This window comes from Mobula hypostoma, chromosome X2 (assembly GCF_963921235.1).
Source record: "Mobula hypostoma chromosome X2, sMobHyp1.1, whole genome shotgun sequence".
NCBI lineage: Eukaryota > Metazoa > Chordata > Chondrichthyes > Myliobatiformes > Myliobatidae > Mobula > Mobula hypostoma.
In genome coordinates this window covers 12,348,459-12,492,637 of record NC_086129.1, presented here as the reverse complement: position 1 = coordinate 12,492,637, position 144,179 = coordinate 12,348,459, and the positions used below count along the sequence as shown (strand labels likewise).

Genomic DNA, 144,179 nt, shown 5'->3' with positions numbered 1-144,179 from the left:
GCACTGCAACAACACACCAAAGTTCCTCAGGCAGCACCTTCCAGACCCACGACCACTGCCATCTAGAAGGACGAGAACAGCAGGTACCTGGGAACACCACCACTTGGAAATCCCCCTCCAAGTCACTCACCATCCTGATTTGGAAACATATCGCCGTTCCTTCATTGTCACTGGGTCAAAATCATGGAATTCTCTCCCTAACAGCACTGTGGGTGTACCCACACCTCAGGGACTGCAGTGGTTCAAGAAGGCAGCTCGTCACCACCTTCTCAAGGGCAACTAGGGATGGGCAATAAATGCTGGCTTAGCTGGCGACGTCCACGTCCTGTAAGTGAATAAATTAAAAAATCACCAATGAATGAGTGCCAGAGCAGACTCGACAGGCCAAATGGTCTAATTCTGCTCCTATGTCTTATGGTCTTAAATTCAAACTGTGATCTAAAGGTAGTTGGCAGAAATTTTTTATAGTTTTTGGACTGTTTCCCACTGCTTTATATCTACTGAAATATCAAAGGAAGTTCATGTGTACTGGCTGGGCAGCACTCAGGAGTCATTGAGTACCATAACACGTTATTCGTTGGTTTAATTTTCAATGTGAAAGAAAGTCTAGCTGAACATAATGGACAGGTTAATTTAGTCTTCCACTTAACACCTGGAAGTGGTCTTGCCTGAATCTTTCATCCTTAGATTATAGATCATTAAGGAATGATAAGTGGTTTGAGCTGTTGCATCACTAAATAATTACTGGGAAAATGACAATTACTCTCAGCTGAAAGAAAGTATGAGCAGTTATAAAAATCTTTTCACATCCTGAGGATAAGACACAATGGAACTCTAACCAGTTCCCTCCACTGGGAGATCTGTTAGTCTGCCAAACGCTCCAGCCCCAAGCAGAGCCAATGAGTAAAGTAACTATTTTTGACAACTTCTGAGATGAGTTAACTCTTTACCTGGACAATGAGGACTACAGGGGACTCAGCAATGAATGCGAGCAAGATTAGATCCGACTATGAGAGGTATAGATAGGGTAGATATTCAAAATAATTTTCCCATGGGAGGGACACTCTTTGTTCATCAGTGGTCCGTGTGGGATGAGGTATTTCAGGGAAGAGGATCTTCGCTGATGGGCATATTGTGTTTCCCAAGATGATGTCTCTGGCCCACCCCAAGAGAGCATCAATGTGCTGAAACTCCTGCAATAATGGAATAGAGTCATAGAAAAGTACAGCACAGAAACAGGCCTTTCAGCCCATTAGTCCTTCCCGAACTACGTAAACTGCCTACTCCCATCAACCTGCACCTGGACCACAGCCTTCCATTCCCCTACCTTCCATGCACCTATCCAAACCACTCTTAAATATTGAAATCTAGCTCACGTGCACCACTTGTGCTGGCAGCCCGTACCACACGTTCACAACACTTTGAGTAAAGAAGTTCCAAGTTAAGTCAAGTCAAGTTTATTGTCATTTAACTATATACACGTATATAACGTACAGTGGCATGCAGAAGTTTGGGCACTCCTGGTCAAAACTTTTGTTACTGTGAATAGCTAAGTGAGTAGAAGATGAACTGATTCCCAAAAGGCATAAGGTTAAAGATGACACATTTCTTTAATATTTTAAGCAAGAAAACTTTTTTATTTCCATCTTTTACAGTTTCAAAATAACAAAAAAGGAAAAGGGCCCGAAGCAAAAATTTGGGCACCCTGCATGGTCAGTACTTAGTAACACCCCCTTTGGCAAGCATCACAGCTTGTAAACGCTTTCTGTAGCCAGCTAAGACTCTTTCAATTCTTGTTTGGGGGATTTTCACCCATTCTTCCTTGCAAAAGTTTTCTTGCTTAAAATATTAAAGAAATATGTCATCTTTAACTTTATGCCTTTTGGAAATCAGTTCACCTTTTACTCACTTAACTATTCACAGTAACAGAAATTTTGACCAGGAGTGCCCAAACTTTTGCATGCCACTGTATATAACCATATAATGTTTATAGAAATGAGACAACGTTTTTCCGAACCAGGGTGTAAAGCACAGTAGTACACATAACACATGAAACTTATGAAGGTAAGGATAAAATCTACAGATGAATCATAAATAACAAACTAAAGTGCATTAATATTAAATATTGTACCGGAACAAATTAACCATTGACACTTCGAATATGATGCAGCCAGGAGTTCAGACGTCCAGCGGCCTGGGGGAAGAAGCTGTTTCTCATTCTGACCGTTCTTGTTTTTATGCATCGGAGTCTCCTGCCTGATGGTAGAAAGTCAAAGAGGATGCTGGATGGATGGGTGGGATCTTTAACAATACTAAGGGCCCTACATTCACAGCGCTCCTGATAAATGTCCCCGATGGATGATAGGGACATTTGATCCTCTCAGCTGTTCTCACAGTCCTTTGTAGGGACTTCGAGTCCAATGCTCGGCTGCTCTCATACCAGATGGAGATGCAACTCGTCAGGACGCTCTCAATGGTGTTCCTGTAAAACACAATTAAGAAGATGGGGAGTGGGAGCCTTGCTTGCCTCAATCTTCTTAGGAAATGGAGGAACTGCTATGCCTTCTTGTTCAGGGAGATGATATTAAGGGACCAGGTGAGGTAATCCGTGATGTGAACTCCCAGGAACCTGGTGCACTTAACTCTCTCTATGGAGGAGCCATGTATTTGCAGAGGAGGATGGTTCATCTGCACCTTCCTGAAGTCCACAATGATTTCCTCTGTTTTCTCCACATTCAGGTTAGGTTGCTCTCCTCACACCAATCCACCAGCCACTCCACTTCCTCTCTATGCTCTGCCTCATCACCGCTCTTGTTAAGGCCAACCACAGTTGTTCATCCACAAACTTGATGACACGGTTTGAGCTGAATCCTGGGATGCAGTCATGGGTCAGCAGTGTGAACAGCAGCGGGCTGAGCATTTCGCCTTGGCGAGTGTCAGTGCTCAGCGTAATGGGACTAGAGACAGTGCTGCCCACATGGACACTGACTGTGGATTTACTGTTAAGAAGTCCAGTATTGAATTGCAGAGGAAGGTGTTGAGACCCAGCGAGGACAGTGTCCCCACCAGTTTCTGGGGTACGATGATGCTAACCACCCAACTGAAGTCTATAAACAGCAGTCTAGCATTTGAGACCCCATTTTCCAGTTGGGACAGGACAGAGTGGAGGGCAAATTCTACTGCATCGCTGTGGATTGATTTGAGCAATAAGCAAACTAGAAAGGGTCCAGTGTAACACACATCAAAGTTGCTGGTGGACGCAGCAGGCCAGGCAGCATCTCTAGAGATGCTGCCTGGCCTGCTGCGTTCACCAGCAACTTTGATGTGTGTTTCTTGAATTTCCAGCATCTGCAGAATTCCTGTTGTAAGGGTCCAGTGTAGCCAGGAATAAGGCTTTAATATGCTCCATGACCATCCACTCAAAGCATTTCATAATGGTTGATGTTAATCCCACCGGACAATAGTCATTTAAGCAGGATACTGTCACCTTCTTTGGCACTGGAGTGACGATTACCCACTTGAAAACAAGAGAGGACAATGGGTTATTCCAGAGAGATGTTGAATATGTCCTCCAGCTGGACTGCGCAGACTTTCAGAATCCGACCTGGTATATTATCGGGCCCCACAGCTCTCCGTGGGTTGACTCTGGCCAGGGCCTTTGTCACCTTAGGTTCAGCCAGATGGGGTGTCTGCTCCCCTGGGGGGGAAGGGGTGCCTTTAGAGAGATTAGCTCAAAGCACATAGAACCTGCTCACCTGCTTCTTGTTTCACAACATTTCGGAACAGCTCTCGAACGTTTTGGGCGTGCTACATTGGCACCGGAATGCGTGGCGACACTCGCGGCCTGCCCTTTGCACATCCTTAGGTGTGTTGGTGATTAACACACATGGTGTGTTTCGCTGTTCCTTTCAATGTCAATGTGATCAATAAATCTGAATTTCAATCTGAATCTGAATCTGATGCATAACCTTTTCCCCAGTGATTGCATCTTAAAAGAATCCTGACACAATGCTTTGGCATCACGTGTGCCTTGTAGCTTTGAGGAAACTTTAATCAAGTGAAAATCACTCTTGCACAGAAACCACAATGACGTATTCATGTCTGTGAAAGAATATTAGCATCAATAAAATCCCTGCTGTGTATACTGAAAACTAAGCAATGTTAACTTGAGTTCAAGAACTGCAAGATAATGTTGCAGCTCTATTAAACTCTGGTTAGACCACACTTGGAATACTGTGTTCAGTTCCTGATGCCTTATCATGTGGAAGCTGCAGAGTGGGTGCAGAGGAGGTTTACCAGGACGCTGCCTGGACCCTTGAGCTTCAGTGAGCTAGGTCTTTTCTCTTTGAAGTGAAGGAGGATGGAAGTTAACTTGATAGGCGTGTGAAAGATGATAAGAAGCATTGATTGGGTGAATAGCCAGAGACTTTTTCCAAGGGCTGAAATTGTTACTATGAAGGGGCACAACTTCAAGGTAATCAGAGGAATGTATAGGGGGAGTATCAGAGGCAAGCGCTTAACACAGACAGTAGTGGAGGTGCAGAATGCCCTACCGGGGGAGGTGATAGAGGCAGATACATGAGGAGAATTTGAGAAACTCTTAGATAGGCACATAAATTATAGAAAAATTGAGGTCTATGTAGAAGGGAAGGGTTAGATTAGTCTTAGAGTAGGTTAAAGGGTCTTCACAACCTCATGGACTGAAGGGCCTATACTCTATGCTCTATCTTCTATTTTCTACGTTAATCTTTGTGTCTTCACCTGGATGATCTGTGAAATAGAAGTGAATTTCTATACAAACCAAACAAAGCAGAGATATTGATTCCAACACAATCCCTTTTTTGTTGAAAACGAGGATGAGGTGGAATGAGGTAAATTTTAATCCGTAAGTACGTCTTGAGTTCTCTTAAATTTTTGCCTTTGATTTTTGCTTGTCCTCAGATCAACAGAAAGGATGCCATGAAAATAAAAGAGTGCAGAGGAGATTTATGAGGATTTTGCTGGAATTTGAGGGACTAAGTTATGAAGAGAGTTTGAGCAGAATGGGACTTTTTCTCATTGGAGCGTTGATAAATGGCATGTGATTTTACAGAGGTGTATAAAATTATGAGAGGAATAGATAGGGTGTATGTAGAAACATAGAAACATAGAAAATAGGTGGAGTAGGCCATTCGGCCCTTCAAGCCTGCATCGCCATTTATTATGATCATGGCTGATCATCCAACTCAGAACCCCGCCCCAGCCTTCCCTCCATACCCCCTGACCCCTGTAGCCACAAGGGCCATATCTAACTCCCTCTTAAACATAGCCAATGAACTGGCCTCAACAGTTTGCTGTGGCAGAGAATTCCACAGATTCACCACTCTTTGTGTGAAGAAGTTTTTCCTAATCTCGGTCCTAAAAGGCTTCCCCTCTATCCTCAAACTGTGACCCCTCGTTCTGGACTTCCCCAACATCGGGAACAATCTTCCTGTATGTGCAGTCTTTTACCTGAGAATGGGGAATTAAGATGGGCAGAATTTAAGATGAGAAGAGAGAAATTTAATAGGAACCTGGGAGACAACTTTTTCACCCAGAGAGTGGTCAGTGTATGGAATGAGCTCTAAAAGGTTGAGGCAAGTATATTAACAACAATTAAACGATATTTATAACTTCAAAACATTAAACGAATTCAAAAGAAGGCATGGGTGTTGGAATGCAGGTCTACTGTGTTTACTTATCATGTGGTAGCGTGATGGCATATGCAATTAACGTATTTATAATACAACCCATAATGAATTATTGAAACAGACAAGAATATTTAATCAAACAACATTATTTACAAGATTACTCAAATATTACTTAAATATTACTTAAATATTAAATACACAACAGGAAGCTTGGTTAATTGGCTCTATGCCTGCACTCACTGGAGTTTAGAAGAATGAGGGAGGATCTCAGTAATATCTATTAAATATTGAAAGGCAAAAATAGAGTGGAGATGCAGAGGATGTTTCATTGTCGCAGACAGATGTGGAGGCCAAGTCATTGGGTATATTTAAAATGGAGGTTGATAGGTTCCTGCCCCACTGAACTCATATCTGCATACCTTGACACAGTTATCTACCTCCTACCCAAGATTCACAAACCTGCCTGTCCAGGTAGACCCACTATCTCTGCTTGTTCCTACGCTACTGAACTCATATCGGCATACCTCAGCTCAGTTATTGATCTTTTCAATAATTACAAGTTCCCTGGCCCCAAGCATCTTATTTTCACCATTGATGTCCAGTCCCTATACACCTCCATCCCCCACCAGGAAGGCCTCAAAGCTCTTTGTTTCTGACTACCAGACCCAACCAGTTCCCCTCCACCACCGCTCTCCTGCGTCTGGCGGAATTTGTCCTCACTCTCAATAATTTCTCCTTTGGGTCTTCCCACTTTCTTCAAACAACAGGTGCAGCCATGGGTACTTGCATGGGTCCCAGCTATGCCTGCCTGTTTGTCGGCTACATGGAACAGCCTATGTTCTAAGCCTACTCCCCCACTTCTCCTACACTACATCGAAGACTGCATTGGTGATACTTCCTGCACCATGCCGAGCTCATCAACTTCATCAACTTTGCCTCCAACTTCCACCCTGTCCTCAAACTTACCTGGTCCATTTCCGACACCTCCCTGCACTTTCTCAATCTCACTGTCTCTGTCTCTGGAGAGAGCTTATCCACTGATGTCTATATTAGACCCACTCACTCTCATGCTACCTGGACTATACCTTGTTCCACCCTATTACTTGCAAAAATGCCATTCCCTTCTCTCAATTCCTTCATCTTATCGTATCTGGTCTCAGGATGAGGCTTTCCTTTCTAAAACAAAGGAGATGTCCTCCTTTTCAAAGAAATCTGTTCCTCTTCCTCCACCATCAATGCTATCCTCAACTACATCTCTTCCATTTTGCATGTCTACCCTCAGCCCATCATCCTGTCACTCCACCAGGGATAGGGTTCCTCATGTCAGCACCTACCATCCCACCAGCCTCTCCGTAATTCTCCATAACTTCCTCCCATCTCCAATGGTATCCCACCACCAACCACATTTTTCCCTCCCCCTCACTTTCTGCTTTCTGCAGGGATCGCTCCCTATGCAACTCTTTTGTCCATTCGTCCCTCACCACTGACACTTATCGTCAAATGCTACACCTCCTCTCTCACTACCATTCGGGGCCCCAAACAGTCCTTCCAGGTGAGGCAAAACTTCACCTGTGAGTCTGTTAGGATCATTTATTATGTTCAGTACTCCCAGTATGGCTTCCCGTATTTCAGTGAGACCCGACATAGATTGGGAGACTGGTTCACCAAGCACCTACGCTCTGTCTGCTAGAAAAAGCAGAATTTCCCAGTGGCCGCCAATTTTAATTCCAATTCCCATTCCTATTCCAAAATGTCAGTCCATGCCCTCCTCTATTGTTGCGATGAGGCTACACTTACTCAGGTTGAAAGAGCAACAGCTTATATTCCGTCAAGGAAGCCGCCAACCTGATGGCTTGAACATCGACTTCTCGAACGTCCGGTAATGTTCTCCCTTCGCCATTCCCCATTCCCATTTCCCTCTTTCACTGAATCTCCTTACCTGCCCATCACCTCCCACTGGTGCTTCTCCCCCTTTACTTTCTTCCATGGCCTTCTGTCCTTTCCTATTAGATTCCCCCTTCTCGGGCCCTGTATCTCTTTCACCAATCAACTTCACATCTCTTTACTTCACCCCTCCCCCTCCCAGTTTCACGTATCACCTTGTGTTTCTCTCTCCCTTCCCCCCATTTCTTACTCTGACCTCATCTTTTTACCTCCAGTCCTGATGAGGGGTCTTGACCTGAAATGTTGACTACACTGTTTTCCATAGATACTGCCTGGTCTGCTGAGTTCCTCCAGCACTTTGTGTGTTGCTCGGATTTACAGCACCTGCAGATTTCTCGTGTTTGTTGATAGTTTCTTGATTAGTAAGGGCATCAGAGGTTACTAGGCAGAAAAAAGGAGAACGAGCTTGAGAAGGGTAACAAATCAGCCATGATGGAATGGCAGAGCAGACTCAATGGGCTAAATAGCTTAATTCTGCTCCAATGTTTTATGGACTAGAGTAGTTGCTCCAAAGGCCCTGTCTCTATGCTGTGTGACTCACTGACTCTAACCTCTTGTTGCTTCTTTCAATGCAACAGCCCTCTATGTTTATTTACCACATGTGTCTGGCAGACTGACCGAAGTACATCTCAGATAAACTGGCTCTTTCACTTTTGTCATGGAAACCTGTGTTTGCCCTTCCTAAATAAGCACCCATTTGGCTCCTAGATTAAGCTGTTGGAATCTACAACTGTTCATCGGTAGTTCTATAAAGAATCTTCATGAATTAGAGTCTGTATTGGACAAAGGACAGGTGAAAACCCTTGTAGCAAAATAGCTTCTTCAATGATCAACTCTCTCTAAATGAGAATCTCCTTCATTTTCTACAGAGGACAACTTAGACAACAGATTTAAAAACACATCTGGTGTGCGTTGTTCTACAGAATACAGCTGGAACAATAAATCTACAACTGTTTTTATGTTGCTGTGCTGTGATCTGGAGCCATTTTTGATACTTTCTGATTATTAAAATAATATTGAATAACAGTGAAACCTGCCACATGAAACTCACACAACAGGAAGCACATGGGCTGGCAGGGAATATCTGAGCTGCATCACACCCAATGTTATTTCGGCCAGAGTGAATTAAATCGGGTGTGAAATCAATGTTATGTCTCATCTCATCCATTTCATGATGTGGGGGTTAAATTTAAAATTGGGTGTGAATTCCAAAAGCTGTCTCATGCCTCATCATTGGTGTGTGTTCCCCGATGTATGGAGAAACATATTTCATCTGGGAGCTGAAATCCAACTCAGAGTTTGACAGATTGAGGTTTTACTTTAACTTTTGAGCCAAGCTCGGTCCACACACCCTGCTGTATTTAAACACCAGCTGACTGACACTGTGTAGAGGGAGAGGTCCAATAACTGCTTACAGTACACCAGAGCCAATGTGATATTGTACTGTAACTATCTGGAGAAGAAAAGTACGGGTAAAATAGTGTGATGCAGTGTTAGGACACCCAAGGTGGCCAAACATATCTCAGTTTAGCTCTTAGAATTGACCATTAGCCCTTGAGAGTCCAATGACTCAGAATCAGATTTATTATCATTGAATTAGACACTCATTGGATATTTTTTGTTTTTTGCACCATCCTCTGACCTCTTTCATTAGCAAGATATTTTTTCCATAGAACTGCAGCTCATTGGATGTGTTTTTGCTTTTCGCACAGTCCTCTGTAAATTCTGGAGACTGTTTTGTGTGGAAATCCTAGGAGTTGCTGAGATACCCAAATCACCCCATCTGGCACCAACAATCATTCCACAGTCAAAGTCACTTAGATCACATTTCATCACATTCTGATGTTTGGTCTGAACACCAACTGAATTTTATGAACATGTCTGCATGCTTTTATGCATTAAGTTGCTGTCACATTATTGGCTGATTAGAAGAGGCCTCTGTTGCTCAGATTCAGTCAAGCATGTTGCATCCTACCTGCCTAGATACGCAAGCCAGGACAGTATGATATGGAGAGCAAGTTGTTGCCTATGTAACAAGCTTTCCCTCTCCATGCATCTGATAAACCCAAAGGAACTGATACATTTTGGTACCAGCAGCGTTGCAGGAGTTGCCAGTCGGTGTTGAACTCAATGTAGGACTCCCATAGTGACTCCAGCTCCAAACATTTCCTCAGAGTTTACTCCAGAAGCCTTCCCCATGACTGAGTATAGCCACAAGGCAGTGGAGGTTTGAGAGCAGAGTCTTCCTTCTCCTAGATGAGTTGGCTGACGAGCCCCATCTTCCTGAAGCGACTGATTTTAAGGTGTCAGTAACCCACCTTTGCCTCCTCTCCTGTCAGTAGAAACAGGTCCGCCGGGCTTAGTTGCCAAGCCACGTGTGAAGGCTGGGAGACGGATCTGGTAGTGAGAGGCTATTTGAGATGCACGCCACTGGAAGCATTTAATAGGTAGTGGGAGCTTGTCCCCATTACTATCCCTGGCAAGCCAACCTTCAGGAACCAATGATTAGCTGATCAGATATTTCCATTAATAGAGAGGTGTACAGGTGTACCTAATAAAGTGGTCTCTGAGTGTATGACGTGAAATTTGTGGCATTGTGGCAGAAGTGCAGTGCAAAGACGTAAAAGGTATTAGAAACGAACAGTGCAAAAAAAAACCCAGAAAGAATGAAGGTAGAGTTCATGGGTTCATGAACCATTCAGAAATCGGATGGCAGATGGGAAGAAGTGCTTTCTGAATCATTAAATGTGGTTTTTCAGGCTGCTGTTCATCCTCTCCAATGGCAGTAATGAGAACTTACTTCAAAGATTGATGTTGAGTTGCATAAGTTACAAAGACCACAACCCTGATTCAGATTTATTCTGAGTCTAAACAACACAAAACAGATCTACCGGGATGAAAGTTGTCTGGCAGAGTGACTTATTTCAGTTACTGTTACAGCATTTGTCTCACCCGTCTTCACAAAGCTTTCATTGTGAATCTCACCACAGTTAGCATGATGCAATTACAGCTCAGGGTGGTGGAGTCCTGAGCAACATTCTGTCTAATTTTTTTACAGCTGCATCGACCAGCCATTGCTTTGATCAGGAACTTTTTACACAGCCTGAAAACTACGTGCACTTTAAATGGTTTTTCTCGCAATTTGTATACTATGAGTATTTATACTTTACACTTTATTGTCGCCAAACAATTGGTACTAGAACGTACAATCATCACAGCAATATTTGATTCTGCGCTTCCCACTCCCTGGATTACAAATATTAAACATTAAAAATAGTTAAAATTAGTAAATATTAAAAATTTAAATTATAAATTATAAATAGAAAATAGAAAAATGGGAGGTAAGATAGTGCAAAAAAAAACCGAGAGGTAGGTCCGGATATTTGGAGGGTACGGCCCAGATCCGGGTCAGGATCCGTTCAGCAGTCTTATCACAGTTGGAAAGAAGCTGTTCCCAAATCTGGCCGTACGAGTCTTCAAGCTCCTGAGCCTTCTCCTGGAGGGAAGAGGGACGAAAGGTGTGTTGGCTGGGTGGGTCATGTCCTTGATTATCCTGGTAGCACTGCTCCGACAGCGTGCAGTGTAAAGTGAGTCCAAGGACGGAAGATTGGTTTGTGTGATGTGCTGTGCCGTGTTCACGATCTTCTGCAGCTTCTTTCAGTCTTGGACAGGACAACTTCCATACTAGGTTGTGATGCACCCTAGAAGAATGCTTTCTACAGTGCATCTATGAAAATTAGTGAGGGTTTTAGGGGACAGGCCAAATTTCTTTAGTTTTCTCAGGAAGTAAAGGCGCGGGTGGGCCTTCTTGGCAGTGAACTCTGCTTGGTTGGACCAAGTCAGGTCATTTGTGATATTGACCCCGAGGAACTTAAAGCTTTTGACCTGTTCCACTTGCGCACCACTGATGTAAATTGGGTCGTGCGGTCCACTACTCCTTCTGAAGTCAACAACCAATTCCTTCCTCTTGCTGACGTTGAGGGATAGGTTATTGTCTTCGCACCATGCCACCAGGTTCTTAATTTCCTCTCTGTACTCAAACTCATCACTACCTGAGATACGGCCTACAATTGTTGTGTCATAAGCAAACTTATATATTGAGTTTGATGGAAACTTGGCTACACTATCATGGGTGTACAGTGAGTACAGCAGGAGGCTGAGTACACAGCCTTGTGGGGCACCGGTGCTCAGAGTGATTGTAGAGGAGAGCCTGTCCCCTATTTTTACAGCCTGGGTCCTGCCTGTGAGGAAGTTGAGGAGAATGAGGAGATTATAGATCATAGCTACAGGGAGGTAGTTACGCCAAAGGAGCAGAGGACAGGAAATTGAGTCACTGTCAGGCGAGGGAAGAGGAAAGGGCAGGCAGAGCAGGGTTCCCCTGTGGCTATTCCCCTCAACAACAAGTATGCCACATTGGATACTGTTGGGGGGGATGACTTACCTGGGACTAGCAGCAGTAGCCGGATCTCTGGCACTAAGTCTGGCTCTGCAGTGCAGAAGGGAGGGGGGAAAAAGAGGAGAGCGGTAGTGATAGGGGACTCAATAGTTAGAGGTGCAGATAGAAGGTTCTGTGGTCGTGACAGAGAATCCAGGGTGTTGCCTCCCAGGTGCCAGGGTCAAGGATGTCTCTGATCGATTGCATGACATTCTGAAGTGGGAGGGTGACCAGCCAGATGTCGTGGTGCACATCGGTACCAATGACATAGCAAGGAAGAGTGAACAGGTCCTGGACAGTGAGTATAGAGAGCTTGGTAGGAAGTTGAAAAGCAGGACCTCAAGGGTGGTAATCTCAGGATTGCTACCTGTGCTAGGTGCCAGTGAGGGTAGGAATAGGATGCTCTGGAGGATGAACAAGTGGCTGAGGAACTGGTGTAGGGGGCAGGGTTTCAGATTTCAGGATCATTGGGACCTCTTCTGGGGCAGGTGGGACCTATACAAGAGAGACGGGTTACACTTGAACCACAGGGGGACCAATATCCTTTCAGGGAGGTTTGTTAGTGCTATTGGGGAGGCTTTAAACTAGATTTGCAGGGGGATGGGAACCAGAATGCCAGAGCTGACAGTGTGGCTGGGGTGAAAATAAATGATGTTAAAAGTTCAAGCAAATCCGCTGATAGAAAGGTTGTGAGTGGTGGTAAAAATCTTCTGAGGTGTATATATTTCAATGCTAGGAGTATTGCGGGGAAGGCGGATGAGTTGAGAGCGTGGATTGACACGTAGAATTATGGTGTTGTAGCAATTAGTGAAACTTGGCTACAGGAGGGGCAGGACTGGCAGCTTAATATTCCAGGGTTCCAATATTTCAGATGTGATCGAGGCAGAGGAATGAAAGGTGGGGGAGTAGCATTGCTTGTTAGGGAAAATATTACAGCAGTGCTCAGGCAGGACAGATTAGAGGGCTTGTCTACTGAGTCCTTATGGGTGGAGCTGAGAAACAGGAAAGGTATGGCCACATTAGTGGGATTGTATTACAGACCACCCAATAGTCAACGAGAATTGGAACAGCAAATTTGCAGAGAGATAGCAGGCAACTGCAGGAAACATAACGTTGTGGTGGTAGGGGATTTTAATTTTCCATATATAGATTGGGACTTCCATACTGTTAGGGGTCTAGATGGTTTAGAGTTTGTAAAATGTGTTCAGGAAAGTTTTCTAAATCAGTATATAGAGGGACCAACTAGAGGGGATGCAATATTGGATCTCCTGTTCGGAAACAAATTAGGGCAAGTGATAGAAGTCTGTGTAGGGGAGCACTTTGGTTCCAGTGATCATAACACCATTAGTTTCAATTTGATCATGGACAAGGATAGATCTGGTCCCAGTGTTGAGGTTCTGAACTGGAAGAGGGCCAAATTTGAAGAAATGAGAAAGGATCTAAAAAGCGTGGATTGGGACAGGTTGTTCTCTGGCAAAGATGTGATTGGTAGGTGGGAAGCCTTCAAAGGGGAAATTTTGAGAGTGCAGAGTTTGTATGTTCCTGTCAGGATTAAAGGCAAATTGAATAGGAATAAGGAACCTTGGTTCTCAAGGGATATTGCAACTCTGATAAAGAAGAAGAGGGAGTTGTATGAAATGTATAGGAAACAGGGGGTAAATCAGGTGCTTGAGGAGTATAAGAAGTGCAAGAAAATACTTAAGAAAGAAATCAGGAGGGCAAAAAGAAGACATGAGGTTGCCTTGGCAGTCAAAGTGAAGGATAATCCAAAGAGCTTTTACAAGTATATTAAGAGCAAAAGGATTGTAAGGGATAAAATTGGTCCTCTTGAAGATCAGAGTGGTCGGCTTTGTGCGGAACCAAAGGAAATGGGGGAGATCTTAAATAGGTTTTTCGCGTCTGTATTTACTAAGGAAGCTGGCATGAAATCTATGGAATTGAGGGAATCAAGTAGTGAGACCATGGAAACTGTACAGATTGAAAAGGAGGAGGTGCTTGCTGTCCTGAGGAAAATTAAAGTGGATAAATCCGCGGGACCTGACAGAGTGTTCCCTCGGACCTTGAAGGAGACTAGTGTTGAAATTGCGGGGGCCCTGGCAGAAATATTTAAAATGTCGCTGTCTACGGGTGAAGTGCCGGAGGATTGGAGAGTGGCTCATGTTGTTCCGTTGTTTAAAAAAGGATCGAAAAGTAATCCGGGAAATTATAGGCCGGTGAGTTTAACGTCAGTAGTAGGTAAGTTATTGGAGGGAGTACTAAGAGACAGAATCTACAAGCATTTGGATAGACAGGAGCTTATTAGGGAGAGTCAACATGGCTTTGTGCGTGGTAGGTCATGTTTGACCAATCTGTTGGAGTTTTTCAAGGAGGTTACCAGGAAAGTGGATGAAGGGAAGGCAGTGGATATTGTCTACATGGACTTCAGTAAGGCCTTTGACAAGGTCCCGCATGGGAGGTTAGTTAGGAAAATTCAGTCGCTAGGTATACATGGAGAGGTGGTAAATTGGATTAGACATTGGCTCGATGGAAGAAGCCAGAGAGTGGTGGTAGAGAATTGCTTCTCTGAGTGGAGGCCTGTGACTAGTGGTGTGCCACAGGGATCAGTGCTGGGTCCATTGTTATTTGTCATCTATATCAATGATCTGGATGATAATGTGGTAAATTGAATCAGCAAATTTGCTGATGATACAAAGATTGGAGGTGTAGTAGGCAGTGAGGAAGGTTTTCAGAGCCTGCAGAGGGACTTGGACCAGCTGGAAAAATGGGCTGAAAAATGGCAGATGGAGTTTAATACTGACAAGTGTGAGGTATTGCACGTTGGAAGGACAAACCAACGTAGAACATACAGGGTTAATGGTAAGGCACTGAGGAGTGCAGTGGAACAGAGGAATCTGGGAATACAGATACAAAATTCCCTAAAAGTGTCGTCACAGGTAGATAGGGTCGTAAAGAGAGCTTTTGGTACATTGGCCTTTATTAATCGAAGTATTGAGTATAAGAGCTGGAACGTTATGATGAGGTTGTATAAGGCATTGGTGAGGCCGAATCTGGAGTATTGTGTTCAGTTTTGGTCACCAAATTACAGTAAGGATATAAATAAGGTTGAAAGAGTACAGAGAAGGTTTACAAGGATGTTGCCGGGACTTGAGAAACTCAGTTACAGAGAAAGGTTGAATAGGTTAGGACTTTATTCCCTGGAGCATAGAAGAATGAGGGGAGATTTGATAGAGGTATATAAAATTATCATGGGTATAGATAGAGTGAATGCAAGCAGGCTTTTTCCACTGAGGCAAGGGGAGAAAAAAACCAGAGGACATGGGTTAAGGGTGAGGGGGGAAACGTTTAAAGGGAACATTAGGGGGGACTTCTTCACACAGAGAGTGGTGGGAGTATGGAATGAGCTGCCAGATGAGGTGGTAAATGTGGGTTCTTTTTTAACATTTAAGAATAAATTGGACAGATACATGGATGGGAGGTGTATGGAGGGATATGGTCCGTGTGCAGGTCAGTGGGACTAGGCAGAAAATGGTTCGGCACAGCCAAGAAGGGCCAAAAGGCCTGTTTCTGTGCTGTAGTTTCTATGGTTCTATGGTTCTATGGTTCTATGGTGAAGATCCAGCTGCAGATCTGAGTGCTAAGGCCCAGGTTCCGGAGCTGAAAATTGAAAGGTCACATACTGTTGATTTCATTTATTAATTGAAGGGTTATAATGAAATACAGTACAACTAAGAAAATCTTTCACACTTCATAAACCTTTTCTAGGTGCATCCAGTTCCAGCTGCACAGTAAAGATGTACCAGTAAGGAGGTTAATCGGCCATTGTAAATTGTCCTGTAGAAGGCTAGGGTTAAATAGGTGGGTCACTCACTGCATTATATCTCTAAGTAAATAAAAATAAAATGTTATAATCAGAATCAAAATCAGGTTTATTATCATCGGCAGACATCATGAAAGTTGTTGTTATGTGGCAGCTGTACAATGTAATACATAATAATAGAAAAAAACTGAATTCCAGTAAGTATATATATATATGTATATATATAAAATTGTTAAATTAAGTAAATAGTGCAAAAAAGAAAATAAAAAGTAGTGAGGTAGTGTCCATGGATTCAATGTCCATTCAGAAATCGGATGACAGAGGGGAAGAAGCTGTTCCTGAATCGTTGAATGTGTGCCTTCAGGCTCCTGTACCTCCTCCCTGATAGGACCAATGAGAAAAGGGCATGTCCTGGGTGAAGGGGGTCCTTAATGATGGACGCCGCCTTTTTGAGGCATGTCTTGGATACCACGGAAGCTAGTGCCCATGATGGAGCTCACTAAGTTTACAAATCTCTGCAGCTTACTTTCATCCCGTGCAGTACCCCCCACCCCACCCCATACCATACTAGAAATTTGCATGTGTCCTTGGTGACATAGCAAATCCTCTCAAATCTCTAATGAAATATAACCGCTGTAAATGTATGTTGGGACCAGAACAATGCACACTGCAGAAATAACACTATGCACAAGTATGTTTGCTGAGACTATATTTGGAGTATATATTCTAATCAGATATTTTTACAGATGCTGGAAATCCAGAGCAACATACACAAAATGGTGGAGGAACCCAGCGGGTCAGGCAGCGTTTCTATTTTTGTTTCATATTGAATCATTTCACTCTGTTGCTGAGCAGAGTTTGAAGGCAATATACTTCAGAGTCATAAAGTCATAGAGATACAACATGAAAACAGGCCTTTCAACCCACTGAATCCACGTTGAACATCGGCCCCCTATTTACACTAATCTTATATTGATCCCATCTTTTATTTTACCCACATTTTCATTTTCTTTCCCCCACTTCTATAACTAACGTACATACTAAGAGCAGTCCAGAGTGAGCAATTAACCCATCAAAGCATGCAACTTTGGGATGTACAATGCTGTGCAAAAGTCTTACACACACATATATAGTTATACAGTATACTGTATACAGCTAGGGTGCCAAGGACTTTTGCATAGTATGGTATTTGTCAACATGGAGCAGAGAGCAAGTTTGTAAAACAGGCGGGAGCAAAAGATGTTGGGAATGGTGAGGGTGGAGCACCACAGGGGGGTGGTGGGACAGGAGGCAGAGAAGGAATGCCAGGGTAGGGGCTGGTGCGGGTGCAGACACACCCAGCCCTTAGACCCAGGCAAGGTCATTTGATTCCAAACAACTGCTTTATTAAACATTACAAAATGTCACTCTGGTGACATCTTCCTGATCCCTCCTCCCTCCCTTCCCCTTTTTCCAACCATGGCTCCCCTCTCTCTGCCCCCCTCCCACTCTCAGTCCACAATAGGGAAGCATATCAGAATCAGATTATCATCACTCACATATGTCATGAAACTTGTTTTTTTTAGTGGCAACAGGACGGTGCAATACACACAATTACTATGTGCCTGAGGCTTTGTCACAGTGCATTAGGAGGAAACCAAAGCACCAGGAAGATATCCATGCAGTGACAAAAAGATCGTGCAAACTCCAAATCGACAGCATCCTAGATCAAGATTGAATCTGGGTCGTTGGCATTGTGAAGTCGCAATTGTACGAGTAGAATCAATTGTTGCCTATTGGGCACATCTGAAACTCAGTGATTAAAATTTAACTCAACTATGCATTAGATTCCATCTGAAACTCATAATGAGGAAACAGAGCAAATGTGTCCTGAAGGATTTGGGCTTCTGAGCAATGGGATCTTTGTTACAATAATGGTATGAGAAGTCAAACCCACATAAACTTGGCAAGTTCAGTCACACTGGGCTACATCTGGGCTTAAATCACCGCGGTTTGGGAGAAGTGTAGTCCATAGAAATTGGCACAAATAGATTTTTATTTGTGCCGTAATTTTACCTGTGTGATCAGTTTTGAGCTAAATTTTGGCTTGATGTTGATCTCAGTTTGGGTTGGATCAAGGCTGGTTTACTCATTGGACTTGTTTGTTTAATCCTGAGACAAAGAATGTATTATATTGTTAGAAAATCCCATAACAACATCTTCTGCTTAAACTAGAAACGAATATCTTTTTTTTTTGAATTTGTGTGCAATATTCCAATAAATGGATTAGATATTGATAAGGATGAATAATGTGCAAGAGTTCAAAAATATAAGTACTTTGCTTCTCAACACTCTAATAGACATTAGATGAAGGAGCATCAGTAGGAGATTGTAAAAAAGTATGGCTTCACTCAAGATAACTACAACCTTGCTGTAAGGTTTGGTGGTTGCTGTGCCTTAATGACCCAGAGAGCTATGCTGCCTGGAGTCAGGGCCTTGTGCTTTGACTCTTAGTGGGATCACCCATGCAAAACAGGTCAAAGGGTAGAGGCCAGATTAAGAGTGGCCACCGGTTCTCGAGATTTGGGGGTTGCTCAGGGCTAACAACCCTAAATGGTAAAAAAAACAAATTGTTACAAAAATTGCAATGAAGAATCCTTTTACATCTGAGTGTGACAGTATTCTTGGCCAAGGGCAAACAATGATGGAAGACCTTCATTGCTGTCCTAAGTACCAATGGTATAATGGGCTGTAAGCAACTGTAACGCCCTGGTTAAAATTTTTACTGCTATGCTGTAGGTATTTTATCTTAGTCATTCTGTAAGAGCAGCCTGTTTTGCTTTTAACATGTTTGGGTTTGAGCTGAGTTAAGGGGCTTTGTGGTTCAATTTAGGAATGTTGTGTCAGCCAATCAGGATGGTAGAATTAGGAGAAGGTTCTGGAAAACGCTGGGCGGAGAGGTTTTGGTGACAGACACTGGTGTGGGTCGAGATCTTTTTGGCAGGAGCTTGGAGAAAACAGGAGGAAAAGTGGCTGAGGATGCCATCCCTGTTGCACAAGGTGCTTTGTGCAGATTATTGGTTTCAAGGAGGAAGGACCAATACAACCGTGGAGGAGTCCATTTGTTCAAGACGGCTTGCGAGCGACATTCGGAAGGTGGTATGTGATTTCACGCAGACCAAGGGTCCAGCGCGTGAGTTAAAGACAACTTCAAGATGAGCTCCAACTTATGTGCACATTTGGACTGGGTTAACTGTAATGGGCATATAAAAGTTGCTGGTGAACGCAGCAGGCCAGGCAGCATCTCTAGGAAGAGGTGCAGTCGACGTTTCAGGCTGAGACCTAACTTTTATGTGTGTTGCTTGAATTTCCAGCATCTGCAGAATTCCTGTTGTTAACTGTAATGGGCCTTTTTTTATTTTTTTCCTTTTCTTTTCCCTACTAGCTGTTCAATAAAGCTGACATTTGTAAATATACTGACTTTATAATTGTATGCAGTGTATGATCTGTTATTTCTTGCTGACAGCTAACTGCATAGGGGCTGTAGTTACACAGATCGAGGTTCAGGTGGGCGAGACATCCCAACTTCCTGGTTTTGGTGGGAAGTCATACTGATCCTAAGCGTACGGAGTTTGAGAAAGGTGGTTTTCTCACCACTGCATCCGGTGGCTGCTCACAAGGGGCTAATGAGCCGCATCTCTCGAGATGCCTGGTAATAAAGAGGTTTCATAAGTATTCAAGAGCTGCTGAAATATAGTGTCATGTAGTTCTTTGCAACATATACAGAGGTACTCAGTGGCAACATTGGGAGGCGCTGGACATCTCCAAGCAGAAAGAACTGGATTTGCATTTCACTCCAAATTAAATGGATTCAGATCAGGAGGAGCAGTTGAACATCTGGGATTCATAGAGTAATATAACCATAGAGTGCTACAGCACTGATAGTCATACTTTATTGATCCCGGGGAAATTGGTTTTCATTACAGTTGCACCATAAATAATTAAATAGTAATAAAACCATAAATAATTAAATAGTAATATGTAAATTATGTCAGTAGATTATGAAATAAGTCCAGGACCAGCCTATTGGCTCAGGGTGTCTGACCCTCCAAGGGAGGAGTTGTAAAGTTTGATGGCCACAGGCAGGAATGACTTCTTATGACGCTTTGTGTTGCATCTTGGTGGAATGAGTCTCTGGCTGAATGTACTCCTGTGTCCACCCAGTACATTATGTAGTGGATGGGAGACATTGTCCAAGATGGCATGCAACTAAGACAGCATCCTCTTTTCAGACACCACTGTCAGAGAGTCCAGTTCCATCCCCACAACATCACTGGCCTTACGAATGAGTTTGTTGATTCTGTTGGTGTCTACTACCCTCAGCCTGCTGCCCCAGCACACAACAGCAAACATGATAGCACCGGCCACCACAAACTCGTAGAACATCCTCAGCATCGTCCGATAGATGTTAAAGGACCTCAGTCTCCTCAGGAAATAGATATGGCTCTGACGCTTCCTGTAGACAGCCTCAGTGTTCTTTGACCAGTCCAGTTTATTGTCAATTCGTATCCCCAGGTATTTGTAATCCTCCACCATGTCCACACTGACCCCTTGGATGGAAACAGGGGTCACCGGTGCCTTAGCTCTCCTCAGGTCTACCACCAGCTCCTTAGTCTTTTTCACATTAAGCTGCAGATAATTCTGCTCACACCATGTGACAAAGTTTCCTACCGTAGCCCTGTACTCAGCTTCATCTCCCTTGCTAATGCATCCAGCTATGGCAGAGTCATCCGAAAACTTCTGAAGATGACAAGACTCTGTGCAGTAGTTGAAGTCCGAGGTGTAAATGGTGAAGAGAAAGGGAGACAAGACAGTCCCCTGTGGAGCCCCAGTGCTGCTGATCACTCTGTCGGACACACAGTGTTGCAAGCACACATACTGTGGTCTGCCAGTCAGGTAATCAAGAATGCATGACACCAGGAAAGCATCCACCTGCATCGCTGTCAGCTTCTCCCCCAACAGAGCAGGGCAGATGGTGTTGAACGCACTGGAGAAGTCAAAGAACATGACCCTCACAGTGCTCGCTGGTTTGTCCAGGGGGGTGTAGACACGGTTCAGCAGGTAGACAATGGCATCCTCAACTCCTAGTCGGGGCTGGTAGGCGAACTGGAGGGGATCTAAGTGTGGCCTGACCATAGGCTGGAGCAGGTCCAGAACAAGTCTCTCCAGGGTCTTCATGATGTGGGAGGTCAATGCCACTGGTCTGTAGTCATTGAGGCCGCTGGGGCGTGGCGTCTTCGGCACAGGGACGAGGCAGGACGTCTTCCACAGCACAGGAACCCTCCGGAGCCTCAGGCTCATGTTGAATACATGGTGAAGTACTCCACGTAGCTGAGGGGCACAGGCTTTGAGCACCCTGGTACTGACACCATCCGGTCCTGCAGCCTTGCTTGGGTTGAGACGTTCCAGCTGTCTTCTCACCTGTTCAGCTGTGAAGCCACCGTGGTGGTTTCGTGTGGGGAAGGGGTATAGTCATGAGAGCAGGGTGGGGGACAGTGAGGAGTGGTAGGAGGGGAGAGTGGAATATGTATTGGTTGGGGGCCGACAACAGATGGCTCATGTGGGGGATGGGCAGGGGCCACAATGTCAAATCTGTTAAAGAACAGGTTAAGTTCGTTGGCCCTGTCCACACTGCCTTCAGCTCCTCTGTTGTTAGATTGCCGGAACCCAGCGATGGTCCTCATCCCACTCCAGACCTCTCTCATGTTGTTCTGCTGGAGTTTCCACTCAAGCTTCCTCCTATACCTGTCTTTAGCCTCCCTGATCCTGGCTTTCAGGTCCCTCTGTATTGCCCTCAGCTCCTCCCTATTTCCATCTCTAAACGCCCTCTTTTTAGCGTTCAGGATGTCCATAATGTCCTTTGTTACCCATGGCTTGTTATTTGAATAACAAAGGACAGTTCTTGGTGGAACAGGCCATTCAGCCCATTTAATAAGTGTAGAACTTTTATTCTGTCCGTTACCCCATACTTGGACCACAGCCCTCCATACGCCTCCCATCCATGTATGTATCCAAACTTCTCCTAAACATTGAAACCAAACCCACATCCACCACTTGTGCCAGCAGCTCATTCCATACTCTCACCATCCTCTAAGTGAAGAAGTTTCCTCTTAGTTTCCATTAAATATTTCATCTTTCACCCTTAACCTATGACCTCTAGTTCTAGTATCTTTTAACTTCAGTAGGACAAAGACTGCTTCCACCTACCCTTTCTGCACCCCTCATAATTTTGAATAGCTCTGTTGAATATCCCCTCATTCTCCAATGGTCCAGGAAGTAAAGTTCTAACCTATTCAACCTTTCTCTATAACTCAGTTTCTCAAGGCAAAAACTACGTCGACTCAGGCCTAGGGGGCCGGCATCAGGCACGATGACGAACTCTCCACTTCTCCTTCTCCCTCATCAGTGTGTTCAGTTCATCTACATTAGCCACGCCGCTGTCTTCCAGGAGCGTGTTGACCATAGTCTTGGGAGGGCGCATAGGGTTCCTCATCAAGGCAACTTACTTGTAAATTTTCAGGGAATGAGATGGACATTTTCCAAAATATTTCATGCTGTTTTAACCTGGCAGGCTCTCCCACCACCAAGGATATGCTACCTTCCCATTTCTACCATCTGGGAGGAGGTACAGAAGCCTCCACCATCAGATTTCTGAACAGACAATGAAACAACTCAGGAACGCTATTCACTATTTTTTGTTTTCTTTATGCACTACTTATTTAATTTAATATATATATATCTTATTAGCTGGTTCATTAAGGGAGAGGTTAGTGGGGATAAGCTCCCACTATCTATTAAATGCTCCCAATGGTGTGCACCTCAAATAGCCTCTGACAACCAAGTCGAACTCCTGGCCTTCACATGAGGCTTATCTACTAAGCCTGGTGGAGCCATTTCTACTGACAGGAGAAGGGGCAAAGGGGGGGTGAATGGTGCTTAAAACCCATCACTTCTGGCAGATGGGGTTCGTCATCCATGGCTGCAGCTCATCTAGGAGAAGGAAAATTCTGATCTCAAACGTCCACTGCCTTGCGTCTATACCCAATCATGGGGAAGGCTTCAGGTGTAAAAATCTGGAGCTGGAGTCCCTAAGGCAGTTCTGTGTTGAAATCAATGCTGACTGGCAACTCCTACGTCACTGCTGGTGCCAAACTGTATCGGTCTCTGCCGTTCCTTTAGTTCATCAGATTCATGGAGAGGGGGTGTTTGTTATATGGGCATATCGTACTGCCCAGGCTTGCGTATCTAAACAGCTCGAATGCAATACCATGGTTGACCCTGACCAGCGGAGACCTCATAACAATATATATTTCTTATTGTAATTTATAGTTTGTTATGTATTGCACCGTACTGCTGCTGCAAAATAACAAATTACATGACATATGTCAGTGATATTAAGATTCTGATTCTGTCTCCTTAAATGTTTTTTTCTGAGATTCTGGGAGTAAAAAATACTGAAGTTCTCTAAGGAAAGTTTTATATACATAGGGGGTCAATACCCATATCCCTCAGTGCTGGGCTGTGGATTTGTTTCAGCATCAGTTCACCCTAATCATTCCCACAGTTACATTCTCATTGAACATTTCCACTGTAGGTCAGGGCACTTCTCTTTAAAGCACCTCACTCATGAGATACTATTGCTTTCCCATGACATGGTCTCTATATACTTCCCTGTCGCCAAGCTGAGAACATGGGTTACAAAATTATTTGCCTCATCACTGGAGTGATAGGAATGTACGGAAAAACCAGTCTATTAGCTCATCACTTGTGGATTTCCATCAGGGTATGTCCTGCTCAGAAGCCTGCTGCAGAGCTCTCTTCTCGCTGCTACCATGGGGCAGGAGGTACAGGAGCCTTAGGTCCCACACCACCAAGTTCAGAAACAATTATTAACCTTCAGCCATCAGGCTCCTGGACCAGTGTGAATAACTTCACTCCCCTCAACCCTGAACTGACCCCATAACCTACAGGCTCACTTTCAAGGATGCATAACTCATGTTTTCAGTATTATTTATTTTTATTTGTACAGTTTGTCTTCTTTTGCACGTTGGTCATTTGTCTGTCTTTGTTTAGGTATAGTTTTCATAAATTCTGTTGTATTTCTTTATTTCCCTTTAGTTGACCGAAAGAAAATGAATCTCAGGGTAGTATATGGTGACATATACATTCTTTGACAATTAGTTTACTTTGAGCCCAGCGGAGCAGTGGGCTGACGAAGCACCACTCCCATGTGTATTGCAGAAGGACTTGCGGCAGATCATTCCACACACAGTTAATTCTCCATTTCAACAAGGAATTTCCTGTCATTAGGAATGAGAAACATTAGACATCCCAGAGCACTAGTTCATACTTCCTAGCGACTGATTGGATGACACTGTGGGAGCCAAGGAGAAAATCACTATGAGTACATGAAAACAATCATTCTTAAGGAGACAGCCATGGTACCGAATATTTGATAAGCTAGTTAGAATATCTTGGAAATCATCCTTATATCCACATTCAACAGGTCAGGCAGCATCTAAGGAGGGGAGATATCTCCCCAAAACCACAACTGTTTATTTATCTCCTTAGATCAGGGGTTCCCTAACCTTTTACATGCTGTGGACCACAGGCGGGAAGCTTTGCCTTAGATGCTGCCTGACCTGCTGAGTTTCTCCAGCATTTTGTGTGTGTTACTCTGGATTTGCAGCATCTGCAGAATCTCGTGTCATTGTATCCACATTCCACTATTTGCCTTCCTTCCCATTGTAAGTGACAGACCCTTTCTTTTGAATAAAAAGTTATCAGGAGAATAGATTCTTTCTGCTTTCAAGGAAATGCTGCAAGATTCTACAAAATTATCTGTATTATTTTTTCTGAAATCCCAAATTTAAGTTTCTAGGAAATTAGGCTATACAGGCTTTTGCTCGTACTGATTATAATATTGGGGGGAAATTTTAATGCCAGGAACCTAACCAAAGTATTAGTCCCGAGTGACTTCAGAGTGGAAAGAGCTCTTGTCATAACACAAAATGTGGACGATCATGGTCTTTCCATGACCATGATTGCCTTTGGCAATTTTTTCTACAGAAATAATTCGCCATTGCCTTTTTCTGTATAGAATTATTACAAGATGGGTGACCCCATTCATTATCAATACTCTTCAGAGACCATCTGCCTAGCATCAGTGGTCACATAACCAAGTTTTGTGAGATGCACCAGCTACTCATACGACCATCCATCACCTGCTCCCATGGCTTCACATGTCCCTGACCAGGGGGCTAAGCAGGTGTTACACCTTGCCCAAGGATAACCCGCAGGCTAGAGTTGGGAAGGAGCGCCTTGCACCTCCTTTGGTAGAGACGTATCTCCACCCTACCACACAACAAAATAATTTGTCCAATTTTTGTGTTTGAAATAAAGATTAAAATAAAAATTCCCTTTATTTATCATACGTGCATTGAAACACATAGTGAAATGAGCCATTTGCATCCAATCAAATCAGTGAAGATTGTACTGGGGACAGCCCACAAGTGTCACCATGCTTCTGGTACCAACATAGCATGCCCACAACCTTACATCTTTTGGAATGTGTGAGGAAATTGGAGCACCCTAAGGAAGCCCATACAGTCAAGGGGAGAACGCACAAACTCCTTACAGAGAGCGGAGTGAATCAAACCCTAACCTTACTGCTGACACTGTAAAGCTATGTGCTAACCACTATGCTACCATACTGCGCTACAAGAGCAGCTGAGGATTGCTTTGTGAATATTTGTCTACTAATATCAACGATTGTAGCATCAGTCCTTATCCTTGGATTCCATCAACTCTGTGATACTTTGATTGCCGTCACCCTTAACCTTTGACTTTGATTGCCCATTAACAAGTAGTTATTAATTTCTCTTTTAACTTCCTGCTCTATATCTAAGTTTCCAGAGTTGCAAATTGGAGAGGAGATAGTCAGTATAAAAAGGTGAAGGTAGGGTTGGAGAAAGAGCTAGCAGGTGAATCCAGGTGAGGGGTTGCTCGGCCGATGGAGGAGGGAAGAGACTGGGAATGGTGTCGGGAGCTGGGAGGTGATAGGTGGAAATACCAAAGAGCTGAAGATGAAGGAAATCCTTTATGGATATACAAAACAATTACCAAGGACAAAATGCAGGTTTACTGGTTTTAGAAACATAGAAACATAGAAAACAGGTGCAGGAGTAGGCCATTCGGCCCTTCGAGCCTGCACCGCCATTTATTATGATCATGGCTAATCCTCCAACTCAGAACCCCGCCCCAGCCTTCCCTCCATACCCCCTGACCCCCGTAGCCACAAGGGCCATATCTAACTCCCTCTTAAATATAGCCAATGAACTGGCCTCAACTGTTTCCTGTGGCAGAGAATTCCACAGATTCACCACTCTCTGTGTGAAGAAGTTTTTCCTAATCTCGGTCCTAAAAGGCTTCCCCTCTATCCTCAAACTGTGGCCCCTCGTTCTGTGGCCCCTCGTTTTGAGGGAGAACGTCTGATAATAGCTGTGAGAAGATGGTCCAGAGGGTTGGGATCTTTGATGAATGTTGCCTGTCCAATCAAATCAAATGAATGGTAGGGGTATGGTGGTCTATGGACTGGTTGTGGGTTGATGGGAGTAGATGGTTTAAATGGACAGCACAGACTAGATGGGGCGAGGGGCCTGTTACTGTGCTGTACCTTTCTATGACTCTGACTCCAAATTGATTCAATCAAATAAAAATGTTGAAAATCAAAAAAAAATCTGAAGATGATGAAAATCTGTAAAGACAACATCTAGAAACACTCAGCAACATCTGTGGAAAGAGAAACTGTTTTAACACCATGGTAATGTAGCGGTAAGCACAATGCTATTACAGCTCCGGGCATCCTGGAGTTCAGAGTTCAATTCTGGCTCCATCTATAAGGAGTTTGCATGTTCTCCCCAATGACCACCTGAGTTTCATCCAGATACTCCAGTTTCCTCCCACTGTCCAAAGACGTAGCGGTAAGTATATTGATTGGTCATTGTAAATTTTCCTGTGATTAGGCTAGTGTTAGATAGATGGGGTGCAGAGCGGTGCAGTTCTTTGGGCTGGAAGGGCCTGTTCTCTAAATAAATAAAATTAACATTGCAAGTTGGAGTTCTAACAAAAGGCTTTTCACCTGAAATATGAATTCTGCTCCTCTTTCCACAGAAACTGCCCAATATACCATATTAGTAGAATTTTCTATTTTTTCTTTTATTGCACGTTTCTCCCAGCAGCCGAATTTTGCTGTAAACTTCAATGGGTTAAGCTGGGACATGTTCAGTGGGCACAGTTAAGAAACCTGCAGAAGTTGGAGCTGAGTTGGTGGACAGGTACTGGCAGATGATTTTTAAAGTCCATTTTCAATAACAAACCATCACCTTTGAATATAGGTTGCATCTGTGGCAGTTTGGTGTGCTAATGTAATTCTGATATGCTGAGATTTCCTGTTGAATTTCTGAGAAGAATTCAGGGTCAAGTTGGCTTCTCGCTAATGTACAAAGGTGATAGGATTTGGAACTTTGCAGCTGTAGTCTCAGCAGCTTAATCTGAGTCCCATGGTAATCGAACCCTGTAGAGTTCACAAATATCTGCCACAATAGAAAAGCAGTAACTTTCACATCTTCAGGGCCCCTGATTAATAACAGGTGTGGAGCTGCCTTTTACCAAAAAAACCCTGCTGTCAAGAAGATAAAGTTGTTCCAAATATCTTACCAAGTTTAAAAATAAGTTAATAGACTAATTTTTTCAAGTTGATAAGGTCCCTAATACATTTGATATCACTTAATCTTCCACATCCATACTTTGTCAAGATCTTGACATTATTTGGTAATCTCTCCTACCACAAATTTTGACCTTATATTAGATGGCTGCATAAAACCTAGTGAAGCAGTAACATTCTGCAGTCTGCTGCAGACCGACATACCTGATGGTTGGGGAAGTCTGCCCTGGAGTAATGACTGCGCCTGAGACAAGACAGTCAATTTTAAAGCACCTTAGATGCTCCTTCAACCAGCAACCTCAAACACACGAAATTCTGCAGATGCTGGAGGTGTCGAGCAACACCCCACAAACTGCTGGAGGAACTCAGCAGGTCAAGCAGTATCTATGGAGAGGAACAAAGAGTTGGCGTTTCAGGCAGAAACCCTTCATTAGGAACTAGAGAGGACAGTAGGAGAAGTCAGAATAAGAAAATGGAGGGAGGGGAAGGAAGCATGTTATACAAGATGATGGTGGAGACAAGTTCCCAACAAGGAATTGTGGCTGTGTTACTGAGTCTGGTTCAGCACATGGTCGAAGAGGTGGACAACAACAGAGAGGGGGGAGGGGGAGGGGAAAATAGAAGATATCTTCCGGGTAGACATCCCTCAAAGAGACTTTGGAGCGGAGCAGCAAATCGTAAACACAAGTGACTTGCAGATGCTGGAGATTCAGATCAACACACACAAAATGCTGGAGGAACTCAGTCGGTCAGGCAGCATCTATGGAAATCAATAAACAGTCAATATTTTGGACTGAGACCTTCCATCAGGACTAAGGAAGTGGGAAGAAGCCAGAGTAAGAAGATGGGTAGACAGGAAAGAAGCCATGGGGAACAAGACTGACAAAGACAAGTTCAGAGACATAAATGGTATAAACATACTGTAGTTACTTTCATTTGACCCATTCACTGTTCTTTAGGCATTAACCTATTTTCTTTCTGTGTTGATCTATTTTGTTAAGATAAAGATAATCTTTATTTATCACATGTCGAGTTCTATACAATAAAGCCTTAGGTGTGTGTATATATATCATATATAGCTAAAGTGCCTAAGATTTTTGCACAGCGCTGTCTCTGTCAACGTGGAGCAGAGAGCGAGTTTGTAAATCTGGTGAGACCAAAGAATGTTGGGAATGGTGAGGGTGGAGCACCACCGGGGTGTGTGAGACAGGTGGCAGAAAAGGAGAACCAAAGGCCAGGAGTGGTGTGGGTACAGACACACCCAGCCCTGAGACACAAGGCAAGGTCATTTGATTCCAAATAATTGGTTTATTGATCATTACAGAATGTCTCTCTGCTGCTTCTCACTCCCTCCCTTCTCCTTTTCCCAAACATGATTCCCCTCTCCCTGCCCCCTTCCCACTCTCAGTCCACAATACAGACCCGTATCAGAATCAGGTTTATCATCACCCACATATGTCACGAACTCACATGATCACGGACAACATACAAATTCCTTACTGACAGTGGTGGGTATCGAGCCCCGATCTTATAGCTGGTGCTGTAAAGTGTTGCGCTGACCGCTAAGCTACAGTTGCACCAAAGGAAGTTAATAATGGTGTTAAGGCAGCAAAATCAGAAAAAAATTGCACTTGAATGTGTTGGCCATGTAACAATCTCCTCCTGATATTAGTCCACTGTGGCTGCCTGGATCTCCTGGTTGCCAGTCATTTTAATACTCCTTCCTATTGGTTACCAGCCAGTTTAATTCTCCTCCACTGATTTGTCCATCACATACTGGGGTCTTCCTTTGTCGCAGTGGATGACCATAACTTCTTCTGTGCCTCATCATCCAATTCACTTCCAGAGAGAACTGCCTTCCTGGCCTTTGGATCTCATTGTAGATCTCATCCACTCAGTCTGCCAGAGCTGACTTCACATGCTAGGATAGGACAGCATGGTCCTATCTCACTAGGTATGAGGCACACCACCTGCCCTCACCTGGTTCAGACCACCTGTCGAGTGCTGTACCAGAGTGTGTCTACTTTGAACCATGGGTGAGGGCTGAGTGTCTGTCCAGTGGGGACCAAAGGAGAGTGAGCTGCCTGAGACTGGACACAACAAGCCTGTTCACCGGAGGTGCTACCCGACTCTGGACACCCCATACACCCCAAGTCATTAGGTGCTGTTGAAACACCTTTAATGGCATTGCATTGCTCCTTTGTAGATGGTGTAGATAGACTTTGACTCATTAAACAATATCCCTTGATATTGTACAATGGGCTGTTAAGATGGTAGCAAGTGGCTGCCTCTTCGAGCTCATCTGCAGAAACAGCTAAAATCCCTCTCTTTAGTGTCTCTTTTTTTCCCATTTCAAGGTAGGTGGGGTTCTGTTGAGGTCCTGATCTGCAACGGCACTCAATCTGTGTTTTTTTTTTAACGTTGGATAAGTTCCCGTTCCTGGAGCTCACCGGCCGACCGTTTTCCGACATTCTCCAGGCGTGACTTGGAAGATGAGGCCTCCAGGGTGTGGCCCTGTGAACAGCCAATTCCAGGCCAGTATTGCTGACTGAGGCGTCGCAGAAGAAACATCATGGTGCTGTGGACTGAGGTCTCTGTACCCGAGTGATCTCTCTCTCTTTCTCCCGATGGTGGGGAGAGTTTGCTGCTGATTCTCAAGTCAGAGAATCTTGGAATAAAAATGACACGGCAGACTGTAACATTGTAACAGTGACCGCCAGTGAAAATGGGTGACACCTCTCTGTCCCTTGTTAGTGAGAGAGAGCCTATGGCATGTTGAACTGTCGGGTAAACAATAGTTTGCATTGACTGCATATGATGGTCTCCCTTTGGGTGCTTTGTTATTGGCGGTGGGGTCTGATGCTTTTTGATGAAGCGGACAGTGGGGAGAGTTGATGCTTTGCTGCTGCTTGAGCGGGGGAGGTGGGAGAGGGGGCTTTGGGGTTCTAATCTTTTTCTGTTGTTCATTCTTTTGGGGTTCTTCTAATTTTCATGGATGTCTGTGAAGACTAAATATTTCAGGTTGTATGCTGCATACATTCTCTGATAATAAACAGAACTATTTGAACCATTTGATTTGATCTATTTGACTTAAATCCAGCCTTATGGATAATATCAATATGGAACTGTAGAATCAGAGATTCATACAACACAGAAAGAAGCTTTTCTGTCCATTGAGTCTGCACTGAAAACCAATCATCCATTTACACCAGTCTTACACTCAGTCCATTTTATTCTCCCCAATTACCATCAGATCCCCGCAGATTCAACCACTCACCTACACACAGTGGCCAATTAACCTAGCAATCAACACACCTATGGGATGTGGAAGTGAGGGTGGGGGGAATGGAGTCTTCAGGAAAATCCATGGGGTCATAGGAAGAGCATGCATTGAAAGTCTGGAGACTTTCATGAACTTCTATATAGATGGAGGGATATGGTCCGTGTGCAGGTCAGTGGGACTAGGCAGAAAATGGTTTGGCACAGCCAAGAAGGGCCAAAGGGCCTGTTTCTGTGCTGTAGTTTCTATGGTTCTATCATTCTATATACAGTGTAAAACATTCTAACTGGTTGCATCAAAGATATCTTCAAGAGGTAGTTCTCTGGAAGGCTGTATATCCATCACTAAAGAACTTCACCATCTAGGATATACCCTCTTCTCATTACGACTAGAGAGCCTGATGACCCACACTCAATGATCCAGAAACACCTTCTCCACCACCATCCATGAAAGAATGGTCCATGAATCCAGAAACATTCAATATTCCCAAACACAAGAGATTCTGCAGATACTAGAAATCTTGGGTAACACACACACAATGCTGGAGGAACTCAGCTAGCCAGGCAGCATCTATGGAGGGGAGCAAACAGTCGATGTTTTGGAATGAGACTCTTCATCAGGAGTGGAAAGGAAGGGAGAAGAAGCCAGAATAAGAAGGTGGGGGAGGGGAAAGCATGTAAGCTGACAGGTGATAGGTGAGACAAGGTGAGTGGGTGTGGTAAGAAGCTGGGAGGTGGTAGGTGGAAGAAGTGAAGGGCTGAAGAAAAAGGGATCTAATAGGAGAGAACAATAGACCATGAAAGAACGGGAAGGAGGAGAGGCACCAGAGGAAGGTAATGGGCAGGTGAAGAGAAGAGATACTATTTCTTTATTTTTGTCATTTATAGTAATTTTATGTCTGGGACTGGACTGCTGCCACAAAACAACAAATCTCACCCCATCTAAATGAGTAATAATAAATCAGATTTTGATCTGGATTCTGATTCTGATCACTGGACATATGAAGCACCAGCTTCACAAGACATGCCACTGAACCACGCTGAAACTATTGATATCAAACATGTATATTTCTATATTTTGGAAGCAAGGCCCAAAGTAATAGAACAATTAAAAAGTCCATTAATTGCTTCTATCTGTTATTTTTTACAGAAGGGTATATGGTTTCAGTCCCTGCAGAAAGATAAAGAATAAAACTTGCTCCAGTACTTAGCAATAGTTGACACAATTTGAGACACATTTTGACAAATGCCTCCAGTAGATTTCCCAGGAATTTGTAAATCTGTGCTGCCTCCTTGCAGTGCATTGCCAATGTCAGGATTTCACAAGGTCCACATTGCTCCTTCATAATTCAAAATGAATTTTATTGGAATTGCAGTTGGTTTATTATTGTCACTTATACAGAGATACAGTGACAAACTTGTTTTGCACACTGTTCATACAGATCAAATCATTACACAGTGCATTGAGGTAGAACAAGGGAAGAAGGGAAAACAATAATGATGCAGAATAAAGTGTAAAAACTATTGAAAAAGTGAAGGTTAACAATATGGCATAGTTCATACACTAACATGGCATAGTTCTCTTGTATATTCATGCAGCAGAATTGGACCAAACACTAGAAGATAAAGATATCTATATTTTGTTAGCTATTACAACATGTAAGATAGATGAAAAGAGACGTATATCAAGTAGATGGACACAGACTTTTTCTCAGAGCTTAAATAACTAATATACGGATCATAATTTTAACATCTGCATCATGATCTCCATCAGCACAGGTGTACCACAAGGACGTGTGCTTAGCCCCCTGCTTTACTTGCTTTATACTTATGACTGTGTGGCTAAGCACAGCTCCAATATCGTATTTAAATTTGCTGATGACACCACTGTCGTAGAATAAATCAAAGGTGGTGATGAATCAGCGTATAGGAGGGAGATTGGAAATCTCACAGGGTGGTGCCATAACAACCTCTTACTCAATATCAGCAAGACCAAGGATCTGATTATTGACTTCAGGAGAAGGAAACCAGAGGTCCATGAGCCAGTCCTCACTGGGGGATCAGAGGTGGAGAGGGTCGGCAACTTTAAATTCCTCAGTATTATTATTTCGGAGGACCTGTCCTGGTCCCAACACGCAAATCCAATTATGAAGAAAGCACGTCATTTAAAACCTTGACAAACTTCTTTCGATGTAATGGAGAGTATAGTGCCAACAGTGAAATATTCCTAAAACCAATGGATTAACTTTCAAGGACTCTTCTCATGTTCTTGATACTTATTGCTTATTTATTTATTATTATTATTTCCTTCTTTTTGTATTTGCACAGTTTGTTGTCTTCTGCACATTGGTTAAACGTTCAAGTTTATGCAATCTTTCATTGATTCTGTTATAATTATTATTGTATAGATTTATTGAGTATGCCCACAAGAAAATGAATCTCAGATTTTACATATATAGTGACATATATGTACTTTGATAATAAATTTACTTTGGACTTTGGAAATATAGGGGGATATGAGAGAAATTTTTTTGATAGAGAGTGATAGGCGCATGGAACACCCTGCCAGGGTCTGGTGATAGAGGCGGATACATTAATAGCATTTAAGGAACCCTTACATTGGCACAAGTATGATAGAAAGATGAAGGTTTATATAGGAGGGAAGGTTTAGATTGATATTTGAGTAGGTTAGGGTTAAAAGATCGGTACAACATCATAAGCTGAAAGGCCTGTATAGTGCTAGAGTCAGAGTCAAACAGTACAGCCCATCCAGTTCATGCCAAATCATTACTCTGCTTAGTCGCATAGACCTACCCCTGGAAAATAGCCCTCCATACCACTCCCATCCATGTACCTAGCCAAAATTTTTGTTAGTGGTGAAATTGAACCAGCTTCTACCACTTGCACTGGCAACCCATTCCACACTCTTACTACCCTCTGAGTGAACATATTCACACTCATGTTCCCCTTGAACATTTCACCTTTCACCCTTCACCCATGACTTCAAGTTATTGTCTCACCCAACCTCAGTAAAAAAAACAACTTGCATTTACATTATATATACAGTATCTCTCAAATCTCCCTTCAATCTTCTACATTCTTGGGAATAAAGTCATAATCTATTCAACCCTTCCCGAAAACTCAGGTCCCCAAATCCCAGCAACATCCTTCCTAAATTTTGTCTGCATGCTTTCAATCTTATTTACAAATTTCCTGAATGTACATGACTAAAACTGCACACAATACTCTAAATTAGGCCAAACCAATATCTTGTACAACTTTAACATAACATCCCAACTCCTGTACTCATTGCATTGATTTATGAAGGCCAATGTGCCAAAATCTGTCCTTGCAATTCTATCCACCTGTGACACCACTTTCAAGGAATTATAGACCAGTATTCTCAAATTCCTTTGCTCTACCACACTCCTTAGTGCCCAACTGCTCGCTGTGTAAGACCTACCTTGGTTGGTCCTACCAAAGTGCAACAGCTCACACTTGTCTGCATTAAATTCCATCTGCCATTTTTTAGCCTATTTTTCCAGCTGATGCAGATCTCTCTTCAAGCCATGATAGCACCCTCACTGTTCACTACACCCCCAATCTTGGCGTCATCTTCAAATATAATGATTCATATTTGCGTTTCAGGCCGGAACCCTTCATCAGGACTGTAGAGAGAAGGGGCAGAGGCCCTATAAAGAAGGTGGGGGGAGGGTGGGAAGGAGAAGGCTGGTAGGTTCCAGGTGAAAAACCAGTAAGGGGAAAGATAAAGGGGTGGGGGAGGGGAGGCAGGGAGGTGATAGGCAGGAAAGCTGAAGAAAGAATAGGGGAAAACACAATGGGTAGTAGAACCTCCGCTCCATCCGCCAAAACAGACAGGATCTCCCAGTAGCCACCCAATTCAACTCTGTTTCCCACCCCCATTCAGACATGTCCATACATGGCCTCCTCTACTGCCAAGATGAGGCTAAACTCAGGTTGGAGGAGTAACACCTCATATACCGTCTAGGTAGTCTCAGCCCCTTGGTATGAACATAGAATTCTCCAACTTCCGGTAATTCCCTCCCCATCCCTTCCCCTATCCCTATGTCACTCTGCCCCCTCCCCCAGCTGCCTATCACCTCCCTCTTGGTTCTGCCTCCTTCTACTACCCATTGTGTTTTCCCCTATTCCTTCTTCACCTTTCCTGCCTATCACCTCCCTGCTTCCCCTCCCCCACCCCTTTATCTTCCCCTTACTGGTTTTTCACCTGGAACCTACCAGCCTTCTCCTTCCCACCCTCCCCCCACCTTCTTTATAGGGCCTCTGCACTTTCTCCCTACAGTCCTGACAAAAGGTTCCGGCCCAAAACGTCAACTGATCTTTCCACGGATGCTGCCCGACCTGCTGAGTTCCTCCAGCGTGTTGTGAGTATTGCACCTACCACATACAAAACCATGTAGACTATCCTTAATCAATCCATGTCTATCCAAGTACTTATATATCTGATCGCTTGGAATACCCTCTGTAGCAACTTCTGCTTTGAAAAAGGCACACTCGGCAACTTCATGCCAAAGAAATAACTTCTATCTTGAACGTCAAAACCAATATGTATATACAGAGGCTTTCACAACCCGTACGGCATGGCAGAAACACTATATACAAAGCACACCAGAAGTAAAAAAGAATGGAAGTGAAACCCACCCCCCATTATCCTAATTAGTATTAACTTATTTTTAATAATGCTCAAATTACAACACTTCTCCCCCCTTTAAAATCCAACATTCACCAGATGTGAAAGAACTAGGAAATGTGTGGAGTTATTAATGTGCGTACCCCTGAAAACCTATACTAGTATCTCACCAACAGTTTATCAATACAGCACATCTGGAAAACATGACAGATTCAACATTCAATCTAACTACAACAAAAAAAAACTGTCCCGTCAAAGATTTAGTCTGTCAGGAGGTTTACAAGTGCGCTGTGATCTGTGCACTACCCCCAGTGCCCCAGCAGGCACCACTGGTGATGGTGTTTTGGGTGGGTCTGGTATTGGGGGCATGAGAGGGGTCTGTGTGTCCGCGTGAGAATGTCCATCCTCTTCAGGGGACCCCGACCCCTCTGCCAGCATCTCTCCCTCCGGCAAAGTCTCTGGTGGACATGCTTCCACCGTAGTCTGTCTCACAAATGGAAACTCCATGGAACTGTCTGCCTCTGAGCCGGAATCATGACACAGGTGCACATGGTCCTGATGTCTGCAGAAAACACACCCATCAGTCAGCTTAACAACATAGGAGACGGGACCACTCTGCTTAAGAATAACCCCAGGCAGCCATTGCTGATTATTTCTCACATAGACATTGTCATCCGGTTTTAACTGTCTCTCTCGTGCATGTTGATCATGTCCCTCCTTCTGCTTTTCCTGCTTTCTCTCCACTTTCGCCTTCATGTCCGGGCACAGCAGGTCCAATCTTGACTTGGGCCTACGCCCCATCAGGATCTCTGCTGGAGTGCGGGCAGTCGTAGTCTGTGGCGTGAGGCAGTATTTAAACAGGAAATGTGAAAGCCGAATGCTAAGGGAGTCCCCTGTCATCAGCTTCAGGCCTGCCTTCGCTGTCTGAACAGCCCACTCAGTCCAAACCATTTGAGGCTGGGTGGAAAGGGGCCGTCTGAATGTGACGAATGCCATTCTGCTGCATGAACTCACTGAACAGCTCACTGGTGAACGTCGGGCCATTATCAGTGACCAGAGTGTCAGGCAACCCATGGACTGCAAACACTTGCCTGAGTTTGTCTATGGTTGAGGGGACTGTGATGTTGCTCATGATGTGAGCTTCGATCCATTTAGAATGCGCATCTACCATGACAAGAAACATCTGCCCCATAAAAGGGCTGGCAAAATCCAAATGTAGCCTAGACCAGGGGTGGTCTGGCCACTCCCATGGGTGCGAAGGAGCTGGTGGCATATTCTGATTAGTCTGACATTGCATGCATGATTTTACCTTGTTCTCCAGATCCTGATCCACTCTTGGCCACCAAACATAGGATCTTGCAAGGCTTTTCATTCGAGACACCCCTGAATAAGTCTCATGAATTTCCTCCACAATCTGTGAACGGCCAGGGGGAGGCACGATGACCCTCGCCCCCCCCCCAGAAAATGCAGCTATCCTGCAGACTGAGTTTTGTCTTGCGTTTGGCATAAGGCCTCAGTTCCTCTCCTTCCACGACTCTGGGCCCACCTTTTAAAAGAAAAGTCTTGACTTAGGACAGGACTGGGTCCCTCTCTGTCCACTGCTTGATCTGGGTCACCTTTACAGGTATCTCTGACAGCCTCTCCAATGAAAACACAGTCTCTGGAGGCACATATGTAGTAACAGGTGTCTCAGGTAAAGGTAGTCGACACAGTGCATCAGTATTTGCATTATTTCCACCCGCTCCGTACACTATAGTATACAGGTTTCCCCCGCCATCCAAAGGTAGAGCGTTCCTATGAAACGGTTCGTAAGCCGGAATGTCGTAAAGCGAAGAAGCAATTACCATTTATTTATATGGGAAAATTTTGTGAGCGTTCACAGACCCAAAAATAACCTACCAAATCATGCCAAATAACACATAAAACCTAAAATAACAGTAGCATATAGAAAAAGCAGGAATGATATGATAAATACACAGCTTATATAAAGTAGAAATACTTTTCCACAATCATTGCCAGCACTGTTCTCCGTAGCAAAAATCTCACACAAGCGCTGTTGGCAAAAACACTCTCTCCAGTGACCTTTAAGCTATGAAGCTGCCAAACCATACCAAATAACGCGTAAAAATACACAACCGATATAAAGTAGAAATATGTATGTACAGTGTAGTATCACTTACCGGAATTGGGAAAGTGCGGAGCACACTGATGATGGTGTGTTAGACTTGTCGGAGTTTGGGTGGTGCAGTGGTCCCCACCCTCCAGGCCGCCGAGCGATACATTGCCGTGAAGCATGCAGGGGTACAGCGGTAGCCAGGAGGCACACAGCACATCTTTAAGAAAAAAGCGAAATAAACATGCTAATTAATTAGGTGCTGCCCGGCACGTAATTGTCAGCCCAGATCAGTGCCGACTGCCGATTGCGTCACCTCTGATCTGGGCCGACAATTACATGTCGGGTGGCACCTAATTAATTAGCTTGTTTATTTCGGCTTTTTTCTTAAAGATGTGCTGTGTGTCTCCCAGCTACTGCTGCATTCTCCGCGAATTGGTACAGTATCTGTCCAGGGCCCGGGGGTTGGGGTGGTGGGACACGGGGGTGTCATCTCATCGTCGATCAGGGCAGGTAGCTCATCTTCTCCTATGACTGCCCGCCTCGATGTCGAAGGTCGAGGTTCATCGTCTGCTGTGGCTGATGTGGAAGGCTTGCTTGACTGCTGAGCCTTGAACATTTATAGATAATACAGTTCTTTGTAAGCACACAAACCATCCTGCAAATATCCCCTAAACCGACATACCCTTTAAAAATTAAAGTTGTACTTTATCATTTCTCATTCAGTTTCGATTGTTATCCTTTCCTCTTCCAATTGCATCAGCTCTTCATCTATCAGTTCTTGGTCATGGGATGCCAAAACCTCTTCAACATCATCTTCGTCAGCTTCCACAAGCCAAACTCACTTGGGCCTTACTTCATTCACCACGATTGAAATGCCTAATTATGTCTAGTTTTACACTAAGTGTAACACCCTTACGAGCTCTTTCAGGCTTTTCTGATACCATAGAACTCATCTTACAAACAGCTGCTCACAGACACGTGTTTAAGCAATGCTGACCAGAATGCAGTTCCGAATCTGGGGAAGAGCGGCTGTTTGGGGTGCACGCTGCCTTTTATCACACACTGCTTTTTTCGTAACAGGCAAAACACATTCTGTTAGCAAAAACAGGGAACTAATGTAGGTCTTTCGTAACAGTGAGGTTTCGTAAAGCGAACGTTCGAAAAGCAGGGAAAACCTGTACTGGTAGGCTGACAATGTAAGAGCCCAGTGCTGTACCCTGGCTGAGGCTAGCGGTGGGATGCATCTAGTTTCACTGTACAGGCTCAGTGGTTTATGGTCTGTATAAATTGTAAATACGCACCCATAAAGGTACTGATGAAAGCATTTGACTACAAAAACAATGGCCAGACCTTCTTTGTCTAGCTGTGAATATTTCTTCTCAGCAGCTGTCAGGGTACGTGAAGCAAAACCAATAGGCTTCTCTGAATGGTCCTTCATTACATGTGAGAGAACTGCCCCGACTCCATAGGGCGAGGCAGCGCATGCCAGGGTGATCTCCTTGTCTGGGTCATAGTGAACAAGCAGCTTCGCTGAGTGGAGTTCTTTCACTTCCTTGAAAGCTTTCTCCTGCTCTTCACCCCACTGCCACTTAGTGTCATTGTGAAGCAGCTTATAGAGTGGGGTCAAAACCCTTGAGAGGTCAGGAAGAAGCCTGCCAGAATAATTCACCATGCCCAAAAATGATCTGAGTTCCGTGATGGATTTAGGGCTTGGGGCTTCCTTAATAGCTCTCACTTTGTCCTCCACAGGGAAAAGCCTCTCAGCTGTGATCTTGTGTCCCAGGTAAGTCACACTCGATGCCAGGAACACACATTTTCCACGTTTCAACCACAGCCCTGCGTCTGAGAGCCTCTTCAGCACCCGTTCTAAATTAGCCAGATGCTCCACCTCCGTAGCCCCTGTGATCAAAATATCATCAGGGTACACTGCTACGTGCAGAATCCCCTGCAGCAAAGTGTCCATTGTCCTTTGGAAAATGGCAGGGCTGGACGCCACTCCAAACACCAGGCGACTGTACTTGAATATGTCATATGGGGGCGGGGGGGGGGGGCGCAAGGAGCAGACCCAAATGCAAGACACAGACACTGAAGTACGAGGAACAGGACTTGACTAAAGACCAAGGATAAGAACACAGACTTGGGCTAGGACATTGGCTAGGCAAGCGGGACCAGGACAAGGAACTGGGGACTAGGAGCCTGGACTTGGACTCCGAGCCAGAGACTGGACAAGGACCCAGAACCTGGGTCTTAACTCGGGCTCAGACCCCAGAACCAGGCAAGGACATGACGTGGCTTGAGTTCTTCATGGCTTGCGTTCTTCAAGGCGAGGACATGACAAGGCTTGGGTTCTTCGAGGCAAGGACATGACGAGGCTTGGGTTCTGACTCCGACTCAGAGACCGGACAAGGACCCAGAACCTGGGTCTTAACTCGGGCTCAGACCCCAGAACCAGGCAAGGACATGACGTGGCTTGAGTTCTTCATGGCTTGCGTTCTTCAAGGCGAGGACATGACAAGGCTTGGGTTCTTCGAGGCAAGGACATGACGAGGCTTGTGTTCTGACTCCGACTCAGAGACCGGACAAGGACCCAGAACCTGGGTCTTGACTTGGGCTCGGACTCCGGAACTAGGCGAAGACATGACGTGGTCTTGGGAGACAGGACTAGGTGAGGTTACAGGACAGAACGAGAGACTTCTGGGCAAGATGAGGGAACTCCAGCACAGGACAAAGTGCATGGACAGGACGAGGCACATGGACGGGACGGGAACATGAAGCCTTAACTTGGTACTCAGGAACAGCCGAGCCTTGGACTTGGGTTGACAGGAATGCAGAACACAGAGCCTTGGTCTAGAGCACAGGAACACAAAGCCTTGGACTTGAGAGACAGGAACACAGGGACATGGAACACAGAGCCAGGACCCCTCCTTGGGTACAGGACTTAGGGCCGGGACTCATACACAGAACACAGAGCCAGGACCCCTCCTTGGGAAAAGGACTTGGAGCCAGGGCTCTACACAGAATGCTGAACACGACGAGACAGATCGCAACACTAGGTAGCGGCAAACGGCCAGACCTACCTAGCAAAGGCGAGGACACAGAGACAGTTCCAACTCAACAATAGCTAGTTCCTTATCTTGACACAGCAAGGCTCCTGTCTCGCTCCAGTGGCAGAATTTGACAAGGTTGCAGGCAAGGCTCCAGAAGGAAGGGGAAGGGAAAGGGAAGGGAGCAGTCCAGCCTCAGGGTAACAGCAAAGACAGCCTGGCTTACCCAAAAGAGGCAAGGACAGGATACTGACAAGACAAACCAGCGCCCACACTTGAACCCAAGGTCACTTATATTCCCAGCCCCAAGATGAGCATCAGGTGCCTATGATTAAGCCCAACTGAAACAAGGGACAGCCAGAAGACCCAGAGTCCGGAGTCCATGGACTGGCCCGTGAGCCGGAACGCAGACTTCACGGATCAGATCTTGACAGAATAATCCGTTGTGCGTATTAATTGAAACGTACTCCTTTGAATCCTTGTCGAGCAGCAGCTGTTGGTAAGCGTGGCTCATGTCCAGCTTTGTGAACAGCTTACCCCCTGACAGGGTCATCCACCCATGGCAATGGGTACTCCTCCAGCCTAGAGACCTGATTCACCGTAAGCTTATAATCCCCACATATCCTCACCATTTTGTCTTCCTTCAAAGCTGAAACAATGGGAGCCGTCCACCTTGAAAACTGGACGGGCTCAATAATGCCCAGCCTCTGTAAACGTTCCAGCTCCTCCTTGACTTTGCCTTTCATGGCATAGGGCACCGACCTGGGCTTAAAAAAACGTCGTGTAGCCTCAGGGTCGACATGGAGTTTCACTGTCACGCCCTTCAGTGTCCTTAGCTCGTCCCTGAAAACATCACTGTACCACTGCAGAATGTCCTCCGTCGTGTGCGCATACTTAATTTCATGCCAGTTTAGCTGGATTTTGCGAAGCCAATCGCAACCCAAAAGACTGGGTCCCCTGCCCTTAGCTATCACTAGCCTGGCTTCAGCCTTCTGACCCCCGGCTGAAATGTCCACATATAACACCCCTAAATGAGGTATGGGCTGCCTCGTATAGGTTCTGAGTTTGAGCTTTGACGGTCTAATGGGAGGCAGATTGGACCCCCATGTCCTCCTGTAGGTCTCCTCACTAATGACTGATGCCGTAGCCCCTGAATCAATCTCAAACTTAATGTCCTTTCCCCTGACAGTGACTGTGGCATAATATGGCTTTCTTGAAAATCAACGGTGGGGTCTCCCCTGACAGGCGGCGTTGTATGCCGACATCATTAATACCGCATACTAATCTATCACGGAGCATGTCTTCTAACACCGCTCTGAAATCACAATGCTCCAACAGCTGCCGAAGCTTGGCCACAAAATTGGCCACAGACTGACCTGGCTTCCTGAAACGGCTGTGAAACTTACACCGCTGGACTATCACAGAAGGTTTCGGATTGTAGTGGTTCCCCACAAGCTTGACCAGTTCGTCATATGGAATGTCCCCCGGTTTTCAAGGTGCGGCTAAATTCCTTATTAGCTTATAAGTCTTTTCCCCACACACACTCAGGAGAATAGAGCGCTTCTTAGTCTCCTCAGTAATTCCGTTAGCACAGAAAAAGTGTCCCAACCTTTCCTCATACTCTGGCCAGTCCTCCGTTTCCTCCACAAATTCAACGATAGTCCCAAACGTAGCCATCTGAACGCGAGGCCCCTTATCGGTGCTGCTGCTCCCGCTCGAAACTTGCCGACACGTCCACAAAACCAGTTCACCTCATCGCCAAAAATATGTATTAACTTCTGCTTTGAAAAAGGCACACTCGACAACTTCATGCCAAAGAAACAACTTTATCTCAGACGTTAAAACCGATATGTATATACAGAGGCTTTCACAACCCGTACGGCATGGCAGGAACACTATATACAAAGCACACCAGAAGTTAAAAGAACGGAAGTGAACCCGCCCCCCCTCCATTATCCTAATTAGTATTAACTTACTTTTAATAATGCTGGCATTACAACACCTTCCAATAACTTTCCCACAACTGATATCAGACTCACTGGTCTATAATTTCCTGGTTTCTGCTCAGTGCTTTTTTCAAACAGCAGGACATCATTAGTTATCCTCCAATCCTCTGGTACCTCTCCTGTCACTAGGGATAACTTAAATATCTCTGCTAGGACCCTGGCAATTTCTGTACGAGTTTCCCATAGGGTCCGAGGGAACACCTCATCAGACCCCGGGGATTTATCCACCCTGATTTGCCTCAGGGCAGCAAACGCCTCCTCCTGTACAGGGTCCATGAAGTTGATGCTACTTTGCCTCACTTCTATAGACTTTGTATCCATATCCCGAGTAAATACAAATGCAAAGAATGCATTTAAGTCGAGACCATTAGACATAGGAGCAGAATTAGGCTATTCAGCTCATCGGATCCGCTCCACCATTCAATTATGGCTGATCCTTTCTTTCCCTCTTCAGCCCTACTTCCCGGCCTTCTCCCCATAACCTTTGATGCCGTGTCCAATCAAGAACCTATTAAGCTCTGCCTTAAATACGCCCAATGACCTGGCCTCCACAGCAGCATATAGTAACAAATTCCACAAATTCACCACCCCCTGGCTAAAGAAACTTCTCCACATCTCTGTTTTAAATGGACGCCCCTCTATCCTGAGGTTGTGCCCTCTTGTCCTAGACTCCCCCACCATGGGAAACAGCCTTTCCACATCTACTCTTTCTAAGCTTTTCAACATTCAAAATGATTTCAATGAGATCCTCCCCTCATCCTTCAAAGTTCCAGCAAGTTCAAACCCAGAGCTATCAAAGGTTCCTCGTATGATAACCCTTTCATTCCTGGAATGATCCTTGTGAACCTCTTCTGAACCTTCTCCAATGCCAGCACATCTTTTCTTAGATAAGAAGCCCAAAAACATAGAGTGATGTCTTGTGGTGTGCTCAGCTGTGTCTATAACTCACTGTAGTCTCTTGCATTCGTGTGCAAAGCAGTAGCTATTCCAAGCTATTATGCATCCAGATAGGATGCTTCTTTATGATAAGGGTCAACGGGGACACTGTAAATGGTCCCAACTGAAGAGTGGCAGGCATCCAAGTCTCATTGCTCCAATTCCCCGGAATATGGTTTGCTGCCACTGTCCCTTTAAGACATAGACTGTCAATTACTTCCTGCCACGTTCCTTCATGGAATGTCTGTACTTAAATCTTTGTGTTAAGCACTCTGTGCTCAATCATAGGAGTTCCATTTCTAGTACTGCTGTTTGTGATTTTGTCTTTGGATTTCGTTTGTGACACCTTGTTTAATTTCGAGTTTGAGTCAATTCTAAACATTACTCTGCACCTGGGTTTGCCAATATCCATAGCTCTCTCATTTACAGACAGCTAAATTTCTTAAAGCCTCCTGAGGAAGTAGAGGTGTTGGTAATCTTTCTTGGCTCTAGCATCTACGTAGTTGGACCAGGTCAGGTTATTGGTGATGTTCACACCTAAGAACTTGAAACTCTCAACCAACATTGTTGATATAGACAGGATCATATGCAGCACCCCCCTCTTTCTGAAGTCAATAACAGACTCTAGTTTTGCTGACATTGAGAGAAAAGTTGTTGACGTGTGACCATGTCATTAAGCTCTCTGTCTAGGACTGAGACTGACTTCCAATCATGTGTCAGTTCAATACAATGAGGGAAAAATATTCGGATTTGTATATTTTTATACCATGTTTACTAGCTTTCATTTCAACATTCCTTCTGGAATCCTCCTGACCTCACAGCTTTCTACGAATTGACAATGTAAAACAAAAGCCACTGCTACCTGTAAGGAGTTCGTACGTTTTCCCCTTGACCACATGGGTTTCCTCTGGGTGCTCTGGATTCTTCCCACAGTCCAAAGAGACACCAATTGGTAAGTCAATTGGTCAGTGTAGATTGTCCTGTGATTAGGCTAGGGTTAAACCAGGGGAATGCTGGGTTGTGCGGCTCAAAGGGCCGGAAGGACCTACTCCGTGTTGTATCTCAATAAATAAATAAATAAGATTGCTACACTGACTGCAGCCACTTCAGTCGTCTGGGGATCAGTAATTTCACATAAGCGTAGGATTATTTGCTTGGTCACCACAGGACATTTTCCAAAACAAACATTGCACATCAACTTTATTCTTGGCTGTTTATAACAGCATGTCCTCCCCAACTTTTGTTTGTTTCACCACAGATATCTTCTTAGAAAGTAAAATGGGAAAAAAGAAAATGTAGGCCATTTCTTTCCAAAGAAAACCAATGACCAGCAATGCTCATCATTGTCAGTTAGCCTACAACACTCCACTGTGGTTTAAGATTATTAGGTATTTGAGACCTTGTGTTAATCTAGATCATGGTCATATCTAGTTCTTGCATCAGTATTTCACTGAACTTTAAAAATCAGCTTTATTTGTCACATGTATATCAAAACATAGAATGAAATGCAGACATGAAGGGATTCGGCCCAAACTGTGAGCTGTTTACTCCTTTCCACAGATGCTGTCTGACCTGCTGAGTTCCTCCACCATTTTGTGTGTGTTACTCTGGATTTCCAGCATCTGCACAATTGCTTGTGTTTGCGAAGTGCATTGTTTGCATCAACAGCCAATGGAGTCTGAGGGTGTGCTGGGGGCAGTCTGCAAGTGTCACCATTCTCCCGCCACCAAGGATGACCGCAACTTTCTAGCTGTAACCTGTCTGTCTTAGGAAACCAGAGCACCTAAAGGAAACCCACACAATCAATAGACAATAGGTACAGGAGTAGGCTATTCGGCCCTTCGAGCCAGCACCGCCATTCACTGTGATCATCGCTGAACATCCACAATCAGTATCCAGTTCCTGCCTTATCCCCAGAACCTTTGATTCCACTATCTTTAAGTGCTCTATCCATCTCTTTTTTGAAAGCATCCAGAGACTTGCCCTCCACAGCCTTCTGGGGCAGAGCATTCCATATATCCACCACTCTCTGGGTGAAAAAGTTTTTCCTCAACTCCGTTCTAAATGGCCTACCCCTTATTCTTAAACTGTGGCCTCTGGTTCTGGACTCACCCATCAGCGGGAACATGCTTCCTGCCTCCAGCGTGTCCAATCCCTTAATAATCTTATATGTTTCAATAAGATCCCCTCTCAACCTTCTAAGTTCCAGAGTATACAAGCCCAGTCGCTCCAATCTTTCGACATATGACAGTCCCACCATCCTGGGAATTAACCTTGTGAACCTACGTTGCACTCCCTCAATAGCAAGAATGTCCTTCCTCAAATTTGGAGACCAAAACTGCACACAGTACTCCAGGTGTGGTCTCACTAGGGCCCTGTCACTAGGGCCCTGCACAGCTGCAGAAGGACCTCTTTGCTCTTATACTCAATTCCCCTTGTTATGAAGGCCAGCATGCCATTAGCTTTCTTCATTGCCTGCTGTACTTGCATGCTTGTTTTCAGTGACTGATGTACAAGAACACTTAGATCTCGTTGTACTTCCCCTTTTCCTAACTTGACTCCATTTAGATAATAATCTGGCTTCCTGTTCTTACCACCAAAGTGGATAACCTCACATTTATCCACATTAAACTGCATCTGCCATGCATCTGCTCACTCACCCAGCCTGTCCAAGTCACCCTGCATTCTCATAACATCCTCCTCACATTTCACACTGCCACCCAGCTTTGTGTCATCGCAAATTTGCTAATGTTACTTCTAATTCCCTCATCTAAATCGTCAATATATTTTGTAAACAGCTGCAGTCCCAGCACTGAACCCTGCGGTACCCCACTGGTCACCGCCTGCCATTCCGAAAGGGACCTGTGAATTGCTACTCTTTGGTTTCTGTCAGCCAGCAAATTTTCAATCCATGTCAGTACTCTGCCCCCAATGCCATGTGCCCTAATTTTGCCCACGAATCTCCTATGTGGGACTTTATCAAAGGCTTTCTGAAAGTCCAGGTACACTACATCCACTGGCTCTCCCTTGTCCATTTTCATAGTTACATCCTCAAAAAATTCCAGAAGATTAGTCAAGCACGATTTCCCCTTCATAAATCCATGCTGACTCAGACCAATCCTGTTACTGCTATCCAGATGTGTTGTAATTTCATCTTTTATAATTGACTCCAGCATCTTTCCCACCACCGACGCCAGGCTAACCGGTCTATAATTCCCTGCTTTCTCTCTTCCTTCCTTCTTGAAGAGAGGGACAACATTAGCCACCCTCCAATCCACAGGAACTGATCCTGAATCTATAGAACATTGGAAAATGATTACCAATGCGTCCACAATTTCTAAAGCCACCTCCTTAAGTACCCTGGGATGCAGACCATCAGGTCCCAGGGACTTATCAGCCTTCAGACCCAACAGTCTATCCAACACCATTTCCTGCCTAATATAAATTTCCTTCATCCATTACCCTAGGTCCTTTGGCCACTATTGTATTTGGGAGATCGTTTGTGTCTTCCCTAGTGAAGACAGATCCAAAGTACCTGTTCAGCTCATCTGCCATTTCCTTGTTCCCCATAATAAATTCACCCATTTCTGTCTTCAAGGGCTCAATTTTGGTCTTAACTATTTTTTTCATTTTCACATACCTAAAGAAGCTTTTACTATCCTCCTTTATATTCTTGGCTAGTTTACCTTCGTACCTCATTTTTTCTCTGCATATTGCCTTTTTAGTTACCTTCTGTTGCTCTTTAAAAGTTTCCCAATCCTCCGGCTTCCCACTCATCTTTGCTATGTTATACTTCTTCTCTTTTATTTTTATACTGTCCATTACTTCCCTTGTCAGCCACGGCTTCCCCTTACTCCCCTTAGGATCTTTCTTCCTCTTTGGAATGAAATGATCCTGCACCTTCCGCATTATTCCCAGAAACACTTGCCATTGTTGTTCCACTGTCATCCCTGCTAGGGTATTGTTCCATTGAACTTTGGCCATCTCCTCCCTCATAACACCATAGTTCCCTTTGGTGAATCATGGGGAGAACATACAAACTTCTTGACAGTGGCAAGAATTGCACCCCAATCGCTGCTACTGTAAAGTATTACATTAAGAGCTACACTACCGTGCCACCCATGGTAGCCGGAGATGAATTTACCTTCGACTGCTGTAAGAATATGAGGTCATTGAACAATCCTTCCTGGCAGTTTCCTTGTCATTATCAATGTACTCACCAGTCCCTGTGTAAAAACCTACCTGCAGTACTGTGCAAATGGCTTAGGCACATGTATATAGTGAGGGTGCATAGTACTGTAGCACGGAGAGTGAGTTTGTAAATCAGGCGGGAGTAAAAGATGTTGGAAACAGCGAGGGTGAAGTGCCACAAGAGGGATGTGAGGCGGCAAAGGAGGAGAGCCAGATTCGAGGGTTCGCGCAGGTGCAGATACACCCAGACCTGATACACCAGGAAAGGTCATTTGATTCCAAACAATTGGTTTATTGATCATTACAGAATGTCTCTCTGGTGCTTCCCGCTCCCTCCCTTCTCCCTTCCCCTTTTCCCAACCATGATTCCCCTCTCCCTGCCCCCTTCCCACTCTCAGTCCACAGTAGAGACCCATATCAGAATTAGGTATATTATCACTCACATATGTCATGAAATTTGTTTTTTTGGCAGCAGTGCAGTGCAATACATAAAATTACTACAGTGCTATGCAAAAGTCTTAGTCACCCTTGGTATATCTATGTGTGCCTAAGACTTTTGCATAGTACTGTACCTCTAACATCCCCTTTTCTCACAGAATCTGTGAGAAAATAGGTTGGAGGTGACATCCCTCCATACACAATGTCTTTAATTAGGAAGAGAAAGATCATGGAAGCTGTAACTGATCAAAAAAGAAGCTTTGGAGAAACTGAGATCTCATTGAAACCATTGTCGAGTGCATAGAATGTATAATAAAGAACATAGAACAGTACAGTACAGGAACAGGGCCCAACAGCCCACAATGTTGAGCTGAACCAATTAAATTAGTGATCATTAGTGACCAACCAAACTAATCTCTTCTGCCTACACAATGTCCATATTCTTCCATTTTCTTCACATTCATGTGCCTGTCTGAACATCTCTAATATCTCTGCCACCACCACCACTCCAGGCAGCGCATTCCAGGCACCCACTAATCTCTGAATAAAAAAATTGCTCCTCCATCCCCTTTGAAATATCCCCCTCTCACCTTAAATGCATGCTATCAGGTATTAGATATTGCAACCCTTGGAAAAAGATATTATCTGCCAATCCATCTATGCCTCTCATAATCTTATAAACATCTGCCCTCAGCCTTTACCACTCCAGAGAAAACAACCCATGTTTGTCCAACCTCTCATTATAGCACATGCCCTCTAAACCAGGCAACATCTTGAAAAATCCCTTCTACGCCCTCTCTATAGCCTCAGCATCCTTCCTGTAACGGGGTGATGAGAACTGTGTGCATCCCAGCTAGAATTTTATAGAGCTGCAACATACTGTAGCTGTGGAGAGTTCAGGCAGGAAGCAAGCCATGCTGAGGTTACAGACTTCTACAAAGGCATCGCCTTGTAGGGTTGCTAAACAACTGGAGCTGCTGCAAGGAAAACAGACGGTGAACAGTAGGCAAGCTGTACATTCAGCAGTAGTAAGTCAAATATCCAACAGCCAAGAAATATAAATCAAAACATGTCACAACTGTACCAAAATGGAAAGCAGAAGTGAGGATGAATCAACAGGGGACCACACAGACAGCTCAGTTACAGGAGACAGTTGATAAGGAGAAATTGAGCAAAGTAGGCAGCACTAAAGCAGCTGGGAATGAGAGCAGAGGATGGGAGGATCAGTGTGATAACATTGCAAAGGCAATGTCAGCATTCATTTCCAGATGACTAGAATATGAAATAAAAGATGTAATACTTTATAAGGCATTGGTCAAACTGCACTTGGAATACTGTGAGCAGCTTTCGGCCACATATCAAATAACAGATGTGCTGCCATTGCAGAAGATCCAGAGGAGGTTCACAAGAATGATTCTGTGAATGAAAGGGTTCGCGTACGAGAAATAGTTGATGGCTTTGAGCCTGTAGTCACTGGAATTTAGAAGGATGAGGAGAGATCTCATAAAAATCTATTGAATATTGAATGGTTGACATAGAGTGGATGAGGAGAGGATGTTTTCAATAGAGGGGGAGTCTAGGACCAAAGGACACAACCTCAGAATACAAGGATGTCCTTTTATATAAAAGGTAAGAAGGAATTTCTTTAGCCAGAGGGTGCTGAATCTGTGGAATTCATTACCACAGACGGCTGTGGAGGCCAAGTCATTGGGTATATTTAAAGCAGAGGTTGATACGTTCTTGATTAGTAAGGGTGTCAAAGGTTCCTGGGAGAAGACAGGAGAATGGGGTTGAGAAGGATAATAAATCAGCCATGAATGAATTGTGAAGCAGACCCAAATCACCTAATTCTGTTCCAATATCTTAGGGTTCAACAGCAGCACTATCTCATCTGCCTCAGAAAATGAGGGACAGAGATGATAAAGAGCTCAGAAAATTAAAGACAGCAAAGCCAAGAGGTAACACTTGCTGAAGGATGAAGGCCAAATACAACAGGAAGAGCGAGAAGCTGGAAGGGTTGATTCAGACAAATAGAAGTGAACTTTATTTACCACATAAAGCAAGGTCATATTTAACTGAAGTATCCTGATAGTAAGGCTATCAGTCTCTTTAGTATTGAGTAGCATTTAGAAATACAAGAGCCTTTCCTTTAGATTGTTCTTGGTCATATCAATCGGTCTAACAATAAAATTTCACATCACAATCTGTTCAAACCTAGCAGCTTACTGCAGCAGAATATCCTCCGAAAAGTCTATACAAACCCACAAGTGATAAATATTTCCTTTAGGTAAGACCAGAGCAGGCTGCTTCCTGATGTTCTGACCTGAACTCCTCTGTATGTCCCACACTGTGCTTTAGTTCTGTGTTTCTGACCAACAATTGCTGACAGTACAAAGATACATGTTTTGTGAATGTTTTTATGTGTGAATTTACTAAACCAAGATACAATCAAAGTTTTAAGTTGAGTTTATTGTCATATATACAGTACAAATTCATGTATGTACAGGTGCAATGAAAAACTCTCAACACCCCCACCCCATTGAGTGAAGAAGTTTCCTCTCATGTTCCCCTTAAACATTTCACCATTCATCCTTAACCCATCACATCTAATTGTAGTCCCACCCAATCTCAGTAGAAAAAGCCTACTTGCATTTATCCTAGCTAGACGCCACATAATTTTGTATGCCTCTATCAAGTCTCCCTTCAATCAAGAGAATAAAGTCCTAACCTATTCAACCTTTCCCTACAGCTCAGGTCCTCAAGCCCTGGCAACATCCTTGTAAATTTTTTCTGCACTCTTTCAAACTTATTTACATCTTTCCTGTAGGTAATTGACCAAAACTGCACCCACTACTCCAAATTAGGCCTCACCAATGTCTTATACAAATTCAACAAAACGTCCCAAATTCTGTACTCAGTACATGGATTTATGAAGGTCAATGTGCCAACATCTTTCTTTACACCACTGTTAAGGAATTATTGATCTGTATTCCCAGACTCCTCTGTTCTACCGTGCTCCTCAATGCCATACTGCTGACCATGTAAGACCTACCCTGACTGGTCATTCCAAAATGTAGCATCTCACACTTACCTGCATTAAATTCCATCTGCCATTTTCCCAGCTTTTCTAGATCCCACTACAAGCTTTGATAGTCTTCCTTGCTATCTACTGCACCCCCTATCTTGGTGTCAACTGCAAATTTGCCAACCCAGTTGACCACATTTCAACTTTAAAAGCAGTTTGGTTAGGCACATGGATAGTAGGGATTTGGAGGGCTATGGTCTCAGTGCAGGTTGATGGGAGTGGGTAGTTTAAATAGTTTTAGCATGGACTAGATGGACCTGGGCCTGTTTCTATGCTGTACTTCTCTATGACTCTATAACTCTATGACATTATCGTCCAGATTGTTGATATACGTAGATGGCAAACAACAATCGTCTCAAGTTCTCAATATTTATTGCATATTTATTTATTGTTTTTATTTTGTATTTGCACATTGCTTTATTGTCAGCCCTTTGGGTGTGGTTTTTCATTGATTCTGTTGTGTTTCTTGGATTTACTGTGTATGCCCACAAGAAAACAAATTTCAGGGTTGTGTATGGTGGCATGTATGTACTTCGACAATAAATTTATTTAGAAATTTGAACCTTCTACCCTCCAACTCCTACACCCCGAGGTAAGTCTTAGGTTGTGGAATCAGATCAGAGTTGAGGTGAATGAAGTTATTCAAATCAGTTCAGGAGCCTGATGGTTGTAGGGTAATAACTAATTTGTACTACGGCCTGATAAGGAATCACCAATGCCTAGGAACAGAAAAGTGTACAGAAAGTGGTGGATAACAGCCTAGTCTAGCAGAGGCTGCATCCAAGAAGGCACCATCCATCATCAAGGATCCCCACTGTCCAAGCCATGCTCCCTTCTCACTACTTCCATTGGGCAGGATGTACAGGAAGGAGCCTTAAGTACCACATTGCCCATTTCAGGAACAGTTTTTACCCTTCAACCATCAGGGTAATAACTTCATGCACCTCAACTCTGAACTGTTTTCACAACCTACAGGATCACTTTCAAGGACTCCACAATTCATGCTCCTAGTATACAGTGGTGCTAGAAAGTTTGTGAACCCTGTAGAATTTTCTCTATTTCTGCATGAATATGACCTAAAATCTGATCAGATCTTCACATACGTCCTAAAACTTTATCTAGAGAACTCAATTAAATAAATAACACAAAACATTATACTTGTTCATTTATTTATTTATTGAGAAAAATGGTCCAACATTACATGCATTTGTTGGAAAAAGTATGTGAACCTCTGGGGTAATGCTATTTGGAGTCAGGTGTTCCAATCAATGAGGTGCGATTGGAAGTGTGGGTTGTAGAGGTGCCCTGTCCTATAAAAAAAAGACATACAAAGTCAAGTTACTGACAGAGCCTGGTCTTCTCAAGGAAGATCCATTTATATGCACCATGTCGCAATGAAAACAACTTTCAGAGGATCTTAGAAGATGAATTGTAGAGATGCATGAAGCTGGAAAAGGCTACAAAAGCATTTCTAAAGACCTGAGTGTTCATCACACCACGGTAAGAGAAATTGTCTAAAAATGGAGGAAACTCAGTACTGTTGCTACTCTCCCTAGGAGTGGACATCCTGCAAAGATCACACCAAGAGCACAACATGCAATGCTGAAGGAGGTGAAAAAGAATCCAAGAGTAACAGCAAGAGACCTGCAGAAATCTCTAGAGCTTGTGTCCACTATAAGAAAAACACTGAACAAGAATGGTGTTCATGGAAAGATATCACAGAGGAAACTACTGCTCTCCAAAAAAAAAACTGTTGCATATCTCAAGTTTGCAAAACAGCACCTGAATGTTCTACAATGCTTCTGGGACAATTTTCCGTGGACAGATGAGACAGAAGTTGAACAATTTGGCCAAAATGCACATTGCTATGTTTGGAGGAAAGGGGACACTGCACACCAACACCAAAATCTCATCCTAATTGTAAAGCATGGTGGAAGGAGCAACATGGTTTTGGGCTGCTTTGTTTTCTCAGGGCCTGGACAGCTTGCAATTGTTGAAGGAACATTGATTTCAAAATTGTATCAAGACATTTTACAGAAGAATATCAGGGTAGCAGTCCATCACCTGAAGCTTAATAGAAGTTGGACAATGCAACAAGACAATGATCCAAAAGTCAAGAGTAAATCAACAACAAAATGGTTTAAATAGAAGAAAATTCATGTTTTGGAACAGCCGAGTCAAAGTCCTGAACTTAATCCGTTGTAGAAGGACCTGAAGCAAGCTGTTCAGGGAAGGAGGCCCACCAACATCCCAGAGTTTTGTAAGGGTGAATGGCCAAAATTTCTTCAAGCTGATGTGCAGGACTGATCAAAAGTTACCGCAAACATTTGGTTGAAGCTATTGTTGTACAACGGGGTCACACAAGTTACTGAAAGCAAAGGTTCACATACATTTTCCAACAAATACATGTAATATTGGATAATTTTTCTCAATAAATAAATGAACAAGCATAATGTTTTTAGTGTTATTTATTTAATTGGGTTCTCTTTATCTAGTTTTAGGACACGTGAAGATCTGACCACATTTTAGGTTGTATGTATGCAAAAATAGAGAAAATTCTACAGGGTTCACAAACTTTCTAGCACCACTGTACATGAAAATCAATGGATTCCTGTCACCTGTAAGTTGAAGACCCCACCAACATCAAAGTAAAATAAATGTACCATCAAAGTATGTATATGTCACCACATGCTAGCAGGCATTTAAAAGGAAATAAAGAAATACAATAGAATATATTTGAAAACTATACATAAACAAAGACGAACAACAAGCCAATGTGTAAAAGAAGACATGGTGCAAATACAGAACTGTGCAAATGTTTTAGGCACATACTGCGAGGGTGCCTAAGACTTTTGCACAGTACTGTAAATAACTAAATAAGTGATACTGAGAGCATGTGCTAGAGCCTTGAAAGGAGGGTGTCCTTGATGATGGTTGCTGCCTTCTTGTGGCACTCTGTGTAAAAAAAGCTGCCTCAAATGGATTGTGGTGTGGGGAGGAAGTGGAGGGTGAAGGTTGGAGACAGCTGCTGGAGGAGGCTAAGCAGGAACACAAAGAGCCTCCTGTGCTGGAGATTCTGAGGTTGGAACTAGATGTTGAGGGGAGGAGGAAATCTGCCTGTGAAGTGGGTGGATGGTACCTGGATATTTCTTCCAAAATCTTTTCTCTCTATGTACAATATTGTGCAAAAAGCTTAGGCACATATATGTATAGCTAGGGTGCCTCAGATTTTTGCCCAGTACTGTACTTATCCAAATATCTTTCAAATGTCGTTATTGCACCTGCCTCAATACCTTTAACTGTATTCAGTGACTTAGCCTCCAGAGCATTCTGTGGTACAGAATTTGACATTCACCTTCCTCTGAGTGAAGGAATTTATTCTCATCTGCCTAAAGACACACATTCAATAATTCAGGAACAGCTTCTTCCCCTCTGCCATCCAATTTCTGAATGGACATTGAACCCATCAACATTACCTCACTACTCTTTTATTTATATTTATTTATTGTGCTACTTATGTAATTTAATGATTTAATACATATATATTCATACATAATTCACAGTTTTTTTCTCTTTTATTAAGTATTGCATTGTACTACTGCTGCAAAGTTAACAAATTTCACAACAATACAGAAGCCTTCAATTGTAGAATTGTTAGAAACAGACTCAAATTAAAGTATTAGGGTTAATATCATTTGGCAGGCCCAGGGTGAAATTTTACATCTCACAATGCCCTCCATTGGTTGGGGTCTACCATGGGTATTGCATCCTAGCTGTCTAAGTGATTCACAAGCCAGGGCAGAAAGAACATGGAGAGCAAGTTATTTCCCATGTAGCAGGCTCCCCCTCTCCATGCAGCTAAGGAACCCAAAGGAATGGCAGAATCCAATACAGTTTTATACCCACCAGTGGTGTCGCAGGTGTTGCCAGTCAGTGTTGAACTCGACATAGGACTCCAGCTGCGGATTTCTCCCTTAGGGTTTATCCTGAAGTCTTCCTGCCTTCCTCAAGAGTGGGTATAGCCGCAAGGCAGCAGATTTTTGAGCTTAGAGCTTTCCTCCTCCTAGGTGAGCTGCCAACCATGGTTGACGAGCCCCATCCGCCCAGAGTGACTGGTTTTAAGGCGCCAGTAACCTGCCTTTGCTCCTTTTCCCGTCATTAGAAACAGTTCCACCAGGCTTAGTAGCTAAGCCACATGTGAAGATTGGAAGCTGGATTTATATGTCAGAGACTATTTCAGGTGCATGCTCTTGGGAGTATTTAATAGATAGTGGGAGCTTATCCCCACTACCACCCCTGGTAATGACAACATAAGGGAACCTATAAACCTTTAGCTAATGCCTCTTTTAAAAAACAGACTTTAAATTGACCTTAAATAACGAAAAGTAAGTATTGGGTAAACTTGCTAAGTTATCGGCCAGGTAATGAGATAATCATTGCATTATTCTTGTATGTATCTAAGAACAACTGTTTAAGCAGAATAAGCGATTGGTATTCAAGAGAACCTATTTACCATGTCTATGGCCCATTTGTTGAGAGTTTAAATGGATTCATTTCAACATCAGATGAACTCAAATGTAGGGAGAATAATTTTTTTATATTAAAGGCTGCAGTTTGCTAACATTCAATTCCAATACGCATCTGTGCCGGAGAAGATTTTCCCTGAACAAGTTCATGGAGCTGAGAGGCACTGTAACTGAAATGCTCCTGCTCTGTTGACAGGCAGCAGGAATTTTCTTTTATATAATATAAATATAATTTTGAAATCAATGTTAATATAATTGTGTAATACTCTGTAATTATGTGTTAATGAATATAATCTATAAATATTCTAAATAATAAACGTACTACAACTTTTACTTTGAACCATTTTAGGCTTCAATGTATTTACATTGTCAGTATTTCTAGTTACACCACTGTTACAAATTGTAACAATAAAGACAGAATGGAAGTCAATAGCTCTTTTTTAATAAACCAGCTGAATGCCGACTCCACCTAATCAAAGCTTTTTATTTTTTTTCATTGTGCCTGCCAGTTGTTTTGACTACCTGATATCATTTACTGGTGTTGTAAATTGTGGTTTGCATTTGTTTGATATGCATATTACTAAAATAACCATTTAAAGTGCCACACAGTTTTCAGGCCACATAAAAATTTCATGCTTAGATGCACAGCTGTAAAAAAACTAGAGGGAAAATTGTTGAGTAGCATTACTTAAATTGCAGTCATTAGAATTGTCCAAGTCCAGATCAGGTGACTCAACTTACTGCTACTTTGCTGCATTTATACTTCTGATCCAAGTTTCATTCTAGTAAAAATTGAGCCACAATCTAGCCGTTAAGATTCTTTTATTAAAAAGGAATTTACTCTGGTGGCAGAAGAATGCAGGAAGGCAACGCAGTGTGAGAAAGAGCTGTGAGTGATAGTTAGTGAGAGGTAACTTGATAGAGGTGTACAAGATGATAAGAGGCAAAAATCGAGTGGACAGCCAGAGACTTCTTCCTGCGCTTGAAATTACTAACACGAGGGAGCAAAACTTCGATGTATTTGGAGGAAAGTATGGGGGAGACGGGTTCAGAGATAGTTATTTTATGGAGGGAGTAGTGGGTGAGTGGAATGTGCTGCTAGGGGTGGTGGTAGAGGCAGTGAAAACAAGCACCAAATGTAAATGGAGCTGTGTGCAGAAAAAGTGCAAGGAAAACTCCAAAAATACAGGAAAGTAAATAACAGAAATCTGATTAAGGATGTGGGAACCTGACAGGACATGCTCTTATATTGGAATAACATCATCCAAATATTCTGGAGCAACTGGGAGAACTAGCATTGCAAGTGACGTTTATGAAATACAATTATTTTATTTTAAATTTTTTCATATTTTAATTGAAAATTCAGTTTTTCATTAATGCTAATATTCATCTATTGAGAAGCTGTTGTTTTAGCATTTTCTAAATGATTTTGTGTACATCATGGATGAGATCAAAAGTGGAATTTCCCTCAGTTACAATCTGTAAGTTTAACTCATTATCAGTTGCCATTAAAAGTTTACACAGGCAGTTTAAGATTAATAATTACCTAAAGGATGTATGCTCTGCCCACTGTTCTATGCTCTTTCCACCCACGACTGTGTGGGCACTACTTATTTAATCATTACTGATTTTCGCACTACTTATTGAATTTAAATTTTATGAATATATTTCTTATTATAATTTATAGTCTTTTATTATTATATATTGCATTGTACAACTACTGCAAAACAACAAATTTCATAACATATGCCAGTGATATTAAACCTGATTCTGATAAAGAAATATAGAAATCACTTTTATGTAAGAAGATATTTTGGGTCATGAAGAATGTTTGTTTCCTGAAGCCATTTAAATAGGTCTCAAGCTGCTAAAGGAAACTTTTTAATGGCCAGTAAGGGACTCAGAGTGGATGAGTGCCAGTCTCAACACTAGACAGGAGTAAGCAGGGACTCTGAGTGGATGTATGCCAGTCTCAACACTAAACAGAAGTTAGCAAACAGAAAGACAGCCAGCAACTGTAAGGCAAACCTCTCTCTGCATTTAACCAAGGATCATCAGTAATTAATTGATCCTTGAACTTCTGTCTTTAATGTTACTTCATGGATCCTCTCTGCTCTCTCCACTGCGAGTCAGGCTACACGAGGTGTCTTCAACCCCCCTAAATATGACTAGAAGGGAGTTCCTGCCATTTGGCTATTACTGAGCCACAGTTGCCCTGGAACACCCCCATTTCTGGAATATGCAGGTTCTCGTGTCTCTACCCTCTGGGTCTCGGATTACTCCCAGCGCACTCCTTAATTTTTATTCTTCTTGCGAATGTTGTGTCTCTAATGCTATGTGCCTGTGACTTTGCTGCAAGTAAATTTTTCATTGCACCTGTGCATGCCTGTACTTATGCATATGGCGTAGAACAGAACAGTACAGCACAGTGAAGAATCAGAATCAGGTTTAACAGCACCAGCATATGTCATGAGGTTTGTTGATTTTACAGCACATTGCAACACATAATAATAAAAATTATTAATTATGGTAAGGATATGTATTAAATAGTTAAATTAAATAACTAGTGCAAAAAAAGTAGTGAGATAGTATTCATGGGTTCAATGTCTATTCAGAAATCTGAGGCAGAGGGGAAGAAGCTGTTCCTGAATCGCTGTGTGTGTATCTTCAGGCTCCTGTACCTCCTCCCTGATGGTAGCAATGAGAAGAGGGCATGTCCTGGTTAATGGGGGTCCTTCATGATGGATGCCGCCTTTTTGAGGCATCACTCCTTGAAGTTGTCCTGGAACTACTAGTGCCCATGATGGAGCTAAATGAGTTTACAGCTTTCTGCAGCCTCTTTCAATCCTGTGCAGTAGCCCCCTCCCCCTTACCAGATGGTGATGCAACCAGTTAGAATGCATGGTACACCTGTATAAATCTGCATGTGTCTTTGGTGACATACCAAATCTCCTAATGAAATGTAGCCACTGTTCTTTCTTTGTAACTGCATGGATATGTATATATCCTCAGAGATAATGACAACCTTTGGCCTATGATGTTGTGCCCACCTTTTAACTTACTCCAGGATCAGTCTAACGCTTATGTCCCACATGGCCCTCTATTTTTATTTATCTTTCCTTTAATAGACTTGACTTTCCTGTAACTAAGTACATGCTATGCCAATGGTGACAATGCAAAGTTGGTCCAAGAAGAATCTTGCTGTTAAGATCAGCAGGGCAGAATCAGAATCAGAATCAGCTTTATTATAATTAACAGATGTCATAAAATTTGTTTTGTGGCAGCAGTACAGTGCAAGACATCAAAATTACAATAAGTTATTGTATATGTAAATACATATGTACATAGATATATACTGTACATAATGCAAAAGAGAAATAGGAGGTGGAGTTCATGGGTTCATGAACTGTTCAGAAATCTGATGACAGAGTTGAAGAAGCTGTTCCTGAAACATTGAGTGTGGGTCTTCATGCTCCTGTATCCTCCTCCCGATGGCAGCAATGAGAAGAGGGCAAGAACCAGTGAATTCTAGACCCAAAGCCTTTTCCTGTGCCTCCTTATTCATGCGAAACTTTGGGCTTCAGTTTTGTCAACCTATAGACGCACTTTCAAGGACACTTCACCTTAGGGTCTCGATATTACTTGGTTATTTATTTATTATTTTATTATTATTTCTTTTATTTTGTTTTCTTTTTGTGTCTGCACAGTTTGTTGTTTTATTTTTGCACATCCGCCCTGTTGGGTGCAATCTTTCATTGATTCTATTGTGTTGCTTGTATTTACTGTGAATACCTGTGAGAAAATGAACCTTAGGGTTGCATATGTACTTTGATAATAAATTTACTTTGAATGTTGAACTTTCTAATGTATTTTTACATGTTACTTTCTGAAACAGTAAAAGCTATTAATTTTTTTCTTTGCATTTTGCTTCTAAGAAGAGGAAACAGAGGGATAATCTAGCAGTTGCATGCAATATTCATCGACCAATAATGCTGGCAAGGAAATAAAGCCAATGACAGCTTTAATTGCAAGGGAACTAAAATGAATCACGTACTTTATCTTGCCACAGTCTATCCAAGTTATTCAAGAGCAAAGGAGTAAGTGTTTTGTCTAATAAATTCTGGATAATACCGAGAAACAAATATAATTGCCAGAATTCACATGGTTAGTACAGTAATGGTCACAGAGGGGATAATGCTGCTTTCATTATTTATTACTTGTTTCATAGAAAAGAACTCCAGTTCCCTGAGTCACAGTCCAATTGCTGAAAGGCAGATTGGGAGAATGAATTAACTTGTACCATACTTATGTAGGATATTTATTTCTTGTTATTTATTTAGAGATACAGCATGGAATGGGCTCTTCAAGTTGCACTACTCAGCATCCCACCAATTTAACTCTAACCTAATCTCAGGATAATTTACAATGAGCAATTCACCTACTAACTAGTACATCTTTGGACTCTGGGAGGAAACCAATGTGCTCACAGGAGGGATGCACAAACTCCTTACAGGCAGTTTTGGGAATTGAACCCTGGTCGCTGGCACTGTAGAGTGTTGCGCTAACCACTATGCTACCATGCCACCCCAGTTCAATAGGTTTCAATAGGATCCAACCACGCCCCCCCCCCCCACCATTTTTCTAAAGTCCAGCGAGTACAGGCCCAGAGCCTTGAAATATTCCTCATATGTTAACCCTTACATCTTTGGAGTGTGGAGGAAACCAGAGGTCCCGGAGGAAACCCATGTGCTCACAAGTAGGATGTAAAATAACTCCTTACAGAGGACGCCAGGATTGAACTCGTAACTCCCACTACTATATTAGCCAAATACACAACTGAACTAAGTGGTTTGCAGCTACTGTGTTCTATGCAAGCCAGGCTAAATTGCAGGGGCCTTAGCAGAGATACTTAAAACATCCTTAGCCACTTGTGAGGTGCCAGAGGATTGGAGGATAGATAATGTTGTTCCATTATTTAAGAAAGGCTCTAAGAATAAGTCTGGAAATTATAGGCCTGTGAGCCAGATATCAATTGTGGGAAAGTTATTGGAAGGCATTCTAATGGATTTGATATACAACTATTTGCATAGACAGGGACTGATTAGGGATAGTCAACATAGCTTTATGTGTGGTAAGTCGTGTCCAACCATCGTTTTTCAAGGAAGTTACCAGGAAAGTTGAGAAGGCAAGGCAATGGATGTTGTCTACATAGACTTTAGCAAGACCTTTGACAAGGTCTTACATGGAAGGTTTGTCAAGAAGGTTCAGTCGCTTGGCATTCAAAATGAGGTAATAAATTCGATTAGACATTGACTGTGTGGGAGAAACCAGAGAGTAGTTATAGATGGCTGTTTCTCAGACTGGAGCCAGTGACTAGTGGAGGGCAAGCAGGAGCCCCTGTACCTTCTCTCTGATGGCAGCAGCAAGAGAGCACGACCTGGGTGGTGGGAGTCTTTGACGATGAATGTTGTTTCCCTGCATATAGATGCTCTCAGTGGTGGGGAGAGCTTTACCCGTGATGGACCAGACCATTTGAAGGCTTGTCCGTACATTGGTGTTCCCATAACAGGCCGTGATGCAAACAATCAATATACTCTCCACGACACATCGTAAGTTTGTCAAAGTTTTAGATGGCATGCTGGATCTTTGCAAACTTTTAAGGAAGTAGAGGCACTGCTGTGTTTTCTTCATATTGGCGCTGGCGTAAAAAGAGCTACCTTTTAATCAGAGCGGCGATCGAGATTTGAAGGCAGAGTTTCGCGGCATTTTTTCTAGGTTGCGGAGTGACCAATCAGTAAGCGTCAGTGCGCAAAAAGCGCTACCTTTCAGTCAGGTCCGCGTTCAGGATTTAAAAAGCTGAGTTTCGAGCCAGTATTTTTTCCCCCCTGAGTTGTACAGTCAACGTCAGGAGTGCATAAAAATCAGGCCGGCGATCAAAACTTTAAAAGCAGAGCTTCGCGCCGTTTTTCTGGGTCGAGGAGCGACCAATCAGCAAGCGAGAGTCATTAGCAAGGGCCAATTAAAAAGCACACGTGCAAGCGGCGCAGATATTCCGTTTGAGTATGCTCGGGTTTATGGCTTATCGGGCTTGGATGAGGTAAATTGTCTTGTAAATTACTCTCGCTGTCCTTATTTGTTTGTTCTCCATTTGTTAGGGCATAGTAGAGTAGTGAGGTTTCGTTGGCTCCAGGGGCTTTGTTTTGTACTATGTGTGGGATGCGGGAAGTCTGAGGGTCCTGAGAGAACGTGTTAAAGAACTGGAGCTGCACCTCGATGACCTTCAATTTATACGGGAGAATGAAGAGGTGATAGTCAGGAGTTACAGAAAGACAGTCATCCCTAGATTGCAGGAGACAGGTAACTGGGTGACTGTCAGGAGCAAGGGGAAAATGCACAGTCAGTGCAGAGTACACCTGTGGCCGTTCCCCACAATAATAAGTATACACCTTTAAATACTATTGTGGGAATGACCTATCCGTGGGGGAGCCATAGTGACTGGTCTCTGGTGCTGAGGATCAGAAAATCAGAGAGGTGAAGATGACTGTAGTGTTGATAGGAAATTCCTTGTTCAGAGGAATAGAGACGAGGTTCTGTGGGTGTGATAGAGACACCTGCATGGTATGTTGCCTCCTTGGTGCCAGGATCAGAGATGATTTGGATCAGTTCCATGGCATTCTCAAGGGTGAGAGTGAGCAGTCTGAAGTCTTCATACATATTGACACCAATAACATGGGTAGACCAAGTGAGGAAGTCCTGAAGAGAGATATTAGGGAGCTAGGTCGAAAGCTGAGAAACAGGATTTCTGGGGTAGTCATCTCTGGATTGCTGCCTGTGCCATATGCCAGCAAGGGTAAGAATAGAATGATCTGGAAGATGAAGAACTGGTACAGGGGTTTAGATTTATGAATCGTTGGGATCTCTTCCAGGGAAGTAATGACCTGAGCAAAATGGATGGCTTACACCTGAATCTAAGGGGTCCAATATCCTTGTGGGCAGGTTAGCTAGAGTTGTTTGGGAGGGTTTGAACTAATTTGGCAGGGGGTTGGGAACTGGAGTCATAGTGCTGAAGATGAGGTAGTTGGTTTACAAACAGAGGCAATGTAGTATTGAGGTGTGCCTCAAGGCTGTGTGCTGAGCCCTCTTCTGTACTACCTTTTCACCTAGGATTGCGTTCCTGTACATGGTTCTAACTCCATAATCTAGTTCACAGATGACACGATGGTGGTTGGCCTGATCAGAGGGGATGAGGAGGCAGCCTACAGGGATGAGGTCCAGCACCTGGCCGTGTGGTGTGCTGACAACAACCTGGCCCTTAACACCCAGAAGACCAAGGAGATCATTGTGGACTTCAGGCATGCTAGGAGTCACATTCACGTCCCCATCTACATCAATGGAGCTGTAGTGGAGCTTGTATCAAGCTTCAAATTCCTTGGTGTCCACATTTCTGAGGATCTCACTTGTTCCCTGAACTCTTCCATCCTGATCAAAAAAAGTGCAACAGTGCCTTTATTTCCTGTGGAGCATCAAGAAAGCTCACCTCTGTCCCAGGATACTGATGGAATTTTACCGCTGTACCATTGAGAGCATACTCACCAACTGCATCTCAGCGTGGTGTGGCAATTGTCCCATATCGGACCGTAAAGCACTCCAGCATGTGGTGAAAACTGCCCAGCAGATTATCGGCACCCAATTGCCCACCATTGAGAACATCTACCATAAATGCTGCCTGGGCAGGGCGAAAAGCATTATCAAGGATGCATCTCACCCTAACCATGGACTTTTTACTCTCCTCCTATCCAGTAGGTGCTACAGGAGCCTCCGCTCCCACACCAGCAGGCACAGGACGAGCTTCTTCCCTGAGGCTGTGACACTGCTGAACCTCTCATCACAGCGCTAAGCAGTATTGCACACATATTGTACTGTCTCAGTACTTTTATATTTGTGTGCTGTAGCACTTACTTTTTATTCACAGTTATTTTGTAAATAACACTATTCTTTGCATTTCTGGTTAGATGCTAACTGCATTTCATTGGCACAATGACAATAAAGTTGAATATAATCTAATGTAGACTGAGGGTCCTGGCAAGGAGAAGCTGATGATGGGGCAAAATTGCAGTCAATGGTGTGAGATGCAACATAATAGGTGGACAAAATTGAAAAAGGTGAATACAGGACTGAAGATGTTATATTTGAATGAGTATATGGAATGAGGTAGATGAACTTGTAGCACAGTTACAGATTGGCAGGTATGATGTTGTAGGCATCACTGAACAGAGGCATGAGAGAGGAGTTGGCCAGAATTCATTGGAAGGGAACACTGGCAGGGATGATGGTAGAGCAGCAATGGCTGGAACTTCTAGAAGCAATTCAGAAGGCACAGCATATATACTGTACATCCTAAAGAAAAAGACTTGTGTCATCTTGCCTTTAGAACAACCGTGTCTAACAAGAGGTCAAGGCCAAAGAGAGGGCATATAATACAGCAAAAATGAGTGGGCAGTTAGAGAATTGGGAAGCTTAAAGTCATTAAGAAGGCAAGCTAGCCAATAATAAAAAGATGCCAAAAGTTTCTTCAAATACATAAAAGAGGGGTGAAGGTGGATGTCGGACCACTGGAAAATGATGCTGGAAAGGTAGTAATAGGGGAACAAGGAAATGGTGGATGAACTGAATACGATTTTACATCACTGTGGAAGACACTAGCAGTATGGTGGAAGTTTCAGGGGTCATGAAGTGTGTGAAGTTACCATTACTAGGGAGAAGGTTCTTGGGGAAACTGAAAGGTCTGAAGGTAGATGGTGTACACCCCAGGGTTTTGAAGGAGGTGGCTGTAGATATCATGGAGGCATTAGTAATGATCTTCCAAGAATTGCTGGAATTGTTTCCAGAAGACGGGAAAATTGCAAATATCACTCCTCTCTTCAAGAATGGAGAGAAACAGAAGAAAGGAAATTGTAAGCCGGTTAGTCTCACCTCAGTGGTTGAGAAGATGTCGGAGTCAATTATCAAGGATGAGGTCTCTTGCCTGACAAATCTATTGGAATTTTTTGAAGAAATAACCAGAAGGATAGACAAAGGAGAATTGTTTGATGTTGTGTACTTGGATTTTCAGAAGACAAGGTGTCGCACATGAGGCTACTTAACAAGCTGAGTCCATGGTATTACAGGGAAGATACTAGCATAGTTAAAGTAGTGGCTGACTGGCAGGAAACAGAATGGGAATAAAGGGAGCATTTTCTGGTTGGCTGCTGGTGACTGGTAGTGTTCCACAGAGGTCTGTAATGGGACTGATTTTTTTTTACATTATATGTTAATGATTTGGATGATGGGATTTTTTAGATTATGGGGACACTCAGTCCTTGTCTATTGTCATTTAGAAATGCATGCATTAAAAAATGATACAATGTTCCTCCGGTATGATATCGCAGAAACACAAGACAGACCAAGACTAAAACTGACAAAAATCACATAATTATAACATAGTTACAACAGTGCAAAGCAATACCGTAATTTGATAAGAACAGACCATGAGCACAGTAAAAAGAAGTCTCAAAGTCCCGATAGCCCCAACATCTCATGCAGACGGTAGAAGGGAGAAACTCTCCCTGCCATGAGCTTCCGGCACCGCAAACTTGCAGATGCAGCACCCGACCACAGCCGACTCTGAGTCCATCCGAAAACTTAAAGCCTCCGACCAGCCCTCCGAGCACCGAGCACCATCTCTGCCGAGTGCTTCGACCCTGCCCCGGCCGCCGAGCAATGAGCAAAGCCGAGGATTCGGGGCCTTCCTTCCGGAGATTTCAGATCACACAGTAGTGGCGGCAGCGAAACGGGCATTTCAAAGTTTCACCAGATGTTCCTCTGTGCTCTCATGTCTGCCTCCATCAAATCAGAATTTTGTGCACGGCATCCTACTTGACAGATAACAGATATTCATCACCAGAGAGGCCGTGCGCGCTGTGCCGTACCGCCATCTTCTCCTCCTCCTTTGTTGATGGCTTTGTTGCAAAGTTTACAGATGATGCCTAAGATGGGTGGAGGTGCTGGTAGTTTATTGGAAACAGAGAGGCTACAGAAGGAGCAAGACAGGTTAGGATGATGGGCAAAGAAGTGGTGGATGGAATACAGGGTCAGGAAATGTATGGTCATGCACTTTGAAGAAATGAAAGGGTTGACTATTTTCTAAATGGAGAGAAAATGTGAAAAACTGAGAGGCAAATGGATTTGGGAGCCTTTGTGCAGGACTCCCTACAGGTTCATTTGCAGGTTGAGTCTGTGTTAAGGAAAGCAAATGCAATATTTGCATTCACTTCAAGAGGACTAGAATATAAAAGCAAGGATAAAGTGTTGAGACCTTATATAAAAAAAAACTAGTGAGGCCTCACTTGTAGTATTGTGAGCAGTTTTGGGCCCCTTATCTTCAAAAGGATGTGTTGAAACTGGAGAAGGTTCAAGGGAGGTTCATGAAATGATTCCAGGATTGAAAGGCTTGTCATATGAAGAGCGCTCGATGGCTCCTGGCCTGTATTCTCTCGAATTCAGAAGAATTGGGGGTGATCTCATTGAAACCTATTGAATGGTTAAAGGCCTTGATGGTGTATGTGGAGAGGATGGTGGGGGAGTGTAAGACCAGAGGATACAGCTTCAGAATAGAGGGGTGTCCTTTTAGAACAGAAATAAGGATGAATTTCTTTAGCTGGAGTTTGGTGAATCTGTGGAATTCATTGCCACAGGCAGCTGTGGAGGCCAACCAGTGTGCAAAAGATGACAACTGCAAATGCAAAGTAGAAGTAATAATAATAAATGAGCTTTAAATATCAGGAATATGAGATGAAGAGTCTGAAAGAGTCCATAGGTAGTGGGAATAGTTATTATTTTTAGTCTTGCATACTTGCATTTTTCTACATTGTCAGTCTGTTTACGTATAGTTTGCATAAATTCTATTGTTTCTTACTTTCCTGTAAATGTCTGCATGCCAGTGGGCACCCTTCAGTATTAACCTCATAATCTACTCGTGCATTACCTTCTCTTTCCCGTTTCTGATAAAGTGTCCCAGACCTGAAACATTAACTGTTTCTCTCTCCATGAATGCTGCCTGACTGTTGAGCTTTCCTGACATCTCTTCCACAGCTGGGTAACATCAGATGGTCATTCATTTTACAACTAAACAAGGCAGTCATTTGAAACTTTTTTTTTTCAGTTTCTTGATACAACCTATGTACCTCTGTTTATGATGCCCATTACACGCCTCACAGCTGGCCAATGCATAGTGGCATCAGCACCAGACTTCAAGGCAAATGGTCCTGAGTTCAAATCCAGCCAGCCCTTGCATACTTTCCTTCTGTGCGGGGTTGAGGATCTGGCTAGCAACTCTGCCTCGTTTTTATATTTTTTTGAAAAAAAGGAAACGGCAAAAAAATGCTGCCTGATGTGCCACAAGCCATGAGAAGAAACAACACATGCCTCATAGGATCACTATGTCATAGAGGGGGAAAAAGCACAGAAGTAGGCCTTTCATCCAATTGGGTTCATGCTGTAGATTCTCCACATTCTCACCCAGGTTCTCCCACCTCCTACATACTTGAGGCAATTTACAGTGGGCCAATTAACCTACCAACTGTTCATCTTTGTGATGAGGGTGAAACCAGAGTACCCAAAGGGACATAAATTTAAGGTGGTGTAGTGGCATCTGCACTAGACTTCGAAGCAAGTTGTCCTGAGTTTGAATTCAGCCAGCTCCTTACACACTTTCCATCCGTGCTGTGTTGAGCATCGAGCTAGCAACTTGGCCAAATTTTTTTTTTGAAAAAAAACAAATGCTAAGGAGTCAGCAAGGTTGCCACCTGATGTGTCACATGGTGTGGAAAAGAACAACAGCACAAAATGCTGGGGGAACTCAGCAGATCTGGCAACATCTATGAAAATGAATAAACAGTCGATGTTTTGGGCTGAGATCCATCTTTTTAAGGTGTTTGAAGGAAAGTGTATGGGGGATGTCAGAGATGTGTTTTTTATTTATTATATATACACAGTAGTGGATGTGTGGATCACCTTGCCAGGGGTGGTGGCAAAGGCAGATACTTTGAGAGTCTTAGATAGGCACATGGATAATAGAAAAGTGGAGAGCTATGTGGGAAGAAAGGGTTAGATTGATCTTGGAGTAGATTTTAAAAAGTCAGCACAACTTTGTTGGCCAAAGGTTCTGTACAATGCTGTAGTGTTCTATGAAACACATGTAGTCACAAGGGGAATGTGCAGACTCCACAGAAACAGCTTCAGAGGTCAAGATCAAATTGAGGTCACTGGAGATGTAAGATGGTGGCTGCGCTCACTCTGCTCACCTGAGGGTTGCTGAGAGACCCAGCACATTAATACAAGGCCATCAAACTGATGCAATTATCTTCTGAATTAAAATTAATTGTTGCAACATCTATACAAGTGTGCTGCCTGTGGTAATGATGTGAAAAGAATAATGGTGCAGTAGCAGTCAGCACAACATTTTACAGCCCCATGACTGTGTAGGTTCCCTCCGGGTGTTCTGCTTTCCAAAGACGTATAGGTTTGAGTTATGCAAACACGAGGAAATCTGCAGATGCTGGAATTTCAAGCAACACACATAAAATCTTCTTTCAGTTAGTCCTGACGAAGGGTCTCGGCCCGATACGTTGACTGTACCTCTTACTAGAGATGCTGCCTGGCCTGCTGCGTTCACCAGCAACTTTTATGTGTGTAGGTTTGGGTTAGTAAGTTTTAGGCATGCTATGTTGCTGCTGGAAGCATGGCAACACTTGAAGGTTACCCAGCATAATTCTCGTTGATTTGATTTGGCACTAAATGATGCATTTCACTATATGCTTTGAAACTTTGAAAGAATAGATTCCAGGTAGTACATCTAAGCTGGGAGAATAGAGCTTGGTCATGTAAGTACATTGTGTTAATACACATGATGCATTTCACTATGTTTCAATGTACACATGATAAATAAACCTGAGCAGCCCGAATCCTCATCCAGCTTGTGCACTCATTCAATCTTTCTGCTTTGGAGAAGATATTTGAAATTCATTAGAAATTTGAGTTTTGAAAGTTATTTTTGCAGATATTCTGTGAAATGAGAGATATTGTGAACCACTTGACATTATTTTTATGAGTTGCCTTTAAATATTATACACAGTGGCGTGGGTCGTTAATGCAATAACGTCAAGCTAATCAGCCGATCATGTGGCAACAACTCAATTCATAAAAGCATGTAAACATGGTCAAGAGGTTCAGTTGTTCAGATCAAGCATCAGAATGTGGAAGGAATGTGATCTAAGTGACTATGGAATGATTATTGACATAAGACATGGTGGTTTATGTATCTTAGAAACTACTGATATCCTAGGATTTTCGTGCACAACACAGCTTACAGAGAATGGTACAAAAAATATCCATTCAGTGTCAATTTTGTGGGGGGGAAAGTGCTTTGTTAATGAGAGTGGTCAGAGGAGAATAGCCAGATGGGTTTGAGCTGATAGGAAGGTGACAGTAACTCAAATAATCACACATTACAACAGCGGCATACGGAAGAGCATCTCTTAATGCATAGCATGTTGAACCTTAGAGTAGATGGGCTATGTCAGCAGAAGACCACAGGCATACATACACTTGGTGACCACTTTACTAGGTGCAAGAGGTACCTAACAAAGTGCCCACTGAGTGTATTCTGTGTGATAAGGGACACTGTGAACTAATCCACTTGACAGTATTGGATGAGATGTCTTTAAATAATTTAGTGGCAAAATTCCCTTTCACTCTTGGCACTAATTGCATGTCAGATCATCCAGCTGGACACAAATCCTCCACATTTTGTCTCATGAAGCTGACCCTAAGCTTAAACACGAGATTCTGCAGATGTTGGGAATCCAGAGCAACACACACACAAAATGCTGAAGGAACTAAGCAGGTCGGGTGGCATCTATGAGGGGAATAAACAGTCAATGTTTCGGGCTGAGACTCCTCATTAGGATAAACCTTTCTATATGTCACTATCAATAATATGACCAGCAGTTCATAGATAGTTATGGTTTTATTGTGCACAATTAAACAGATGTATACATGGTATACATAACAGCCAATAAACGCTATTTATGCCCTTTGCAATTAAAAAATGCAAAAGAGTAATATAAACCCCAATAACATATGAACCATCTTTTAGATGGAAGAGCAGTAACTGCAGTCCCTCCCAACCAGAACACAAGTGAAAGGGTTACAGAGTCTGGTATAAATGATATTTTCTTTAAAAAAAAGTACTGCACAATACAAAGAGAAGATTTAACAACCATCGATGCAAGTGGCTTTCAACTTTAGTGAAATACTAAGAATTTGAACCTTTTCTTGGATGAAACATTTGTATGAATTGTTTCTTCATGTAACAGATATATTTCTAGAATTATCACAAATGTTTGCAGGCAAGGTATAAAATGTGCAAACATGGACAAAATGTATCACTTCATAGTTATAATCTCACCACACAAAAAATGACTTGAATTGTCAGTTTGGTTTTACATTGATGGTTTTTGGAACCTAATACACACAATAAATAATGTTGCCAGCATACAGAAAATGATTGATGCACCATGTAATATTGTCCCTATCAGAATAAATTATTATATATAAAACATAGTTTACTAAGAGATTGTCAGAAGAGATCATTTTGCGAACAGGTTCAGCTACCAGATACTATAATGCTCACCTCAGACATAACGTCTGCAGTGTTTAACCTGACTTTAGCAAAAGCCTAACACCTTTTTAAAAAATAGAGTTAGGATCTAGTGTAAAATGTTGCAATGGTGACATCAGTTAAACCTGACCAAATGTCACATTACATGTCACACAATAGTATTACTGGGTAAAATATTCTATTGGTTTCACAAACAAGTTTTATCTTCCTAATATATTTTATTTTAAAAAAGCATATTAAATTCCCTGTTTACAAATGAACTCACTTCCACATCTCTGAAGTTAAGAATGGTCACCTATTACCATTGACCTATTAATATATCACATTAGGACATCCCTGCATTATATTTATTGCAGTTGCACCTACACTGGTCCCTGTATTATTGTTAAACGCTCAATGGTGGAAAAAAAACATCATCAAACCATAGAAATCTTTGACTGCTTCTAACTTGGTGACAAACTGCATTGTGTAAGTGTCCAATAGGCAGTCATCACTTCTTACATTAGTACAAGGTCAATGAAGTCACCAAATCAGTTTAACGCCAACATACAAATGCCAGAGGTAGACTTCAACATGTAAATTTTAGGTAATTTCATTCCTAATTATACATCACAGATCTCCATGTTTCCCAATGTGAAGCAGTTGTTGGTTTTAATATTCCATTTGGGTTCAGGCGTAACAGATATAGCCATCACTTTAAATCACTGATCACCTGCCATTACTAAAGACTATGCTATCTGAAATAATATCCACTGAGGGTTTTCAGCAAGGTCTAACAGTGCAAAAGTCCAGCTCTTGTGGCTTCTTCCTTATACTGCAGTGTTCCCTGGGTAACGCGTGGCCAGTATCAGCCTTACATTTGATTAAACGTCTCTTGAATCCTTTGCCGCAGGTCTTAGAGCATGGTGACCAGCCACCGATCTCCCACACCGGGCAAGGATCTCCACATTGCCGGATGACTTCTGGTTTCTGGGTGGTGTCACAGTCAAATGCTATTTTTCCGAGATTGTCTTCACACTCAACAGATCTGTGCTGCAACCCATTTCCACATGAAACAGAACACTCAGACCAGTTTCTCACTACCCATTTATAAATAGGCCTCTTATAGTCTGGTTGCCGCAAGTTTATTTTATTGAATTTGCTCAAACTTTCATTGTTCAATGAGACTCCTTTTGTGTCTTTTTTATGAGGACTATGCAAAGATTTATCTTCCCTATTGTCCTTGGGTAGGTAGAAGGAGTAGCGGACTCGAGGGGGAGTCATTTTTCCAACTGATAGGACTTCAATAACCAATGGTTCTTGGATGGGTCTAAAGGCTTGAAGGCTTTCAACAGAAGTTGCTGTCCCACTATACCGCAGCAGGCTTCCCTTTATGACAATGTCCCGTTCGACCGCAGAAACAATATAGTGACCATTGAGTATGTACTTTCCATGTTCATTCTTAACAGCCAGATAGTTGTCATCATTAGTCATGCCTCGGTATCCTCTTTGCTTGATATCTATACTGGTGGCTCCGACTGGAATCCTCACAATATAATTATATCCATGTCTGTTGAAAGAAAACAGCTTTAATACTGTAATTATGGTAAATAATATTATTTGAGAATCTCTCTTCTTCACGAATTCTTTATTCCACCTTTCATAATCCCAGACCTTCCTTTTCTTTTTAGAGAGAAAGAGGATGAGAGGTGACTTGATAGAGGCGTGCAATATGATTACAGGCATACATTGAGTAGATAGCCATAGACTTTTTCCCGAGGTGGAAATGGCTAGTATGAGGGATATAACTTAATGTCGCAAAGACCTTTTCAACCAATTGATTTCTTGAAGTATAGTCACTGTTATAGGACCGTAAGATATAGGAGCAGAATTGGCCCACTTGACCCACTGAGTCTGCTGTGCCGTTTCATCATGGCTGATTCATTTTTCTCTCAGCCCCAACTCCTGCTTTCTCCCCATATCCCTTCATGTTCTGATCAATCAAGAACCTGTCAACATCTGCCTTAAAAATTCCCAATGACTTGGCCTCCACAGCTGCCTGTGGCAACAAATTCCACAGATTCACCACTCTCTGGCTAAAATTTATCCTCATCTCTGTTCTTAATGGAAATGCCTCTATAGGCTGTGTCCTCTGGTTCTAGACCTCCCCACCATTGGAAGCATCCTTATATGAAGGAGCATAATTTTAAAGTGATTGGAAGGGACATCAAAGGTAAGTTCTTTACACAGAGAGTGGTTGAAGAATGGAAATTCCCGCCAGGGGTGGTGGTAGAGCCGGATACATTAGGGACATTTAAAAAACATGGATGATAGAAAAAAGGAGGGTTATGTAGGAGAGAAGGGTTAGATTAATCTCAGAGTAGGTTAAAAGGTCAGCTCAACATTGTGGATTGAAGGGCCTGTACTGAGTGGTAGTGTTCTATGTTCTATGTTACAAGCCTGAGCTTTCTATAACCCAATCGATGGAATTTTTTAAAAGTGGTCCATTGTTTTCTGAATTGTGAGGCTCTGCAGCTTAATTTTGTTTCCAGCTTTGATCATGTGACCTTGCCAAATGAGAAAATTGCTCACAGTCCCTCAACTCCTACTCTATGTGTTGACCAGAGTAAGTGAACACAGCTCTCAATCTTCTCCCCTCTCCTTGTTTCAAAACTTTGATCCCATCCAGTGTCTTTCCCAGAGTACTCTAACTATTTATCAGTGCTATAACAATGGACACATCTACGTTATCTACAACATGACTAGGTGATTGTTTTAATAGCTAAAGTCTGTACAGAGCTGCACCAACATTGCTCCATTTTCACTGTTCACTTGTTCTAGTCTAGTTCATCTTCAGAGAAGTTTCATTTATTGGGTATTTCCTTAAAGGTTGATAGGCATTTTTCACTATGAAAATATAATGATGTTGACTTTATGATCCCTCTTGTGGCTCCCTCTCCTTGTTTCAGCTCTTTGATCCCATTCAGTGTTTTCCTCAGAGTAGCCTAACTGTATATGGTGTTATAACAATGGACACTTCTATGTTATCTACAACATAACAACATAACGGGGTGATTGCTTGAACATCTCGAGTCTCCACAAAGTTGCACTAATTTTGCTCCATTTACAAAAGAGTTTCACTTATTGGGTGTTTTCTTAAAGATTAAAAGGCATTTTGTCACTATTAAAATGCAATGGTGTTGACATTATGTTTCTACTTGTGTATGAAAATGAGAAATTATCTTTGAACTTGTATCAGAGACATAGGGTCAAACACTATGGACACAGGACCTTTGACCCCACTGTGTCCTTGACAACCAAAAATACCTATCTAAACTAATCCAATTTATCAGCATGTAGCATTAGTTAACTCTCAAATTATAATTGTCTTTAATGGTATTAAAGTGAAATAATACTATATTAATAACAATTAAGTATAAATGAAAGGAAAAAGGAGAAACATACATGGGCTTTGTGAATAAGCCTGAAACTTTCTTGCAGCTTTTGTGATCGCCTCCACATATTCCACACTTGTCAAATTTCTTCTTGGAGCCCAATCTTCCATCACAACCAGCTTTTATACACTTGCCTTGGACACACACGGCTGAAGTGTCTGGCATGCATGGAGTTCCATCCACTACCTGGAGGTTCAAGATCGAGATTGTTTAATGTCATCTCCAGTACACCAGTATAAAGGAGAACAAAATAATTGTTACTCCAGATGCCATGCAGTACAAAATAAATGGAAGATTAAGAACACAATAACAAAATTGAAGCACAATAAAAATAAATACATAAGATAGCTAATATACATAGATTGATTGTATGTCCATAAAGTAACACAAGGCTGTATATGAGGTGACTAACAGGAAATAATAAAATGTTGGGTGGAGATGTTGATCAGCCTTGCTGTTTGAGGAAAGTAGCTGTTTTTGAGTCTGGTGGTCCTGGCATGGACACTGTAGCCTCCTCCCTGATGGGAGTGGGACAAACAGTTTGGAAGGACATAATAATTTAGGATGCTCTTTCATCCTCTCAATTCTGCTTAACATTTTGTAAAACTTCTCTGCCATGATTCGGTATCCCTTTCGATGTAGGGAACCAGAATTCACATCAATCTCTGTGTAGTGCAGTCAAAGTTCAGCACTCATTCTGAAACATTCCACTGTGTGGAAGGAGCAGATGATGAAACAGATTTCCACCAGGGATGGCAGAAAAGTAGGATATTTTAAAGTAAGGATGGTGTGTATTTCCACTGTAAAGGGAAATGAAAATCAAACACCTGTAGACACTGGAAACATGAACGAAACGTTCCAGACCATTGAGTCACACTCACAGAATATGGAATAAGACAAGATTGAGATGAGGAGAAATGCCTTTACCCAAATAAGATGAATGCCAGATTCTCTACCACAGAGTGCTCTGGAGGCTAAAGCATTGAATATATTTAAGGAGATAGAGGAAGAAACAAAACAACATTTAAAAGATATTTGGACAGCTATATATGTTCTCGAGTGATGAGGTGGAGATATGTCTCTAGCAAATGAGGTGCAAAGTGCTCCTCGCCTCTGCTAGCCTCGGTAAGGTGTAGCACCTACTTAGTCCCTGATCATGGTCATGTGAAGCCATGGGAACAAGCGGTAGATGGTTGTATGAGTAGCTGGTGCATATCACAAGTCTTGGTTATGCAACCACTGACACCAGGCAGACAATCTCTGAAGAGTATTGATAATGGCTGTGGTCACCCGTCTTGTAAAGACACTGCCCAGAAGAAGGCAAGGGAAAATCACCTCTGTAGAAAAATTTGCTGAGAATAATCATGGTCAAAAGACCTTGATTGCCTATTTCATACAAGCAATAAAGTTAACAAGTTTAAAAAGAAAGCACCTGGAGTCTGCATTCTAAAGAGCGAGTCACTTGAGAAAAACACAAGGAACTAAATGATTAAAAACTCTCATTAAACAATTCAGGTGCTCTAAAAACCTCACAGCCCAATGCTCTCCAGCATCCCGCACAAGCCCGAAGAGCTCAGTACAATATTATGCTTACCTTGGGTGCAAGAACATAGAAGTATCCAGTTCCATTTGCTCTGCACACAAGCTTGCATTTGTCCCTCAGAGATACTCCTGAGTATTTTGGAACCCACACAACAGATGGGGCAAGTCTATTGGTATTGACATTGTAACCATTGAAGGATTCACACTGCTCCTCCCTGAAACTTTTACCTGTAGTTCGAATGGAAATATAAATAAAAACAAAAACAGCAATCAGAGGGGATTAACCATAACTAATCATCATATCTGTAGTGTGGCAAGACTGTTCCTTCACCCTTGACTATATTGGATCTTGATGTTTCTGTGATACAAAGGTGCTTCCGAAGTCAAGAATGAGGCATAAAACTTATTGCTTATGTCCATTTTACTAAACGTCACAAGAGCAAAGATAAAGAAGAAATGTTGAGAAATCAAAGAAAAGACCCTACGAAAAAGCTTTTGTGGGCATCTCATACCCAGACTAGAGATAGCAAAATTTCATTGGTAACAATTAACATAAAATAGCCAGGTTCATGTGATGTGATACCTGCTATGGAAAACTAAAAGGGTTCTAGAAAATACAGAAGCAACTATACCATAATTACTGGAAAATTCAATGAACAATTACCATAGGCCACAGGACTATAACATGTAGGAGCAAAATTAGGCCATTCAGTCCATGGAGTTTTCTCTGTTATTGAATTGCCTGATTCTGCTATTATTTGGCCTAATAATTAGGCCATTAGTAAGCCAAATAATAGCTTAATTCTTCTCCCATGTCTTATAGACTTACCTGTGAAAAGAGGAACCAGTCAACATTTTCATCAGGAGGAAGGGTCTTCAACATGAAATGTTGACTTGCTTCTCTTTCCAATAGCTCTGTTTTTGTTGCAAATTCCTGCTTTTGCAGTTTTATTACCTGTGACCTCAGCAGTTCTATAACTATATTTACTCTGTCAACAAATTTTCCATCTTTGGACTCTGACTTACAAATTCTTACCAATGACGGGTAATGAATGGTGTTTCTAGACCTGCGAAATTCTATAACTTCCAATGACAATTCAGAGCATATAAACAAAGAAATTAAAATAAAATGGTCAAATTTTTACTATTCAGATGTTTTTATATACTCCAATGTGTGGTGAATCTGTGGAATTCATTGCCACAAAGGGCTGTTAGAAGCCACGTCATTGGGTATATGGTGGAGATTTATGGGTTCTTGATTAATCAGGATGTCAAAGGTTACACGCAGAGGCAAGGTGAATAGGATAGAGATGGATAATAGAGTAGCCATGATGGAAACCCAATGGGCCGAATAGCCTGATTCAGTTCCTATGTCTTATAGTCTTGTGGACAAAGGAGTAAATGTAACATGAAACTTTTGGGGATTTTCTGATGAATCAGTTTCTGCTTTACTCTTACAAATCTGTCCATCATTTTGAGTGATTCCTTTCAACAATGTAATTAAACATAATTTCTGTACTCGAGAAATTCTCCATTATTAATAGATAAAATAGACATTATTCTTCAACTGATATGAATTTAATAGAGTGAATCCACTCTGGTCCTATCTCGGTGTTCCTGGCATCACTGTGGTGAGTGCAGTACTGTGCAAAAGTCTTAGCCACCCTATTTTTTTATATGGATTCAGGTGGTATGGCCTCCACAGACCCCTGATCTCAACATCATCGAGGCTGTCTGTGATTACCTGTTGAGACAGAAGCAAGTGAGACAGCCAAAGTCTGCAGAAGAACTATGGTAAGTTCTCCAAGGTGCTTGGAACAACCTACCAGCCGATTTTCTTATTAAACTACACAACAGTGTACCAAAGAGAATTAATGCACATTTAAAGGTAAAGGGTGGTCACACCAAATATTGATTTGATTTAGTTTTTTACTGTTTATAGTATTTCCTTAATATTTAGAAACCTTTCATTTCATTATTTTTGAAAGAATCTTCACTTTACAGAGTTTTTGTTACATGTGCATAAAACTTTTGCACAGTACTGTAAGGTAAAATAGGCATTATTCTTCAATTGTTACAAATTTAATTGAGTGAATCCACTCTGGCCCTATTTCACGGTTCCTGGCATCACTGCGGTGAGTATACAGTATGTCTCAGTAATGACTAAAGCGAACATCTGTGCCACTTATGAAAATATTGAACAGAGTCAGGGAAAGTATTGCTGTTTCATTGAACAAATCTTCTGAGCATATGACTGCTTTGAATGTATAACATCTGTTTCCCCTTATTTAAAAAGGATAGTGATTTGGGGATTAAATCTCAGACTTTACAAAACATTTTTGTAAGCGCAAAGTTCAAAATTCAATATTATAAAGAACCCTCTTTGCATTTTCTTTCACAAATGAAGTATTAATTACTTCACATGAAGAGCACTACCACTTTCAAGAACTTTTTTTGTTCAGGTTAAGCTGGTTACAAACTGGTTTCAATAAAACTCCTTCATCCTGCTTCAGAATTGTGTATGTTTTCCTCAACTGGGTGCCTCAGTATTTGCCTCTCTGGGTGAAATTGCCATCAATATTAACAATCTATAACTTTTCAATACAAAGTGGAACTTTCCAGTGGCTAAACATTTTAATTCCCATTTCCATTTTGATCAGGTTGTATGGAAGACCAGCAGTTGCCCATGCTGCAAGTCTCCCCTCTCCACGCCACCGATGTTGTCCAAGGGAAGGGCACTAGGACCCTTACAGCTTGGCACCGGTGTCGTCGCAGAGCAATGTGTGGTTAAGTGTCTTGCTCAAGGACACAACACACTGCCTCAGCTGAGGCTCGAACTAGCGACCTTCAGATCACTAGACCGATGCGTTAACCGCTTGGCAACACATTTCTATTTTGATATGTCGGTTCATGGCTTCCTCTTGTCCCAAGATAGGGTCACGCTCATGGTGGAAGAGCAACCCCTTTTCTTTCTGGGTAGCCTCCAACCTGATGTCATGAATATCGATTTCTCCTTCCGGTAAGGATTTTTTTTCCCTTCCCCTCCCCTCTTCTTCTGTTCCCCACTCTGGCCTTTTACCTCTTTTTATCTGCCTATCACTTACCCCTAGTTACCCAATCCTTCTCCTCTCCTATCAGATTCCTTCTTCTCCAACCCTTTACCTTTCCCACACACATAGCTTCACCTATCACCTTCTAGCTCACCTCCTTACCCTCCCCCCACATACTTTATTCTGGCATCATTTCCTTGCTCTTCAGTCCTGAAGAAGGGTCTCAGCCTGAAACTTCGACTCTTTATTCATTTCCATAGATACTGCCTGACCTGCTGAGTTCCTCCAGTATTTTGTGTGTGTTGCTTTTCAATATAAAAATTCAAATCACTTCAAAATCAACCCTGAAACAACCAAAACTGATTGCTGGAAAATGCAGCCAGCAAAGTGCCGGAAAAAGGGATGGGTTCTCAGTAACAGAAGGATGAAAGCACTCTATTCCCTGAAAGGTAGTCTGTGTCAAATCAGAAAGGAAGGAGTTGATGAGAGACGAGAAAACAAGGTAATGATGATGTGTTAGATCTCTTGAGGAAACCAGATGGTAAATCATCAGTTTTAACGGTCCTATTTTATTCCTTACTTTACGATAAACTGTGCATTACAGAATGTATGTAATGGGATGGCCCCAATAAACAGACAGCACAAAATACATCTGTTGTTCAAAGCTGGATAAGTAACACAATGTGGCTTCAATAAATGTCTTACCATTGTCAGGGCATGGCTCCAAATTGCATGAACGGTATTTGACACGGATCCCTTCACAATATCGTCCTCCATTGGCCGGGACTGGTTTGTTGCATTCTCTCTTGGCAAGCTGCACACCACCTCCACATGTACGTGAACATGACCCATAAGGACCCCATTTTCCCCATCTTCCATCCACCTGCAACAGATAGAGATCATTTGTACAGGTGCCAGCCCTTTATGCCATGCCTGTATCACATACAATGTACTTGGTGCCAATATTACAAAATAATAAAGTCTCCATGACACCATTAACATTAAATGAAACCCAGCTGTAAGTGAGCCTTAGGTCCCACACCACCAGGTTGAGGAACAGTTATTATCCTTCAACCATCAGGCTCTTGAACCAGCGTGGATAACTTCACTCACCTCAACTCTGAACTGATTCCGCAACCTATGGGCTCACTTTCAGGGACTCCACAACTCATGGTCTCAGTATTTTTTTTTATTTGGCTGTTTATTTATTTGATTGCCTATTTAGCAAGTTATTATATTTAACTGGTATTTATTTTTTTATTAATTTATTTATTTATGTGCTTTTTTTGTATTCGCACATTGGTTGCTTTTGTCTTTGTTTTTCTGTATTTTTTCACTGATTCTATTGAATTTCTTGGTTCCACTGTCAATGCATGCAAGAAAATGAATCTAAAGTAGTAGGAATGGTGCCTCAGGAAGACAGCTTCCATTATTAAGGACCCCCACCACACAGAGCATGCCCTTTTCTCATTGTCACCATCAGGAAGGAGGTACAGAAGCCTGAAGGCACACACTCAGTGATTCAGGAACAGCTTCTTCTCCTCTGCCACCCGATTTCTGAATGGACATTGAACCACTGAATGCTCCCTCAATACTTTTTTTAATTTGTTTCTTTTTTGCACTACTTATTTTAATTAAACTATGTAATTTACATATATACTTACTGTAATTTAGTTATTTTTCTATTTTTGTTATGTATTGCATTGTACTGCTGTCACAAAGTTAACAAATTTCACGACATGTGCTGGTGATATTAAACCTGATTCTGATTCTGTTAGTCATTGACACAAGCAACGCATTTCACTGCATGCTTCAAAGTTTTAATGTACATGTGAAGTATAAAGCTAATCTAATCTAATTGAAGACTGTTCTGTTGACCATAAAGTTTATTGATTTCAGTTTCATTATCTATAAGTAGCAATCTTTGCAAACCAGGAGAGCCATATGCTTCTTTGTAATTCATGCAGTATAACATTGTGCTGTTATACTAAGTAAGATTTTTTTTATTTCTATAACACAAGCCATATCTTGGATGAAGAAAATTGTGCTGGGTCATAATTATCCACTTATATTTAATTGCTATCCCACAAAATCTTATCCAGATGCTTCATGGCTTGTTATGGTGACGGCTCTGCCCAACATCACAAGAAACTGCAGAGAGTTGTGGACACAGCTCAGCACATCATGGAAACTAGCCTCTCCTCCGTGGACTCTGTCTACACTTCTTGCTGATTTGGTAAAGTAGGTACCATAATCAAAGATCTCATTCACCCTGGACTTTTTCTCTTATGCCCCTTCCCATCAGATAGACACAAAACCTTTTGTATGATAGGATATGCTTGACCTCACAATATAATTCATTATAGCTTCATTTTCTGCCTGCACTGCATTTTCTCCATAACTGTAACACTTTATTCTGCATTCAGCTATTGGTTTCTCTTGAACTACAGTACTGTGCAAAAGTCTTAGGCACCCTAGATTTTTTATATTGTTTCAGATGGTATAGCCTCCATAGAGCCCTGATTGGAACATCATCGAGGCTGCCTGGGATTACCTGGAGAGACAGAAACAAGCAAGACAGCCAAAAGTCTGCAGAACTGTAGCAGTGGTGAAGCTGCGGAATTCTTTGTTACAGGCAGCTGTGGAGCTGTTATTTTAAAATAGTAATCGATCTAATACTATTTGCATTTGGTAAAGCAGCCAGCATAATTAAATCTTGTTGTTTGTCTTCGTCCATCTTCATCCATTACATCACAGTTATTATTTTGTGAGAGCAACAATGGAAGATAAAGCAAATCATGCCTGACAATGTTTCCTGACATTGCTTTGTAACTGTTTTACAGAAGAACTGCTTCTGAACAGCCGATGCACAAGTCTGAGGGTTCACACACCTCAAATATATAGAACATAGAATAGTACAGCACAGTACAGGCCCTTCAGCCCACAATGTTGTGCCGACCCTCAAACTCTGCTTCCTATATAAGCCCCCATCTTAAATTCCTCCATATACCTGTCTAGTAGTCTCTTAAACTTCACTAGTGTATCTGCCTCCACCACTGACTCAGGCAGTGCATTCCACGCACCAACCACTCTGAGTAAAAAACCTTCCTCTAATATCCCCCTTGAACTTCCCACCCCTTACCTTAAAGCCATGTCCTCTTGTATTGAGCAGTGGTGCCCTGGGGAAGAGGCGCTGGCTATCCACTCTATCTATTCCTCTTATTATCTTGTATACCTCTATCGTGTCTCCTCTCATCCTCCTTCTCTCCAAAGAGTAAAGCCCTAGCTCCCTTAATCTCTGATCATAATGCATACTTTCTAAATCAGGCAGCATCCTGGTAAATCTCCTCTGTACCCTTTCCAATGCTTCCACATCCTTCCTATAGTGAGGTGACCAGAACTAGACACAATACTCCAAGTGTGGCCTAACCAGAGTTTTATAGAGCTGCATCATTACATCGCGACTCTTAAACTCTATCCCTCGACTTATGAAAGCTAACACCCCATAAGCTTTCTTAACTACCCTATCCACCTGTGAGGCAACTTTCAGGGATCTGTGGACATGTACCCCGAGATCCCTCTGCTCCTCCACACTACCAAGTATCCTGCCATTTACTTTGTACTCTGCCTTGGAGTTTGTCCTTCCAAAGTGTACCACCTCACACTTCTCCAGGTTGAACTCCATCTGCCACTTCTCAGCCCACTTCTGCATCCTATCAATGTCTCTCTGCAATCTTTGACAATCCTCTACACTATCTACAACACCACCAACCTTTGTGTCGTCTGCAAACTTGCCAACCCACCCTTCTACCCCTACATCCAGGTCATTAATAAAAATCACGAGAAGTTTAGAGGTCCCAGAACAGATCCTTGTGGGACACCACTAGTCACAATCCTCCAAGCTGAATGTACTCCCTCCACCACCACCCTCTGCCTTCTGCAGCAAGCCAATTCTGAATCCACCTGGCCAAACTTCCTTGGATCCCATGCCTTCTAACTTTCTGAATAAGCCTACCGTGTGGAACCTTGTCAAATGCCTTACTAAAATCCATATAGATCACATCCACTGCACTACCCTCATCTATATGCCTGGTCACCTCCTCAAAGAACTCTTTCAGGCTTGTTAGACACGATCTGCCCTTTCACAAAGCCATGCTGACTGTCCCTGATCAGACCATGATTCTCTAAATACCCATAGATCCTACCTCTAAGAATCTTTTCCAACAGCTTTCCCACCACAGACGTAAGGCTCACTGGTCTATAATTACCCGGACTATCTCTACTACCTTTTTTGAACAAGGGGACAACATTCGCATCCCTCCAATCCTCCGGACCATTCCCGTGGACAACGAGGAGATAAAGATCCTAGCCAGAGGCTCAGCAATCTCTTCTCTCACCTCGTGGAGCAGCCTGGGGAATATTCCATCAGGCCCCGGGGACTTATCTGTCCTAATGTATTTTAACAACTCCAACACCTCCTCTCCCTTAATATCAGCATGCTGCAGAACATCAACCTCACTCATATTGTCCTCACCATCATTAAGTTCCCTCTCATTGGTGAATACCGAAGAGAAGTATTCATTGAAGACCTCGCTCACTTCCACAGCCTCCAGGCACATCTTCCCACCTTTATCTCTAATCAGTCCTACCTTCACTCCTGTCATCCTTTTTTTCTTCACATAATTGAAGAATATCTCTGTGGGAAACTTGCAGATCTTTACAGAATGGGTTTCAGAATCAGACTCAGGTTTAATATCACTGACATAGGTTGTGAAATTTGTTGGTTTGCAGCAGCTGTACAGTGCAATACATAATACATAAAATTATAATCTACAATAAGAAATATATTAAATGTATTTTTTAATCTAGGCCTAAGTTGATACTTTGAGTTGTCAGATACTTGATAGATTATCATACTCATTAAAGTAATTTTGTTAGAATCTATTTGATTTGGCTAACTGCTTTTTGACATTCATAACTTGATATTCAGACCAGGCACGGACATATACTTCAAACGTAAGTTCTCCATTTGACAGAATTTCTGGTGTGATTCATTTCAAAGAAAAAGTAACAAACTTATGCAGTTATTTTGATATATCTACAACACTAAGGATAACAGTTCAGTGACGCAAAGTTAATGATTATGCTTCCAGCCAACTAAAATCACAATGCATTATTGAATGTTACTTCTGAGTGAACAGAAACATTGTTGGTAAAATGAAGCCAATGAATGCTTGTGGGTAAATGATAAACCAGCCATGCTACGACTGATTCAATATAATCCACACATTAAAAAATTATTATATTTAGATGGGAAACAAACAAGATATACCATGTAATCTTAACTGATTGTAACTAGGAAACAAACTACTCCATTCTTTAACCATAAGTCCAAAAGACATAGGAGCAGAATTAGTCCACTGGCTGATTTATTATCCCTTTCAACACCATTCTCCTGCCTTCTCCCCATAACCTTTGATACCCTGATTAGTCAAGAACCTATCAACCTTTGCTTTAAATATACACAATGACAAAATTGATTTTGAGAGGTACCAAGGTGATGGTTTTGAGTCACAGATATTACCTTGTGCTTTGTCACATCATGCATTGGCACACAAGTGCCCTTCATACAGAATTTCCCATCTCCACAGCGTGTTCCATCTGCCCATGGGAAGTGTCTCGTCTGGCACACCAGCTGCCCTTGGGCTCTCCCTGTACACCACAGTTTCAGGCAAGGCTGCATGTATGGGCATGGCTTCGAGTTAACCCCAAATGCCAGTTCACACTGCCTGTTCAAGTTGTAGCTCTCACCAGGTAGGTTGTTGGGTAATGTGATAGGTTTCATTGGCTCATCCAAAAGGCAGTCACCTGTGGACAGAAGAAATTAGCAACTGAGGCTCCATTGATATAGGTCAGTACAATCAAATCAAAATATGTTTTGTCTTGATTGAGAGGCTCGATCCAAAACATCAATTATCCGATTCCCATAAGACCATTAGACATAGGAGCAGAATTAGGCTATTCAGCCCATCAAGCACTCCAACACTCCATCATAGCTAATTTATTAACCTTCTCAACCCATTCTCATGCTTTCTCCCCATAACCTTTACAACCATTACACCAACCATACAATAAAGTGGCACATGCATCCTTTGGGTAAGTAACATGTAAAAGTTAGATGTGTCTATGGAACACAAGAACATAACAAGATGGTAATGGGAAAAGGCCAATCAGCCCATTATGTCTGCCTTAATATTTAACATGATCATGGCTGTTCCCCAGGCTTCATCGCTTCTGTCCCATTCCCCTTACGCCTTCAGTTCACTGGTCTTTTGAAAATACCCCCAATGACCTACTCTCCAGAATCAGGCAGGATTCTGGAAGTTCACCACCCTCTGCAAGGAGAAGTTTCTGCACTCCTTTACTTTAAATTCAAAGTGAAAGTCAAACTAAATTTATCATCCAAGTACATACAGTATATGTGACCATATACCACCTTGAGATTCATTTTCTTATGAGAATTTACAGGAAAATAAAGAAATACAATATAATTTATGGAAAAAAACCACACACATAAACAAAGACTGTGCAAATAAATAAATAAATAAATAAATAACACTGAGAGTCCTTGAACACCTCCTAATCTTCTGACTGTACCCCTTTGTTGGTGGTTCTCCCACTGAGTGGAAACACCTTAATATTGACCCAGTCATGCTATCCAACCCTCTCACCCAGGAATTAGCCCACTTTATCTCATATGGACTATCTCCATTCTCATATTTTTTCTTTCTCCCTCTCTCCCTCTTCCCCCCTCCCCCCATTCCCCTCTCTCATCCCTGACTTGTTTTACTGATCATTTTCAATCAGTGCCCTCTGCTTACCAATCCACCTGCCTGTGGAACTAACCTTTTATCCAACACTTATAGAATTATAGAAATTCGTTATTGAAATGTAAGAGAAGTGAAAGGAGTTAATTTGAAATTAACAAAGACCATTTTGGAGGTTCCTCCACCATCAACTCTGCTCTCAAATGCATCTCCCCCATTTCACGTACATCTGCTCTCACTCCATCCTCCCGTCACCCCACTAGGAATAGGGTTCCCCTGATCCTCACCTACCACCCCACCAGCCTCCGAGTCCAACATATTATTCTCCGTAACTTCTGCCACCTCCAACAGGATCCCACCACTAAGCACATCTTTCCCTCCCCCCACCCTCTGCTTTCCGCAGGGATCGCTCCCTACATGACTCCCTTGTCCATTCGTCCCTCCCATCCCTCCCCACTGATCTCCCTCCAGGCACTTATCCTTGTAAGCAGAACAAGTGCTACACATGCCCTTACACTTCCTCCCTTACCACCATTTAGGGCCCCAGACAGTCCTTCCAGGTGAGGCGACACTTCACCTGTGAGTCGGCTGGGGTGATATACTGCGTCCGGTGCTCCCGATGTGGCCTTCTATATATTGACGAGACCCGACGCAGACTGGGAGATAGTTTTGCTGAACACCTACGCTCTGTCCATCAGGGAAAGCAGGATCTCCTAGTGACCACATATTTTAATTCCACATCCCATTCCCATTCTGATGTGTCTGTTCACGGCCTCCTCTACTGTAAAGATGAAGCCACACTCAGGTTGGAGGAACAACACCTTATATTCCGTCTGGGTAACCTCCAACCTGATGGCATGAACATTGACTTCTCTAACTTCCGCTAATGCCCACCTCCCCCTCGTACCCCATCTGTTACTTATTTTTATACACACATTCTTTTTCTCTCTTTCCTTTTTCTCCCTCTGTCCCTCTGACTATACCCCTTGCCCATCCTCTGGGTCCCCCCCACCTTGTCTTTCTTCCCAGACCTCCTGTCCCATGATCCTCTCGTATCCCTTTTGCCAATCACCTGTCCAGCTCTTGGCTCCATCTCTCCCCCTCCTGTCTTCTCCTATCATTTTGGATCTCCCCCTCCCCCTCCAACTTTCAAATCCCTTACTAACTCTTCCTTCAGTTAGTCCTGATGAAGGGTCTCGGCCTGAAACGTCGACTGTACCTCTTCCTAGAGATGCTGCCTGGCCTGCTGCGTTCACCAGCAACTTTGATGTGTGTGGCTTGAACTTCCAGCATCTGCAGAATTCCTCGTGTTTTGGAGGTTACTTCCTCTTTTTTATCCTTCCTCACTTCAATCCCTCATAATTTTGAACACAACAGCATATTTTTTCTTATCCTCCTCACTCTAAGGAGAACATTTCTTTCATCCCCATTCTCACAACATATGAAGATCACTTCCATGAGTCCATTCCAATAAATCTCCTCTCCACCGTTGACATCTTTTCTGAAGCGTGGGTCCCAGAAATGTGCAGTAAATTTATTAAATAACCAAAATGCCAACAAAGTTCTTATCATAGATTTAATAGATGGAATACAATGAAATCAATTGTTAGATCACTGCAGAGAGAGCTCACAACTCTCAGTAATCTGGCATGAGTAATAACCATGTATAATGCATTCACCTCCAAGTCACAGAGCAAACTTTACAAAATGGTCTCTGTTAATTTCAAATTAACTTCTCCCACTCTACTTCTATTTAAATATCATACATCTATAAATCCTTGAATGTTGGACATCTGTAAGAACTTGGTTCAGTTGGACTGTTTTTTTTAAAGAGGTCTTTTCTTGAGCAAAAGGGCAGCACTCTAGTAATCCTTACAAACAAGTGATCACACCATGTGACATTTCAAATCATTGGGCTGTAAAAATATCCAGTTCGCTTAAGCTTTGAATTCAGACAGCAATGCAGGTCAAGCAACCTTAATAAAACCTTTGAACTCTGCCTGGTTCACTCAGTCGTAAAAATGTCACCTCAGCAAAAGTTTCCGAAGCTGTAACAAGATTAACAATGTCATGCCATGTGATTTTGTCAGGCACACAACAATCACTGGAGCTGCCTCAGTGTGAAGCTCTTCAGTGGTGGTGGTAAATGCTACTGTATTTTCAGCATAAGACCAGAAGAGTCATTGAAAACTTCCTTCCCACATCTACTTTATCTAGGCCTTTAAATATTTTGTAGCTTTCAAAGAGATCCCCCTCTCATTCTTCTAAACTCCAGCAAGTCTGGTCCAGGCAGAAATACTCCTGCATTAACCTTCCCATTCCAACCTTTTTCCATAAGACATAGGAGCCGAATTAGGACATCTGACCTATCCATTCTACCCTGCTATGGCTAATTTATTTTCCCTTCCAGCCCCATTCTTCTGCCTTCTCCCAGTAATCTTTGACACCCTTAGTAACCTAGAACTCCACTTTAAATATACTCAATAACTTGGCCGCCACAGCTGTCTGTGGCAATGAACTTCACAAGTTCACAGGCTAAAGAAATTCTTTCTGATCTCTATTCGAAAGAGACATCCGTCTATTTTGAGGCTGTGCCCTCTGGTCTTAGACTGTCTCACTATTGGAAACAACCTTTGTACGTTCACTTTATCTAAGCCTTTCACTCTATTTAAATCTTCCTTGACAATGCTGGTGCTTTCCTGACTGCAACTTACCGCTGTTTGATTCCACAATTTTTGCACCATCAGTCTTATCCTGATGTATGTAGATTGGGTCAGAGTGCTGGTTCAAAAGTTACACAGCAGTAAAAAAAACAAACCCTTCAACTCACCACTTCCACTCAGAAATTTTATGCCCACCTACACCAATCCCATTTTAAAGATTTCGAGATTAGCTTCATCTATCACATACATTGAAGCGTCCAGTGAAATTGTTTGTGTCAATAACCAACACAATCCATGGATATGCTGGGGGCCATGTTTCTGATGCATAGCATGCCACAGCCTACTAACCCTAATCGATACGTCTTTGAAATGTGCGTGGAAACCATTGCACCCAGCGGAACCCCACACGGTTATGTGGAGAATGTATAGACAGCGGTGGGAATTGAACCCCAATATTACAGCTGCCACTATAAAGCAGTACACTACCTCTATTCTACCATGCCACCCATAAGACAGAGGAGCAGAATTAGGCCAATCAGCCCATCAAGCCTGCTCTGCCATTCCATCGTCCCTTCGACCCCATTCTCTTACCTTCTCCTCTAATCCTTTAATTAAGAACTTATCAACTTCCACCTTAAATATACCCAATGACTTGGCCTCCACAGTGACCTTGGCAATGAATTCCACAGACTCATCTCCATCTGACTAAGGAAAATCTCCTTCATCTCTGTTCTAAATGGACATCACTCAATTCCGAGGCTGCACCCTCTGGACCTAGACTCCTCCATTACAAAAACATCCTCTTTGTCCTCCTGTCATCAGGTAATAAGAAGCAGAACTTTCAGGCTGGGTAACAGCTTCTTTCCCCAGGCTGTTCAACTTCGTAACATCCAGTACACATGTACACCCTGACTGAATGCCATACCACCATAACACCAACCCCCCCCCCCCACACACACACACACAACTCCCCAACTCACAGACACACTCTCATCCTGTCCAAATCACAGACATGCTGTCATCCTGCTCCGGTCACTTTTCATGTTTTATTGTTGCTGTTTCACATATTTATACGATTGTTTTATTACAACAGTGTCAGTAATATTACACCTCACACTGTATGTCAACCTGTCAATCTTCAGGCCATGTCACTCAAGGACTTGTGCTAATATTACTTTGTGACTCTTTGTGCTGAACCATGAACAATATGTGCTGTGTGTAACTATATGGACTGTGTTTTGCACCTTGTCTGCAGAGGAATGATGTTTTGTTTAGCTGTATACATGTCTATGATTGAGTGACAATAGACTTGGACTGGAACTTGATTAGAAAACATTTTTTAAAAGTCCCTAAAATAATGAACATACACAAATTTTTTGAAGGAATTCAGCAGCCAGGCAGCATCTACGGAGGGAAATAACAGTCATTGTTTCAGGCCAAGACCCAGATGCTTCGTCACCTCCATAGATGCTGCCTGACTTGCTCTGAAATATCCAACATACCATGGACTTGTCCCTAATCACATTTTCTTTGCAGTGATATCTTGTCTTTTTCTTTTCACTATCTTCCATAATTTATCAAGATCACGATTGTTTATTGTCATACTTAAGTACACGAGTGGAAAGGAGAACAAAATCATTGTTAGTCTGGATCCGATGCAGCAGTAAAAAACACAAGCATAAATAACAGAATAAAAACAACAACAAACACAAGAAATTTAAACATGAAAGCAATCCTATAAAACACAATGTACAGATAACAGCTCTGTGTTTAGTCTGAAGCTGTGTCCATGGTGTTGCGGCAAACAGGCCTTTCACTGTACCTGCACCTCACCGTTCCTGTGCACATGATAACAAAGTCGACTTGACTTGACAACAGCGATAACAACATAAGAACACAAGAAACAGGAGCAGGAGTCGGCCATCTAGCCCGTTGAGCCTGCTCCACCATTCAATAAGATCATGGCTGATCTGGCCATGGACTCATCTCCATCTACCTGTCTTTTCCCCATAACCCTTAGTTCCCCTACTATGCAAAAATCTTTCCAACCTTGTCTTAAATATATTTCTTGAGGTAGCCTCCACTGTTTCATTGGGTAGAGAATTCCACAGATTCACCACCCTCTGGGAAAAGCAGTTCCTCTTCATCTCCATCCTAAATCTACTCCCCCGAACCTTAAGGCTATGTCTCCTGGTTCTAGTAATTCCTGCCTTCCTTTCTGCATTTAAATGCTCTGGAGAATTACCACCAACACTGTCTTCTGGTCTTCTAGTCTGAGAGAGGCCAACGCTATTGATTCACTCAGCCTTCCAGTGAACCTGAAAATACTGTGAAGACTGAGGAGCATAATAATCTATTTGGCCCATTGAGTCTGCTCCACCATTCCAGCATGGCTGATCTAAAATACCATTCCAGCTTCCCACTATATCTAGGTACACCTGACAAACATGAACTAATATGGTATAATATCAAACAGTCCAGGTCCAAAGAGGCTCTCTCAAAGGACCAAAGGCATACCCAGTGGACCACAAGAGCATCCAACAGACCAAGACCATAAAACCATAAGACGTAAGAGCAGAATTAGGCCATTCAGCCCATTGACTCTACTCTGACATTCCATCATGGCTGATTTATTATCCCCCTCAACCCCATTTTTCTGCCTTCTCCTCATAACTTTTGGCACTCTGTCTAATCAAGAACCTATCAACCTCTGCTTTAAATATACCTAATGTCTTGGCCTCCACAGCTATCCATGGCAATGAGTTCCACAGATTAACCACCCACTGATGAAAGAAATTCTTCCTCATCTCTGTATTAAAGGGATGTACTTCTATTTTGAGGCTGTGTTCTCTGGTGTTAGACTTCCCCAATACAGGAAACATCCTCTCAACATCCACTCTATTGAGGCCTTTCAATATTCAAGAGGTTTCAACGAGATTCCCCGCGCCCCCCCCCCATCCTTATAAACTCCAATGAGTACAGGCCCAGAGCCATCAAACACTCCCCAAATATTAACCTTTTCATTCCCAGGATCATTCTCATGAGCCTTCTCTGGACCCTCGCCAATGCCAGCACATCCCTTCTGAGATAAGGGGCCCCAAAACTGCTCACGGTACTCCAAAGCCATATAAAGAGTCCAAAAATGCTCACAATACTCCAAGTGCCATCTGACCAATGCCTCATAAATGGCCCAGAACTACAAGTGGTGCCTGACTATGCTTTCCCTACTGATCTCATCACCCTTCATTTGTTTTTGGTCTTAGAATCGGGCTAAACCAGCCTTCAATATAATCTAGACTGATAGTCTCTGGAGTACAGAATCCCAATGACACAGCATTATCTAATAGAAGAAATTCCATCCTCATTTGCTTCATTATCTGCCTGATGACCATTTATTCTGAGAAGATGTTCCTTATTTATATATTCGTTTGTGAGGGTGCACATTTTTGATTCACCTACCCAGTCAAGCGTTGAAATGTTACAATAACATTGTGTCTTATTTCTCTGACCTCCCATGAGTAGAGGCCTGTATGCTTAACCTTTGAATTCAATTCCAGTTTAATTGTCATTTAAGCATACATGAATACTCATGAATACAGCCGAACAAGAGAGCGTTACTATGGGGTAATAGTGCAGAACATAGTCTAACAGTCACACACAGGACACTTCATTTCATTTCAGGAATCAACCCAGTAAACATCCGTTGAACTGCCTGTGATACACTCAGTGGTAATTTTATTAAGTACTTCCATTCTGTGTTGATTGTTACAATCTGTAACAGTGTTGTAACTTGAAACACTGACAGTGGAAATACGTTGAAGCTCTAAAATGTTTCAAAGTAAAGGTTGTGGTACATTTATTTTTTAAGAATATTTATGGATTATATTAATGAACATAATTAATTGCAGAGTATTTCATAATGATATTAACATAGATTTCAAAATTGTATTAGCATAATTTCAACATTATAATAACATTATATAAAAGAAAATTAAGCTGCATGGCAACAAAGGCTACACATTTCCAATATGCTTGGCCGCACACCTGTGCAGCTTAGAGGGAACAGTGTACAGGAGGTAACTAATAAAATGGACACTGAGTGTATTCTCCTCTGTATCATTGGTTAACAACTTGTCTGATGTCTGATTCAGATTCAGAGTCTGATCTCGTTCCCTGTCCATCACTCAGCCATGATTACAATCTTCTTGTTCCTCCACAATGGATCTATTGTTTTAGACAGGGGCAGAGTATCACAGTATTGTGTGGGCTGTACTGCAACTTACAAAGAACAATAGACAAAATTAATTGTATTGCTCTTTTGTGCAATTCAGTCTGCAACAGAGAGAAGATGGCACGGATTTTTCACTGACACAAAAGCATTCAGAATTCACACTATGCAAGATATCCTGACTCACCGTGACCACTGTCCAGGAAGTCGGTGATGATAGCCGCGCTGCACACTGACCATGGTCTGGAACGGTCAATGTGTATTAGGGTGGGAGACATCATGTGATTGTCCTTTAGCTTCCCGAATACATTTTCACATGCCTTGACGTTATCATGGGGCATATTAAAGACGTGACCTAAAATCCAAAGGGAGGAAGTTTTCAGATAATAAATCCTGTTTGTTTGCATCAACCTTCCTTTATAGAATCATGAACAGATACAACACGGAAACAGGCTCTTCGGCCCACGGTAGCATAATGTTGTTACATCTCGGGCCATTGAAGTTCAGAGTTCAATTTCGGTACTGTCTATAAGGAGTTTGTACATTTTCTCGGTGACCATGTGGATTTCCTCTCAGTGCTCCAGTTTCCTTCCACAGTCCAAAGGTGTACCAGTCAGTAGGTTAATTGGTCATTTTAAATTGTCCTGTGATTAGCGTGGTATTAAGTAGGTGGTTTGTTACGTGGCGCGGCTCATTGGGCCGGAAGGGCCTGTTCCGCACTGTATCTCTGAATAATAAATCAATAAATAAATAAATTTCCACAAATCCTGCATGAGGACCAGTCCTTACACTCCACACATTCCCACCAACTCTCCCCAGATTCTACCACTCACTAGTACATTAGGGGCAATTTAAAGCAGCCATTTAAACTGCCAATCTGCATTCGGGGTGTGTTAGTGAACCTGGATCACCCAGAGGAAATCTACATGGTCACAGAGAGGACACACAAACAGACAGCATCCAAGGTGAGGATTGAACCCAAGTCTCTAGTGCTCTGAGGCATCAGTTGTGGCTTTGTGCTACCCAAAGCATCTTCAACAAAGTAAGATGTCCCAAGGTGTCATAGAGTGATCCAGTAGTAGAACACAGAAACAGTTAATTCAGCCAAATGAGGCCATGCCAACCTTAACATCCTCCTGTCCATTCCCATTTGCCCACACCCCTCCAAGCCCTCCCCTGATCCTATCCAAATTCCATGACATTTTACTCTGCTCTCTTTGGCGCTGGGGCTGAGGCTGTGAGAGTGCTCAGGCTGCTACGCATTTCAGTGTCTGTGAGCTTCATGGTGATTTGCCCTGCTTTCTGATGAACTGAGACCAAGGCTTTGGGCCTATGCCGGCTGCTCCGGGGATTCGGTTCTGTGGACTCAATTTGGTTTGGAATGCTGTCACTTGCTTCTATTGTTTGCATGACTTGTGTGTTTTTCATTCTTTCTCTGCGCATTGCGGTTCCCCAATCTACGTTGGGTCTCAGCAGTGTAGAGGAAGCCACATCGGGAGCACGGGATATAGAAGACAACACCAACAGATTCACTGGTAAGATGTTGCCTCACTGAGGACATGCATTCACCAGATATGAACAGAAAAATAAGCTAACCAGCAAGCTCTCAAAGACAATTTATTGTGGTATTCCAGGATTTAACTAGGAAATGGTGAAACATCGGTGTCTCTTGACTGTTAAGAGATGTCCACACACATCACATTGTTACACTGAGACCCATTTCCTCACCCTGGAATTATCTTACTGCAATAATTGGGTTCATATAATACTCTTCTCACATTCTCAAAGGTGTGTTAAAACATTGTCATTACATATACTTTAGCCCTACTTAGTGTCACAACCACAGATTCGGCAGTGCAGCAGATACGGCAATTGCGCTTGTGAGTATGCACGTGTTAGCTCATTATTATTTTATTGTGATAGTATTCAACTCCATTCGTTCCGTCATAACGCTTGCTGAGACTTGAACACAGCACAGCAATGCTTCACTGCCTGCTTTCATTCCGCCTTGCCTGAGGAAATGGGACTGTCGAGTCAACTGACTGTGAAGACTAGCGGTCTCCGTTTTATATTTAATTATTCCTTTCAGCCGCAGTGTAGGCTTTGCTTTCCATTTGAGTGTTTTAGTTAATGGCCCTGTTTGGCCTAGCGTTTATTGCTTTCTTTTCCCTCTAACTCTGTTTGCATTAAAGTCGGGACTATCGACCCACTTCAGTGTCTCACTTGGGCCATATCCAAACTGGTGACAGCAAGTCGCGAATACACAAAGATGGACCCAGCAGAGAGAGAGCAGCTGACTCTGGCCCTGAGATTCATTGGTCAGGTAGGAGACAAACCACAGGCAATGGAATCTGTTCTGAGTGAAGTTACGGAGGAAATGAGGCAGATAACCTCATGCCAACAAGCCCAGTTTCATCTGGAGGAACAGGTATCATCCCTAGCTGCAACAGTTGAACAGCTCACTGCAGACGGTCGGACTCGGGTGTCTGCGATTTCCACACTCACGGCTGCCGTCCATGAACTTACTGTGAACAGCCAGCATCAGCCGTTAACATTCTCGCCAATGCGATTCAGCAGCCTCTGGCTGTCTCAGTCCCAATCACAGCATCCCGAAGGTCCTCTTTTTCTGCTGTCCCGACAATCTCTGCTACTAATGCTCCCGCTCCATGCCCGGACCAGAGCTGACACCCACGTACGTACAGGAATCGATGGTTGCAGGGATTTTATTACCCAGTGCAAGCTGACATTCCAAGCCCAGCCTGGTCGTTTTGGTGATGCGTGAAAACTGGCATGCGTGGTCAATCTTCCAGAAGGACGTTCACTCAGCCTGCTCAAAGCTTTACGGAAGCAAGGATACCCCGCAACCCAGTCGTTCCGACATTTCGTTGCGGAGTTAAGGAAGGTTTTTAATCTTGCAGTACGGGGTCAGGAGGCTGCCCACCGACTCCTGGACCTGTGCCAAGGCAGAGGAATGGTGAGAGCCTATGCAGTTAAATTCCGTACCCTTGCAGTAGAGACTGGATGGAATGAGAGATCTCCATCACTGCCTTCCAGCGTGGACTGAATGCAAGGGTCCAGCATGAGGTCACTGTCCAGGATGAGCAGGATAGCCTGGATGACCTGATTAATCTGGCTATTCGAGTTGACGACCGGGTGACTGAGTGGTGCAGGGAAAGAAAGGTTCAAACTTCCTATGCGCTGTCTGATCACCGTCTTTCCTCATCCTCTCTCCCTCCCTCACCACCCAGCACCCAGCCCACGGAGGAGCCTATGCAAGTGGGGCGCATGCGCCTGTCTCAGGAGGAATGGGAGCAGCGCTGGAGAACAAGTTCCTGCCTCTGTTGCAGTGATCCAGGACACTTCCGGGCGGCATGTTCCAAGTGTCCGGTAAAAGAGAAAACCCGTCAGCAGGGAGGGGAATCCTGATGGGTCGGTTCTCTCTTCAGTCAGCTTCCCCTGATTCTGTAATGCTCGCAGCTTCCTTGTCGTGGAGGTCTCAGACCCATGAATTTAAAGCGTTTATTGACTCCGGTGCAGCCGGGAATCTAGTGGACATCTCTCTCGCTCAAAGATGGGGAATTCCAACTCAGAAATTAAGAGTAAAGATCAACGTCAAGGCGCTGGACGGTCGACCTCTGGGCACCGGCCAGATTCACCTTTCCACCCAGCCCCTCCAACTGGTGCTCGAAGGCAACCATCATGAAGAAATATCTTTCTATCTGGTTAATTCACCTGAACTGCCACTGGTACTTGGTCTCCCCTGGTTATCCCAACATAACCCATGGATCAATTGGTCTCTGAAGGTGCTCCAAGAGTGGGGACCGGCGTGCCTCTCTACCTGTCTGGGTCCAGCTCAAACTCCGTTCCATGAATCCCCTCCTGTGTCTGCTAAGGATGTAGGCCTGTCTGGGATTTCGGCTGAATATGTGGATCTCCTTGAGGTTTTCAGTAAAAGAAAGGCCACCACCCTGCCCCCACACCAGCCATACGACTGCGCTGTAGACCTCCTACCTGGTACTAGTCCTCCCCGGGGCCGGCTCTTTTCCCTCTCTCGTCCTGAAACGGTGGCCATGGAGGAATACATCAAGAAGGCATTGAGCATGGGGTTTATCCATCTGTCAACCTCACTGGCAGGAGGGGCCTTCTTTGTAGTGAGCAAGAAAGATGGCAAGCTTTGTCCCTGCATCAATTATCGCCCCCTGAACATCACTGTGAAGAACCGCTACCCTCCTCCCCTGCTGGTGTCTGCATTTGAACATCTCCAGGGAGCAACCATGTTTCCAAAATTTATCTGCGCAATGCCTACAATCTGATCCGCATAAGAGAAGGGGATGAATGGAAGGTGGCTTTCAACACCTCTAAATACCTGATGATGCCTTTTGATCTGGCCAACTGTATTCCAGGCCTTGGTTAACGATGTGCTCAGGGACCTGTTGAATGGGTTTGTGTATTTAGTTGACTTGTTTGTCTGTTTCCCACTCTCATCAGAAACGCATCCAGCATATCCGAAGAGTTCTCAGACGGCTCCTCGAAAATAAACTGTACGACAAGCCCGAAAAATGAGTTCCATAAAGACAAGGTGTCATTTTTTGGGCTATATACTTGCCCCATCGAGTGGTTTCCAGCCCCCAATCCAATGGCCAGACTGGGAGTGAACCAGGAGTTGGAGACAACCCTGCGCTGGCATCCCCACACCCTGGAGCTCCCAATTGGTTCGGGCAGAGATCGCCCACAATAAACTCCAGTCATCCTCCACAGGTATGTCTCCCTTTGAATGCCATAAAGGATTCCAGCCACCACTCTTCCCTGATCAGGAGACTGATGTAGGAGTTCCTGCTGATGAACAGCTGATCCAGTGCTACAAGCACACCTGGAGAGAGCCAGAGCTTCTCTGCTGTGTGCCCAGAAACAACATGCCCAGCAGGCTGATCGGCTCCACCGACAGGTAAGACTATTCAAACCAGGTGAAGAGGTCTGGTTGGCATCAAGGGACCTTCCCCTGAAAGTCAAGCCGCAAATTGGCACTGCGCTACGCGGGACCGTTTGTAGCGGAAAAAAACTGTTAACAAGGTCTCGTATAGATTGCATTTACCAACATTGCTGAAGATCGACCCAGTATTTCATGTTTCCCAGCTCAAGCTGGTTACTACCTCTCCCCTGGCCCCAGTCACCCTTCCTCCCCGCTTGGTAGATGGTTCCCTTGTCTATACGGTGCAGTGCCTCCTGGCATCTCGCCGGGTACGTGGTAAGATCCGGTACCTTGTAGACTGGAAAGGTACGGTCCTGAAGAACGCACTTGGATCCCGGTGAAGGACATTTTGGACAAGTTGCTCATCAGGACACCCAGCGGACACAGGCCTACTGGGGGGGTGCGGGGGTACTGTCACAACCACGGATTCAGCAGTGCGGCAGATACGGCAATTGCGCTTGTGAATATGCACATGTCAGCTAATTATTTCATTGTGATGGTATTAACTCCATTCTTTTTGTTGTAGCGCTTGTCGAGACTTGAGATTAGCACAGCAACGTTTCGCTGCCTGTTTGCATTCGGCCTTGCCTGAGAAATTGGACTGTCGAGTCAACTGACTCTGAAGACTAGCGGTATTCGTTTTATATTTTAGTAGTTCTTTCCAGCCGCAGTGTAGGCTGCATTTTCTATTTGAGAGTTTTAGTTAACAGTTCTGTTTGGCCTAGCATTTGTTTTCTTTTCCCTCTAACTGTGTTCGCATTAAAGTCAGTGAACTATCAACCTGCTTCAGTGTCTCTCGCTCCGCGCTTGGGCCATATCCAAACGTACTTACACTTGGTTGTATTTTACATGAGTGTCATCTCTGAGATTGGGGTGTCCAGGGAGGGGTAGCACCTCTGGTGAAGGGGCTTGTGTCCATTCTCGGGTCGCTGGCTCATTTTTGGTCCCCACCAGACACTGAGCTGTCGCCTGTGCCGCGAAGTACCTGTTTGCATATGACAGCAGCCACACCCTGGTACACCGCTTCAACAGGTGGGTAAACCAATATTACATTAACCCAATTATTAAGTCAGCAGGCCTCGTACCCCGGTGAGAGAGGAACATGCCTGTCCTAGCATGTGAAGTCAGCTCCAGCGGACTGGGCGGATGAGGTCAACCGTGAGATCCAATGGCCAAGAAGGCGGTCCTGCAACACTTCCTGGAGACCAAAGGGCCTGACAAGGCACAGAAGGAGTCATGGCCAACCACTGCAACCAGTGAAGACTCCAGTTTGTGAAGATTACTCGTACCATTGGGCCCTGATTTCTGAGGCCGAGAGAATGGAACTGCCCTAGTGTAATGGTTTTTCCACTTGAAAACTCTCTCCCACGCAGTTTTCACTGGCACTGTGCGTTCTGAGGGACAGCCAACAATCTGAGATTGCTCTGCTCTGATTAAAATGCAGAGAACTGAAAGAAACTAGGAGTTAAAATGCCAAGTCTAAAGGGCTGCAGTTTAGCGCTTACCCAGTTCATGAGCAGTGGTGAAGGCTGATGGGAGACCATCATCTTCTATAACAGAGCAACTTCGCTTTGGGTCACACATTGTCCCCACATCTGCCATTCCTAGTGTGTCACAGGTCTGAGCACCACACAAGTCCTGGAAGTAAATAAAACGTACAGTCTTCACAAAGTTATCAGCAACTGAAGCATTAACCGGAAATGAAAAGTCGAACTATTAAAATTTTATGGGAGATGACAGCACTTTTTTCCAGGCACCCACCACTCTTGTGTGTGAGAGTGCTGCCAGGGGTGATGGTAGAGGCAGATACAATGGGGACATTTAACAGACTTTTACACAGGTACATGGATGTAAGAAAGATGGAGAGTCATGGACTGTGTAGGACAGGGGGCTTAGATTGACCGTGCAGTCTGCAAGTCCTCTGGAGGTTGGAATCAGAATCGGGTTTAACATCACTGGCGTATGTCAAGAAATCTGTTAGCTTTGCAGCAGCAGTACAATGCAATACATAATATAGGGGGGGAAACCGGAGTTACAGTAAGTATATATTAAATAGCTAGTTAAATAAGTAGTGTAAAGATTTTTTTTAAAAGTAGTGAGGTTGTGGTCATGGGTTCAAAGTCCATTCAGAAATCGGATGGCAGAAGGGAAGAAGCTGCTCCTGAATCACTGTGAGCCTTCAGGCTTCTGCAGCTCCATTCTCATAGTAGCAATGAGAACAGGGCATGTCCTGTGTGATGAGGGATGGAGGACAGAGACAGCCTCCCTTGGAGCTGGAGGACTGTTTGTGTGCATGGGCGGGAATGACGAACAGGGCTTGTTTTGCTGTTCCGTTGCTGCTGCTCTGTTGTCGTTGTATTTGTTTCTTCTTCTGTAAAACATTGTGGTCACACCACCATACTGAGCAGAAGTCTTAGGCACATGTATATAGCGAGGGTGCCAAAGACTTTTGAATAGTTTTGTCATAATTTTATGTATTGCACTGTACTGCTGCTGCAAAATTTTTTTTAAAAATCATGATATGTGAGCGATGATAAACCTGATTCTGATATGGGTCTCCATAGTGGACTGAGAGGGAAGGAGACAGGGAGAAGGGAATCATGGTTTGGGGAAAAGGAGAGGGGAGGGAGTTGGGAGGTACCAGTGAGACATTCTGTAATGATCAATTAACCAATTGTTCGGAATCAAATCACCTTGGCTGGTGTCTTAGGGCTGGGTGTGTCTGTACCCAAGCCATGCCGCCGCCCACCCCCCCCCCGAGTACTCATTCTCTGCCACTTGTCCACTTGTCCCAAACCCCTCCTGTGGCGCTCCACCCTCGCCATTCCCAACATTCTTTGCTCCTGCCAGCTTTACAAACTCACTTTCTGCTCCACACACAAAATGCTGGAGGAACTCAGCAGGCCAGGCAGCATCTATGGGAAAAAGTACAGTCGCTGTTTCAGGCCGAAACGCTTTAGCAGGACCGCAGCATCTGCAGATTTTCTCGTTTGCGCTCTCTGCTCCATGTTGCTCCAGACTGACCCCTGCACATCCTTAAGTGTATTGGTTGTTAACACAGCAATGCACTTCACTGTATGTTTCATTGAGCATATGATAAATAAATCTGAATCTGTCTTTATATTGATGGGCCAATATCATGGGCCAAATAGCCCATACTGTGCTGTACTGTTCTATGTTCTAAAATAAACCATTAAACAATGTCCACGTTTCAAAGTTTCTGGTGTGCTGAGTATGCACGTTGTTAATTGTAAAATTAACAAAAAAAATGTCTTACTGCTGATGCAAAATCACATAAGATTTTTAACTCAAGGTGTATGCTGTCCAAATACTAAACTCACATCTGTCAAGCTAATGCCTGCTTAAATCATTCAGCATGGAGTTTGTCCTTGCCAGGAGGTTACATATGTTTTCATTTTATTGTAAATGTCACAACTGGGAGGTTAGCCGACATATGGTAAGTTTTTTTTCTCTAATCAAAACTTTATTTCCAAGTAATTTTCTTTAACAAGTCACCAAAGTGTACTTGCCAGCTGAATGCTGAAGAGCTAGATCCAGCCAGGGAGGAAGCATTCTTGCAAGAATTTAAAGGCTGGTTATTAAGCAGTCACAGTGCATGTTGTGGCACTGCATAGATTTATGCCTCTCACATATACACTGGAGATTCTGCAGATACTGGAAATCTGGAGCCACGCACAAAATGCTGGAGGAACTCAGCAGGTCAGGCAGCATCTATGGAGGGGATAAAGAAAGGAAAGTTCTTCTGACATTTTGTATATGCCTCTTATATGTTGTGTTTGCAGGCCAAAGAACTGACAGCATGCAGTGGTTGTTTTAGTTTCTCGGAGATGGGTCTTTGATTGCCACTCCAAACTGAAAGCTGAAATTGTTTCATGGTGATATGCAAGCATAGCAATATATTTTTCCATATCAGTTAGAAACTGGATGACTTTCCACATCTAAATGTAAATGCCAATGCAACATAAATTTGAATGATTCATCTGTCAAATTCTTTGAAACTGGCTTGCACATGAATCTAAATTTGTCAGCTTTTGAAAGCAAACACATACATTCACTCACTCACTTGTGGATCCAATATATTTAGTTGATTATTTGGGGAGCCTTTCTTTCCTTAACCATCTGCCCTCTACCCTCCCTGTGACCACGTGGGTTTCCTCGGGTGCTCCGCTTTCCTCCCGCACCCCAAAAACATATGGATTAGCATTAGTATGATGTGGCCGTGTTATGTTGGTGCCAGTAGTGAGATGTTCCCACCACATCCTCAGACTTTGTTGGTCTTTGAGGCAAACGATGCATTTCACTGTATGTTTCGATGTTTTGATGTGCATGTGACAAATAAAGGTAATCTTTGAGATCTTTCATCTTTACTTCCCTGCAGGGAGCGTGAAGCTCCTTTCACCCTCAGTGATGAAAACACAGCCTTTTCTGCACCATCCACAACAGCACCAATACACATCCACATTTCTCCCAGCCTACCATACATGCTGGAGTGAAACATTCTCAAAACAACCAGCAGTGATATCCACCACTGGCACATTAAATCCTCTTCCCCATTCACAGCTACCTGCGTTACTTAATAGAGGAAACACTTGTGAGAAGAATTAAGCAACCCTCAGTACAGAGGTACAGGAGCCTCGAGTTCCACACCAACAGGTTCAGGAATAGTTGTTACCCTTCAACCATCAGACTCCTGAACCAGAGTGGATAACTTCACTCACCACAAACTACGGACTCTACAACTCATCTCAGTATTATTTATGTATTTATTAAATTGTTTATTATTATCATTATTATTTGTTTTTTTGTACAGATAGTCTTCTTTTGCACATCGGTTACTTGTCAGTCTCTGTGTGTAGTTTTTGTTGATTCTATTGTATTTCTTTGTTTTGCTGTAAATGCCCACCAGAAAATGAATCTCAAGGTAGTATTTAGTGACATATACATGCTTGGATATTAAACTTACTTTGAACTTTGTTCATAATATTCTAGTACAGGGGTTCCCACCCTTTTGAATTCCATGGACCCCTGCCATTAACCGAGGGGTCTGTGGTTCCCAGGTTGGGAATGCCTACAGATGGGCATCAAGTGATTTTCAGAATGGCTGTCCTTTGACACTGGTATATCTTGTCAAGTCTGTTCGGGTCACATTTAAATCTGACACTAACCCAGATGCCATGAACTTATTTCTGCCTTCTGATGAATAGTTTGTAAGTGTAGTTTCAGCACACTGAAGTTGGTAATGGTAGAAGAGGCCAAAAGCTTAGCAAGAATTACTGTTTTAATGGTTTACACACCTAGTGAATCTTTGCTTCATACCGTGTCCTGCAGTGTAAGTGATCCCTTTCAGTGATTTGATTTAGAACAGCTGCAAGACCGAGGAGGTAAAAATTCACATTCACAGCTGAGTCATCAACTGGGAATGAGGTACAACAGAAGATGGATCACTGACACATGGATCTGATCATTACTGGATGGATATGCCTGCCTTAAAACTTCAATGATAACAGATCACCTCATCCCAGGGTCCTGCGAAGGGAAATAAGAGCTGGATGGGGAAATCACTGAGAGGTGGGGCTCAGTGTGGCTCCAGAGAGTGTTTGTCCAATAGATACCAATCTCTCCCCCTCTTCACAAGCTCAGAGTCTGCCCTCTTACAAAAGTAAGCTTTCTATGGTCTTTATTCAGATTGGAAATGAAATCTTAAAAAAGTTTTGAAACTGATTTTCCAGCACAAAATCCTGAGACCACAGTGCCCTTTAAGTGCTTATGGTAACATTTGAGAGCTTTTCCGTTGTAGCATCCCACGCAAATAGAATATATTGCACAGAACACCCCAGCATAGTACAGGCCCTATGACCCATGATGCTGTGCCAATCTTTTAAACTACTCTAATCTAACCCTTCCCTCCTACATGACCCTCAAATTTTCTAACATCCATATGGCTGATGGACAATATTAGATTTACACCACATGCACCATTAAAAAAGCATATCTTTGACTTAAAGACTTTGCAAAGAGTCACTTAGATACTGTAAAGATGTGGAAGGTCTTGTCGTCGGATGAGACTCGGAACTTCTTGGCCTCAAAACTAAGTGGTATGTGTGGAGGAGGAGAAGATGGCGACGCGACAGCAGTGCGCGCAGCCTCTCTGGTGAACGATATCTGTAATCTGTCATGTAGGGAACCGTGCACAATTCTGATTTGATGGAGACAGACGTGAGAGTACAGAGGAACATCTGGAAAACTTCTGAAATGCTCGCTTCACTGCCGCTGCTACCGTGTGGTAACCGGAATCTCCGGAGCAGAAGGCCCCGAATCCTTGGCTTTGCTTGTTTCAGTGGCCAGGGCTAGGTCGAAGGCGCTCGGCAGAGGGTGGCACTCAGGAGGCTGTATCAGAGGGGCTGGACGGAGGCTCGAAGTTTTTGGATGGACGTACTCAATGTCGGCTGTGATTGGCTGCTTCTAAGGCATCGGCAAGTTGACGGTGCCTGGAGGTTTATGGCAGGGAGTTTCTCCCTTTTGCCACCTGCTATCGGAGACTCGGGAGTCGATCGACTCGGGGACTGGAGACTTTTTTTTACCGTGCCCATGGTCTGTTCTTTATCAAATTACGGTATTGTTTTGCACTGCTGTAACTATATGTTATAATTATGTGGTTCTGTCAGTGTTAGTCTTTGGTTTGTCCTGTTTTCTGTGGTATCACTCCGGAGAAACATTGTATCACTTCTTAATGCATGTACGCATTTCTAAATGACAATAAAAGAGGACTGAGTGTTCTCATAATCTATCTAAATCTAACACTGTACATCAGCCGGGTAACACCATCCCTACTATGGAGATGCTCTTCAACAGCAGGGACTGGAAATCATGTCAGAATTGATGGGAGAGATGTAGAGAGATCCTTGATAAAAAAAAACCCTACTAGCCTCTGCCAGAAAGGGTAAACTGGGGAGGAAGTTTATCTTTCAGCAGGACAACGACACAAAGCACACTGCCAGAGCAACCATGGAGTGGCTTCAAATGAAGAAAATTGAAGTCCTTGAGTGGCCCAGTCAGAGTCCGGACCTTAACCTGATCAATCTCTGGATTGCTGTCCATCGCCACCCTCCAACTAACCTGGTACAGCTTGAGCAATTTTGTAAGGAAGAATGGACAAGTGTTGCTCCAACACATTTGCAAAGCTAATCCAAAAAGACTACTGGCTGTAATAGCTGCAAGAGGTGATTCAACTAAGTACTGAACAAAGAGGGATAAATAGTTTTGAACTGCTGACATTTTAATTTTTGAATTTTTAGATTTTCATGCTGTGTAATTTTCCCTATTTTTTAAGCTCTACTGTGAAAAATGGAGCACATGATTCACAGATAAAAATGATCAAAATACCTGGTTGTAATACTCATTAATATGAACAAAGGGTTGGAGGCTTAATACTTTTTCAAGACAAGACACTGTATATGTCACCATAAAAAACCCTGAGATTTAATTTTGTTGCTGGACATTCACAGTAAATCCATGAAACACAATAGAATCAATGCAAGACCTCATCCAACAGGACAGACAAACAGCGAATATACAAAAGACAACAAACTGAAAATACAAAAGAAAACGAAAATAATAATAATAAATAAATAAGCACTTGAGTTGAGTAAAATGTTCTCCTAAAGGGTTGTCTATTGGTGGGTCCTCAGATATCTGTAGAGGACAATCTGGAATCCACATATTCTGGTGCAGTGTAGGCACGAGTATGTGGTAGCTGTGGTTAGTCTTTTGGATCAAGATGTAGAACTCAATTCAATCTTAAATTACACAAAAGTGTTGAAGTCAACTAAGTCTGATTTCCAATATGGCAATCTAGCAGAAAGAATTTAACTCCATTCCAAGTTTTGTTTGGACCAGTTATAAGTTGAAGTTCCTTCCAATGATGGATTTTACTTGTTGGACAAGATGTTGAGTACTGAATTGGCCAAGCCAAAGGGGTGGGTGAGTGTGTAGAATGAGCTGCCAGCAGCAGTGCTGGATGTGTGTTCGATTTCAACATTTATGAGAAGTTTGCATATGTACATGGATGGGAGGGGAATGGAAGGCTGTGGTCCTGCTGTGGGTCAATGGAACCAGGCAGGTTAATACTTTGGCATGGACTAGATGGACTGAAGGATATTTTCCTGTGCTGTGGTGCCCTATGTCTCTGGACTCTATGAGCACTTGCAAAACTATCTCAACATAAACCAGGTTGTAAACCATAAATTCACTAATAATACCATGCCAGTGATGAGTTTTCCAGCTGTGTATTCGCGTGCCCTTCAATTGGGCAACAATTCATTAAGGAGGTCCAAAACCTGGTCACAAGACGATAGTGAGCCTATGTGCGGAGGACAGAATCCTGCAGTCCAGGTGGTGAAACTGTACATCTGCCAGTCCTCCAGCTCCAAAGCAACAGAAGATCTCAGCGGCTGGTTTAAACCTGGGGTATGGTTGTACAGCTTCCATCCCCTGGAACAGATACCATTTTCTATTGAGCTCTTATAGGAATCTAGCCACCACACATTGATTCTCCAATTTAGATTTTTAAAATAAGATTTAGAATTTGCTTTTTTTGCCACATGTACATCAAAACATGCAGTGAAATGCATCTTTTGTGTCAATGACAAACATCGTCCGAGGATATGATGGGGACAGCCCACAAGCGTTGCCATGATTCCGGTGCCAACATAACATGTCCGCAACTTACTGACCTTTGCTAACCCATGGTGTCGTAGTTAGTGCATTGCTCTACAGGTCAGGCTGTAAGATGAGGGTACAATTCCCACAGCTGTCCGCAAGCATCTTTTACATTCTCCCCATGACTGCGTGGGTTCCTCTCAGGTGCTCTGGTTTCGACCCACGTTCCAAGAACAAATGATTAGGTTTAGTATGTTGTAGGCATTCCTTGTTGGTGCCAGAGGTGTGGCAACACCTGTGGTTTGCCCAGCACAATCCTTGCTGATTTGATTTGGCATAAGCAACGTACTTCGCAGTATAATTTGATGTGCGTTCTAACTGGCTGCATCATCGTCTGGTATTGGGGTTGGGGGAGGGTGGTACGGCACAGGATGGAAATAAGCTGCAGAGGGTTGTAAACTTAGTCAGCTCCATCGTGAGCACTAGCCCCATAACATCCAGGACATCTTCAAGGAGCGGTGCCTCAGAAAGGCAGCATCTGTCATTAAGGACACCGATCACCCAGGTCAATTCAGGAACGGCCTCTTCCCCTCCGCCATCAGAATTCTGAATGGACATTAGCTCACTACTTTTTAAAAAAAATTTCTGTTTTTGCACTACTTATTTAACTAATATATATATATTTACTGTATTTCACAGTTTTCTTTTTCTCTCTGTTATCATGTATTGCAATGGACTGCTGTGCAAAATCAACAAATTTCACAACATATGCAAGTGATATGAAACCTGATTCTGATTCTAACATGTGACAAATCTTTCATCCGTACATCATTGGAATGTGGGAGGAAACTGGAGCACCCAGAAGAAACCCACACAGTCATAAGGATTAGGTACAAACTCCTTCAGCAGGAACTGAACCTCAATCGATGACGCTATATAGCATTACATTAGTCACTATGCTACTGTGCCCCCCTGACAAATGACATCAATCTCTTAAAGTAATTGATTGCGTGGAGAACTTTGAAAGTTGCTATAGTCTGACCTGAAAACTCTTTTAGATACAGTAGAACTGTGTGTTTTTTTCTTGATCATTCCAATGTGTGAGGAGAACTGAGAAATGGAGATGAGAGAGGCCAAGACAGAAATAAACAAAGACATTTCCATCTTACTGCCAAAGACTATCACACTGTTATTCCCATATAAGACGTTGGAACCTCTGGCTACACAGAAAGAACACAGTGCACCCATTGGATGAATTTCACTGGTGTTTTCACTGCTTTACTCATTGTGACAATTCTGTTCCGATTTTACGTCAGCATCTTAAGTGCCTCATTCCAGGCACTAAGCAAGATTAATGCTTGTTCAAGTCTTCGTATTTAAGAACACGGGTTTAATATCTCTACTAATAGATAGATGGCAAGACTCTGTGACCTAACATTTTATGTGGCTTGAAACACATGCAAAGTGCTGGAAGAACTCAGCAGGCCAGGCAGCACCTGCGAAAAAGAGACCCTTCTTCACAACTAGAAAGAAAGCAGGAAGACATCAGACATAAGAGAGCAGCCGCTATTTGAGATGTTGAATAAAGAAAATCAGATCCTATTTTTGCACTAATTTAATCAAGTATAAAAAAAACAATTTTTACTCCGGATCCAATGCAACACAATTGGATCCACTAAGGTTGAGTGGAATTACAGCCAGAGGTCATGGTTTAAGGGTGAAAGATGAAAAGTTTAAGGGGAACATGAGGGGAAATTTCTTCACTCAGAAGGTTGTGAGAGTGTAGAACGAGCTGCCAGAGCAAGTGGTGCATGCAAGCTCAATTTCAACATTTAAGGGAAGTTTGGATAGGTACATGGATGGTCAGGGTATGGAGGGCTATGCTCCCAGTGCAGGTCAATGGGAGTAGGCAGAGTAAATGGTTCAGCATGGAATAGATGGCCCGAAGTGCCTGTTTCTGTGCTGTACTTCTCTATGAGACTATGACTCTGAAGAAAACATACAATAAGATAAAAACAGAATAACTTAAAAAACAAAAGAAATATGAATTCATAAGATAGCTTGTACTGTATACATACATTGATTATATGTCCATAAAGTAAATGATGAAGTCGTGGTGGTGGTGGGTGCATTAGCAAGTGAAGATGTCAATCAACCTCACTACTAGAAATTATATTGTAAATCAAATCATTAGAAAACAAAAAGCATTTTGTGGGATCTATTAATTGCCTTTCAGTGCAAAATTTCCCAATCTGACTGAAGATTTTATATGAATAGTAGTAATTCCACAAATTTACTTTATTTGCGAAACTTCTAAGGAAAAATATCTTAAATAATAATACAGTATTCCCTACCCACAATGTAAAGGTAAAACCAACAGTCCTAAGTTATTAAAAAGCAAGAAGGATTCAGCACAAAAATGATACTTTATCAGAGGAAGATACTCGTAGTGATTTACAAAATTAAGTGATCACAGTTAATGGCAGAGCTTGTGAGGAATTACATCTTCTTAATCCATAATGCCCATGGGGCAGCACCATAGTGTAGCAGTTAGCACAATGCTTTTCAGCGCCAGCTGTAAAATCAAGGTTCAATTTCCACTACTGTCCGTAAGGAGTTTGTGCGTTCTTCCCGTGATCATGTGGGTTTCCTCCAACATTCCAAAAACATATGGGTTACGATTACTAAGCTGCGGGCATGTTATGTTGGCACCAGAAGCAAGGTGACTCTTGCGGGCTGCCCCCAGCACATCTTGGACCATATTGGTCATTGACACAGGCAAGTGCATTTTATTACATGTTTTGAAGTTTTTGATGTACAAATGAAAAATAAAGCTAATCTCTTTAAAACCTTGTATCAACTATCTTGTACCAATCTATTTGATTCAGTTGAGGTATATTTCTATAGCATAGCTCAGCCTAAAATAATTAAAGGCATATCCAGCAACATGTATGGACAGAGATGTTAGGGTCATTGGACAGCACTGACTCCCAGTTAAGCATTAGGATTTTGCAATTCAAAGTTCAAAGTAAATTTATTATCAAATTACATACAGTACTGAGGAAAATTCAAAAGCACATGGTGTGCCTAAGACTTTTGCACAGTACTATAGTAATTTTATGTATTGCACTGTACTGCTGCAAATAAACACAAATTTCATGACATATGTGAGTGATAATAAACCTGATTCTGATATGGGTCCCTATTGTGGACTGAGAGTGGGAAGGGGGCAGGGAGAGGGGAATCATGGTTGGGAAAAGGGGAAGGGAGAGGGGAGGGAGTGGGAAACACCAGAGAGACATTCTGTAATGACCAATAAACCAATTGTTTGGACTCAAATCACCTTGCCTGGTGTCTCAGAGCTGTGTGTGTCTGTACCGTCCACCCACCACACCCCCTGGCATTCCTTCTCTGCCACCTGTCCCACACCCCTCCCATGGAACTGCACCCTCACCATCCCCAACATCCTTTGCTCCCGCCAGATTTACAAACTTGCTCTCTACTCTATATTGACAAATACAGTACCGTGCAAAAGTCTTAGGCACCCTAGCTATATATTTGTGCCTAAGGCTTTTGCCTAGTTCTATATACGTCAGCATATCGTACCCTGAGATTCATTTGTATATACATAGAAATACAATAAGATCAATGAAAAAACACACACAAACAAGACAAACAACCAGTATGCAAAAGAAGATGAACTGTGCAAATACAAATAAAAACAAATAATAAATAAATGAATAAATAATACTGAGAACCTGTGTGGTAGAGTCCTCGACAGTGAGGTTGTGGAGTCAGTTCGTTGCTGATGCTTTACAACCATTATATTATTTCTGGAAGATTTTTCAGTAAGTCCTGATGTACAATTAGTATGAGAACGTGGGATCTTGATTTTAATTTCACTGTTCAAATAATCAGCAATGAATTTACAAATGGCTTGTATGCACTTGGACATCAGGAAAAAAGCATGGATTTTATAATTAAGTAAGGAAGAATTTAGATTGCTTAATCTTTCTGACATTATACTAACCAAAATAATTGTTTTTATAGCACAGCAAAGCACTCAGTCCGAGACTAATCAGAGATGCACAATTAATTTCAGACTTGCCAGTGATGCGTGCCAAGATTAAAGTCTAACTGCATCAGATCATTTAACACGATGACCTACATCCACCAACTACTTAAGTATTAGGGTTACTGTCATCTTCGATAAAGCCTGGAATGGAAACACCAATGCCCTTGAGTGGCCCAGTCCCATCACAGGCAAAGCTCTCCCCACCATCGAGCACATCTACATAAAACATTGTCGCAGGAAAGCAGTATCCATCATCAGGGACCCCCACAACCCCGTCATGATCTCTTCTTGCCGCTGCCATCAGGAAGAAGGTATGGGGGCCTCAGGACTCACACCACCAGGTTCAGGAACAGTCATTACCCCTCAACCATCAGGAAGAAGGTACAGGAGCCTCAGGACTCACACCACCAGGTTCAGGAACAGTCATTACCCCTCAACCATCAGGAAGAAGGTACAGGAGTCTCAGGTCCCACACCACCAGGTTCAGGAACAGTCATTACCCCTCAACCATCAGGGTGAAGGTACAGGAGCCTCAGGACTCACACCACCAGGTTCAGGAACAGTCATTACCCCTCAACCATCAGGAAGGAGGTACAGGAGCCGCAGGACCCACACCACCAGGTTCAGAAACAGTTATTACCCCTCAACCATCAGGCTCTTGAACCAGTGAGAATAACTTCATTTGCCTCCATCACTGAAATGTCCCCACAACCTATAGACACACTTTCAAGGACTCTTCATCTCATGTTTTTGATATTAATTGTTTATTTATCATTATTATTGTTTCTTCCCTTTTGCATTTGCACCATTTTCTGTCTTTTGCACACTGATTAAACACCCAAGTTGGTGTGATCTTTCATTGATTCTATTATAGTTATTATTTTATTATGGATTTATTGTGTATGCCCACAAGAAAGTGGATCTCAGCGTTGTATACAGTGACATAAATTTATTTCAAACTTTAAAATATATTGTAACAACTGCCTTAACTATTCAGAAAATTGTTGCCCCTGTATGGACCAGGATTGTTACTTGAGTGAAGGAATCATCAAGGCTACCTTTTATCCATGTACATTCAAAATGTCATATTGTAACTAATCAGAAACAAGAGAACATCTGCAGATGCTGGAAATCCAAAGCAACACACACAGCACGCTGAAGGAACTCAGTAGGTCAGGCAGCATCTATGGAAAAGAGTAAACAGTTGATGTTTCGGGCCAAGATCCTTCATCAGGACTAATACTCTCTTTCTAACCCTGTTAATTGATTGTTCAAATTCCTGAACTTGAGGTGGTTTATTATTGTCACATGTATCGAGATAGAGTGAAAAACTTCAGTTTTCTGCGCCACTTGAATGGATATCAAGACATAAGTATGTGGAGGTGGTGCAACGGAAAAGCAGTAACAGAATGCTGAGTTAAGTTTCTATTGCTGCCCATGTGTTAGTCCGCTCTTCAGATAAGAAGCTCATCTGCACTGCACCTCCTAAGTGGTCTGCTGAGCTCTAAGACTCCCACTATAAATTCAGATCAAGGGTATCCAACTTCACTTTGAAGTCGTCACTTTAGCAAATTCCAAAGTGTGATTTCTCAACCCTCTCTTTGAGTCTTTACATTTTCCCGTGCACTACTCTCGATTGAATGGGATTTATTTCTTTATTTATTTAGCGATATAGCGTGAAGTAAACACTTCTGACACTTCGAGCCTCGCTGCCCAGCACCCGTTCCCCCCCCCCGACAAACCCGATTAACCCTAACCAAATCATGGGACAATTTACGATGACCAATTAACCAACGCAGTACATCTTTGGTCTGAGGGAGGAAATTGGAGCAGTTGGGGAAAACCCACTCATTCTACAGGGAGGACATACAGACACCCCTTAAGGAATGGCACCAGGATCGTACTCTGAACTGCGGAATGTGCCGAGCTGTAATAGCGTTGCGCTGTTGTCAACTACCCTCTCCTCATTTTACAATAAGTACTGCAATGACCTGGAGTCTAAAAAGTCCACTATCCTGAGTGGACTCAGGATAAAACTATCATATGGCAATGTTACACAAGAGTAACAATTGTAGTTAAATCGTAACAACTGTTTGAAAAACCTGGGCAAAAATCGATGGGGACATACTGAATTAATTAATTGACAAAACTAGCCTCTTTTCCACGCCCATCACACACAGACAGACAGACAAGCCTCCATCCCCAGGGCAGGTTGCTTCTGGGCCTTCAGTCCTAGGCCTCGTCTCACAGAGACTGGTCTGCCCAGCTGGTCTACATTTGAAAACAACATATTGAATCAAGATTCAAGATGGTTTATTGTCATTCTTCATTACACGAGTGTAAAGGAGAATGAAATGATTGTTACTCCAGATCCGATGCAGCAGCAATGAAAGCACAATAAACATAGAGAACACAATATATATAAATATAAAAGCAATCCAATAGAACACAATGTACACACATAAAATGCTGGAGGAGCTCAGCAGGTCAGGCTGCTTCTATAGTAAGTGAAAAACAGTTGATGCTTCAGGCCAAGACTTGACTCGTTCTGATGTTGGACTCATTGGCAGGTAAAAGGTGAGGGGGAAGGTGGGAGCGGTGAGAGGGAGAGATGAAGTAAGAAGCTTTGTTCTGTTGTTGTTTCTGTGCTGATGAAGGGTCTTGGCCCAGAATGTCGACAATTTATTCATTTCCATAGATGCTGCCTCACCTGCTGAGTTCCTCCAGCATTTTGTGTGTGCCGCTCTGGATTTCCAGCATCTGCAGAATCTCTAGTGTTTACAAGTAACTGTATATAGATAGACTGATTGTATGTACAGTACATAAAGTGACACTGGTCATGTGTATGGACTGTTGATGGAGTGGGTTAATGGCTGGATGCATTAATCAGCCCGATGGCTTGGAGGAAGTAACTTTTCGCTCTAGTGGTCCTGGCATAGATTTATTTTAGTTTTGTTTTATTTTAGAGATAAAGCGCAGAACAGGCCCTTCCAGTCCAATGAGCTGCACTGCCCAGCAACCCAACTATTTAACCCTAGCCTGATCACAGGACAATTTACAACGACCAATTAACCTACTGACTGGTATGTCTTTGGACTGTAAAAGAAAACCAGAACACCCAGAGAAAACCCACAGGCTCATGGGAAGAACATACAGACTTCTTACAGAGCACGCCGGAATTGGACTCCGAACTCTGACGCCCTGTGCTGTAATATCTTCTTGCTCATCGCTACACTACCATGACCTATTTCAAAGGGAAGAGAGATTGCAGAGCTTAAAGATTTAGAGGAGTGTCTGGGTATGACTCACAAGTGACTTCAGAAACAAGTAACTTGGAAAGCTAAGGGAGTGTTGTAATTTACTGCTTAGGAGAATGAATATAAAAATAGGGAGCTTGTGTTATAATTATATCCAGCAGCAGAATTTCTGTGTACTGTAATGGCCTCCTTATTTAAAGAAGGATGTTAATGCATTGGAAACAGTCCAAAGTAGGTTCATTAGATGAATACCTTGGCAGGCGGGCAGGCTAGGCTGGTTGATATCTGCTGGAGTTTAGTGAAGTGAGAAGGAATGAAAGAAAAACAAAATCACCAGAGATTCTGCAGATGCTGGAAACCCAGAGGATCACACACAAAGTGCTGGAGGAACTCAGCAGGTAAGGCTGCATCTATGGAAGGGAATAAACAGTCAATATTTCAAGCGGACCTCCAAGACGACCACAACCTTGTCATTGGGTTTGGAGGTTTGTGTGCCTCAATGGCCCAGAGAGCTATGCTGGCTGGAGTCTGGCCTTTCTGCTTTGGCCCTCATTAGGGTAACCCATGCCAAACAGGTTAAAGGGTAGAGGCCAGACTAAGAGTGGTCCACCAGTCCATTTCAGGGCTAACAACCCTGACTGGTCAGACAGAACTGTTACAGAAACAGCAATGAAGAATACTTCTACACCTGTGTGCACCGATTGCCAAGTCTCCGCCCAGGACCTGCATGACTGACAGTAGTGAAAACTGAGAGGAAGCTACTGGCATGATGAACACCGCTAGAGATGAAGGACCTTCATTGCTGTCCTCAGTGCCAGGGCAGAACAGGCAGTAAGTATTTTGAGCAGAGACCCTTCTTCGGGATTGTAAAAGATGGGGGAAGAAGGGGAAAATTGAGTTCCCATCTCACTATTTCCATATTTATGTATCACAGTAAAAGCACTTATCACATTCTTCTAATACACAGAAGCAATAATATTATAAATAAACTAGCTAAAATATCCTTTTTCATGACAGGGGAATTTGACATTAATGCATTAAACATTTTTTAAATAATATCATTGTTTGAATTCCAGCTTCCACAGACTGAAATTACACACTTTGCAAATGAAGTTTCCACTGTTCTGAGCCCTGCATTCCACAGCCTATGACTGATGAATGGTCTCAGCCCGAAATGTCGACTGTTTATTCCTCTCCATAGATACTGCCTGACCTGCTGAGTTCCTGGAGCATTTTGTGTATCTTACTAAAACCACTGCTGTCCAGCCATATATGAGCACTGAGGAAACAAATCGAGGTTTCCGGCTATGAGAGGTCTATTGGTACTCATTGTGTAGGTTAATTAAGAATGGCTTGTGTAGAGAGGGGCCAGAACCAGAAGGATTGGTGAGGGTGGAAAGTGTTAAAGGTGGAGAAAGAGAGCAGAGAAAGGAAATCTTTTTTTTTGTAATCAGTGGTTACTTTATTGGGTACATCTGTACACTTGCTTTCTAATGCAAATATTTCATCAGCCAATCATGTGGCAGTAACTCAATGCATAAATGCAGACATGGTCAAGAGGCTGGATGTTGTTCAGACCAAACATCAGAATGGGGAAGAAACGTGATCTAAGTGACTTTGGCCATGGAATAATTGTTGGTGCCAGATGGGGTGGTTTGAGTATCTCAGAAACTGCCGATCTCTTGGGATTTCCATGCACAACAGCCTCTAGAGTTTTCAGAGAATTGTGTGAAAAACATGTCAAACCTTGAAGTGGATGGGTTACAGCAGCAGTAGAATATGAGTATATACTCAGTGGCCACTTTTTTGGGTACAGGAGGTACCTAATGATGTGGTAATTGAGTGTATAAACCTGCCCAAAGAATGATCAATCTTATCCCTGTTCAGTTGGCTGGATCACTTCACACAAATCCTTGTTACCATGTTGAAACATTACCAGACTGAATCAGATTAAAGTATGGTTTAGTATTGATAGTTAGGCCTGACCTGGTATATATTTAATTAGTTATCTAAGCTGGACGTTAATAACCAAATGATCAAAACACTTGATCAGTGAACCCAAGGAGACACAAGGAGTTAATGTTTAATAATGTTAATGTGGACAGGAATTTCAGGGTGAGCGTGCCAGTGATTTAGAAACAGAGCTGTTCGGTCACATTAAACTTTGACATACATAAACAAATCTGTATGACCTTGCATGATGATTGAGGATGCCAATTCAACACCAGTTTAATCCAGCTCATACCAAGATTTTTGTATCTGATGTGTCGCCTCCATAACAACAAAAAGAATAGAACTGAGTTATATGGAGAGATAAATCTCTTTAGCCAGAGACTGGTGAATCTGTGGAATTAATTGCCACAGACGACTGTGGAGACCACGTCATTGGACATATTTAAGGTGAAATTTGATAGGTTCTTGACTAGTAAGGGCACAGAAGTTATGAGGAGAAGACAGGAAGGAATAATAAATCAGCCATGATGGAATGGCAGAGCAGACTCGACGGGCTGAATGGCCTAATTCTGCTCCTGTGTCTTATGGTCTTCAGCTGACAGAAATATCTCTTTCTAATAACCGTTCCCATTTATTACACAAAATAATTACTACAATGAAATCCTTAAATATTGATTATTCTCGAATGGATCAAACAGAAGAAACTCTCAAGATCCTGGATAACATATGTTGGCTGAAAGCAATGGATCTGTAATGCAAATGGGTCACTGATCCTTGGTGAACACACACAAAAATGCTGATGTTTTGGGCTGAAACCTTCACCAGTGCCCTTCCCCCTCACATGACTTCACCAATCAATTGCCAGCTTGTACTCCTGCCCCCTCCCCACTTTCTTCATTTTGTTTCTTCTCCCTTTCCTTTCCAGTCTTGATGAAGAGACCCAAAACATCGACTGTTTATCCCTCTCTATAGGTGCTGCCTGAGCTGCTGAGTTCCTCCAGCATCTTGTGATTTTGCTGCTCAAGATTTCCAGCATCTGCAGAATATTCCATGCCATTGATCCTGGAGATGTGTTTGATCTCGACAACTGCAACTGGGGGACTCAGTAATGATGGCCATGTCACAATCAGAGAGTGATAGAACCCGTCTGACTAGTTAACCTTCTTCAGGGGAAGGAATATTTACCTGGTCAGACCTCAGGATCACAGCTCTGTCATTAACTCTGTATTACCCTCTGACATACAGTACCATGTTAAAGTCTACAGCATACATATATATAGCTACGGTGCCTAAGACTTTTGCACAGTACTGAATTTGCCAATGTGGAGCAGAGAATGAATTTGTAAATCTGGCAGGAGCAAAGGATACAGGGGAGGGGTGTGGGACAGGTGGCAGAGGCAAGGGGTGGTGCCAATGCAGATACACCCAGCCCTGAGACACCAGGCAAGATGATTTGATTCCAAACATTGGTTTATTGATCATTACAGAATGTCTACCTGGTGCTTCCTGCTCCCTCCCCTCTCCCTTCTCCCTTTTCCAAACCATGATTCCCCTCTCCCTGTCCCCTTCCCACTCTCAGTCCACAATAGAGACCCATATCAGAATCAGGTTTATCATCACTCACATATGTCATGAAATTTGTGTTCTTTTTTGCAGAAGCAGCAGTACAGTGCAATACATAAAATTACAGCACTACTGTTCAAAACTTTTAGGCACCCTAGCTATGTAGTATATGTGCCTAAGACTTTTGCACGGTACTGTAACTGACCAGCTCAGGAGCAATTAGAGATGACAGAGAAATGCTGGCCTTGGCAGTAACACTCTGATCTGAGTCAGAATAAACAAAATTAAAAGTGTTACATATAATGTGTGTTTTACTTATTTTCTTCTCTTTCTGAAGGAACCCTAAAGCATGATTTATTACACATTAAAGCACTACGGGGTTATTCAAACCCCGCAGTTAATCTGATCAAACATTCTAGTAAGCCCCTCCCCCACCCCCTCTATCTATTACCTCAATATAAACACTTTAAACCACTTTTTATAATGCTGCTTGCATTGCAAATACATGCTGGTAGTTATGTACTTATGCACATTTTAATCCATATGCATACTTCAACTGCGAACTTTTACATAATTCTTGATGAGTTATAATTGTTAAGTGTTGCTGTATTTTTGTTGCACTTGCGCCAACACACCACAGCAGATTCGTGATGAAATTCTTGATCCTTGACTAGTGCTTAACAGCCACGGCTGGATGTATTTTGTAACGCAGCATGCAATTCAAAGTGCCTTTTGCAGAAAAGTAAAACTCTTGATGAAACAGAATGCAGAGAGTAGTCTAAAGAGAAGGGATTCTGAAGATACTAAAAAAATCTCGAGCAACACACACAAAATGCTGAAGGAACTCAGCAGGTCAGGCAGCATCTACGGAGGAGAACAACCATTCGACATTTCGGCCTGAGACCCTTTATCAGGACTGGAGAAGAAGGGGACAGAAGCCAGAATAGGAAGGCGGGGTGAGGAGAGGGAGTGCACGCTGGCAGGTAATAGGTGAGTTCAGGTGAGTGGGAAAGTAGGTGGTGGGGGAGGGGTTGAAGTAAGAAGCTGGGAGGTGAGAGGTGGCAGAGTTAAAGGTCTGACGTAGAAACAATGTCATAAGATAGTCCTACCACAAAGCAAATCTTTCCCTCCCTCATCAGGGCTCTTGATGAAGAGTCTCAACCCTAAATATTAACAGTTTATTCCCCTCCATAAATGCTGACTGACTTGCTGAGTTCCTCCAGCACTCTTGTGTGTCTAAAGCAGGAGTTCCCAAACTTCTTCATACTGCGGACCAATACCATTAAGCAAGGTGTCCGTGGACCTCAGGTTGGGAACCCATGGAAGTGTTTTTTTTTGTTTGGCCATAACTATTTCGCATCTTCACATGGGAAGAACTATGTTTCCATGGAGAACCAGATACCAGAGAACTGGAGATTGACTTTGATGTGCTCCATTGAGTAACGCAGTGCTGAAAGTCACTTACCTGTTTTGTGAATAGAATTGCCGTATCGTAGTACTCTGGATTCTTATCGCTGGCCTTGTTAAACTTCTTCTGCCACACACAGAAGTTTCTCAGAGTGAGTGCAGCATTGCTGGAGATTTTGGGGCCCTTCTCTTCATGATTGATGACCATAAACTTCACCACCACGATGCTGATCGGGTTGAGAATGCTGGGGTGCTTGTACAACCTGGCTGCCACTGCCATTAACATGAGGACGTAGTGCTTAAGGTCATCGCCGTGGAAATTAGCCATTGATTCATCCACCACCACTAAGGTTTCCACAAAGCGGGGAATGGATGCAAATCGCTTTGACCTACTGCCCTTTTTCCTCACAAATTCCCCTTCAGCTGAAGGATCCATGGTATGGGATGCTGTAAGAGAGAGAATTAAAACGTTATAAACATGAGAAAGTCTTCAGATGCTGGAAATCCAAAGCAACACACATAAAATGGTGGAGGAACTCGGCAGGTCAGGCAGCTTCAATGGAAATGAATAAACAGTCAATGTTTCAGGCCCTTCTTTAGGTTTTAGCAGATTAAACATTAGAAGGTTTTAAAACACTCTGAGCATCCTTTTGCTGGAGTAATTATCATTAAATAAGCATTAGCTCAATGCTTAAAGTAAATTTGTTATCAAGAATGTCATCACATCCTACCTTGAGATTTGTTTACTTGCAGTCATTCACAGTAGAGCAAAGAAATACTGTAGAATCAGAAAAAAACCTACACACAAAGACTAACTGATAACCAATGTGCAAAAGTAAAAAAGTAAATAAATAATACCGGGAAGATGAGTTGTAGTTTTATTAGCAAAAGTAAAAGTTGTCATTAATAGACAATTGCCCGGAATGAAATATCTGACAACAGATCAAACCAATGATGGCTAAAACCAATTTTAATTACCAGTTAATGATTACACCAGCAATCTCAACTCCTAAACTGAAAATCTCATGGAGTTGAAAGCAACTCCGGACTTGTGACAGGTTTGATGAATTGAACCAGGCAAGTCACTATAATCCGGTAACGCACTTAAAATGTGGAGGAACTCAGTAGGCCATGCAACATCTATAGAAATTAATAAACAGTCAATCTGATATATTTATTTCTTTATGTATACAGCATGGGTTAGACCCTTCCAGCCAGATGAGCAGCACCACCTGGCAACCCACAGATTTAACGTTAGCCTAATCACAGGACAGTTTACAAGGACCAGTTAATTACTAATCAGTATGTCTTTGGACTGTGGGAGGAAACTGGAGCACCCAGAGGACACACATATAATCACGGGGAGAATGTACAAGTTTCATACAGAGGTCACCAGAATTGGACTCCAAACTCCAACACCCCCAGCTGTAACAGCATCAAGCAACCACTATGCTACCGTGGTGGCCCTATAGTATCCCTTGCGGAACACAAGCATTTACACAAGATCCCTTACATTTATAAACACAAGAGATTCCACAAATGCTGGAAATTCCTGAAGAAGTGACAAGTGCTGCACCTGGCCCTATATCTCATCCCTCAACAACATTCAGGACCCCAAACAGTCCTTCTAGGTGAGGTGACACTTCAACGACAGGTATGTCAGGGTCATCTATTCTATTCAGTGCAGCCCCCTCTATATCTGTGACACCCGGCGTAGACTGGGGAACCACTTTGTCGTGCACCTTCACTCTGTTTGTTGCAAAAGGGAGGATCTACCAGTAGCTATATGCTTCAATTCAACTTCACATTCCCATTCCAACATGTCAGTCCATGAAAATCTGCTGCCATGAAAATCCTACAAAAAATAATGAATACAGCCCAGTCTATCATGTTTAAAGCCCTTCCCACCACTGAGCACATCTACACAAAATGCTGTCACAGGAAATCAGCATCCATCATCATGGACCGTCACCACCAAGGACATGCTCTCTTCTCACTGCTGCCATCAGGAAGTAGGTACAGGAGCCTCAGGATTCACACCACTGGGTTCAGGAACAGTTATTACCCCACAACCATCAGGCTCTTGAACCAAAGGTGATAACTTCACTCAACTTTATTTGCCCCATAATTGAAATGTTCCCGCAAGCAATGAACTCACTTTGAAGGACTCTTCACCTCATGTTCTCAATATTTATTGCTTATATATTTACTATTATTATTTCTTATTTTAGTATTTGCACAGTTTGTTGTTTTCTGCACTCTGGTTGAACACCCTCGTTGAGTGGTCTTTCATTGATTCTGTTATGGTTATTATTCTATAGATTTATTGAGTATGTCCACAAGAAATGAATCTCAGGGTTGTATATGGTGACATACAGTATATATGCTTTGATAATAAATCTACATTGAATTTTGAACTTTGATGAGGCCAAACTCAGGTTGCAGGAGCAACATCTCATATTCTGTCTGGGTAGCCTCCAATCTGATGGCATAACATCAATTTTCCAACTTCCAGTAATTTCTCCCCCTTCCCTCATTCTCCTTTTTACCATTCCCCATTCTGGTTCCTCTCTCATCCCTTCTCTTCATCTCACCTACCTGTCACCTCCCCCTGGTGCCCCTCCTCATTCCCTTTCTCCCATGATCCACTCTCCTCTCCTCTCCAGTTCCTCCTTCTTCAACCCTTTATTTCTTTCTCCTATCACCTTCCAGCGTCATACTTCACCCGGTCTCACCCATCACCTACCAGCTTGTACTCCTCCTCCTCCAACCATCTTATTTAGGCTTCTTCTCCCTTCCTTTCCAGTACTGATGAATGGTTTCAGCCCAGAATGTTGACTGTTTATTCCCCTCTGTAGATGCCGCTTGACTTGTTGAGTTCCTCCCGCATTTTGTGTGTGCATGTTCCACATATTTATAAAAATAATTATCCATGTATTAAATAACTACTGCCTGACATTTGCAGAATTTTTGGAGATTTCCAGACCGGTGATTAATGACCAGGAGTTATTCTGGCACAACACTAACAGAGTCCTGCTTGCATTGATGCTGGCTTGACCAGTTACAAAGAGATTAGCTTTAACTGTCATACTTACACTGGGTGACAGGTTGGAGATACGTCTCTACCAAAGGAGGTGTGAGGCGCTCCTTCCCTCCCCTAGCCTGCAGGTCACCCTCGGGCAAGGTGTAGCACCTGCTTAGCCCCCAGATCAAGGTCACGTGAAGCCATGGGAGCAGGTGGTGCACATAACAAGTCCTGGTTACACGACCGCTGAGGAGTATTGATAATGCCTGGGGTCACCCGTCTTGCAAAGACACTGCCCAGAAGAAGCCAATGGCAAATCACTTCTGTAGAAAAATTTGCCAAGAACAACCATGGTCATGGGAAGACCATGATCGCCCACGTCGTACGACACAGCACATAATTAACAAACATTGAAACATCAAAACATACAGTGAAATGTGTCATTCTGTGCTGCCGCTCTTATGGAACTGACATAGTGTACCCACATCTCACTCACTCTGACCTGTTTGACTTTGGGACATGGGGAAGGAAACCTGCAGGGAGGACGTACAAACTCCTCACCGACAGTGGCAGGAAGTGAGCCCTGATCAGTGGTCACCATTACTGCTAAACAATGCACTAACTGTTAGGCCACCATACCGTGTGCAAAAGCTGCAAACACAAGGATGGGACTCCAATGAATCTGCCAGGCTGTTAAGCCAGGCGATTTGTTATAATAGACTTTCCCAGCAGCCACATGAGCAAACCTGCCAAATTCGCATTGAGATTACTGCTAACAGAAGCCAGCAATGCTGGCTTAACCCCTAGTTTAATAAATGTACCATTTAAAAGTCGGCACTGAATTATGTTGCCAGTCATAAGTCATAAGGAAACTAAAGATGTAATAGAAATATCTTAGATTAGCTACTGCCGATACAGAGTGAGGATCTGCCATGGAGTCATGGAGTATTACAGCATGGAGACAGGCTCTTCAGCCCCTCTCATCCATGCCACCCACGGTATTAGTCCCAAATGAGTCCCTATCCATTCTGTCCATTGCTCGTTCCAAATGAGTCCCCATCCATACTGTCCATGATGCTAGTCCGAAACGAGTTTCCATCCATTCTATCCACAATGCTAGTCCCAAACTAGTCCTCATCCATTCTGTTCATGGAGCTTGTACCAAACTAGTCCCCATCCATAGTGTCCATGGTGCTCTTCCCAAACTAGTCCCCATCCATTCCGTCCATGGTGCTAATCCCAAATTCGTCTCCATCCATTCTGTCCATGGTACTAGTCCCAAACGAGTCCCTATTGGTTCTGTCCATGGTGCTAATCCCAAACTTGTCTCCATCCATACCATCCATGGAGCTTGTCCCAAACTAGTCTCCATCCATACTGTCCATGGTGCTAGTCCCAAACTAGTACCCATCCTTTCTGTCAATGGTGCTTGTCCCAAACTCATTACCATCCATTCAGTCCATGGTGCTCATCCCAAACTAGTCTCCCTCCTTTCTGTTCGTGCTGCTTGTCCCAAACTAGTCTCCATCCATACTGTCCATGGTGCTAGTCCCAAACTTGTTCCCATCCTTTCTATCCATGGTGCTAATCCCAAACTTGTCTCCATCCTTTCTGTCCATGAAGCTTGTCCCAAGGTAGTCCCCATCCATACTGTCTATAGTGCTCTTCCCAAACGAGTCCCCATCCTTTCTGTCTATGATGTTAATCCAAAATTTGTCTCCATCCTTTCTGTCCATGGAGCTTTTCTCAAATGAGTCCCCATACATACTGTCTATGGTGCTCTTCCCAAACTTGTCTCCATCCTTTCTGTCCATGGAGCTTGTCCCAAACTAGTCCCCATCCTTACTCAATTTCCCTCGGGATCAATAAAGTATAACTATCTATCTATCTATCTATCTATTTATCTATCTGTCCATGATGCTTGTCCCAAAGTAGTCCCATTTGCCCGTAATTCCTCTTATCCATGGAATTATCCAAATGTCTTTCAAATGCCACCAAATTTCATCCATCAAAAATATCATTAATTTTAAATTGATATCAACCAATTATTATTCTTGTTTCATCTGGGAATCGATTGCGTGTTTGTGGAGAGGAGAATCTGAAGAATAGTTTGAATAGATTTAACTGAAGTGAAAGTGAAAGTAGCAGCTGATTCATCATGGAGAATTGCATAAAATCACAAAATGGAAACAAGCAATTCAATACAGATGCACGAGAAAGTCTACAGAAGCTGGAAATCCAAAGCAACTCACACAAAATTCTGGATGAAATCAGCAGGTCAAGCAGCATCTATGGAGAGCAATAAACAGTCCCTGTTTGGGGCCAAGACTCTTCATCAGGACTGGAAAGGAAGGTGCAAGATGCCAGAATAAAAAAGGTGGGTGAAGGGAATGGAGGCTTGCTAGGAGGTGATAGGAGAAGCCAGGTAGTGGAAATGGTAAAGTGCTGGAGAGGGAGGACTCTGATAGGAGAGGAGAATGGACCATAGGAGAAGAGGAAGGAGGAAGGAACCTGGAGGGAATAATAGGCAACTGAAAAGAGGGGAATAAAGGAAGGGGGATTTTTTTTTTTACCAGAAGAAGAAATATAGAATAATCACTACAGATCCTGGTACAGAAGCATCAGGAATAGGACCACCAGTTGACAAAAGGTGAATTTCTCATCTGGCAAGGAAAAGATGAATATATTTGTTCCTGGTAGATTTATGATTAATAGTGAATGTTGATACGTAGACTTGTTACATTGTGGAACAGTCCGTAACAGTTGTGAAGGGGTTGCTCCTCAAACTCTGGCTGTACATCAGCCCCATGCTGTTGATCTACAGTCACTCAGTAAGCCGGGGGGGGGGGGGTCACTTCTGGGATGGGAGCTGGTGGTAGATGGTGATACGAGCAAGTGATGGATATCACAAGTCCTGGTTATGCAACCACTGATGCCAGGCAGACAATCACTGAAGAGTCTGAGGAGTATTGATAATGGTTGGGATCACCCACCTTGTAAGGACACTGCCCAGAAGAAGACAATGGCAAACCACTTCTGTGGAAAAAAAAATGCCTAGAGCAATCAGGTCATGGATAACACCATGATCACCCACGTCATACGAGATGGCAATAATGATGATAATCTTTAATTTACTCCCTTTAACCTAAAAAATTGTTAATTGACTTCTATTTTATTTTTGTGTTTATCTCAAATTTTATTCCACACTCTGAAGTATATATAAAACTTTAGTTTAAAAAAAAGTGACTTTCTACTGCCAGGTTTGCTTTCGAAGAATTAGTCAATGTGATTGGCAGATCGTCCTTCCCTGATGACATCAGAGCTGCCACGCCCCAGGGATCCCCTTGAACTGATGACTGACAGATGGCAGTAAAATTTGAATGGCTGCCGGCGCTGACCTTTATTGCAAAGCGCGAAGCCAACTTGTACTTGCTCTGCACTTGTAGCTACAACAATCTGCATTTGTGTAGCAAGAAAGTAGTCGGGCACTAGTGTTGAATCAAAGAAAGAGGCTGGGGCAGGCCAGTGAGATCTTGGTCAAAAGGAGGAATCTAAGGGAGGAGAGAGAGAGACGGAGTGGAGATAGAGAGAGAGAGAGAGAGAGAGGGAGGGAGAGAGAGAGAGATGGGGAGAGAGAGAGAGAGAGAGAGAGAGATGGGGAGAGAGGGAGAGAGTCGAGTGTTCGTCGAGCGAGGGGGATGGGGGAGTGTATGTGATGAGAGGAAAAGAGGGAAAGAAAGAGAACGGGAAAGAGAGGTAAAGGGTAAAGAATTTGGGAGACGGCAGAAGGGATATTTCTCGGGAGCTTGGCGAGAGTCTGGGAGAGGACAGGATCAGAGGAGAGCGAGTGAGAGGTTGGCCGAGGAGACGCGGGCCAATAAGCAGCGGCGAGGGGCGGTCAGTGAGCGGGACCTGGTGATCAGGCAGCCGTACGGTGAATGAGCTCAGGTGGAAGTTCAGAGGTTGGAGCATGGGACAGAAGGATCCAAGGCGCGGGGGAGAGGTAATGTCACCGGAATGGGTGTTGGAGGTGGGGTCTGTAACGGCACCTAGAGGTTCGCAGAGGACTAAGCCTTAGGTAGAGTGAAGGTGGCGGTGATTTGGCCGGTTCAGCAGAGGCAAGCAGGCAACAGCAGGACAGAACGGCCGCTGCGAGCGTGAAGATGCGAAGGACGCGCAGTTAGGACGAAGTTAAACACGGATCAGAAGAGGGGCCTCGAGTTGCGGAGCCCAAAGGGTTAACGGTTAAAATCCATCGTAGTGCCAGAAACCCCGGGTCAAATCTGCCGGAAGAGAGATACGCCGATCACGCAGATCGATACACCGACTACCTGGATCAATATCCATCCTACCACCTAGACCGGTAACCCGATTGCCTTGATCGATACCCAAACACTCGGATCTATGCCATTAAGATCGAAATCCCTAAAATCGATATCAATACTCCTATCGTCGAGATTGATTGCCTGGATCAACATCCAGATCGTCTAGGTCAATACCCAAATCACTTTATTCCTTTGATACCCCGATCACTCGGGACGATATCTCTGTCACCGAGATCGAAACCCCGATTGCCTCGATCGATCCCCATCGCTTGGATCGAAATGCCAATCAAAAAGATCGATAACCCAATCACTGGGATCGATATCCGGATCATTGGTTCCAATATCCCAATCATTTAATTCAATATCCTGATCATCGTAATCGATACATCGAATGCCTAAGGCACACGCTCAGCGATTCAGGTAATATTAAATCTGATTCTGATTTCTGTACGGTTTGCAGTCATCGGTATCGAACCCGCGGTCACCTGGTCTGCAGAAAGTCCTGCAGCCGCCGGGGGGCGGAGTGGAACGCCGCCAGAGGTGTGCCAGGCCCACATCTGGCGGAGGGGAGGAGACTATCAGCCGCGGAACACGGAGCCCACTACTCGCCAAGTCAGAGCCCGAGACTGGACAGCTGCCGAGGGTGGGAGCGGTACACTGCCCAGGTACCTGGTATATTCACACTCTCGTCACAACCTGCCGTTCCCCGGCATTGCGCGCTAAAGGCTGCACGCAGGGCTGATATTTAATAAATATTTTACCTAAATCCAGAACTACAGAAACGGAAGGGCGCAAATGCAAATAACCCCTCTGTAGGAGCGATGTGGGTGAATGCATTGTCCAGTGAGTTGCAGGAACGGCTGGAAAATTTCCATCAGCCAAACAGTGCAACGCCAAAACCACCAGGTGCACAAGAGACTCTGCAGATGCTAGACATCCAGAGCAACACACACACACACACAGAATGCTGGAGAAACTCAGCAGGTTAGGCAGCATCTATGGAGAGCATTAAACAGTTACTGTTTCGGACCAAGACCTTTCACGTCAACAGTTGATTCCTCTCCATAGGTGCTACTTGGCCTGCTGAATTCCTCCAGCGTTTTGTGTTGGTTGCAGAAAGCAGGCGGGTCCTGAGAACATCGTAGAGTTCCCAGGGACCGAGAAAAGGTTTCTGTAAAAGCTGTCTCCATTCAAGGCAAGAGATTTAGAAACATTTGGCAATATTAAAATGAATCTGCCATTGCACTTCTCACTAGAGAGACAGACAAGAAATGTTCAGCTCACCTTTAAATTTCTCCAGCACGGCTCGGTTTGCGTGGGTCGCACTCACTCCACACCGGGATGTGCCGTTAGCCAGGGGCGCGGGCATACTCCTGCGGAGGATGACATGAGTAGCGTCGCTGGCACTTGGGGTCCCACTCTTGTTTTTCACCGGCTGGATGAGATATTCCAATCCATTGGAGCCAAACGCCCCGTGCATCCCGTTGCACAAACTGAGCGCCGCGTAGGATTCAGGCTCTTCGTTCACGAAGCCCGAGTAGAAGCAATGGTTCACGTTGGTACCCCAGGCGGCAGTGGGAGATGCGTCAGATCCCACAGACTGGACAGTGAAACCCGGCGCTAGGAAACTGGAGTCGGGCACCAAATTCAGGAAGAACTCTTGGTTAAACGCCTCGATTTTAAAGTCCACACTCTGCCCATTGTCCCCGAGGTCCAGACGCACTGGGGTAACAAACTGTCGCTCCATGGAGAGAGCGCACCGACAGAATCCCAGAACAAACCCCACCACTGTCAGCCAGCGACCCTCCGACAACATTGCCAGATAATACTATTATTTTTCTTGGAAAAAAGTGGGTGCAATTCCTTCTTTTAAAAAAAGTCTAAACTGAATCCTTTATTCAGGGGAGTCCCTTTTTGAGAAATAATTGGAAATCCAGAAATCTCTTCCTCGCAGTCTGTGCACTTCAGACAGTAAAATCCGCGGCGGCGTGAAAGATGCTTCATCACCTCTGCTACCTGAGTGTTGGAGTGTGGAGGGGCTCTGGGGTTTATATACATCCCGTCATGTGTAAACACCAGCAAATCAGAATAGGGACCTCCCGTAAAATGCTTATTGGCCGGGTGTTTCTTCGTCTCAATATAATGTGGTGTTCCAGCCACTTACAGGCAGTTTGGACCCACACAATATCATCAGTCGCATCGGATGCGGATGGGAAAAGTGTTGACTGATTATTACCTGACACGTTGCCCCCGTTACCCCCTCATCCCACCCACCCTGCGACCCCACTTCGCTTAATCCTCACCTCGCGGCAGACACCAGTTGGTCTCTCCGCCTGGATTAATGTTTCCAACGGTGTCCGGGTCCCGGTCCCAGTGAACGGAGTGTCTGTTCAATAACGCGCAGATTGTCCGGGTGCAATAAATTTCAAAGGCGGGGGCTGCTTTGGGAATGGAAATGAACTGTAATCTGTTGCAAACACACACACAACACGCTGGGGAACTCAGCAGGTTAGGAAGCATATTTTAATCAGCGGGCATTCTTGCACTGACTTCACGCGCTAGGTGCCTTCACATTAATTGCGCGGTGCGAATCTATGCAGGGAGACTGAGAAACATCACGGTCGCTCTGAGTCCTCGGCGCCGCATAGCTGCTGTGGGAGCCGTGCGCGAGATTATTCATTTTGCTCTGAACCCGGAGCGTAGCACGGAGACTCTCCACTCCTCGCAGCGTCCGAAGTGGGTCAGGGTTCCAACCCGTTGCAGGAATCACGAGTGTTCGTGTTGACCCTGACCGCCGAGTCATTGCACCTTGAGCTGATAGTATAGTCCACTAACACTGCAAGTGGAGAATCGAAAACGACACTTTATCCTGTCCTATCTTTCTGAATAATACACGCTCGTATTAACGAATAGCCCGATGCCTCATTTACCTAAACCGCGGGTCAGTTTGCAACTAGCCGGCTGGAAATCGGAGAAATTGCAGCAATATCAGCAGTTTCATTAAAAATCTGAGCGACACTAGCCGTTGCCATTAACCCGGGCTTGGTGCATTTGGGGCGGGGGAGGTGTTCGGGTGCTGGACGTCGGTGGAGCCGAGCACAGCTCCGGGGCTGGAGGCTGCAGCGTGTCTGGGAGCAGAGCGGGGAGTTGCCGCCGGCGAGGCCGCTCGGTCCCCGGGAGCTGAGGGTGCCAGAGCACCGCTGATGGGGCGTGGGGCGGGGGGTGGGGGTGGGGGAGGAGTGTGGAGAGAGGAACAACTATCTCGCGGTGCTGACTAGTCCTTCCCCAGAGCCCTCTTCGTCCCTTGGAACGCTCTAACGCAATTCACAGCCAAAATTGCAAGAACAGGTTATGTTGTTACACTGTGGGCACAGTTGGTGGCCCCAAGGGAAGGTCTCCTCCTCACCTGGCACCGCTTGTATACAATGTTTTTTTTTCAAGTTTCACCACCTGAGCGTTAAGGTCCCAATCCCCATTGATTTATCCCCCAATTCAGCGCTCAGTAATCTCCAGGAATATAAAGAGTGCCTCCTAAATGATTTCTGTTTAAATTCGCAACCTCAGGGTTTTGGGGGATACATTTTGCTTCCAGCATTCGCCTTAGCTGTAACAAGGCACGGCACTGCCACCTAATGGCCGTGTCGGGTAATTTCACCGGCTGGTCTAAGAGGTAAATTCAGATTTCGTATCAATGACTGAGATGGCGTGAATTTTGTCGTTTCTCGTCAGGAGTACAATTCAAAGACATGGAATTACGATAAATTACAAATATAAATAATTAGTGCTATATAAAATAGCCAGGTAGTGTACATGGACGATTAAGAAATCTGATGGTAGCGGGGAAGAATTCTGATTCAGATTTATCACAGGCACATCGAAACATACAGTGAGATGTGTCGTTTGCGTTAACCACCAACACAGTCCAAGGATGAGCTGGGGGTGGGGGCAGCTCGCAAGTGTCCCCATGCTTCCAGCAGCAACATAGCATGCCCACAACTCATTGACCCTAATCTGTACGTCTCTTTGAACGTGAGAGGACCCAAAGGAAACCCACACGGTCACAGGAAGAACGCACAAACTCCTGCACTGTTCCCTCTAATTGTTCTTACAGCTGCGCGGACCAACCATTGCTCTGAACAGGAAATTTTTACACGGCCTGAAAACTGAGCAGCACTTTAAGTGTTTTATTGTAATATGCATAATATAAATAAATGGAATGAAAATTGAAAAATCACATACTTTTGATTTGATTTATTTATTGAAGAGTATAGTGAAATACAGTACAACAAAGAAAACGTTTCATTATTCCTAAACTTCTTTTCATCTGTCTTCATTACAAATCCATTGTCTATAAACACTGTCCAGATTAATTTCGCATTCAGATGAAAGATGTGTCTTAATCCTCATTAGATCATCCACTTGTTTCACTTCTAGTCTGCTTCTGGATTTACATTTGATTGAATTCATAAGATTGAATCCATATTTGCAGTCAGCATTAGAAGCTGGAAATGTTCCAACAATGTCAGCAAGAATTGACAATTCTTCAAATTCTTCATTTCTAAGCACATAGTTCAAGATATCAGTGAATGTATTAATTGAACCAGTCTTAACTTTCTCAGAAATAACAAGTTTGAAATCACAGTTTTGCTTCGATATTTCTGAGGCAACACTTTTGTTATAGTTTGTTATAGTAGCTGAGTATTTTTTGCCAATTGTACATCATTCTCTCATTCAAATTCAAAACTTGTGTTTGCAATAGCAACAGTCAAAAGCCTGCCTTTCTCTTAACTCATCGTCAAGAAATCTATTAACCAAGTGATTACACGCACATGTTGAATGAATCAAAGAATAGACACAGTATCAACATCAGAACTTACAGATGCAAGCAGATCTTTCACTTTGTCACACCAATAAATTGTATCGATAAGATACTCAGACTGTACCTTGTTCATTTTAGCTTTTGCATACTGCCGTGCTTCAACTGCATTCAAACAGATTTTCTGAAGGAATTTACAAAGAGATGCCAGATCTTCTGAAACATTGTTAATGACAATTAATGCTATTCGATATTGTGGAATGGTCAAAATCCTCAGGCAGTAGTTGCTAATTGGATCGTTACATACATTAACTTGCTCTTTGCAATACTGGATCAAAACTTTGTAATTCCTCATTAACACAATAATGGTAAAATGTTTTGACAGCCATCTTACTTTGTTTAGTGGTGTAAGTGACACAACATCACAGTCTGTGGCATTAGCTAATTCTTCTAGCTTTCCTTTTTTAACCAACAACCTGCTGAACATAGTACACACCATTCATAGCAGTGTTTCTATATCCTGCATAATTGATATAGTTCTTCCAATTATTAAAGTCATTTCAAAATTATATTAATATCATACAAAAGAAAATTCCAGCTGCACAACAACAAAGTTTATGTGTCACGGTGAATGCTCGCAATAACAAGGGCAGAGGAATGACAGACTGCCACGTAGAGACGGAAACAAGAGATTATATGTAGGAATTCCAACAGTGTATCAGTGGCTCAACTGAGCAATGCTGTGAGAAGAAGCATTCTCAAAACTAGAACCCCCCCAATAAGCGCTAATCAGGAGTCTGCTTTAAGTAATCACAGAACACGGAAAGCCCTTGTCAGTCAAAATTAACTTAACAAGGTTAAACTGAAAGCACCAGGGATTTACAACTCATGTTAAGACAACAATTAACAAATCCAGGTGCTCTCAGAAGCCTTTGGCGCCTAATGCTCTCTGGCTGTCTGCACAGGCTGGAAGAGCTCGTTACACAATTTGCAGAAGAGCATTTCACTTACTGTGCCTTTCGGACAGTGGCAGAAGTGAACCCGGTTTACTGGTGCTGTAAAGCATTGGGCTATCCTGCTGTGCTAATGTCTGGCATGCTGGTCTTCATCAGTCAGGTCATTGAGTCAAAGAGTTGGGATATTATGTAGCAGTTGTACAAGACGTTGTGGAGTATTGTGTACAGTTATGGCCACATTGGTATAGGCAAGGTGTTAATAAGCTGTAAGGAGTGCAGAGGAAATTTACAGGAATGTTCTCAAGACTTGAGGGCCTGAGCTTTTGAGGGAGCTTGAATAGGATAAGACTTTATTCCTTGTACAGTAGTGACTTAAGAGTGATCTCATAAAAGTGTTTAAACTAAGTAGAGGCATGGATAGGGTGAATGCACAAATATATCTTCTCAGGGAAAGGGGATCAAAACTAAAGCAGATAGATGTAGGTGAGAGGGGAAACATTTAAAAGTGACCCAAGGAGTAACTTTTACATGCAGAAGGTGGTGAGTATATGGAATGAACTCCCAGAAGTAATTGAGGCAGATCAATATAGCCATTTAAGAGACATTTCAATAAGTATATGAATGGTGATGGATGGTCGTATGAGCAGCCGGTGTCTTGATGAATGTCGACTGTTTATTCTTTCTCATGGATGTTTCCTGGCCTGCTGAGTTCCTCCAGCATTTTATGTGTGTTGCATATCACAAGACCTGGTTATGCAACCACTGATGCCAGGCAGACAATCTCTGAAGAGCATTGATAATGGCTGGGATCACCCATCTTGTAAAGACACTGCCCAGAAGAATGCAGTAGCAAACCATTTCTGCAGAAAAGTTTGCCAAGATCAGTCCTGGTCATGTAAAGACCATGATCGCCCATGTAATAAGACATGGCACATAACAAATGAACGATATAAATGGGAAACAGTTAGAGGATACAGACTAAACTTAGGCAAATAAGACTAGCTTAGGTGACACGTTGGTTGGCATGAACAAGTTGGGCCAAATGGCCTCTTTCTATGCTATATAACCCTATGACTCAATGGCATTTACCTGCATTAACTTTATATCCTCTCAAAAGATATTGACCTCTTTCTAAATTATACCCAGCATTGAGCCTTGAATTCACAGAAACATAGAAACATAGAAAACCTACAGCACAATACAGGCACATCGGCTCACAATGCTGTGCCAAACATGTACTTACTTTAGAAATTACCTAGGGTTACCCATAGCCATCTATTTTTCTAAGCTCTGTGTACCTATCCAGGAATCTTTTAAAAGATCCTATTGTTTTCACCTCCACCACCGCCGCTGGCAGCCCATTCCACGCATTCGCCACTCTCTGTGTAAAAAACTTATCCTTGACATCTCCTCTGTACCTATTCCCAAACACCTTAAAACTGTGCCCTCTCGTGCTAGCCATTTCAGCCCTGGGAAAAAGCCTCTGACCACTCACACGATCAATGCCTCTCATCATCTTACACACCTCTATCAGGTCACCTCTCATCCTCCGTCGCTCCAAGGAGAAAAGGCCAAGTTCACTCAACCTATTCTCATAAGGTGTGCTCCCTAATCCAGGCAACATTCTCGTAAATCTCCTCTGCACCCTTTCTATAGTTTCCACATCCTTCCTGTAGTGAGGTGACCAGAACTGAGCACAGTACTCCAAGTGGGGTCTGACCAGAGTCCCACATAGTGGTAACATTACCTCTCGGCTCTTGAACTCAATCCCATGGTTGATGAAGGCCAATAAACTATATGCCTTCTTAACCACACAATGAACCTCCACAGCAGTTTTGAGTGCCCTATGGACTCGGACCCCAAGATCCCTCTGATCCTCCACACTACCAAGAGTCTTACCATTAATACTATATTCTGCAATCATATTGGACCTACCAAAATGAGCCAGCTCACACTTACCTGGGGGTGAACTCCATCTGCCAATTCTCAGCCCAGTTTTGCATCCTATCAATGTCCTGCTGTAACATCCGACCACCCTCCACACTATCCACAACACCCCCAACCTTTGTGTCATCAGCAAACTTACTAACTCATCCCTCCATTTCTTCATCTAGACCATTTATAAAAAAATCACAAAAAGATGGGGTTCCAGAACAGATTCCTGAGGCACACCACTGGTCACTAACCTCTATGCAGAATATGACCCATCTACAACCACTCTTTGACTTCTGTGGGCAAGCCAGTTCTGGATCCACAAAGTAATGTCCCCTTGGATCCCATGCCTCCTTACTTTCTCAATAAGCCTTGCATGGGGTGCCTTGTCAAATGCCTTGCTGAAATCCATATACACTTCATCTACCTTCATCAATGTGTTTAGTCACATCCTCAAAAAATTCAATCAGGCTTGTAAGGCACGACGTGCCTTTGACAAAGCTATGATGGAGGATTTCTGCCTTCCTTGGACAGAGAATTTCAAGGTTAAAATCTTCCCTAGTTGACAAAACTGCATCTCCTCTCTGAACCTGATTGCCAAACCCTTTATTTTGAGATGACGACCCCTTGATTCACGGTATAGCAGTTAGGTGGAACATTATCTTTATGTGCACTCATTACTTCAAATTCCGACATAAATTCAATTACCTTGTTACAAATGCTGTATAGATTCAGATAATGGACATTCAATTTTGTCTTTTTGTTCTGTGCCCTCCTCAGGTCAAGTCAAGTCAAGTCCAGTCAAGCGTGTTGTCGTGTCATGTGTACGCAGCGAGGTACAGCAACAAGGAAAAACCTAGCAGGTACAGACATCACACAGGACATAAACGATGCATCAATTATATACAATAATAAAGCAAAACACTGTGCAAAAAGACAGTGCAAAATATCCATAAAACATTATTCAATTCCATTTTATTTTTGCAACCAGACTTCCCTCTTTTCTTTCTTTACTTTCTTGGTTTCATGGCTACTTGGTGACTGAAGGAGGGCCTCAGCCTGAAACATCAACAGCGTAGCAGTTAATAAAATGCTTTACAACACCAGCAATCAGGGTTAATTGCTTCTCAGTGCAGTAGTTCCCAGTCAAACTGAAGCATTGATACAAATAGTAGTAATTCCACAATTTTAACTTATATATTTGGAAAATATTTTGAATAACGTTATAGTGTTCCCTGCCCACAGGTGAAAGGTAAAACCAACCCCACTAAGTTATTAAAAAACAAAAGGGGTTCAGCACAAAATGATACCTAAAAGAGGAAGGTACTCCTGATGATTCATAAAAAAACAAAAGCTCATAATTAATGGCAGTGGTCATGAGCAGTTCCATTTACTCAATCGATGATACACTATAGCATAGCGGTTAGTGCAATTGATTTACAGTCCAGCAATCAGGCATCGGAGTTGGAGTCCTGCCGCTGCCTGTAAGGAGTTTTCACATTCTCCCTATGACTGCGTGGATTTCCTCCAGGTGACCCAGTTCCCTCCCACATTCCAAAGACATGCCGGTTAGGTTAGTGAGTTGTGGTCTCTAAATTAGTCCTGCAGATTTCTGCGGCATTCATAGATTCAGGGTCTGGGCTATTTGCTTTGCTTTGCTGTATTTTACTAATATCTTACATGTGCTTGTGATCCTGTATGTGCTATGTGTACTTTGTGCTATTTATGACTGCTGGTACTGTGTTTTGTACCTTGGCTCCAAAGGGCTGAATGACAATTAAACTTGAATTGAATTAGTATTTTGGAAGCCGCAATGTCAATAGATTCAAAGCAGGACCCTGATGAAGGAATCAATAAAGCAAGTCTTATCTTCTTTATGTTCTACAGGCTCAGGTGATTGCGAAAGACATCTCCTTTTCAAAGGGTTACCCCAAAAGTCCTTGATACTTCAGTTCTGTTGGAGCCAGAAGTTTGGCAACATTTGCAGGCTGCCCAGCACAATCCTCGCTGATTGATGCAAATGATGCACTTCACTGTATATTTGTGACAAATAAAGTTACTCTCATTGTAATCTTATCTCATCGTTAAAACACCTGGTTTACTGAAAAAAATCTGAGCGTAAAATCTATGGGCAATAAATTGAAGTTGCTGGAAGTCTGAAATGAAAACCAGATGCTGGCATACACATCAGGTTGGGCAGTGCCAGATGTAAGCTCAGGGTTCAGTTCCCATTGCTGTTTGTAAGAAGGACCCCTCTGGAATGGAGTGTTGAATATAATCATGGAATGATTGGGATATCCGTCTTCATCCGTCACTGCACCACACCTCCCCAGCCAATCCCGTTGTTACTCTCCAAATTAGTCCTACCCTCCATCTCGACTGAATTATAATCACCTGAAGAGGATTAGTATTGTGGATGCACCAATGTCAATAGATTCATTGATGAAGGAATCATTAAATCAAGGCTCAGGTGATTATTAAAGATGACTCCTTTCCAAGGATGTGCTCCAGATTTCCTTGATATTTTCTAATCTCTCTAAACCCCATTCCCCCACTTACTCCCGTAACTTTCGACACCCTAATTGATCAAGAACCCATTAACCTCCCCTAATTGAATTAGATTATCTTATCTCTATGGAAAGTTGCTGTCAAATGTACCTTCAAAATAATCGTTATCCTTGAAGTATCAACTCATTAGATTCTTCGGGACATGTCCCAAGTTACTTGAAAAACTTTAAAAAAATGTTCTTTGTGTGGTTACCTGATTTTTTAAAATAAAATGTTCTTCTTTTATATCCTTTGGTCTTAACCACAATTTGCTGAAAGAATTGATCAATTTAATGTACTTGGTTTGATCTTGACACTGTCCTGCTTTGCAGCACGCAGTTTTGTAGTGATGTCTACACCTACACCTCCTCTCTCAATACTATTCAGGGCCCCAAACAGTCCTTCCAGGTGAGGCAGTACTTCAACTGTGAGTCCCTTGGGGTCATTTACTGTATTTAGTATTGTGTACGGTGCTCCTGATGTGGTCTCCTCTACATTGGTGAGACCTGTCATAAATTGGTTACCTTCATCGAGCACCTTTGCACCATCCACCACAAGTGAGACTTCTTGGTGCCCAAACGTTTTAATTCCCATTCACATTTAAACGTGTTAATACATGGCCTCCTCTTGTGCCAAGATGAGGCCTCCCTCAGAGTGGAGGAGCAACACCTCATATTCTGTCTGTGTAGCCTACAACCTGATGGCATGAACATCGATTTTTCCTTCCATTGAACAAATCCCACCTCTCCATTCCCCACTCTGACCTTTTACTTCTTCTCACCTGCCTATTACTTTCCCCTGGGTTCCCTCCTCTTTCCCTTTCTGCTATTGTCCACTCTCCTCTCCTATCAGATTCCTTCTTCTCCAGCCTTGATCTTTCCAACCCACCTGGCTTCACCCTATCACCTTCCAGCTAGCCTCTTCCCCCCCCCCCCCACCCCACCTTTTAATGCTGGCACCTTCTCCCTTCCTTCAGCTGCTGAAATTCTTCAGCATTTTGTGTGAGTTGCTTTGGATTTCCATCATCTACAGACTTTCTCATGTTTGTGATCTACTACTGTATCCAGTGCTCCCAGTGCAGCCTCTTCTGCATTAATAATAATATACTTATTTTTATTACACCTGAGCATATCCTATTCTGATAAGAAGTACACACCACTAAACTTAAATGAAAGCACAACCCAGAAAAATGAAGAAATTATCACTACAGATGAGCGTGACCCTCCATGGAAAAACATCCCCATGATCTGAGCGGACCAGATGTCGACAAGGAAGCATTGAATGCCTGACTCAGAGTTGGAGATCTTTTCCCAGAAACAGAAGGATTCCTTGTAGCAATACAGGTCCAGGTGGTTAACAAAAAAAGGATCAAAAGCAGATATTAAAAGACCATTTTCGGACTGGAGGAGCAACACCTCATATTCCATCTGGGTAGCTTCCAATCTGATGGCATGAACATTGATTTCTCTTCCAGTGATTTCTCACCCTTCCCCTTCTGTTTTTGCCATTCCCCTTTCTGTTTGCCCCTTTACCCTTTCTCTTCTCCTCACCTGCCCTTCATCTCCCTCTGGTGCCTCTCCTCTTTCCCTATCTCCAATGGTCCAATCCCCTCTCCTATCAGATTCCTCTTCTTCTTCAGACATTTATCTCTCCCACCTATCATCTCCCAGCTTCTCACTTCCCCCTCACCCAGTTTCACCTATCGCCTGCTAACGTGTACTCCTTCCCCTCCCACCACCATCTTCTTCTTCTTCCCTTTTCCTTTCCAGTCCTGATGAAGGGTCTCGGTTTAAAATGACAACTGTTTATTCCTGACCTGCTGAGTTCCTCCATCATTTTGTGTCACCATTGAGCACATCGCCATGAAACGCTGTCACAGGAAAGCAGCATCCAATATCAGGGACCCCCACCACCCAGGACATGCTCTCTTCCACTGCTGCCATCAGGAAGAAGGTACAAGAGCCTTGAACTTTGTTACTCTGGATTTCAAGCATCCACAGAATCTCTTGTGTTTATAATCTGTGGTGGAGATGCTATTTTTTAGATCACAACCACTGTGCTGTCGTTATTCACGAGCCACTTAAAAGCAGACCTATAATAGTTAGAAGCAGCAAAATCAAGAAAACTGCTAGATTTTGTTTAAATTGAACTTTATGTGACAATTTCAAAGAAGCTTACATTTTCAAATTTCAAAGTAATTTTATTATCAAAGTACATATGTCACCATATACAATCCTGAGATTAATGTTTTTGCAGGCATACTCAATAAATACATAATAGAATAATAACTAATAACCATAATCGAATCAATGAAAGACCACATCAACTTGGGTGTTAAATCAGTGTGCAAAAGACAACAAACTGTGGAAATACCAAAAGAAAGAAATAATAATAATACATTAGCAATAAATATCAAGAACATTACATGAGGAGTCCTTGAAAGTGAGTCCATTGGTGTGGGAACATTTCAATGATGGGGCAAGTGAGGTTATCTCCTTTGGTTCAAGACCCTGATGGTTGAGGGGTAATAACTGTTCCTGAAACTGTTGGTGTGAGTCCTGTGGCTCCTGCACCTCCATCCTGATGGCAGCAGTGAGTAGAAGAAAGTGAGAAGGTCAAATGCTAATTAGATACTATTTTTAGAAGTGGAACTAGATAGTTAAGTGTGTGGTGACAGTTGTTTGAAAGGGTGTACATGGAAGGAGAGTATTCAAAGTTCAATGTAAATTATCAATGTACAAGGCTGAGATTCATTTTCTTGCTGGCATTCACAGTAGGACAAAGAAACACAATAGAATCAATGAAAAACTGCACACAAAGACTGGCCAACAATCAATGTGCAAAAGAAGACAAGCTGTGCAAATCCAAAAAAATGCAAATAAAAATAATAATAAATAAGTAAATAAATAAATAATACTGAGAGCTCGAGTTGTAGAGTCCTTGAAAATGAGTCCATAGGTTGTGGAATCAGTTCAGTGTTGGGGTGAGTGAAGTTATCCACAGTGGTTCAAGAGCCTGATGGTTGAGGGGTAATAACTGTTCCTGAACCTGGTGGTGTGGGTCCTGAGGCTCCTGTACCTCCTTCCTGATGGCTGAGGGGTAATAACTGTTCCTGAACCTGGTGGTGTGGGTCCTGAGGCTCCTGTACCTCCTTCCTGATGGTTGAGTGGTAATAACTGTTCCTGAACCTGGTGGTGTGGGTCCTGAGGCTCCTGTACCTCCTTCCTGATGGTTGAGGGGTAATAACTGTTCCTGAACCTGGTGGTGTGGGTCCTGAGGCTCCTGTACCTCCTTCCTGATGGTTGATGGGTAATAACTGTCCCTGAACCTGGTGGTGTGAGTCCTGAGGCTCTGTACCTCCTTCCTGATGGTTGTGTGGTAATAACTGTTCCTGAACCTGGTGATGTGGGTCCTGAGGCTCCTGTACCTCCTTCCTGATGGTTGATGGGTAATAACTGTTCCTGAACCTGGTGATGTGGGTCCTGAGGCTCCTGTACCTCCTTCCTGATGGTTGATGGGTAATAACTGTTCCTGAACCTGGTGGTGTGGGTCCTGAGGCTCCTGTACCTCCTTCCTGATGGTTGAGGGGTGATAACTGTTCCTGAACCTGGTGGTATGAGTCCTGAGGCTCCTGTACCTCCTTCCTGATGGTTGAGGGGTAATAACTGTTCCCGAAGCTGGTGGTGTGGGACCTGAGGCTCCTATACCTCCTTCCTGATGCTTGATGGGGTAATAACTGTTCCTGAACCTGGTGGTGTGGGTCCTGAGGCTCTGGATCCCCCTTCCTGATGGCAGTAGTGAGAAGAGAGCATTCACTGGATCATAGGGGTCCTTGATGATAAATGTTGCTTTCTGCTGTTTTCACTTCTTGTAGATATTAGCTGTAAGAGCATAGCACAGTAAAGGCCCTTCAGCCCATTATGTTGTACTGACCTTTTAACTTACCCCAAGATAAATCTAGCCCTTTCCATTCTCTGAACTCTCCATTTTCCTAGCATCCATGAGTTTCTTAAATGTTCCTCATGCATCTGCCTCTGCCACCACCCCTGGTGAGGAGAGGTTGAACAAATTTGGACTCTTTTCTAAGGAACATCAGAGGCTGAAGGGAAACTTGATAAAAGTTTATAAAATTATGAGAGATGAAGTTAGGTTAGAGACACATCAACCTTTTTTTTCGCCCAGAGAAGAAATGTAAATATGAGCAAACATTGTTTTAAGGTGGGTGGAGGGGAAAGTTTCAAGATTTATGAGGCCAGTTTTGTTTAGGTGCCTACAATGAGCTGCCATTGGAGGTGATGGAAACAGATATGACAGCAATGGAAATTCAGGAAATTCAAGAAATTCTGCAGGTGCTGGAAATTCAGGGTAACACACACAAAATGCTAGAGGAACTCAGCAGGCCAGGCAGCACCAGTGGAAATGAATAAACAGTCAGTGCTTCAGTCTGAGGCCCTTCTTCAGGACTGGAAAGGAAGGGAGAAGACACCAATATTAAAAGGGTGGGGAGGGGAAGGAGAATAGCTAGAAGGTGATAGGTGAAACCAGATGGGTGGGAAAGGTCAAAGGCTGGAGAGGAAGGATTCTGGTTGGAGAGGAGAGTGGACCACAGGTGGAGGGGCACCAAGGGGAGGTGAAAGGCAGGTGGGAAGAGATAAGAGGTCGGAGTAGGGAATAGAAGAAGAGAGGAGGGGGAGGGATTTTTTTTAACCAGAAGCAGAAATCAATATTCATGGCATCAGGTTGGAAGCTACCCAGACAGAATATAGGATGTTGCTCCTGCACCCTGAGGAAGGCCTCCTCTAAGTACTTGGAGGTTACTAAGGTGGGATATAAGGTGCCCCTTCTCCACCCTCAGGGTGGCCTGATCGTGGCACTCTTTATATGATATATGATTTATACTGTTTATATAAATATTACGGCAATTATTATGAAGCATTTAGACAGACACATCAACAGTCAGAATACGGAGGACAATGGATCATGTGCAGTCAAATGGGATTGGTTTAAACTGGTACAGACAGGTGGGCCGAGGGACCAGTTCCTGTGCAGTACTGTTTCGTGCAAGAAACGATTGCTGCTGTTGTTTAATAGGTCTTCACTAATTTTCCATAGTTCGTGGCCAGTGTTCAGCTTGCTGTTCCGCGAGGTTGACTCATCTCTGCGTTGAACTGAGGTTGTGGCCTACAACTAATGGGCTTCTGAATCGGCTGTAGTGATGACTGGCTGTGGACTGACCTTCGTGGAATTCAGTCCCGAATGCTGTTTGCTTCTTTTATAGTTTAGACCATAAGATATAGGAGAAGCAGTAGGCCATTCGGCCCATCGAGTCTGCTCCGCCATTCCATCACGGGCTGATCCAATTCTTCCAGTCAATAGTTTGCACGATTTGTTTTATTTTCTCTGCACCTTGGGTTTTTGACAGTCTTTTATAATGGTTTCTATTGCATTTGTTTGTTTTGTGGCTGACTGTATGGAGATGAATCTCAAGATTGTATAAAGTATACAAATTTTGATAATAAACTTAACTTGAACTTTGCACTTTGAACTAGCAAGACAGCTGCAATAGGTTACCTACTTGTAAAAATCCTGATTATTCAGCCTCCTGTGCATGTTGCTGAAGTGCATTGTTGGCTGTCACAGAGCCAGGATGGGTCAGACGTACCCTCTGTCTCTCTGCTACAAACAGGCCTGACACCATGTCAAAGGTCAAGGTTCCAGACTGCAAAGTTTATCTTTCTCATGAAACATTCTGCATGACACTGGACATGTCCAAGGTCAAAGTAAATTTATTATCAAAGTACATATATGTCTCCATTGACTACCCTAAGATTCATTTTCTTGTGGGCATACTCAATAAACCCAAAAACTATAACAGAAACAATGAATGACAGCAAATTGTGCAAATACAAAAAGAAAGAAATAATAATAATAAATAAATAAGCAATATGTATCAAGAACGTGAGATGAACAGTCCTTGAAAGTGACTCCATTGTTTATGGGAACATTTCAATGATGGGGCAAGTGAAGTTGAGTGAAGAGCATAATCGATGAGTGGTTGTAACTGTTCCTGAACCTGGTGTTGCGAGTCCTGAGGCTCCTGTACCTTCTTTCTGATCACAGCAGGGAGAAGAGTGTATGGCCTGGGTGGCGGGGGTCCCTGATGATGGATGCTGGTTTCCTTCAACTTTGCTTCATGTAAATGTGCCCAGTGGTGGGGAGGGCTTTACCCATGATGGATTGGCGTGTATCCACTACTTTTTGTAGGATTTTCCATTCAAGGGCATTGGTGTTCTGCAGCCAGTCAATGTACTCTCCACTACACACTTATAGAAGTTTGTCAAAGTTTTAGTTGTCATGCCGAATCTTCACAAACACCTAAGGAAGTAGAGGTACTGCCATACTTTCTTCTTAATAGCATTTACCTGCTGGATCCTGGACAGGCCCTCCGAAATGATAACACTGAGGAATTTAGAGTTGCTGACCCCTCCACCTCGGAACTTCCGATATGGACAGACTCATGCACCTTTGGTTTCCTCCTCCCGAAGTCAATAATCGGCTACTTGTTCTTGCGGATGTCGAATGAGAGGTCGTTGCTGTGGCACCACTCAGCCCGATTTTCAATCTCCCTCCTGTATGTTGATTCAGCACCAACTTTGATTCAGCCAACAGCAACAGTGTCGACAGCAAACTCAAATATGGCAGAGGAGCTGCACTTAGCCACACGGTCAGCAGTGTAAAGTGAGTAGAAAGGGGCTAAGCACCTGTGCTGATGGAGATTGTGGAAGAGATGTTGCTCTGAAGGAAGTCCTGTCACCAAGAAAAAAGCAAGAGCCCACCCCCAGCTTCTCCTCACAAGCAGATATAGCAACAGGGAGCCACTTCCTTGGGACCTCGTGGGAAATCATGCCTTCAGGAGAAAAGTACAGTGGATTGGGTTAGATTAGCTTGTTCATCACATGTACATCGAAACGCAGTGATATGTGGTGTTTGCGCCAATGACCAACACGGTCCAAGGGTTGTACTGGGAGAAGTCCACAAGAGTCAGCACGCTTCCGGCAACAACATAGCTTGCCCACAACTTACACACCCTAACCCATAGATGCTTGGAGTTTGGGAGGAAACCCATGTGGTCATAGTGAGAAAATAGAAATTTCTTACAGACAGCATTGAGAATTGAACCTCGATCACTGGTGCTGTAAACCATTATGCTAATTGCTATGTTACAGGGTAGAGAAAAAGTGGTTTAATGTTCAACATTAGTTAAAGATGGGTTCACTACAAACCTCACTGTCTTTGGCTTCTCCCAGCCTGATTCCATCTCAAGCCTCTCAGGACAGCACAAGAAATACCAGAAGTTCGGTGGGTTTATATCTGTGCCTTCACTTCGACACCCACCCAACTTCCCACCTCTCCCCTGCCCGACAAGCCTCCATTCCCTTGTTTATCAGCTATCCTCCTCTGCTTCAAGCATAATCAAACATGTAAAGCAATTCAACGTCACGGTAGCCCAGCGGTCAGCACAACGCGATTCCAGCTCACAGCGTCAGTGTTCAGAGTCCAGTCCTGGTGTCCTCCGTAAGCAAGATTGTACATCCCTTCCTGTGTGCATGTGGGTTTCCTCCTTCAGTTCAAAGATTGAACGGTTAGTTGGCTAACTGGTCATTGTAAATTGTCCCGTGATTAGGTGAGGGTTAAATCAGTGGGCTGCCAAGCGACGCAGGTCAAAGGGCTTTTTTTGCCCTAATTGTGTTTCTTCTAAAGATTGTGTGTGATTTTTGTTTAAGTTATGCTTATATCGTGCTTTGTGCCTGTAATGCTGCTACAAATAAGTTTTCCACAGCACCTGTATGTACTCGTGCATATGACAATAAACACAACTTTGACTTTGACCCTAACATCTTTCAGAGGGAAATAGAACTGTCTTCATCAAAAAACGGTGGAAGCAGAGTATTTATTATTAATTAATTTATTTAGCAAAATAGTCAATGTGAGCATAGTGTTGCTGAACTGCAGTGATGACATTGTGTCAGTTGGTTGAAGGGAAGTAGCTGTTCCTGAACCAGGTGGTGTGGAACCTTGGGCTTCTGTACTTCTGCAAGAAAATGGCATGGCCTGGATGGTGAGGATCTTTCGTGGTGATGTTCTTGAAGCATTTCCTCCTGTGGATACCACTAACAGTCGGGTTGGATGTGTCTGTGATGCACGTATTAGGTTGAGTCCACTGCTTTCTGCAGCTTCTTATGTCCCTGCACATTCGAATTACCATACCAGTCTATGATAGAACCAATCA

The 144,179-nt window shown here is 43.1% G+C and overlaps 1 protein-coding gene and 1 long non-coding RNA gene across 2 annotated transcripts; one reads left to right on the top strand and one right to left on the bottom strand.

Annotated features, from left to right (window-relative positions):
* Positions 1 to 69,982: 69,982 nt before the first annotated feature.
* LOC134341040 (A disintegrin and metalloproteinase with thrombospondin motifs 15-like) lies at positions 69,983 to 127,768 on the bottom strand. Its single transcript, XM_063038786.1, has 9 exons — positions 126,923 to 127,768; positions 118,347 to 118,735; positions 98,860 to 98,992; positions 92,573 to 92,740; positions 84,252 to 84,535; positions 79,373 to 79,550; positions 75,670 to 75,845; positions 74,086 to 74,261; positions 69,983 to 72,190 (listed from the first exon to the last, which is right to left on the bottom strand). The coding sequence occupies exons 1-9, from the start codon at positions 127,452 to 127,454 to the stop codon at positions 71,404 to 71,406; spliced, it is 2,823 nt and encodes a 940-aa protein (XP_062894856.1). The 5' UTR covers positions 127,455 to 127,768; the 3' UTR covers positions 69,983 to 71,403.
* LOC134341041 (uncharacterized) lies at positions 125,184 to 136,087 on the top strand. The gene is made up of 3 exons (XR_010016702.1): positions 125,184 to 125,316; positions 134,123 to 134,205; positions 135,230 to 136,087. It is a non-coding gene; the product is annotated as an uncharacterized LOC134341041 (long non-coding RNA).
* The last annotated feature ends 8,092 nt before the right edge of the window (positions 136,088 to 144,179 follow it).

Bases quoted from the DNA above. Each gene is read 5' to 3' on its own strand.
- LOC134341040 (XM_063038786.1), bottom strand. From the start codon at position 127,454: ATGTTGTCGGAGGGTCGCTGGCTGACAGTGGTGGGGTTTGTTCTGGGA. The intron at 84,536-92,572 runs GTGAGTCAGGAT...TTCTGTCCACAG, and splicing joins CTTCCTGGACAGTGGTCACG to GTGACTGCCTTTTGGATGAG. The intron at 72,191-74,085 runs GTATGTTTCTCC...TTCTTTCAACAG, and splicing joins GGCTTATTCACAAAGCCCAT to ACATGGATATAATTATATTG.